The sequence below is a fragment of the Mustela nigripes genome, chromosome 14 (genome assembly GCF_022355385.1).
Source record: "Mustela nigripes isolate SB6536 chromosome 14, MUSNIG.SB6536, whole genome shotgun sequence".
In the NCBI taxonomy this organism is placed as follows: domain Eukaryota; kingdom Metazoa; phylum Chordata; class Mammalia; order Carnivora; family Mustelidae; genus Mustela; species Mustela nigripes.
The window spans coordinates 102,272,422-102,416,600 of record NC_081570.1 but is presented as its reverse complement, the minus strand read 5'-3'; the positions used below and the strand labels follow the sequence as shown (position 1 = coordinate 102,416,600).

The window sequence follows — 144,179 nt, the reverse complement described above, 5'->3', positions numbered from 1 at the left end:
TTATCTGCAGGTAGGACTATTGGATGATACTTATTTCTTCCCTATAATTTTTCTCTACCTCATGAATTTTTTTTTTTGTAAATAATAGCAATTTTATTTCTCCCTTTCAGACTTAGGTCTAATTTCCTTTTCTGTCTTACAGCACTGGCCAGACCTTCCGTGCAGTAGCAAATTTGCATAAGACTGAAATGCAAAGTAAGTGTATCTAGGGGTGCCTGGGTGGCTCATGGTTTAAGTGTCTTTTTAAAAAATTTATGTATTTTATTTTATTTCTTTTCAGTGTTCCAGAATTCATTGTTTATGCACCACACCCAGTGCTCCATGCAATACGTGCCCTCCATAATACCCACCACCAGGCTCACCCAACCGCCCCCCACCAAATCCTCAGATTGTTTCTCAGAGTCCACAGTCTCTCATGATTCATCTCCCTCTCCAATTTCCCCCAACTCACTTCTCCATCTCCCCATGTCCTCTGTGTTATTGATGCTCCACAAATAAGCGAAACCAATGAATTTTTATAGTAATATATTTTACAATCCTTTGTGTGTGTGTGCATGTGTGTATACACAAAATTTAAAAAGAAAATACATCTAGCTAGATTTCCTGGCAGCTTTCATTTACATGCCTTGCCTATGTTATTTCTCCTTGAACAGCATAAGCTTCAAAAGATGGCAGTCACCATTCATTTAGTGGAGAATTTCTTACCGGGGGCATTGTTTTTCACCTTGATAGAGTAGCCTGAAGCTGCCCGATTCCTTCCAAATATCTTTTCTGAGTTTTGAGGAGTGTCCTACATTGTAACCCCCAAAGCAGAGCCAGAAGTTACTATCCTAGACTCCCTTGTTGCTGACATCAGACATGTGAGTTAGGTGTTGCCCATCAGAAACACCCATGTGCATCCTTAGCTTGGAAGCTAAAGCTACATGGAGGTAGACATGAATAGCATCCATCCCAGCTGAACATGACCACGGGAGACTCAATGGCTGAGGTCCTGGCATCCAGGACCAAGCATTATCAATGCAAGCTACAGTGTCTCTCCAAGAAAAGGAATGGTTGCCAAGTGTTGGCAGCAATGGTATTTTCACTGGAGCAAATTCTATAGTCTGATTTGGTGTTGTTTCTGGCCTCATCATTTCTAAGTCTGGTTTTCTTGCCCTCCAGGGGATCCTGGGAGTTGCTTAATATTTGTACAAATTATTTTTCTGCCTAACCTAACCAGAGTGGATTCTATTATTTGCAACAAAAAAAAAACTGTGTCTAATAGTCTTACCTTCGTTGCCGTTTTACAGATGAAGAAATTGGTTCTTTAAAAAATGCAGAAATTTCCCTAAGATTACATAGTAGTACAGAGTGAGGCAACAAACATGTCCAAGATTTTTGAGTCAACTTCTAAGCTCTTTAGGAATTTAAAATTAAGGTATTTCAAAATTCACCATGAAACAAGTTCATCCATAAAAGCAAATGTTGGGACGCCTGGGTGGCTCAGTTGGTTAAGCAGCTGCCTTCGGCTCAGGTCATGATCCCAGCGTCCTGGGATCGAGTCCCACATCGGGCTCCTTGCTTGGCAGGGAGCCTGCTTCTCCCTCTGCCTCTACCTGCCATTCTGTCTGCCTGTGCTCGCTCTCTTTCCCTCTCTCTGACAAATAAATAAAATCTTTAAAAAAAAAAAAATAAAAGCAAATGTTACCATTCAATGAATAGTTATTATGTACCAAAATTGTGCCTCAGTTGTGAAAGGGATCCTAGAAATCATCTAATCACCCTGATTTACAGATGGGGAGGCTGGGGCTTGAAACATGATAGAATTTGTCCAGTGTCCCTCAGGGCAGAACATGGGAGAAAAAATTAGGTTTGCTGACTCCCATTTCCTTTACATCAGTGGAGGATGAAGCCATTTCTTAACCCACATAGAAATGCTTATGTCTCCCAAGTCTAGTGACTAAATGAAAATCTTGTTTAAATGTGAGGAGACATAAATATTAAATGTATGAGGAATAACCAAATTTAAAATATTGCAAACCAGTTACATGGATACTCTGGGCCATGTCACCATCACCCACTTTGGGTGTAACTGAGAAGCTTAAAATAGCTTTTGAGGGAAATTCCATGAGAACATCGCCTGGTGAACTCAGATCACATTTCCATCTGGCTCTGACTTTACAGAATCCACAGAATTTAATTGACCAGGTTTGATGCAAGAAAACTATCTTTTCTGCAGAAATCGGGGAAGTTGTTAGATGCCTTGTTAGTCCATAGAAAAATACAAGATTGATCGTCTAAATATTTTTAAATAAAAATATTTTAGAGTAAACATAACTATCTTCACATGCATAAAGAATAATTTTTGTGTCAATAAAACCCAAGATGTGTTTTACCCTCAGGACCATTTTTACTGACTCTGGGGAGAAAAAATCTTCTGTCATATGAAGAAAATTGAACCTTTAAATTTCTGATTCATTTCCCTTTAAATCATCCCAATATTGCTTTTTATGGGTTATGTAATAGCCAAACAGTCTCTAAGGGGCTATTAAAGCACTTCAAGCCTTGCTTCCCTTAAAATAGAATAATAAAATAAAAGTTAACATGGAGGAAGTGGTTCCAAGTGAATCTACTTGGTCTACAAAAGTTTGCAACAGTCTTACACTTGAAACATCTAACTGAGTTCTAAATTTTCAAAATTTTCCTTTTCCCAGGAAGAGTCCCCATGAAGACTGCTTGAGTGCTCAAAATTTATCTTTTATCAGAAAAATAAAGCCCTAAAACCAGAACACCCTGAGATGTTTTAGAGCGATGGCATTACACCAGTCTAAACCATATGTTTAGCCCAAGAGACAATTATTGGAAAACTATACTTAACTAAGAGTCTACTTTTTCAAAAACCATTGAGTGGTTCAAATAGTGGAGTGTGCAGTTTACTAAAAGTGAAATTAAGTAGAATCACACATTAATACAAAGGGGATTCTTCTTCTTTTTCACTATTTTTTAGATGAATGCCTCTGAATGGTTAAAAGAAATCAGGTATTTTTGTCTTGAAACTCTGCTTTATCTTAGTTTTCCCATGAATCTACTTACATGAACAACTTGGGTAATTTGGAAAGTTGATTTACGAATTTAAGAGTGAAGAAGACCTTTCTCAAACAACAGTTTGAAAACAGAAGAAATTCACCATAAGTTTCCCATTTCCAGGAAATTGGAGAACTGGCCATTCCAGTTTTTGGCTGGATAAAAACTACCTGGAATCTGAAGGCACACAGGCAAAGATAACAACACAACACCTTAAGCAGAAGTCAGAGGAAGACATTCAGAAGTTAACTAATTCACTTCCTAGTATTTATTCAGTGCCAACTCTGGAAAGACAGTATATTAGGCACTGGTGATATGAGTAAACTAGAGAGACATGCATTTTCAAAAAAAAAATCAGATGACTAGAGATTTGTTTAGGAGTGCCATGGTTTGGTAATAACAAATACTGATTCCAGGACTCCTTGGTGGCATGTTTTGTATTTTCAGAGAAAGGAAACATGGATGTACAAATACCCATTGATGATGGGACACCTGGGTGGCTCAGCTGGTGAAGCGACTGCCTTTGGCTCAGGTCATGATCCCAAGGTCCTAGGATCAAGTCCCACCTCAGTCTCCTTCCTCAGTAGGGAGCCTGCTTCTGCCTCTGCCTGCTGTTCTCCCTGCTTGTGCTTACTCTCTTGCACACACTCTCTCTCTCTCTCTGACAAATAAATAAATAAAATATTTTAAACAACAACAAATACCCATTGATGACTATTTTTAGTGCTGTGATATTCAATCAATATTTTGCATACCTAGTAGAGCTTTCCTTATCTGGGATCCAATGCTATAATCATCATAGCACATATGATTCACTCAAACTTTTGTCATTTTCCATTAGTCTGTGTCTCATCCTAACCTACTCACACCCAGCTTATCTTTGCCTCTTTCTTTACTATAAAAATGGAAGTCATTGAGGTAGAACTCTATCAATTCTTCTCTTTGCCACCTTCAAATTTGTTTGGGTCCTATAAATTTAATGTAATCTCAATAAGTAACATCCATGATATGTGGGAGGAAATTGAAAATGACATTAAAATATTTTAGAAATGTTAAAATGCAGGGGAAGATGTATATATATTCAAATAAATCTTGAAAATAATAAGAAATGAGAGATAATTAACTCTACTAGACAATACAATATATCTTGAAACGTCAGTAAATAAAAATGTTTTCTATTTAATAAAAAAGGAAAAAACCAAGGGAATGGAATAAAAAGTGGACTCAAATATCTATAAAATTTTGGCTTATGATAAAGGTGACATTTCAAACTGGGTGAGGAGAGGAAGGAAGAATTCAAAATATGATGTTGGACAACTGGCTAATCCCATTGGAAAAAATATTAAACCATATTTCTCTCATCAAAAATAAATTCCAGATATAATAAAGATATAAACATATAAAGGAAAAGGTTTAGAAGAACATAAGGAATAACAGCAATCTTATCTTATACCCTGAGATAACTGAAAAAAATAAGACCATAGAAACAACATGATTTTAAAACATTGAACATCAGGCAACAAAGGACAGTAATCTCTGAAAGATGGACACAGATGACATGAGACCAAGGATTGCCCAGCTCCACTCCTGGAGAGAGTTTCAAGGCTGCACCATAGGGAAGGGGAAACCAGGTATATAGTTCAGTGATCTTTCTACATTGAAGCAATGGAGCTGGGAGTCCAAAAAGACCAAGGCCACTGAAGCCACTATAGAGAAAAGGGCTGAACATAGGGAAAGAGCTCAGAGGTCTTCAGAGGATCCCCTTGCAGTATGCAGGTCAGTACTGCTCAGTAAATGTGTGTGAATAAACTCATAGAAGCCCCAGATACTGGGGAAGCAACCATGTGAAAAGTCTAGAGAGAATAATGCCTCACAAAGGGCTGGAAACCATTCCTGCTGCCAACTACCACAGTGGAAAAACCTCATAACTCACAGGAAATCAGGTAAAGTACTCAGAAGAGTTTGCCTTATTAATGGAGAAAAACTAGCTTTTGGCTGAACACTGCTCTGGTTCTACCTAACAAAGCTAAACAACAAGCTTTAAATGGATCAGTATTTTCCAAGTAACTTAACTGTGTCCTAGAACAAAACTCAAGAATATTCACTGGAATATTTCAAAATAATCAGCATCCAACAAGGTGAAATTCACAATGTCTGGCATCCAATAAAAAAAACTTACTAGGCATGCAATGAAGCAGGAAAACATGAGCTATAATGAGAAGACAAGTCAATACATAGAAATAGATCCAGAAATGACTAAGACAATAGAATTTGTATGTAAGGACATTAACTCATTTTTTTATAAATGCAATCTATACATTCAAGAAGCTAAAGAAAAGATAAAGCATTCCAAGTTTAGACTTGAAAATTATAAAAGGGACCCAGCTCAAATTCCTAGGGATGAAAACTATAATGTCTGAAGTGAAAAGTACATTGGATGGAAGTGACAGCAAATCAGACACTGCAGAAGAAAGTCTTAGTGAACTGAAAGGCATAACAATAGAAGTAAGCATTCTTGATTTCTTAAAAAATAATTTTGAAATTATTTGTATTTAATATGTATTTTAACATATTAAATAAAGCAGAAGAGCTGAAGAGGAAAAAATACTGCCCTATGTGACATGAAAATTAAAAGTTGCTTGACATAAAAATTGAACAAAAGTTTTAAAAGACACATAACAAAGTGGGTTGAAAATATGAACAGTATATTTGAGAGTCCAAGCTAACCTTCTAAAATTACAAAGATTCTTTTTTTTAAGACTTTATTTATTTGAGAGAGAGAGAGAGAGTGAGAGCACAAGTAGGGAGGAGAGGAAGAAGCAGGTGTGGGGCTAGATCCCAGGACCCTGAGAGCATGACTTGAGCCAAAGGCAGAAGCTTACTTGACTGAGCCACCCAGGTCCCCCCTAAAATTACAAAGACTCCTAAGATCAGTATGGGAAAAATGAAAATTTTTCCTCATTTGGAAAAATGAGAAAAGTATGTTGTATAATTATATATAGCTATACTGCAGATTACCCCAAAATATAGCAGTTTAAAAATGAATGACAAATACCTACTATTTCAGGGCTTCTCTGGGTCAAGGATGCAGATCTCATAAGGTTGCAGTCAAGCTATCCGCAGGGGCCACAGTCTCTGTAGGCCTCTCTTGAGGGGGATTTGCTTCAAGTTCATTCATTCCACTAGACTGTTACATATATTATTTCCTCTGCCACGAATTGCTTCCATTCTTTTTATAGCTGGAAAATTCTTGATAATATTTTAAAATCAGATCAAATGGCATTTTCTCTATGAAGCCTTCTCCTGATTCATTTTTAATCATTTCCTACTTTTTCATCAACCTGACATTGTATACATCTATCTATTGTAACATTTGTTACAGTTCCTTTAAATTACTTGTTAACATGCCCATCTCCCCACTGAACTCTGAGATCATTGATGCTAGGTATCATCTTATTTTGTATTGTGTTCTTGGGACTGGGCATATATATTTTGTTTGGTGAGTTATCATCTCAATAGATGCAGAAAAGCTATTTGACAATATTCAACATCCACTCATGATAAAAAGAAAATATTTAATATGACAAAGAAATATACATCAACATCACACATAATGATGAAGTTATTTTAATTGTGTATAAATTAAAATCTCCTTTGAGGTAAGTAACAAGAAAGATGTCCAACAATTTCTATCTTCTACTTTCTTTTAACATTACAACAGAGGTCTTAACCAGTACAATAAGGCAGGAAACAGAAATAATAAGTAAAAGGATACTTGGTAAAAAAATAAGAAACCAAAATTCATAATTGGAAGAAGACATGATTATATATGTAGAAAAACCAATATTATCTGTAGCTAATGATATTTAATAAGAATTTTAAAAAGCTGCTGGATACAAAATCAATTACAAAAATTCTTTTAGAGAGCCCCCCAAATATCATATATATATATAGGAATTTGATGTGTGACAGAAATGGAACTGCAGGTCAGTGGGGAAACTATAGTCTTTTCATAAATGGTGCTGGGGCAATTCAATATGCATATGGTGGGGAAGAGAGAGGAAAATGAAACTGGATCACTCCCTCAAACAATACCAAATGTCAATTTATAAACTTGAATATAAAAGGCAAATTATTTAAGCCTTTAGAAAATAATATATATTCCTGATCTTCATAATGAGAATTATTTATTAAACATGACATAAAAACACTAATCATAAGAGGAAAAGATTAATAAATTGACTATATTTAACTTCCGCACTATGTTATCCATAAAAAATGCAAAAAAAGGAAAAGAACAAATCACAGAATTTGAGGATGTATTTGCAACATATCTAACTGACAAATGAAGAGCATCCAGAATATAAAAGGAATTCATACAAATAGATAAGTAAAAAACAAACAAAATCAGTCCAGCAGGGATAGAGCCAAAAGACACAACTCACAAAATAGGACGTTTTTAATTGGCCAATTAGCATATCCTCAGTCTCTCAACCTTAAGGAAATGCAAATTAAAACTACAATGAAATTTTACCTCAGGCTCACCAGATTCATAGAACTGATCAAGTCCAGTAATGTCAGGTGTGATGAGAATGTGGAGCTCTTGGAATTCTCAGTGAGAGTACAGATTAGTGCAACCTGTTTTGAAAACTGTTGTTAAATTTGAAGTTATACATACCCCATGGCCCAGAATTCTACTTCTGGGCACCTAGGCTCAAGCAACTCCTGTACTTGTCAACTGCAATACATGTACAAGAATGCTCATAGCAACATGATTCATATTTTCCCCAAGGTTAAAATAACTCACCTGTCCATCAACAGTAGAATGGGTGAACAAATTATGTTACCTTCATAGAATGGAGTATTATACAGCCAAAAAATTACACAGACAGACCTAAGGAAGTCAGACACAAAAGAATAATTATGTTTATGTAAACTTTAATATAGGACAGAACAAATCATAAACTATATTTATAAGGGACCTATTCATAAAGAGAAACAAGGACTGTTCTGAGGGCTGGTAATGTACTATTTCTTTTTTTTATTATTAAATTTATTTTTTTTAAATAAACATATAATGTATTTTTATCCCCAGGGGTACAGGTTTGTGAATCTCCAGGTTTACACATTTCACAGCACTCATCATAGCACATACCCTCCCCAATGTCCATATCCCCACCACCCTGGTAATGTACTGTTTCTTAATCTGCACAGAGGATTACCCATTACTTCTTTGAATACAGTACATTTAAGTTCTATGTATGTTTCTACATGTTTATGACATTCCAAAACTTGAGAAAGGCTTTAACAAAAGATGAGGCAAGGTCAGCTAAACAATCTACTGTTAAACTCTGCTTCATTTCATAGAAGATATGATTAATAACAAAATTTTCCTCTTTGTATCATATATTATTCTGCAGTCAACATTGAACTCCATAGAACACCCATAAAGCTGACTGATTTAACCCTAAGGCCCAGAATATTTAGTTTCTTGAAGAATCTACTTCCAGGTCTATGGCCATACCACCCCGAATACACCCAATCTTAGAAGCTACACAGGGTCAGACCTGGTTAGGATTTGGATGGGAGACTACCCGGGAATGCTAGGTGCTACAGTTAAAAAAAAAAATTCTATCTCCAATAAGTAAGAAATGATAGGAATGTTGCTTACAGAAATATCTGACCTTCGGTAGCATTGAAGGTCATTTTTAAACAGAAAATTTAGATTGTTTTTGTCTTAGCTCTCCAGATAAAGAACTTGAATTCACATAATAATAATGAAGATAATAGTGTTCACATATCGATTGCCTGAGTTTTACCTGAGGATTACAAATGTATTGTGCTCTTGCTCTGCTCTTATGCATTATATATGTGGTCTGATCCAAAGTCCACTGCAACCCTACAGTGCTAGTGTATTTATAATGGTTTTGCAGGTGACATTCACACAGCTTAAGTAATTTGTATATATGGCTAATAATCTAATGGCTCTTAGCTAGGATTTGAAAGCAGATCTTTTTGATGTCCAACATGAATGTTTTCTGCTATACCACATTGTTTTCCCTGAAAAACCCAAAGTAGGTCAAGCTGAAAGTATTAGATTAGCAAAATATTAATTTCACTGAACACCTGCCATGGACCCGGCACTGTAGAAAATACAGAAGGGGTGAGGAATAGTTGGGAATGTTGAAGGGGTGACATAAAGTCATGCCTTAAGGAACATGATGATATCTCTCCAAGCCTGAGATGCTATGGTCCAAGCCAACGGTGAAGATAGTGGCCATACATTAAACAGCTGGAAAGGCTGCCTAGGTGGCTCAGTCGGTTGGGTGTCTGCCTTCGGCTGGGGTCGTGGTCCCTCGGGGTACTCCGATCAAGTCCCGCATCAGGCTCCCTGCTCTGCGGGAATCCTGCTTCCCCTCTGCCTCTCTCTCTCTCTCTCTGTCTCTCATGAATGGATAAATAAAATCTTAATACAAACAATCAAACCAGCCAGAGAATGTACCAAACACCATGCACTTGAGATCAAAGCTGTTTGATAGAGTATAGATTCTGTATGATAGATTAAGTATAGATTCTGCCTCTCTCTTTGTGTTACTTTTAACTTTTATTCATTTATTTTTTTTTAATTTTTTATTTTTTATAAACATATATTTTTATCCCCAGGGGTACAGGTCTGTGAATCACCAGTTTTACACACTTCACAGCACTCACCAAAGCACATACCCTCCCCAATGTCCATAATCCCACCCCCTTTTCCCAAACCCCCTCCCCCCAGCAACTCTCAGTTTGTTTTGTGAGATTAAGAGCCACTTATGGTTTGTCTCCCTCCCAATTCCATCTTGTTTCACTGATTCTTAAGCCCCCATGTTGCATCACCACTTCCTCATATCAGGGAGATCATATGATAGTTGTCTTTCTCTGCTTGACTTATTTTGCTAAGCATGATACCCTCTAGTTCCATCCATGTTGTCGCAAATGGCAAGATTTCATTTCTTTTGATGGCTGCATAGTATTTCATTGTGTATATATACCACATCTTCTTGATCCATTCATCTGTTGATGGACATCTAGGTTCTTTCCATAGTTTGGCTATTGTGGACATTGCTGCTATAAACATTCGGGTGCACGTGGCCCTTTGGATCACTACGTTACAAACGTATTCATTTATTTTTAAGGCTTTATTTATTTGACAGAGAGAGAGACAGCAAGGAGGGAACACAGCAGGGGGAGTAGGAGAAAGAGAAGCAGGTTTCACGTCAAGCAGGGAGCCCGAGCTAGGGCTCAATCCCAGGACCCTGGGATCATGACCTGAGCTGAAGACAGACACTTAACAACTGAGCAACCCAGATACCCCTAACTTATAAATTCTTGAGATTTGTGCCTGTGACTGACTTCCACATGTAGTTTGGCAATAAACTATGAATAACCATCACTTCCATGGCTATTTCTAGACAGTTTGGCCTCATAACAGAACATTGGGCTTTAGCTATTTCCACTCTGGTGATTAGACCCAACAGTGCCTAATAAAGCAGTGAGCGGGGAATGGGTGGGAATAACGAAGACCTTCCCTAGATTAAGGACTAGAACAATGGTGCTTACTCAGAGGCAATCCACCAACCATCACCACCAGAGAAGAGGAATGCTGCTAAACATCCTTCAATGCACAGGATAATACCTCCCTCCCCATCCCCAGCTCCCCAACAATAAAGAATTATCTGGACCAAAATGCCAATAGAACAGGGTTGAGAAACTCTGGCCTGAAAGAAATTTTAAGAAAAATAGAACAGAAGAACAGAACAGAAGAGAATTTGGGAATATGCCTGATGATTACAAAATTTTTCAGTCAGCAGAAAGTAAAAGCACACACACACAATTGCTTAGAGGAGATGATGGAAGATCTCAGTTTATAATAGCAATAGAAAAAAATCCAAGAAATGGACATAATTTAAGCAAGTTTAAATATAATTTTTAAATAAGCATTTAAATAAAACTTTAAAATGAGCACACACACAGAAACACATATGACAAATAAAAATGCACATCATATTCTTGGAGAGAAGCAAGCAATATCATAAAGATGCCTACTTACTTTAAATCTATAAACTTCATATGCCCTGATTTTTTAAATGTCAAAATGACTTTTTTTGAACTAGACAACCTGATTCTAAAATTCATATGAAAGAAAACAACAACAAGGAAAATGGGAAAATTCTGAAAGACAAGAGTAATAAGGGGAAATTATTTTTACTGATCAAATAATTATTTATTTATTTTTGGTGCAGTATTTTATAAACTAAAACCAGTTAGCTTATAAAAGCCAGTTTATTATACAATCTATAGCATAGTAAAGAAGAAGGAAGACAAGTTTTTTCTAATTCCATCACTCAGAAGTCAATAGCTAAATGTTTCTTGGGTGGACTTCTAGTCTTTTCTTTAAAATAATAAAACAATTTTTGATGATCCCAGGGTCCTGGAATCGAGCCCCACATTGGACTCTCTGCTCAATGGGGAGCCTGCTTCCCTTCCTCTCTCTGCCTGCCTTTCTACCTACTTGTGATGTCTGTCAAATAAATAAATAAAATCTTAAAAAAAAAAAAAACAATTTTTGAAGCTACACATATTTAAATGTGACATTAGCATGAAAGATAACTGGAACAAACTAGAATCAAAAATAGGCACAAGGGCTCCTGGGTGGCTCAGTTGGTTAAGCTACTGCCTTCAGCTCAGGTCATGATCCTGGAGTCCTGGAATCGAGTCCCGCATTGAACTCCCTGCTTGACAGGGAGTCTGCTTCTCCCACTGACCTTTCTCCACTTATGCTCTCTCTCTCTCAAATAAATAAATAAAATCTTTTAAAAAGGGGGGACACAAATGCAATGGATATTTTATATATGTTAAAGGTAACATTTCAGATCTATGGACAAAAGATAGATTATTTGATAAATGATATTGGGACAACTGGGTAGCCCTCTGGAAAACATAAAGTTTGATTTATCTGTCATTTATACATATACTAGAAGAAACCACGGAATTTTGAAAAAGCAATCTCAAAGTGGAAGAAACTTTTCTAAGTATTTCACAAAACCAAAACCCAGGACTTATGAAATAAAAGGTAAATATATTCAGCTAGGTAAATAGAAAAGAACGACAAATAGGAAAATATATTTCCAACTTAAATCACAAGGAGGGAATCTCCCTAATATAGAAAGAGCCCCTCTAAATCAATAGAAGACCAACAACTCAATAGAGATATAAAGAAAGGATATGGACTGTCCACTGAAAAGGGAGTTCAAGTGGCTCCTAAGTTTGTGAAAGAAACCAATCTTAGTCATAATAACAGAAATACAGAAAGATGACTTACTTTTCACCTCTATCAGATTGTTAAAGTTCTAAAAAATTGTGTATGTGTGTGGGTATGGGGAAAAACATATTCTCACATGTTAGCGATGGGTGTGTAAGTTGACGAATCAGTTAGGTTTGAATTAGAAAACCTGATGCACGCACCTTTCAACCCAGGAATTTTACACATTTTATCACACATGTACAAAATGTGTAAGTTATTCAGAGAGGCATTGCCAGGAATAAAAAACTGCTAAGACCCTTAGATGTTTGTTGATAGTGACTATAAAAAGTCGGAAAGAATATAAATACCCATTAACTGTGGGCCACAAAATTATTGAACATTTATGGTATGGATACTATACAGCCATAAAAAGTACTGAAGGAGCTATTTATGTGTGAATATGGAACAATCTCCAGATCTGCAAAATATATTGCTAAGAGAAAGAGTGAAGAGGAGAGCAATGCATATAGTATATCATCATTGGTATAAAAATGGCGGCGGGGAGATACACAGTCACACATAAATGCATATTTGGTTGCATGTGCATAAAATCTCTCTGGAATGATACGGACGTGAGTAACTTTGGGTGCTTCCTCAGGGTTGGGTGATTAGGTGGCAAACATGTAAGCAATACTTTCTATTCGTTGAACATATATTTTTGAACATTTTGGGTTCTGAACCAAATTGGGCCAACCAAATTGGACCAACACCAATTTTGAAAACAAACCCCAGCAGGGTCACCCTGGTCTCCAGCTCTGACCAGCCAAGTTTCCTTCCCCTTTCCCCACCTCCCCTGGCCCTTTCCAAGCTGCCGAATAAGGAGTTTCAGACGGGGATATCTTTCCTCTACATGCCTCAAACCAAGACTGGAGCTCTGCATGGGTTCGCAACCGCCTGCTTTTCAATCCACAGGGGTGGAGAATTTAGCTTATTTTTAAATTGGGTGGAATTTAGAAAAGAACTGCCAACATGATTAAATAGACTGGAGAGGCTGGTTCATAAAGAAAGATGAAAAGACCTAAATGTGTGTAATTTGGCTAAGTGACAGCAGGGCCAGGCTGCGGTTAGCACATACAAGTATTCAAACACCGGGACAGGAGAAGAACATTCATGGACATAAAGAGGGAAAAAATGAAAATATGAGAAGAAAAATAAAGTGTCTCGGTCTTTCTGTCTGTCTCTATCTCCAGAGGAGCCTCTCCAGGAAAGCAATGGATGTCTCGTTCCTTGCACAACATCCTAGAAAATCTTTACCTTTGCAGAATGTAAAGCCCACTTTGGCTCCCAGGCTGGGGTTTAGATGTCAACACGGAGGCTGGACTTTAGATCCCTTTCCCTCTGCCATCTCCTGGATCCAAGTGGCCACCTCACTTGCTTTTTCTCCCTTCCATAAGCATACCCAATGAAGGTCAGACAGTCTTGCAAGGGGAGGGGTCTTTGCAGAGTATATTAATCATTTATTCATATTTCAAAATCTGGGAGGGTGCCTGTGCTAAGGCTGGAAAATAAGACTGCCCTTCCCTGCTACTATCAAGGAGTTTGTGATAGCTCATGATGGTTCTACTATCAATGAATGATTGTTGAGATGACCAGGTTGACACAGACCAGCTCAGCAACAGTACTGGGCTGTCTATCAGGTCCAACTCCCTGATTAGTCTCTCATTAGGCTTAACCCTGGAGCCCATGGAAAACTTACATTACTGCAATGCCATTAAAAATTAGTCCCATGGAGGTAATTTTGCTCATTTTGAAAATCCAGCTGCCTGGTCTCTTTAGTTGTTGTATCTACCCCATCCCTTGTATTTCCTATTAACTAAACCTCAATCCAAATTCCTTTGAACTTGTGATTCAGTGTGCCAGGATATATGCTAATGGATATACACAGCAATGTGGTAGACTATATAAAAATTTTGTGTGCATGTATGTATAAAGGCAACAGTGTGTTTGTGTGTCTCTGGGTTAATATCCATGTGTGTCTCTGTATCTAAGAAGATGCACATATGGGCAAGATGAGTCAAAACCAAGATGAGCCAAAAATAAAATTTAAGAGGCACTCTGGTAGGGATTCCAAAACTAATACCTAAGAGTATATTTTAAAGCCATTTGTGGCTTATGTTTATTTAAAGTTTTCCCCCATTTATCAGACGAAGGAACTGAGCTGTGGTGGAAACTGGGCCCGATGTGCTTACTGTGGGCAGCAGCAGGTGAGGCCACACCCCTGTGGGCAGAATAAGAGGGTCTGAAGGAATAATAAGTATAATTCTCAATTATCCTAAAAAGTCTTCTGGGTGAGGAGATGAAAAATTGGCAGTTGGGTCCTAGACTGTGGGTAAGGAGAAATTGACTTCTTTCTGGCTCTGGTTCTCTTAGGAAGAGGCCCTGGGGAGGCTAGCATGCCAAAGGGCTTTCCCATATAATGGGTAGGAGCCGGACTCTGCCATATGCAACCAGGTCAGGAGACAAGCACGCCCAGTAGCAAGGGAAGAAAGCAGACTCCTGGCAGCTATGCCATGATTAGGTTTGCCTACAGATTTCAGAAGACCCCAAAACACACAAAGAAGTCCAGAAGTGATTCTTCCAAGGATACTGTGGTAACGTCCCCAGGTAGTCAGTGGCTCCACTGTCCTTCCACTCTACCGTCCTCAGCATTTGCCTTGAAGCCTCAAGACTGCCTCATGTTCCAATATGGTTGCCATAACGCATGTCATGGCACTCACACTCATTTCAGGCAGCAGGAACGGAAAAGGGAAACATCTCCCAGTTTTACCAGCCCCTGCAAGGAGATTTTCCAGAAGCCTACTTCGATTGGCTTAGCCAAAACTCGGGCTTGTGACCATACCTAGCTGCAAGAACGACTGGGAATGACATCCTTTTAGCACGGTTCATCGCCATCTCAAATAGAATTGCTTTTCTGTAACAAAACAAGGAGAGAATGGATATGGAGTGGAAAGCTTTTCTGAAGTACCAGGGCAGAAGTGTGTCCTGTAGCGGACCGCCTAAGGATGGCTAGCTGCCAGCCGAAGGATGATTTTGGTGTGTGCTCCCTTTTCATTCTGTCTGGGGCTATACCAAAAGTGACATTAAGCGTTACTGTCTGTTCTTGGCTGTGCTGTGAGGCCTTCAAGAAAGCGTGTGTGTCCGCTCTTGGGCAGAGGTGAGAGTGGCACCCAGAGGCTGTGGTGTTGATCTCTGCAACGACCTGAGAGACAGCCCTGGCTGTGCACAACACACAGAGCTTTCTGCAGCAGTGGAGCGCCTTCAGACTCAGCCCTTGGATCGAAGTGGTCCTTGCTGATGAGGGGGACACAAGCAAGACCCCTCTTAGAGACTCCCTGAGAAACAGAAGAGAGTAGGAACTCCTCAGAAGCAGGCTGGGATTGCTGTTGTGCAGGTGAGGGTGAGCCCCGTGCCGCACTATGCATGTGAGCTCATTTACAACCACAGACAGGTGAGCCAGAAGGACATTTGTATGACCCGAAACAAAGGATGCATTTCAAAACCGTATGTGCTGTAAAGAAAGAATTGGTTAAGAAAATGCGGCTGCCTGCATTTTAGACTAAATTCCAGCTTTTTAAACAGTGGTTGATGCTCACTCTGGTAAGCTTGGTGATCTTCAAAGCATGTTTCAAGGAACTCTCTAGTATTGTGGAGTACCTCAGAGACCAGAGGGAGGCCAAAGGGGCTAGGCTTTGGTCCCCAAATATTACATAGCTTACAACATATTCATATTTTTGCATTCCATATAAATTTTCATTTGAAAAATTATTCCCACTGCTCAAAAGATTAGAGATTTCTGGCATTCGTATTAAACTTATTAATGGTGATTATTTAATAAAGTTGGTCTCATTACTTTAAAGACAGAAAAATTGCAGAAGAACTGAATAAGAGAGTGTGGATGTATTATACCTTCTCTTCTGGGGGAAAAAAAAAAATCCCCGGGTACCTGGGTGGCTCAGTCAGTTAAGTGTTCAACTCTTGATTTCAGCTCACAGCTTGATCTCAGGGTCTTGGAATGAAATCAGGGTTCATGCTCAGTGGGGAGCCTATTTGAGGATCATCTCTCTTCTCCCTCTGCCCCTCCTCCGGCTCTCTCTCTCTCTCTCTCTTTCTCTCCCTAAAATAAATAAATCTTTTTTAAAAAAAAAATCTCAGCCTAAACAACATACATTGAGATATGTCATGCCAGTCGCCATGATTTTAGGTATGAAAGAATTTTCTGGACATCATCAACTACAACAGGAAGAGAGGAAGGGATTCTACATGAGGACAAGCTTTGAAAGCTTCTAATTATCCATCTGAAAAGATGAAAGTAGCGGTGGAGGGAATGAGTGGATGGGTGGAGAGTGCAGTAAAAATCTGATTAAAGTTTTCCAGGTTATGGAGGATAAAGAAATGGAGAGCCATAGATTTTTAACCAAATTTGGGAATACCAGACATGGTGAAATTTGAGTCTGAAAGAAGCAGATATACAACACACAAAAGGAAGTACCACTCCTTCCCTACAAAATGAAAATATAAATTGGGTACAATAAAGATTGAGAGACATTATGGACCACATGCGTTCTTGTGGTTCCTGACTTCAGTGAGTGGCTCTTGGAACTCTAATAGGAGATTATAATCTACAAATGTCGTAGAGTCCATCCTAACCTTTTTGAGCCAGTGTTTTTTAGGGTAATCATGATTTTTCACATACAATACCATCATTCTACTTTCAGACTCAGATACTGGTCTGGGAGGACCTGCACTGACATGGATTTTTATGAGTGTTTATATAATGGGGAGTACTGGCATTTCCTCTACAGCCAAGTTTCCCTAAAGCAATGAGATATAATGTCAATCAAAGCACAATTTATAGTACACATACTGCTGCTACTCTCAACATAAGAACATATGCAGGCTTTGCTTGGTTGGCATTATGCTTTGTTTACCATAACACAGATGATAATTATGACCAGCAAGTACTTATGTCATGCTCTATTAATAAGAGTGCTTTTAGTAATCGCTATCACAGGTCATTATTCCCGATTAAAAGTGAAATGTCACACTGAATGCTTTAGACAATGAGTTAAAGTAGTACAGCTATATACAGATAGCTTTTCATTATTTATTTATTATTTATTTTTATTAACTATCTTTACTGCTGAAAATTCCTGCAGGAAAAAAAAATCGACTTTGTTCCTACCAATCCAGGACTCTATCGTCTAGCGCTTGGTTTCCTTCTCAAACCACGGGATTGGGGCAAGGAGGTTACTTAAGAATGCAATTATTGTGGGGTAACAGAGCTGCGGGCAGCTGAGAGCTCTGAGTAGGCAGCTTATCGTAATCAGGGTAGGAGATGTGATTCAGGCTGCTGGAGAGAGGCACGAGCAATCCTCTCAAGACAGAGTCTGCTCCAATACTTAAAAGTGTAATCCTTCACCGAAAAGACAGGGATTGCCCTTGAATTGAAACGCTGCAAGTGACCTTCCAAGGTCATCTAGTTCATCCCCTTCAGGCACAAACCCTTAGAACCCATAGTAATTCGACGATAAGGCAGCCTGAGAGACAGGGCCTGCATTCCAGAATCATTCCAACATTAAGAAGTTCGTTGCCAAGAAATTCCTCTTGGGTTTAAATACAATTCTTCATGCTATGGCCAATTTGCTTTTGTTTTTGTTTTCTATTTTCTTCTCCTGAGACACAAATAAGCTGGAAGACTAAGGAACCAAAGGAACACAACCTGCCCAAAGTTGGTGAATTAAAAACTAGACAGCTCATTCTGTATCCATTCTTTCCCCCAGATCTAAAGAACAGCAAATGCTTTTCTTGGCAAGCAGAGGGCACTGGCAGGAGGCAGCTGGTCTACCTGTTTGCCGACAACTAAAATCCTTCAAGGCTCAGGGTACAACACACCAGGGAAGCATTTGCTAGTGCCAACCAAAAAAGAAAGAAAATGGTAGAAAAAAGAGGAAGGAGAACAGCAATTTAAAAGTCTACAAAAATACTGAGCTATGTGGGTCTGAGCGTGAGGGTGAGCAGGAGGTCTCTTTTTCACCCAGGTAATGATTGTACGAGCCCCATAAGGAGATGGTTAAATCAAACACCGAGATGACTGCTCTTAAGAGGGGAAAAATATGTCAATCACACTTTGCCTTTGACACAAGGAAATTCCTTGAAACTGAGAATGGAGAGTGGAAGGGAGGGAGAATGTCTCCTGATGTGGGTGGCCAGGAAACCGGGGGCCAGAAAAGCATGAGAGGAGAGAGGGAGAAAGACAGAGAGGGAAAAAAACACAAGATTGAATTCTAATCAAAATGCTATGAGGCGTTCACACCAGGCCTTGAGAGAATATTAACAAGGTTACCCGAGGGGGGGCCTTTAGCCCCAGGAATTATTAGTGAATATGGAATTATATTTGCACAAACATTACCAGATGCAAGGAGCTAAATGTCCTACAGATGTGGAAGGAGCCAGCGTATGTTCCAAATAGGCAGCAGCTTTGTTTGTTTTACCCTTCTTGTAAGAGGCTGGGTAGCACGTTTCTGAGGGGTTACATTTCTGGAATGACCACCATACCTCTAGGCCCCCGTTTCTCACCCATTTCTTCCTCGTTGCTTGCACCAGCCTCAAAAGTATCTCAGCCCAGGACCACATGGAGTGGTCTTGAGGCAGGTTTGACAAACTTACCAGCTTACCTCTACTACCTCCAGGTATCATAGTGCTCTAGGTGGATCATCGTGGTTCAAGAAGGGATTTTCTGAAAGATGAAAGAGTTCAGAGTCAGGTAAATCACATCCATTTCAAAGAGGAGCTGTGAACTCAAATGTAACCAGCTGATGTTGGGAGGTAGGGAGCCCAGCAAAATATGGAAAGAACAAAGAGTTTCCTTCTGACATGCCACCATCACATACTCAAGACTCAGTTTAATTTAGATTCACCACTACTGAAGGAGACATAGCTCATCTCTGTGTTTGGAGTTGTTTGTTGCCTTCCAGAGTCTCCTGAATTTGTAACCTTAAATCCCTGCCACCATCTTGCTCATTTTGAGTAATACTTGCCAGTATGGGGGACAGAATTGTTCAGCACATTCATAGGGCATATAGAGGTTGGTGACCACGAAGCTAATGGCATGAGACCCTCCAAGGCGCTGGTAGGGGCTCTATCAATGTGTGGGCATGGTTATATGTTTGGTAAAGTTTATAAAATTAAAGTACTTAACACTAATTCATTAATTGGTGACTGACTTTCCCTCTGCCACATCTCCCTTTGTGTAGGTTGGCTTTGGAGTTGAGTTGAAGATACATTTAGCTTGAGTGGCATGGGAAGTATTCTGTAGTTCACATCACTTTTTTCTATAGTTGATGCTAGCCCCCTGATTGTAGGAATGGATTTCAACACTCTTATCATTCATTATCTATTCATTTAGTGAGCTGGAGACCAGAGCGTATCATGCCGGGATAGGAGTGTAGTCTACAATGCCCAGTCCCAAGATTAGGAGGACCAAGAAGGAGAAACAAGAATTGAAATGTACAGAGTCAGAAGCTAACCCATGAAAGACTTACCTAAGTCTTGCAACTCTTACCTGAAAAACCTTGGTAGAACTTTTCCCAAATTTGACAATCATGAAATTTTGTGTGACATTACAAGCAAGTTGTGATGCTGAAAAAAATTCTTCTAAACTATCAGTGATAGAAAACAAATTTTGATCAATCATATGAGAGGAAAGTTAAAATGTGTTCTCATTCTCTATATATATTACAGAATTTTTGTCAAATGAAGAGGCCATCAGAATATAGAGCAAATATATATATCTATAATGTATATGTACACACACACACAAAACAGGTATTTCAGGTAACTAATAAATTAAAATATCATGTTGTTTTCCCAAATTTTGTGACAATCTTGACATTTGTTAGTTTGTTGTGTTTTATTTTATTCTAAGTAAATACTCACTTTACTATTTTTTATAAGATATTTATATTTTTATAATCATACTTGTGTATTCTTTTTCTTAAAGAAGTCCTCCAATATTACATAAGCTTTAGACCCAATATACCCAAATTTGCTTCTGGTTCTGTGCACTACGTTAACACAACCAGTTTTTTTTTTTTTTAATTTCATTCATCAACTTATAAGGTAGGCCTTGTTGATATCATTTTAGAAAAGAGGAACCCGAGATGTTTAGTCATGGTTCCTATATGGATTTGAATCCAGGGTCTGCCTTACGCAAAAGGAAATAGATTAGTCTGGCCCTAACTGTATTCCCTACCCCCACCAGAGGGCATGCTGAGTCCTAAAGTGATCTTTCTGTGCTTTATCTAGTCTGGTTTAAAAGGCTTCCACTGACATCCTTCTCCTTCCCACCCTAAACCATCTGCCCCCTGAACTACCTCATTGTTAATAGATCTGATAGCTCTCACTGCCAGACAACTTTTCTTCATTTCCTCTCCATTACTATGAAATCTGCCCTGTGGACCTCTTGGTCAACTTCTTCTTGTGATATTTGACTATTTTTTGATGGTGTTTACACTTCATTAAAGGAAGAGGGAAGATATTTCAATTCATCTGGGTGGAAGAACATATCATCTCTGAAGACTCTTCTTTTTTAATTAAAATTCAAAACACACTTCCTCCAAGAAGCCCACCACATTCATTTCAGGAAGCAAAATCCCCATGCCATCCTCTCAAAGTCCCTTTTTGACTTGCTATTGGCTATTCACGACCACACTGGATGCGTTTGCTTATATTCTCTTTCTTATTAGAAAACTCAAGATTAGCAATGCCTTACAATCTTTACTTCTTAAACTTAAACACATATTTGGATTCCAAAATTGTTGTGGGAACTCCATGGAACGTTCATACTGTATGAAAGGAACCGAAGTCTGTTTTTTTCTTCAGTACACCTCAGTATCCATCATGTTGCTTCCAAAATGAAAAATATGCAAGTTCGTTTTGTATAAAAACAGAAAACCTCACTTCTGTGGTGAAACAAAAGCTCATCAGATGCTGAGACGCTGGCCTGGTTCTCCCATGTTCTAATGCATGGCTTTAACTCTTTCAGTGGGTAATAGTGGCAAACAAAAATGCTTCAGTTTCTCTATCTGTGAAATAAGAATTGTGCTATTTCTTTCCCATTTACTTCACAAAAGTCTCATGGGGAGCAAGAGTTAAATGATTAATGACTTAAAGCTCTTAGGCAAACACAAAATGCTTAATAAAAATAATCCTTCCTTGCCACAGTGATAGATACCAGTGACCTGATGCGAAACCTTGACAGAAATGGAAGGCAATTCAGATAAACTTTGGGCCTTGACCATGAATTTGGGCTTCTTTTCCTCTGGACAATCTGGGCCCATGTTCCTTGACTTCCTTCACTGACCTCCATTGACCAGACCGTTTATAGCTCCTGCAGGCTCAAGCCCAACCCCCAAGTTACATTAAGTCTAGCTTCCTGGTTGCAGAGGAACAACATGTGGGAGACTGTAAAATGCGCCATTGTGCAGTCAATATAATTTTATCCTCTCTCTTTCGGGGAACATGCCTGCTCAACTCATACCACAACATTATTAAGAAAACTATTTGAGATCAAAACTCCATTTTTCATCAAGTTTAGGCCCTTCCTAAGAGAAGCCCTTGCATAGCTCTGGAAAGAGTCTCTGAGTGAACGTTTCCTGTCATGACTGAAAGAACTGGGGTGGTGCTTGAGGGGTAAGTATATCTCTATTGGCAGAAACCATAAGGTTGTTTTAAAAGGAACCAGGGGTTCTGGCCTATTTTTAGGTTATTGTGTTTATTGAACATAATCTCTTCCTGGTTTTCAGGTTTAATAAAGTCAAGTGAAATCACCCTGGACTCAAATTTGACCCATGAGTAAATTCAGAAAACTCAAGGTGCATGCTTCCTTAACTAATTCTGCTGCACGTTGGACTGTCTTGTTCTAAAGCAGCTTTTTAAAAAATACCCTTCTTTAAAAGAAGGAAAGGAAATAAGAGAGTTCCTATTAGAGAAAAAAAACCACTAAGCTTTGTCCTGTTTCATGAAACAGAGGACAAAGCAGTACAAAGAGCTTGGACTTTGGAATCAGACAGACCTGGGTTTAGAATCTCAATAGTATCAGTTTCTAGCTGTGAGATCTTGAGTAAGATAAATCTTCCCTGAATCCATTTCCCTGGGGAACAAAATCTCTGTATCATAGAGCAGCAGTGAAGACTGAATTAGATATTGTGTGCCTGGCAGAATACCTAATTTACAGTAGACAGTGCATATATAAAAGTGAGGCATAATCATGGGAATGAAAATAATACATTCCTTGACTACCCATATATCAACAAAGGGTCTTGAGGATCAATGCGCTGGGCACCCAAGGAAAGGCAAAAACACCGTGATTTACACAAAATGACATTTACCCTCAAAGATCTGACCATCATGTTTCATTTTTTAAAATGTTATTAAAAATATGTCTTTATATATTCTCTGGTTTTGTGTAAAATAACATCCCAATCATAGCATAGGTTCTTGAATTGTGCAGGTTATAACTGCTCTTCCACAATATACTTACTCCTCAGAAACACTGCATACCAAAAAATTACATGTTCTAATGGAAGGAAAATGGAGAAAAACATATTCAACTTTGTAACCAGACCACTAACAAAACCAGTATTGATGATGTGGGAGAGAAGCCCAGAAAAGCAGATCAGCGGGAGGCTGCCTCAGAGGAAATTTAAAGATACATAAAAACAATAATGTGGGGCACCTGGGTGGCTCAGTGGGTTAAGCCTCTGCCTTCAGCTTGGGTCATGAGGAATGGAGCCCCGCATCGGGCTCTCTACTCAGCAGGGAGCCTGCTTCCCCTTCTCTCTCTCTGCCTGCCTCTCTGCCTACTTGTGATCTCTCTCTGTCAAATAAATAAATAAAATCTTTTAAAAAAAGAAAAAAGAAAAAACAATAATGTGATTTCTGCTTCTGGCTGAGACGGAGTATCAGGGACTAGATTTACCAAAAATAAAAACCTGGACAAATACATGAAACAGTAGCTCTCAAGATGATTAGAAACCAGCAATGATGGCCAATGGTCTCTGAGAGATGGAAAACTAAAAAGGTGAGCCCTAGGAGTGCCTAGCTTGTCTGAAGAATGTTGCCAGTCCGTGACACAGAGAGAAGGACGTTGCGGTCTCCCTGACTTGAGGAGATGGAGCTGGGCATCCAGGTAAGCCAACATGGCTAGAGTGCTCATCGTAGAGAAGGGGAGATGAGAAAATTGCAGAGAGACCTGAGATCTACATTGGGCCCTCTTCATGGTTTCAGTCCATAACTGATTAATCATGGGAGTAGGGAAACTACCTGAGACTACAGAACAAATCACTTTATAGACAAAGAACAAGCTGTCCCAGGGTTCATACAGAGCCAGGACAGCAGCCATTCCTATCCTCCAGCGTGGAAAACCTCATGATTCATGAGGCCAAGGTTAGTAATGAAAAGGTTCCTACCTCAGCAGTGGAGAAGAACTAACCCTAGGCTAGATATTGCTCTGGTCCCACCAAACACAGCCTAAAAGCAATGCCCAAGGGTTATCAAACTGCTTTCAGATAATTTGGCCATATTCCAGAACAAAGTTTTATAATATTTTTAAGAATATAAAAATATCCCCCATCTCATAAGATAAAACTCATAATGTTGGTCATCTAATAAAAAATGACCAGGTATGCCAAGAATCAGAAAAATAAAACCCATAATGAGGAGAAAAAAAACACAAACAATTAAAATGTATCCCCAAATGACCTAGCATTACTAAATAAGGACAGGAAAACTGTTCAGATATGTGTATACCATATGTTCAAAAAATTAGAATATCAACATATTAAAAAAGATATGAAAGATTTTTAAATTGAAGTTTAATTTTATTAAACAGAACTTCTACAGTTGACAACAAAGATGTCTAAAATGAAAAATACATTGGATGGGATTAACAGCAGATGAGACATCATGGAAACAAAGACGAGTGAATGTGAGACACAGGAATAGAAACTATCCAAATTGAAGCAGAAAAGATTAAAAAGAAGAAGAGGAACAAGCGAGAAAGTGTTATTGAACCATGGGACAACTTCAAGCAGCCAAATATGTGTGAAATTGGAGCTGGGAAAGGAAACTTGGGGCAGGGGGAGATACCAAATATTTGAAAAACGAATGTCTGCAGTATTTTCAGACTCACTAAAAAGTATAAACCCATAGTTCTGAGAAACTCAATGGATTTCAAGCCAAAGGAATATGAAGAAAATGACCCTAAGGCACATCATAATCAAATGACTTAAAACTAGTGATAAAGGGGAAATCTTAGAAGTCTGAGAATGATATTTCACACACAGTTATAGAAGTAAGGATGACACAGAGTTTTGTCAGATACTATGCAAGCGAGAAGCTAGTGTTGAATCGCTTTAAAGTACTCACAGAAAACAGACTTAAACTAAAAAACGGTCTGCTTGTGATCCTCCCAATAGACAGAGGAAAAAGCATTTGACAAATTCCCATATCCAGTCCTGATTTTTGGGTTGGGGGGGGGGGGAGAAGAGAAAAAGAAAAGTCTCAGCAAACTAAGAATAGAAGAAAACTTTCTCAACTTGATACATAGCACCAACAAAAAAACCTATAGCTCAGAAATCATGCTTAATGGTGAAAGACTAAATGCTTTGCCTTCAAAATCAGGAATAAGTCAAAGCTCTCTGCTCCATCACTTCTCCTGAACATTATACTGGAGGTTCTAGCCAGTACAGAGGGAAGGAAAAGAAATAAAAGGTGTCCAATTGGGACGAGAGAAGTAAAACTGTCTTTATTCATGGATGACATTGTCTATGTAGAAAATCCTAAGGAAGCTACAAAAAAGCTACTAGAACTAATTAGTGAGGTTAGTAAGCTTGGAAGACAGAAGATCAATACACAAAATACAATCGCATTTCTATATGCCATCAACAATTAGAAACTTTAAAATGCTATTTATAATAGCGTCAAAAATACGAAATTACTTAGGGATAAACCTGACAAAAGGTGTTTAATATTTCTATACTGCGAGCTACAGAATAGCACTGAAGGAAACTTGAAAAGACCTGTAAATGGAGCAATATACTGCATTCATGAATCAGAAGTTTCAATATTGTCAGCATGTCAGTTCTCTCCAAATTGATAGATTTGATGCTTTCCCAGTCAGAATACCCCCAGGTTTTTTGTAGAATTTGACAAGATGATTTGAAAATTTATATGAAAATGACAAGACTCGAGAATACTTAAAACACTTGGAAGTGGCAGGACAAAGGAGAACTTAACCCTAATTGTAGGACATACCATAAAGCCACAGTGATCAAGATGTTGTGGTATCAGAGTCAAGGAAAACAAATAGATCTCTGGAACAGAACAAGGAGGCCAGAGCTAGACCCACACACATATCGTCCATTGATTTTATTTTAAAGATTTATTTATTTATTTATTTATTTGAGTGGGGGAGGAGCCGAGGGAAAGAGAGAAACTTCCAGCAGAATCCCCCTGGGCACAGAGCCCAATGCAGGGCTCGATCTCAGGATTCTGAGCTCGTGACCTGAACTGAAATCAAGAGTCAGTCGTTTAACCAACTGGGTCACCCAGGTGCCCCATGTATGGTCCCTTCATTTTTGGCCAAGGTGCAAAGGCAATTAAGAACAGAAAAGAAAGTCTTTCTAGAAATAGTGCTGGCACAATTTTATAATTCATATGCGAAGAAGTTAACTTTGATCCATAACTCACACAGATACTGAAAATTAACTCAATAAAGACTATACATCAAAATGTGAAACCTAAAATTATAAAACTATAAGAAATTATTTGTCGAACCATCTGATGTAAGTTACAGATATCATGACATTTCAACCCTGAGTACTTCAGCATGTATCTGAAAAATTACTATCTTTCCATGTTACTGTTATCATACCAGTAACGTTAACACTGATAAAATATTATCTCATATAGAATCCATATTCAGATCTTCTCCATTGATGTGGTTATATCCTTTTCTTGTTATTTTATTTTATGTAGGATCAAACCAAGGATTATGATTGCATTAAACTTCCATGTCTCTTTATCTCCTATATTCTCAAATAGTCCCCCTCTCCCAAGTCTTTAAATAATTTCATGACATGGACATTTTTCAAAAGTCCATGCCAGTAGTCTTGAAGGATGTTTAACAATCTGGATTCTCATATTGGTTCCTCAAGTTCTGATGCAGGTTAAATATCTTTGACAAGTATATTACGTTAAGTGATGTCGCACATTTCCCGTTGTATCACCGTACCTAACCAGCTAATGTCATTTGCTGCACTGGTGAAGCTAAGTTTAATTCTTTGGTTGAGTGGCATCTGCTAAATTTATTCATTGTAAAGTTATCTTTTGTCTTTGTAATTAATAAGCAATCTATGATGTGATATTTTGAGATATATGAATACTGTGCTCTCCAATAACAGTTCACCATTAACAATACTTTTTCAGTCTTCTATTTTAAAATTGAGATATAATTGACATTTAACATTATATTAGTTTCAGGTGTACAACATAATTATTCAACATATGTATGTACTGTGAAATGATCCTCAAAGTAAGTCTAGTTAACAGCCAGTATTGAAGATCTCTACCTGGGGTGTCAGGGTGGCTCAGTTGGTTAAGCCTCTGCCTTTGGCTCAGGTCATGATCCCAGAGTCCTGGGATTGGCAGCGAGCCTGCTTCCCCCTCTTTCTCTCTTTCTCTGCCTGCCTCTTTGCCTACTTGTGATCTCTTTCTCTCTCCCTCTCTCTGTGTCAAATAAGTAAAATCTTTAAAAAAAAAAAAAGATCTTTACCTGAATCAGTTCTTCCATTGGTTGTTGAAAAATGGCAAATTTATAATTTTAACATCTCTTCTATATGTATTAGTTGACATTCTTCAATAAAGAAGAGATTTCCTTCTTCCTCCTGCCTTGCTTTATTTTTTTATTATTTTTTTTTTAGTATCACCATGGACACAGGGACCTTTAAAAGTTCAATTTGTTGGGGCACCTGGATGGCTCAGTGGGTTAAGCCTCTGCCTTCAGCTCGGGTCATGGTCCAAGGGTTGTGGGATCGAGCCCCGCATTGGGCTCTCTGCTCAGTGGGGAGCCTGTTTCCCTCTCTCTCTGCCTGCCTCTCCACCTACTTGTAATCTCTGTCTGTCAATAAATAAATAAAATCTTTTTTAAAAAAGTTCAATTTGTCATGCTATTATATTATTATAATATTTAATACAATATATTATTAATGTGTTATATGTTATTACATGATATATATGTCAATATACGTTATTCTTTGTGTTGCTCAAATTGTCTCAAATTTTGCCATTGGCAGCCCCTTCAGAACTGCCTGTGTCCTTTAGACATGACTTCTTTAGTTTTTGAACACTCCCTTGATTTGATTTCTGGTACTACCTATTTTGGGTACATCATGTGCTTCTTCTGCTCCAAACTTCGAACTGGCCACTTTCCCAGAGAGCCCTGTTGTTTTTAGTAAGGAACAGTATTTAGGAACCAAGACCTAATTTCCAGGTGTACTTACTGCTACTGACAGAGTTCATAATGGAATCCTCCAATTTCCACATCCTTCCTCACCCTTCCCTATTGTACATTTATCTTAAACAGGAAGACACGAGCTCTTAACCATCTCAACGTATTTTCTCTTTTTGCTCTATCCTACATTATAAATAAAGTAATTTCAGTACTCCAAACCAATCCTAACAACAAACCTAAATTCCAGAGTTTGTTACAAATCTTTTGATCCTTAGACAATATCCTGTTCAGGTTACTGTGTCCAAAATTTACTTTAATTCTGTTAACCTGCGGGTTATAGTATCAATTTGAGAAATGGTTAGGTTTATTTTTTTTTTCTTGGTTGTATTCACTTTCAGGGTTTGCTTCTTTCAGTCTTTTCAATTCAATTTAGTTTTGAATTTGTAAAACATTTACATACTCAAAAATTCATATTACATAAAAAGATAAACCCAGGGACACCTTGCCCCCAGCTCCATCTTATCTAGCTCATTACCTGCCCCTTATCCCACCTAAGGTTACAGGTGGGTAACCTATCATTTTGGATTTGTCCTTCCTGTGTTTCTATTTTTTGCAAAAATATTTTTATTTTTCCTTCTTTCTAACACAAAAGTTAACATATTCCATAAACTCTGTTGCATCTTGCTTTTTTCACTTAAGAGCATATCCCAAAAATCACTTCATACTGGGTCACAGAAGTCTTCCTCACTGTCTTTCATGGCTTCATCACATCCCAATGCACGACTATACCATAGCTGACTAGTCTCCACAGGAAGGAAATTAGATTGTTTCCATTTTAGTTGCTCTCATAAATATTATCACAATGAATAATGTTAATTATATTGTTTCCTCTTTGTTGTTGTTGTTTCCTTTTTATGTGTCCAAGAGTGTTTTAGCTTGCTAGGGCTACTGTAGCTAAATACTGTAGACTAGGTAGCTTAAACAACAGAAATTTAGTTTTTCATAGTTCTAGAGACTATCCAAAACCAAGGTGCCAGCAAGTTAAATTTCTTCTGAGGCCTCTCCCCGTGGCTTGCAGATGGTCATCTGCTTGCTGTGTGCGGACATGGTCTTTTCTTTTACTGTGTATTGTCCATGTCCAAATCTCCCTTCTTATAAGGACACCAGTCTGATTGAAATAGGAAGCACACATAGAACTTCATTTTGCCTTAATTACCTCTTTAGAGGTCCTATCTGCAAATACAAATCACCTTCTGAGGCACTGAGCATAAATGAATTTGGGAGGGGACACAGTTCAGCCCATAACCAAGAGTAAATTCTAGAATTGTCAAATTCCACTTCATTGGGTTTATACAATTCTGTACTACCATTAGCAATTAAGTACTTATTTTTTAAATTTCTTAAAATATCTGGAAAGAACTACTGCGTAGCAATGGGCACCCTAGAAGTTTTTCCTTTCATACTGATGGTTATAGTTTTATTCTTCCTATTCCCGCTGCCCTTGCCCAGGATAACCATGTTTGAGTTCCACAGATTCCATCTAATACTGACATTAATTTCCTATTTACTGACTGCATATGAGATACTGGATGTTATTGAAATATCTTTTGTAGCAGACCAGACAGGACTTTACATTCTTGTGACTAAGTTCCCCCCGCCCCCTTGAATCTGGATATTGTTTTGCAAAAAATTCCTGCCCAGAAAAACTTCTCTACAGTTATAATTCTGAGGGTGCGGTATTAAGGAATATGTCTTCGTGTGGGCATAGATCCAAGTGTTCCAGCCTGTGTGAGAAAAAGAGGAACTGAGCACATTTCATTCTAGAAGAATTTAAAATGAGAAGTCCAGATTGTACTGTCCTTAGGGTACAAGAGAGGAGAATGAAGGGCAATACTTGACCATTGTTCCTGCTTTGTAGGTATATCCTGTAAAAATCAATTCTCATGTTAGGGCTATGATCTCATGGGGGAGATAGTAACATTGTTTGAGATTTATAGCTATCTCTAGCCTTCTGCATCTTGTTACCTCCCTCAGTGTTCAACAGTAGGTAGCCAGTAAGACGTATTCCCTTCCCCTCTGTGAGTCTGCTCTTATCAGAGCTCTGTTTCTAACTTCCCCCTCCTGTGGTCTTCTTTTGATGAATGGTCTTCTCTTCTGGGCTATAATTTGCAAATAGAATCTTATTCCCGAACAGTTACAAACAAGTGCTCTAAATCTCTTTAATCTTTCTTAATTATAAAAGGAAACATCCTCTTATATCCTGTTGATATAGTACAGATGTCTATGAAAGTAAAAAGTTAAAGTATTTCCCTGAACCCAGAGATAACAAATTTCCAGGGATGGGAACAGTTGAGAAACACACTCTCATGCATTGTTGCTGAGTGTATACATTGGTTAACAAGTTGGAGGCTAAATTAGGAGATAATTATCAAGATGCAAATGCATGTAATCTCAGAATTAGCCATTCCACTTTTAGAAGTTTACCCTGAAGATACTAGATTTATTTTTCTTTTGTGCACAAGTATATATTTATAAAAGTGTTCACTGAAGTATTGCTTACAATAGTAATGATGAAAAAAACAATCCAAAAGAGATTATATAAGCAAATAATGATACTTTCACTCAATGGAATACTATCAAACTTGTAATTTTCTTTTAAACCAAGATACAAAATTTTACTGATAATTAAAGATGTTTAAGACACAATAAGGGAAAAGCATCAAGTTGTGGGACCTGTACAGAAAGACAGCATGTTTGTGACCTTTTTGTAATATGCATAGAATTCTTCAGGAGGGATGCAAAACCAATGGCTAACAGTGTTTCTTTGGGCCCTAGGGACTTGGGGTGGGATGTTGGAAAACAGAACATTTACTTTCGTTTTGTATTTTCCTTTACATTTAGATTTTTCTTTTCCATTAGCATGTTCATGTGTTCTTTTTAAAATGATACTGGAACAAAAATAGATATAGAGATCAATGAAACAGAATAGAGAGCCCAGAAATAAACACACACTTACTTGGTCAATTAATCCACAACAAAGGAAGCAGGAATACACAATATTGAAAAGACAGTCTTTTCAACAAATGGTGCTAGGAAAACGGGACAGCTAAATGCAAAAGAATGGAACTGGGCCACTTTCTTACAGTATACACAAAAATAAACTCAAAATGGATTAAAGATCTAAACGTGAGACCTGAAACCACAAAACTCATAGAAGAAAACATAGGCAGTAATTTCTTTGACATCTGGCATAGAAACATTTTTCTAGATAAATCTCCTAAGGCAAGGGAAACAAAAGCAAAATTAAGCTATTGGGATTATACCCAAACAAAAAGTTTTTACAAAGTGAAGGAAATGATCCACAAAACAAAAAGGCAACCTCTCAAATGGGAGAAGATATTTGAAAATGACATATAAAATAAAGGGTTAATATCCAAAATATAGAGAGAACTCATACAACTCAACAACAGCAACAACAACAACATAAAAAAATAATTTGATTAAAATGAGCAGAGGACATGAATAGACACTTTTCCAGAAGACATCCAGATGGCCAACAGACACGTGAAAACATGCTCAACAGGATCATCAGGGAAATGTAGACTAAAACCACAATAAGCTATCACCTCACACCTGCTGGAATGGCTAAAAATCAAGGACACAAGAAATAACAAGTGTTGGTGAGGATGTGAAGAAAAAGGAACCCTCATGCACTGTTGATGGGAATGTAAATTGGTGCAGTCACTGTGGAAAACAGTATGAAGAGTCCCCCCAAAATTAAAAATATAAATATAAATATATATATAATAAAAATATAAATACCACATGATCCAACAATTCCACTACTGGGTATTTACCCAAAGAAAATAAAAACACTAACTCAAAAAGATATGTGCAACCCTAGGGGCACCTGGGTGACTCAGTGGGTTAAGATATGTGCAACCCTATGTTTATTGCAGTATTATTTATAAGAGCCAAGATATACAAGCAACCCAAAGGCCCATTCATAGATGAATGGATAAAGAAGATGTGAGATAGATAAATGGATAGATAGATATACATCCAGCAGGTATATAGATATACATCTGTCTATCTATCTATATATAATTAAATATTATAATATTACTCAGCTATAAAAAGAATGGCATTTGCTACAACATGGATAGGCCTAGAGTATAATGCTAAGTGAAATAAGTCAGTCAGAGAAAGAAAAATACCATATGATTTCACACATATGTGAGATTTCATAAACAAAACAAATGAACAAAGAAAAAAGAGACAAAAAATAGACTCTTAGGAGTGCCTGGGTATCTCAGTCAGTTAATTGTCTGCCTTCGGTTCAGGTCATGATCTCAGGGTCCTGGAATCAAGCCCTGTGATGGACTCCCTGCTCAGTGGGGAGTCTGCTTGTTCCTCTCCCCTCCCCCTCCCCCTGCTTGTGCACTCTCCCTCCCTCTCTCTCTCTCTCAAATAAATAAATAAAATCTTTTTTTTTTTTTTAAATAGACTTTTAAATACAGAGAACAAACTGGTGGTTGCCAAAGGGGAGGTAGGTGGGGAATGGGTGAAGTAGGTAAAAGGGGTAAAGAGTACACTTATCTTGAGCGCTGAGAAATGTAAAGAACTGCTACTATGTACCTGAAACTAATGTAACACTGAATGTCAATTATATCTTAATTTTTAAAAGCAGAAAATATATATAACTTATTCCTATAGCTCTTCTGGGGGAAAAAAGAAGAAAAACAAAGAAAAGAAAAATTGAAAAAGTATTTTAAATAAGCAATTTTCATGTTCTTGGACATAACTCCTACTTACAGTTCCCTGTTAAGTAAAACATAATGCATTTGTTTCCCACTGTCCCCTGAACATTTTCTTTTTTCTGCCTCCTTCCTTTGCAATAGCCATTCTACATCATGAAAGAGAATGGTTGAGTTTTGTCTAAGGTACAGCAGAACCAGTAGGGAAAAGAAAAGTGAGTTGGGCTTTGTCTTCTGTAATTCCTCATTATGTTCTAACAACACATTTAACTTCCCAGGCAACACACCAAGGAATGCTTAAGCAAAAAGGAAAAGAGCAAGAAATTCCAAGTGAGGCACTTGGGATGGAGAAGTGCAGACCCTCTCCGTCCCAGACCATGATGCTAGCTAGCATTCCTAATTGTTACGTTTACTTGCTAAATCTTGGAGACCAGGAAACAGTGTCCTCATACCAAAACTGCATTTCAATCGGAAAATGTAGATACTTAGTTACTTTGTTATTGGGGAATACTTGATTGATACTTACTTGAGAAAGATCAAGAATTACTAGAGCAGACTAGACTAAGGAAAGCTTTATGAAATAATAGTATCTGACCATCCTGGACCTGCAAAAATTTCCCAGGCACACAGGGAGAAAAGTACTGGCTAACCCGCATAGTTGGGCAGGATGAAAATCAGACAGACATTGGACGCATTGGAAGGCAGGACATCAGGACCGTAGTCTGAGAATTCACAGCTGTGTCTCAGAGTTGCTGCATGTGATGGTTGACCATGTCCTTCCACAGTCCTGACATCTTCTAGAACTAGGCATATGTAAATTGAAATCAAATGAATATTTAATTTCATTTTTAGAATATTTAGGAGTATTTTGCAATTCCTCTGGAGAACTGCAGGCTCCTTGGGCTAGCTGACCCCTGCCAGAAAAGGCAACTGGTGTTGACTGCTTCTGAGAAGTCAGGAATGGTATGAAATGGTACCAGGATATGTCACTGTCACTTGTTTGGTTTGCATTAAAAAAAAAAAAAAATCAATCAGCAGTTGACTTCCTTGAGTAGGTACCTGAACAGTGTTACTGGGCCAAGATTTCTGGAAACTGTATCACTGATTAAGTGAAAGCAGGGCCCAAGTCCTTCTGTCACCAACCTTTAGCAATTCCAGACGTGGAAAGCCATCAGTACCCTGGTTAGGCCCAGGACAGCTGAATGCTGTAGGCAACAAGTCACCGCTCCTCCTTACCATTCCCGAGTCCCATCCAGTGATGTCCACTGATGTGCACTGAATCAGCTAGTGACTGAGCACAGGGGCAGATTCTGCTGCAGCTGTGGGAAAGCAAACCTAACATCTGCAACCCACTTCGGAGTTTTCAAAGCATTTTTCCCTCGTCTCTCCTGTGCTCTTTCTCCTATACAACCACAAGGAAGAGAGCAACTCAAATATGGTTTTTGTTACGTACTCAACTTGCATCCCGGCTCAGCCTGTCAAATCAGGCTGAAACATTATTGGTGAATATTTATTTGAGGATTGCCAGAGCATTTTTTTTTTTTTTTTGCTTCGCAATCATCAATTAAATTGGAAAACCATTTTCCAGCCTTCCCGAATGAGAGTGACTTCAGATGTTTCAAAATTTGCCCAAACTAGTGCCTACATCATATACTATTCAGTTCAATGAAGCGATTATTAAGTACTCTGTGTGCTGAGGGTGTCCCACTTATCACTTGTCACTTGTCACCCCTATTTAGCTCTAAGTGTGTGTAGTTCAGGAATTTTCTTTTATGTTCAATGTCTCAAGCAAGACCGGTTGCTGCTCTAGAAGGGTCTGAGGGGTCCATGGAGCACAGTCAGGAGATGGGATAGGGCGTGAAAGACCCTGTAATACATGGGAGCACAGTGTGCCAACCAAGGGAGCAACAGGAGGGGTGCTAACCCCATCTTGGGAGAAGAATATGTCTTGTGTGGCTTGGAAATAGATAGCCATCACATCTTCACAGTATGTTAAGGAGAAACATACTGTTTGAATTATAGAAAGTGGTGTGAAAGCATCCTGTCTGGGGAAGGCGGATGAAAGCATGCATATTCATCCCTTGGCTTTGTCTGTGTTCATCATAAGCCCCTCCCTTATCTCATCATGGCCTTGACTCCTCGTGAGCTGCACAGGATATTGGCTCTAAATAGATTCCTGGGAAAGGTCTGAAAATGCTGTGTCATGCCAGGGCGTGGGACACAGAAGGGACCAGGTGTGGACACCAGGACTGGGGGATAGGGCATTGACAGAATGGCTGGCTCTGTTTAACAAAATAGGCACGGCCGGACACAGACAAGACCACAGGGCCCAAACTTTGGTAACAAGTGGACCACTCAACTGAGATGTTAGTTTTGGGATTCTCTACTTGCTCTCCCCTATGCATCCCCTACCCCCCACCGAGGCTGTCCTCCAGGCAAGGTTAGATGCTCCCTCTGGGGCTCCATCAAAGCCCTGACTGCCCCCTGCGGGCACTTGCTTTCTGTAGGGCAATCCTCTGTTCGCTTGTCACCCCTCTTGAGCTCTAAGTGTGTGTATATGCAGGGTTATGAGGAGAGTGGGTGACCATAATCTGACATACATTTTAATGGGTTATTCCAGCTGCTAATTAGGAGCAGACTGAAGGGTTTAAAGGAGGAAGCAGGCAGAGAGGTGTTCACAGCTTATTCTCTTCAACTTCCTCTGTCAGGATGCCTCATTCAGGCGCACAGCCATGCTTCCTTTGCAGCTACCCCTTCTAAGGGCACCCTGGTCCTCTTTCCAATTCGAAATTCCATTCAGTCCCTCCTTCAGGAACCGCTCAGTTCTCACCTCAGAGCTGTAAGCGCACTCAGGGAATTTGTTTTCCTTTGCCATCTCCAGAGGAGGGAACAGCGGCCCAGGACATTCAAAAGCCTGGCCAGGTCCATACAAAGAGCAAGGGGAAGAGCCAGGACTGCCCCTGAAGTCGGAGTCAAAGAAAATGAAAAAGTCTTTATACAAAGATGTTTTCCCTGAAATGCTTTTGTTGCTTGTCATTTCCCTCATTAAACTGGGATTTTGAAGAGTGCAGAGGTCATCATTTTCAGCATTGTATACTTGGCCTCTAGCATGGGGCCTGGTACAGGATAGACCCCCAAAAGTATTTGCTTATGTGGACATAAAAGAATGTCAAGCCCTCAAGAGTCTGTGGTTTTATGTTGTAAGCATTGTACCTCCCCACCCCACTGCAGCCCACTGCCTCACAGTGTTAAATGTCAGACAACTGGGAAGGTCCAAATCTATGAGAGCTAAGTGCAGTGTTCTAGGAAATGAGGCCTTATTATTCTAACAAAAGGTGTGGAGTGGGATCTTCTTAACACAGTAAAGGTCGGTGTAGAGACCCTTTCTTTTTCCTTCCTTCCTTGATCCCCAAGAAATTCTAGGATGAGAAGAATAAGTAGAAGGCAGTCCTACTGCATGTGAACTTCTGTGCCCTTGGCATGGACGTCTTGCTCTTACTGCGGGGGAAACTGACAGTGACAAGGTAATTGCTAAGTGTAACCAGGGCTGGTGTAGGAGCTGTGCAACGTGTTGAATGGCAGACAGGCCCTAAGAAGTGCATCCCTGTTCTGTAAGTGACCCTGTGGACTCACACTAAGTTACCTAGTTGCTCATGTTTTCTTTTTTCTTTTTTTTAAGATTTTACTTATTTATCTGACAGACAGAGACCACAAGTAGGCAGAGAGGCAGGCAGAGAGAGAGAGGAAGGGAAGCAGGATGAGCAGAGAGCCCGACACGGGGCTCCATCCCCTGGGATCATGGGATCATGACCTGAGCTGAAGGCAGAGGCTTTAACCCACTGAGCCATCCAGGCGCCCGCTCATGTTTTCTTTAAATGGGAGACTTGAGTTCCCACTACCACGTGTATTCTTTAGAACGGCATCTACCCTGTTGTATTTTAACAAGTTGACAAATCTTCCCTGCAGTACTCAGCTTTCCCAAGGTGGGATCCTCATCTTTCTCCTCCGTGGATCCCAGTACTTTAGATAGTTTCAGGTTAATAGTAGGTGGTTGATGAAGTATGGGAAAGAAGGAGGAAGGATGGGAGATGGGTGGGAGGAAGGAAGGAACGCCAGCTTTCCAGGTCCTTCTGTCTCTTAAGTTTTCAGAGTGGGAACTAGGAAACCCTAGCCAAGAAAAGAAGGTGATACAGGTGGTAACTAAGAAGTATTGTATGTGGTGCCTATGGTAACACAAGATTGCCTTTTTGGTCCTTCAGTTCTACGAGCCTGCAGTAAGCAAGCGGTAAATGAGTAAATAGTGTGAACAGAGTAATGGTGCCCTTGACCGGGTGAACTTGAGAGTAACTGGTTCCCCCTCTCCTCCAGCTCTTGCTCCACCTCCAGGCTCTCTCCCCAGGCACTAGCTGCCAACTTGCCCCACTCCAGAGATGCACATCATATTAGAAGACCTGTTATTTCACCTTTCCTTTGAATTTACTCTCAAAATGATTTCCTAACAACATGTTCTTCAAGTTAGTCACATTTTGGCTCCATTCATCCAACAGGTTGTCCAAGACAGTTTCTAGGTCTTCCACACATGAACAGTGCAGGATAATAATTAGTAGTTATAATAATTAGTGGTAGTGGCATGATTAATTTTAATAACATAATAATTAATAGGTAAGAAATCATGAGGTCCCAGCTGGGTCATCTGTCAAAACGGGAGCATATTTCATTCTATCAGCCAAAGTAAGAGGAGAGCCTTGGTTAAAAATGAGATCCCTGTGTTAGCATAAGCTTATTGAGTTAAGGGCTGGAAGAAACCTTGAGAATTAGCTGGTTCAACCACTCACAATTTTTTTTTTCCAGGTAAAAAGCAGCCTGAGAGGTTAAGGACTTTCCAATATCACCTTGCTTGTTTTAGCAGGGTCAGAACTCGGTATAAAATCCAGTGTTCTTTTCAGTACACCCATTTCCTACTGGGACACAATTTCTTCTCTCTTGTTTCCCAATGCTTTAACCCTCCTGATGGAAGTTCATCAACTTAGATGCAGAACTGATATGGACAGATCCTTAAGAGATGCTGGCAAACAGAGAGCCTGATGATAAATAGTGAGATGATGCAAGCACAAGGGCTGAATCCAGAAATAAATCATATCTTCACATAGTGTTTACAGAAATTGCATTTTGAATAATTTCCATAGAAATTATTTTACCCACCACAGGAATGTTTCTCCCTCCCACAGGGATTTGACAGAACAGAAAGAGAAGCAGAATGGAGGAAAAGCAGTAATTTAGATTTATATATAAAACATTAGTTGGAACCTAAGTAATCACCCTCAACTAATCAGAATATTTTATGCATTCTGCTTTTTAGTGGAAAAAGCAAACCACAAGAAAGCAGACATATATCAGAGATTTTTAAAATGCTTCCAGGGCTTATTCTAGGCTTTAAATTCCCCCCCCCCCCAATTCCCTGCATTATCTTTAAAATATCCCACTGCACACCTCCCTCTTCTTCCTCACATGTGTTCATTTGTCCATTTAATCAATCCGCCAATATTTACTGAGGCCCCCTCTGACATCCCAAGTAGTCTGATAGGTCAGAGATGAAAACATAGCCTTGCCTTCAAATGCAATGTCTGGTTAGAAAGTTATCTTAATAAGATCTAGTTTTTTCAGAGTTGTATTTCTCGTTCTGTAGGTGGATAGTAGCTCTGTAGTGAATATTTCCATTTGGCCTTCCAGATCCACCGTTACCATTTTTCAGCCTATTCTGGCCTTCTGGGAGATGGGGGATAGGGTACAAGGACTGACTTTTATGGACCGGATAAATCATGTTCCTTTGACCCAAGATTCAGCAAATGGGAGGAACCAAAAGATCAGCTCAGAGAATGAGAGGAGAGGGAGGCAGGGCTATCACCCCATGCCATCACCCCCGTCATCTCATTCCCCACACCTGCCAGGCTATGGGTGGCTATTGGCTACCTTCCTCTCCTAAGATCACAGCACCTGCTAGATAACCCTCTTCGAGAACTCTTGGGTTAGCAGCTCTTCAGTCATATAAATCACTGTGAATGTCAATTACAAAATAATGAATATATTTCTGAGAAATAACAAAAGCAAACGATTGGGAACTATGTGAACTGCCACCTAAGACAGCTAGAAAAAATGAAAATGGGTCAGATACCCTTTCTTGTTTTACTCTTTGAAAAGCTATGTGGAGGGGGCACCTGGGTGGCTCAGTCAGTTAAGCATCCAACTCTTGATCTCTTGATTCTGGTTCAGGTCATGATCTCAGAGTGTGAGATCAAGCCCCATGTCAGGCTCCACACTGAGCATGGAGCCTGCTTATGATTCCCCCTCTCCTGCTGCCCTTCCCCACACTCACACATGCATGCTCTCTTAGAAAAAAAAAAAAGATATGTGGAAAGCCATCTCATGGCCACAGTTAGGTGAGAAAAGTTTAATATTCCGTTTTTCATAAATCTAACCTGGCTGTGACAGGATGACAAGTAGGGCCCATTTTATCTGGTGGAGAGTAGCTGTAGTTAAGTATTTATAGATCTGATTATTTTTTTTCTTTACTCATTTGCTTTTTTAGATTCTACATGAGAGAAATCATATGGTATTTGTCTTTCCCAGTCTGACTTATTTCACTTAGCACAATACCTCCTTAGTTCCATCCATGCTGTCTCAAATGGCATGATCTTATCCTTTTCATGGCTGCATAATATTCTCTGTGTGTGCACACACAGGCATGCACACGTGTGTGTGAGAGATCTTCCTTAATCACTTGTCTACCAGGTGACACGTTGTTTCCATATCTTGACTATTATAAATAATACTATAATAAACATAGGGGTACAGAAGATCTTTTCAAATTAGTGTTTTCATTTTCTTTGTATCCATCCTATTTTTACTCACTTTACAGATATGAAAAAAGAGGCACATGAAGGTTAAATGGTTCACTGAGATCAGTAATGGGGTCAGCATACAAATTTTCTCCGAGTTCATGCTCACTTCTACTTATTAAGGACAAAAAGTAAAGAAAATGACAGCTGATTGCAACTGTCAGTGGATTTTGGAAAAATCTAACTTTTCCAGATCTAACTGGTTAAGATGGGATTTGACTGAGGCAGTGAGGTTTAACACTCTCCCTGCTTCAGGGAGATCAAGATTATCTTTTCATGTTGTTTTTTAAGAAAGATCACGATCTAACCATGGTGTCTCACTTTCAGTCGTTCCTAGCATCACATCACAGAGATAGAATATGGGAAAGGATCTAATAGAGTTTGATTACTAGACAAAATAGAAAGGAGCCTATTTAAAAAACACTCCAAGAAACTCTGTTGAGACCTAGTTCTTTTTGTAAAACATAGACTCAGAAGTGGGAAGCCTATTCACCCATTATGAAGTAGCTGGGAGCAAAGGGTGATTTTAATACAGAATGAGTGTTCTGGTAACATATAGGTTTTGTCTTCAGGGCCGTACCTTCTGGGACAGATACGGCATGCAAAGAGAGAGAACAAAGTAAAATGCTCTTCCAAAACTTTAATTTGCTGATTTCTAAGCTCCATTTCTTCCATGGAACATGTATCTTAAGACTGAACAATGGGAATAGAAAATACTGAAAGTAGTCTCCTACATTTCTAGAAAATTGTTTTCCCCATTCTGGATCCATACTTACAGGAGCAATTCTCTGTCTTCTTTGAAGAGCTGTACTCTGATGTGGAAACAGCAGTTTGAAAAACATATATAGAGAAAAGATTAAGTATGAACAAAAGTTCCAGGGCCTGTACCATCCCCATATAATCAGTCCTCTTCCTGGCACCCCACGCTAAGGATTCTACAAGTAATGGAGTCATTTCTCTGAAGATCAGCACATGCAAATTATCCACTTATGTCTGCTCTCTTTCCACCCTTGCCACCTTTTCCCAGTCCCAGTTGTGAAGTGGGAAAGATGGTTTTTAAGGTAAAAAAAAAAAAAGTTGAATCTGGATGAAACTATGCATTGGCTCTTAATTTTAAGGGAAAGGTGCTCTGAGAAAAATTCTATTTTGCTACCCACATCACAGAGACACTTCTTTAATTTTGCTAGATGGCATCTTCCAGGAAAGTGATAGTAAAGTCTCCCTTAAGCCTCCTAAGCCATTCTCCCAAAGACCAGATAAGCCCCCGCTTATTATCCTTACACAAAGAAGATGGTATAATATGCACTTCACCACAGACTGCTAGGGAAAGACAGCATCTTTTAATGTTAGGGGTCAGAGATGAGTACATCAACCCTTTAAAAATCATTTAGTTGCCTCGACTTGGACACGTGACACAAATATGTGTCTTTAGGTGAAACCTTGCCTTTGGATCAGCCCTAGCCTTAGCTACTTCACTTTATACTGGTGTCACTTAATGCAGACCTTGTCTGGAGATTGTGGTTCTTTCTATCCTACTCTTATTCATTGTGTGATTTTTGTCAAGGTACTTAGTATCTTTGGATTACTTTCATCGCTATGAAACGAGGGGCAGAACTAGAATTAAGCCAAAGATGGTGGTGGGGGGAAGGCAATCCCCCAGTCATTGTTACAGTTTCCCGCATACTTCAGTGACACTCAGAAGTGATCTCACAGAAAGGTGGACTCTGTATCACTTTTGATTTAGGTCCTTAGAATCTGAGTCCAATATAAGATGGCATGGCCCTACCCCAACTTATGAAGAGCAAGGTTTACCTCCACTATGGAATCTCCTCCTCCATATTTGAAAAACGTATTTAATATAAAGGAAAGGTCAGAGGTGAATGGGTTGTGCTTTAAGTAAGTTTTGAACATAGATGCCATCTAGTCTTTGCAGTCTGCAAAATTCTTCCTTAAGTGAATAAATATGTAGGGCAACTCTCCATTACCTTGATCAGCATCTAATACCAACCTGACACTTAGAATTAAATTAGAGAAACAAAATTAGATACTTTGAGACTGGAGGGCTGATTACACTACTAGAGCTAAGAGTGGATTTAAACTCTTTCCTTATCCCATTTAAATCTAACTAGATATAAACTCTCCATTACCGAGGAATAAAGGTGTGTCTGCAGAGGTGGAGGTTCCCCTTGATGTTCTTGGACAAGGAAACCTAATCCTTTCTTCTGACACACATGGTTGCAATAGAAAGCGTTCCCCAACTGCCAGTCTGGTTTTAATCTATTGTTTCAAGCAAGACAAGATTTGCAGGGACTGTTAAGGAAAGAGCAGAATTACCAGAACTTATTATAAAATAAAAATGTTGATGAGAAATCAAATTTTAAACAAGTTTTCAAAGTTGTAGGCACAAACATCTGTAGACATACAGTGTATGCCAAAAGTATAGGACTATACAAGTTTTTAACTGTATCTAAAGTCTGCTTTGAGTACAACATTTATATATCATTTTACTAAAGTTCGTTGGCTTACCAACAAACCAAAATAATAGCAGTGGTGAAATAGTGCCAGTAAATACAGTGATGCTTCATTTAAAAACACTGTTGGACAATGAACTATTCCACAAGTGAACTTCTCATGTAACCGAACTACTCCTGCATTATGCAAGCTTGTAAAATGTAAATCACTTTGTATGCAAACATTTCAAAAGTGTATTATACAATTTTTCATTAAAAGATACACTGAATAATAATTTTCCTGAAGATGCAGGATTAACTTTGATCAATATCTAATACCAACCTGACACTTAGAATTGGAGAAACAAAATTAGATACTTTGAGACTCATTAAAATTTAAAATTCTCATTAAAATATGTTGACTAGTGCACTTCTTAGAGGAGCAGAAAATGGTGACCTTACACAATGTTGAGCTTTTCATGCTACTTTCCCAATGCCAAAAGATTTCAGAATGTGGTTGTAAGAGAACAAAAGCAGACGAAACTAGCTTTGCTTTAAATTAAGACTAGTGTCTTTTCTACTGTCAGCTTTCCCTCCCGGCCATTAAAAACATACCAACCTCTGAAAATTAGTTACATACTTTGTCGAAGTAAAACTTAGATTTAAAATATGTGCCTGCTCTGTGCAAAGTATTATACTAGGTGCCGGGAGAAATTTAAAAAATATAAAACCTAGTCCTTGTTCAAGGAGCAACCTGGCTGGCTGAGTGACACTCAAGAGTCATCAAGTCACTACTGTGATGGGAAACAATTTACTACTCTACGCTTAGTTTATTTATTACTCTAAGTTTCAGGTACTTTAAAAAAATAGATATTGAAGTTGTTCCATTTGTGTTCAGATATACCCTCTTCAATGGGAATATGCCTTGGAAGTATCTCCCATGGAAATATTATCAGTCACGTTGAGTCTTTGTAGATAAAAGACTGAAATTACTGCTTGAGGAAATAAAGTGGGCAGGCCTGTGACAGCTTTCTGCTGTAACCCTCCTTTTATTGCTAGGTTTTATCTTCTAATCCAGATGGCTGAACATGTCAGAAGTCTAACCTTACTAATTCCTAGGGTCATTTAATTTAATTAATAACATATCTGTAAAAAACAGTATTTTAATGTTTAGGCATTTATAAAACTGAATGTTTACAAGGGATACTGTGCATCCTTGTAATGATCAATCATCCCTTTCACTGGCAAGCCTCTTAGCTCAGTTTCAGTAACCACCACATTTTTGGGGTTGTAAATATCTTTTGACTACTTACTTCTTCTCATTTCCATCATCTGAGCACTTCTATTCCACAGATTCTACCTGGTGGTCTCAAAGAGTTCCATACTTTTAATTACCATCCGTTTTGTAGTTTGGCTCTCTCTCCTGACCTCCTGACCTATTTAATAGTCATCACATTCGGAACTAAAGCACACATCTCAAATTTATGAGACAAAACCAAACTCAACTGATTTAAGAATAACACTTGATTTTCTTAGGGTTTTTGTTTTTTTGGCCTTCATCATTCCAATTCCTTCCCTGCTTCTTTCTACATTACACCAATTGCTCTTAAATTTCACCAGTACTTCGTACCACTCTTAAGAGATCTTAATGTATGGTTTTAATTCACAAACTTTGTCTTAACCTGTTAAGATTTCAGTTGCTTTAAGAGTATGGGCATCCTTATTCCATTTATCTTGTACCTCTCCCTGTGGAAATGTGGTAATTTTCAGTATTTGTTCAATAGATAAATACAAGAAAACACATAAAGGAACTCTGACTAATCTCTTCTTGCTACATGTTTATTGATAGGTTCTTTTCTGTCTGGGAGCTTTTTGAGGGCATGAGCAGAAGCAGGAATGCAGTGTGGATTCTTCTCATAATTTAACCCAAAATGCAAACAATTTCTTCCATCAGGTATCACCTTCTGAAGCCCTCCCTGGACCAGGCTTAAGCGCCACAATTATAACTATCCCTCTTCCCCAGTCTTGGGGTTTGCTTCTATAACACTTGAAACAGTGCGTTATTTGCCTGCTATGCACTAGGCCATGTAACATAGGTGTTTTGCACCTTCAGTAGCCAGCCAGAAGTCTCATAGGACCACTTAATGCACTCTAACCACACTGGGTAGGCCACATTCGTAGAGACACTTCTTAAAAGCTGCCTCTGCATGGCTAGAAGCCCAAAGGCAATTTATTTGACTTTCAATCTGAAATGCTGCTACTAAAATCCCCGAAAGACATTCTCCCACCTGGAAGCCTGCACCAAGACCAGGTCTCCAGGGAAAACACTAAAAAGCCAAGCCCCGCCCCGTTCCTGTCCCCACCTGCTGGGCAAAGACCCGACTCCAGTACGCCCGGAAGACCGGGGCGCTTACGCAGCAAGCCAAACAGCCGCAACTCTGGGACTGGCTCTCTGGGCAGACGTCACTCAAGTCACTACGGCTCCTCCCCTCTCAAGATGGCGATGCGCTCAATGTGGAAGGCGCGTGGGTGCTGGAGCTGCATCCGGGCACTTCATAAAGGACCCGAAGCTGCTCAGACTCCCCAGGTAACCATAGCTGGCCTTTCTCCCGCCAGCTTCCGATTCGACTAGGTCCTTCTTGTCTCCCCTCCCTCCACTGGTTTCTCTCCCCGCGTTTCCACTGGAGAATACCGAGCCGCTTTTCTCCTAAGGTCCGCTCTCCGAAGACTGCCTTCCTACTTGCAACGCGGCGACGTCGCACGGATGCGCGATGACGTCACCCGCCGTGGAGGGCAGGAGCGCGCGTCCGCTAGCCTGCTTGGCCTCTGCCTCTTTCCCTGTTCCGCTGTTGCCGGGCAACGCGGGAAGCCTGGTCCTCTGTGAAGTTCACAGACCGGAAGGCGGGTCTTTCCCCAGCTGCCCCCCTTCTCACGGTCCCATTACTATTTCACCCTTCTTACTGAGGGGCCAGTGGAGAAATTAGAGGAGGTTTTGTTAGGAATTGGGCGGTTTAAGTCGGAGCGCCCACTTGACATCTTCGTTCTGGCAGGGCGGCCTATCAGTGTCACGTGTGCATGCGTCTTCCTCTCGGGTTCCGCATTCTCCAAGGCACACCTGCATGGAGCAGGCTCTGTAAGGAAATTATTAGATGCCAAAGTTGCTGTTTTCGTTACCCTGTCGTGCTGAGAGCATGAACACCAGCTTCAACCCACCCCGTCAGTATTTCCAATTTTACCCTCTTGGGGGAGGAGGGAAATATATATATATATTATACAGTGTGTATATATATATATATATATATATATATATTCACACATTTAGTAAATGAATGAGTGAAGTATCTGAATGAGTGAAAGGTGATATATTTATATATCTGACCTTTCATTCATTCAGATACTTACTTCACTCATTCAGACATTTACTAAATGTCTTACAAGTACGATCTTGGTGGTAGGCACTTTGTTGTACATCTCTTGGGACATATCTTCAGGGAGCTGTGAAGAAAATTGAGATTCAGTGGTTATCAGATGATTTCTTGGCATCCTCGCATATTCGTGGTTAAAATGCATAGGTGTGCGGATTTTGTGTGGGAACTGGTGTATTGGAAAAGAGCACTAGACCTGAAATTAAGAAATCGAAGTTCAAGAGATTTGTCTGCCACTCGCTAGTTCTGTGGCAGGACAAGTCAATCTCCCCGGATTTATTTTCTTTAATAAAATGGGTGGAGGAAGGGTGGGACTGATTGACCCATTAATGTTCCTTCAAGCTTTGGAAAATCTGTGGCTCCATGATTATGAAGCCAAAGGAAGGCAACGTGATGAATTATGAAAACCAAGATTTGAGTTTAACTTGTTTTTCCAGTCATCTCATAAATTACTTAATGTTCTTTAGTTAAGTTTTCCTCCTTGAGATGGGCCTCACCAGATTAGTTTAAGGATAAAGGAAATACCAGATACCAAATGCCATTTGTTGTCAACCAAATACCATTCGTTGTCAACGAAACAGCTACTTAAGTGTTATTTTACATTTCAGGCAGCACTTTTAGGTAAGAATTGATTCAAAATTAGATAAATCCATTCAGTACTCCTCTCTTTGAAGTTTGAGGGTTTGATTCTGCAGAACCAGAATTGGTTGATTACTATTTTATAGCTAGCTAACAGCGTGTTAAAACCTGTGGTACCAAAGTAACTAAACCTTAGCTCCAAACTTCCTCTTTCTAAACCGAAGAGGTGAGGATGTTATGAGAAATAGAAAATCAGAGAGAAAAGGAAAATAAGCTAGAGCCCACTAATGATTACCCAGGGAGTTTTAGGGCACTAAGTTATTATAAATGCTAAGAGAAAAGTTCTTAAACCTCTGGTATTGTTTCAGTGGAATTAATGAGTATGGTTATCTTAAGGTTAATCAACTACTAATCTAGATAGTTTCAAAAATGCAGAATTTCCAGAACAGATTAGTGTTTCCAAACCTTTAATTTATCTTTGAGTAGACTAAGAATTAATTGTAAGCAAGAGCATTTCTTTTTTAAAGTATAAATCTACATGTGATTTTCAGTCATTAACTATGATGGTTTGAAAAGCTAATGTAGTCTTTTGAAAAACCAACTGAGAAAAGATACAAAAATGTTTTCATAGTGTAATTATAATATTGTTTGTAAGTAACTATTTATTAAATATATGCACACACAAAAAAGACTGGAAGGAAACAACCAGTCTTAACTTTTTTGTTTTGCTTTGGTCTTCCTAAATAGTGGATTAAAAATCACTTAAGTTTTCTTTAGACTTTCTATATTTTCCACATGTTCAAAATTGAAGATATATCACTTTTAGACTGAGAATAAAGTGTTAAAGCGTAAATCTCCATATAAATGCATAGTCATTAATATCATCTGTGATATTTTAGATCTCTAAAAACCTAAATAGATACTTGTCCCACAGTGCTATTATTAAAATGGCCTTAGAAAAGGAATAGAAATTTATGGCCACTTTTCCTGTATGTATCTTCTTTTTCTCTTGAAAAGCTTCCTTTGAAGTCAAAGCGATTTTTGTGAACAGATGCAGAAATATGTGAAGGAAGAATTAGATTCTTAAACCAGATGTATTGGACATTTTTACGATATCTCATAACTTTTGTAGAAAACAAAAATTATTTTGCAAGAGAATAGTCTAATAGAAACTACGTTTTTATCATATGGATGATTCTATCAGAAACTAAGAAATAGCCAAGTTGCTGGTTACTAGTTTGGTTACCTAGTTACTCCCTGAGGTAAGAGGCCAAAGTGAGTGAGCCAAGGCAGCGCTGTTTTGGAAACTATGACTGATAAAGTATTTTGATTCTTAGGTTGTTTCAATGTTTTCTTTAAAAAACAAAATAAGGTTGGCTTCTAGGACCTTTGGTTACCTCAAAGGCAGGCTTTTGCCCCTCAAGTCTAGAGATAGACTCAAGTTTCAAATAAAAAATAGAAAGAAACCGGGAATAACAGTGTTTCAAGCCATACTCATTGTGAGTTGTCTACAATTTATGTGAAAGCTGTTTATTTTGCCAGGTGTGACCTCACAAAAAACTGTTGATGTTTGACAAGATGAGAGTAGTCGCAGAGTCAGAGGAATGAAGATTTGACATGCTACGTTTAAATAGTGATTGCATTAGGTAAATTTAAGCCTGTCATCGTTGGCCAAATACAGAATCCACACTTCTTGAAGCCTTAACTTATGATGGTGTTGTACCAAGAGTGAAATATTGATGGATAGTAGACTTTTGCAAGAATATCTGGAGTCATTCAGTGTAAAATGTCCACATTTTGCTGCAGTTGAACAACAAGCCTCACTCTTAGCTGTCCGAAGCAGGGTGTGGCCAGTATTAACAGACCATTCCTAATGTTAATGGCTACCAAGTTTAGCCATTAGATGAAGCAATCATGCCTGCAAAAAAAAAAAAAAAAGAAAAGAAAAAGAAAAAGAAAAAAAAGGCAATGTATTAAATTATTTTTCTTGTATTCAGTTCTCATGACTAGGCTTTTCAAACAATTGCTACTTTTTAAACTTTTTTTCTTTTAAATGATTTCAGATTTACCAAGTTGCAAAATTAGCAAAATTTACCTCCTTCACCAAGCTTCCTTTTACATAATCATAATACAATGATCAAAGCCAAGAAATAAGTTTGGTACAATACTAGCTAAAGACACATTTCAAATTTCACCAGTTTTTCCACTAGTCTTACAGGTCCTGGTCTGGGATCAAATCCAGGATCCCATGTTGCATTTAGCTGGCATGTCTCCTCCAATTTATGGCACTTCCTCACTCTTTCATGACCTTGGCACTTTTGAAGAGGATTGGTTAATTATTTACTAGTTTGATGTTTTCTCATGATTAGGTTATAGGTCTTTGGCAAGAATACCACCAAAAAGAAATTGTTCATAACAAGGCTTTAAGGCAGGTGTTAACACCTTATTTTAAATCATGAGGAAATTGACTTTAGTTAAGTAACTTGCTTAAAATCACAACGCTGATTAATTGTGGAATTAGGATGGTAAGATTTACTATTGGGATTTCCTTCCCTGTTTTGCAATTAATATTTGTTGTAGGTTTCTGTGATCTTAATGACATTAAAATGGGGTAGCTTTCCCAGTGACTTTTCCCTTAGCTTGTCTCTGCTCTGTTTTGTTCATCCAACTTGCAACAAGAGCTAATCAGCTTGGATAGCTCTAAGGAGCTTCTATAGACATCATTTTGCAAGACAATAACTGAGCTGGTTTGATGGGGGCTATTTCATCTCTGTGCTTTTCTTAAATGGTCTTGCATGGACCCACTCGAATGGCCCTTTTAAGCTTAATTCGCCTAGGAGTCCATTCACTTAAAATCCTTTTTAAAGATTTTTTTTTTTAATTTATTTATTTGAGAGAGAGACAGAGAGTGAGAGTGAAAGGGAGAGCATGAGAAGGGGGAGAGTCAGAGGGAGAAACAGACTCCCTGCAGAGCAGGACTCCAGGATCCTGACCTGAGCTGAAGGCAGCCGCCTAACCAACTTAGCCACCCAGGTGCCCCTTTATTTTTTTTAAGATTTTTTTTTTAATTTTATTTATTTGAGAGAGAGAGAGTGAGAGAGAGAAACCTTTTTAGATTGGTTTTCCTTGCGAACTGACTTAGCTTATTAGAAATAATTTTTAAAAGTATATTTGAGTAGACAGTGGAAACTATTGATGGTAACTGATGAAAACAAAGAGGAGGAATAGTAAGTAGATGCTGAGGATTTTTGGTAGTAACTGTTCTTGGCATCCACAGCCAGGAATTGCTAAAGAGAGTAAAGGCTGCTCCCTGAGATCTTTCTCAGTCTTTTGCATGGCTGCAAGTTACAGAAGAACTGTCTGCAGAGACTTACCCAAATATATATACTTAAGCCTATATCCATACAAAATCCTGTCTTTCAGAAAAAGAATGGATATGTAGCTAGCACTTTCTATGTGCTAAGTCCCTGTGCTATGTGCTATACATACTTTATCTTGGGCAAATAATATTGTATCCATTTTATAGAAGAGGAAACTAAGGCTTGGAAAGATTAGGTAACTTTCCTAGGTCAGAGCTAGTAAATGGCAGCACCAGGATTCAAATTCAGCCTCATATATGCTTTTTCCACCGGTCCAGTCGTCTTTTCTCTTACCAAATAAGATTTTGTATCAATTCCTGTTAGATAAAACATAAAAGCAGAGTTTTTCTGATTTCAGGAGTAGAGGAGTAGCTAGAGCCCTGCTTCCTTGACCTCACTACCTCCACTCCCCAAACCATCTCCTCCCCCCACACATAAACAAGGACCTGGGAGATGAGGCCACACAATCTTAAATTTCTTATGATGACATTTGAAAAATACTTCAGCTTCCTAACATATCCAAGTAAGTTTGCTGGCCGAGGACCACATATGATGGATGAATTGTGTTCTAGGAGCTGCACAGAAAATAAGTAGTTTGAGAGTATTCACTTTGATATGTGTGTATTTTATCAATAAAATGCAACGTATGTTCCATTTATTTTAAGCTGCACAGGCACTAAAGATAATAGTAGTTGATTTTTCTTCTTCTCTCTCTCCTTCCTTCCTTCTTTCTAAACCCAGCTTACCTCTGCGTAGTATGCTGATCATTGTACACAAAGATGGTTCTCTGGATTCCCTCAGTCATTATTATAACTAACCCGGCCTCTAGCCTCTAGCCTCCTCATAAAGAACGGTTATCCAGCTCTGCTCTTGATTCCATTCTTGATTCCAGGGTTCAGGAATTTCTCAGAGACTGCAACATGAGGCCTAAGGCGTCTTTTTGAATTTCCACAGGAGACATTTACTCATGGAGGGTGGCCACTGCTCTGCTGGTGTGAGACACTGGATGCAGAGAGATAATTTATAGGCACAGAGGTGCTACATGGACTCCAGCTTGACTTAATTTAACTCTGTCTGAGCATTTACAGTTTTCTCTATATATCATTTCTTAGCAATACCGTATCTTTTATTCCCAATAGGAGGCATAACACTTTCTCTTAACGTCCCTGCTTACTGGATGAGTCAAGATCATGTCAAGGTTTTCACACCACCCTGACATCTGAGTTCTGTTGGGCCTCTAGCCATTTATCAAAATTCATCTCCAGCTTTCTTTTTTTAATGGCACACAGTCATCCTGGCATCTTTTGAATGTACTTCTGGTTGGTTAAGGAACTGCCTTTTGACTGCCCACTATGTCTCCTAAAAGGCAGAGTTAAGGGCTCCTGGGTGGCTCATTCACTGGGTGTCTGCCTTCAGCTCAGGTCATGATCTCCTGGTCTTGGGATCAAGCCCCACATCGGGCTCCCTGCTCAGCAGGGACCCTGCTTCTCCCTCTTCTACTCCCCCTGCTTGTATTCCCTCTCTCTGTCAAATAAATAAATAAAATCTTTAAAAATAAATAAATAAAAGGCAGAGTTAAGCCACCCTGATTTCTAACCAATGCAGATTCTCATTGCTTCTGCTTCTCAATCCCTTGCCCTCTAGGCTAGGACAGGAGCCAGCATGCAGGGCTGTCAGTCTCTCTGCATTCCTGCCCTGATGCTCTGACTGGGACTCACTATAGGGCCAGGCAAGTCCACTGTGGTTAGAGTCCTAAATGAATGACTTTGGTTCCATTGCTGCTTATCCCAGGTTTTTAGGATGATAAGTTGTAGATTTTTCATTAAGGGTATGTGAAAGCTTAAAATAAAATAACAAATCTCACCTTGCAAAAAATTTTCAAGTGGAATCTCTTATCTTCTGTAATATCCTGTTCTAACGTAACACTTTGTAGTCTCCAAAATGCTTCACATATTCTTTAATCCTGAGTGCAGCATACCAAGTTTCACTATTTAATCACCTAAAATTTTGACTCACTGATTACATTCTCATCTTCTAATTTTTTTTAAACAGTTGTAATAACGATGAATCTAAGTAAATATCGGTGTTCTTTAAGGTTTTGGTTAAATGGATGTTATTTTCATATTTGTGTTGAAATCATTTAGCATTATTAACAAACACCATATAAACAATAGTGATGGTAGAGGTGATCCTAGCACACATTTATGTTTACCATGTACCAAGCATGATTTTAAGCACTTGACATCCATTAGCTTATTTAATCCAGGGAGGTTTGTGCTAATATGAACCCCGTTTTGTCGATGAGAATAGTAAGAGGTTAAATGACTCACCCAAGGTCACATAGCTAGCAAATGTTAGAGCCAAGATATAAACCCTGGTAGCCTGATTCCAAAGTCTGTACCCTAACTGTAATAAAATGCCATTAAAGTTTGGAACAAATTACCCATGGTACCATTCTGATAACTGCCTTGCAACTTTTAAATCCGTTTCATGAAAGCCACTTATATATCTTGCCATGGTGACATGTAGAGCAGAATTATAAATCATCCTTTGTTGTCACTGCTTCTACACTCTTGTTTGACTCAATGAATTATGATGAAGGAGCAAAGGTGTCTTGTGAATTTATCTCCATGTCTCTATTTGGCTACTGCCACTAAAATTTCTGTGTATAAAATCAGGGCTTTAAACACATGAGTCCCAAGGTGCATGTAGGAAGCTCTGTTTACACATAGTCTATAGCTAAAAGGTCAAACTGCGCACAGCACTGCAGGCAGAGGGGAGGTGGTGAGTGCTGAAGCTGATGGATGACCAAGGGACCACTATCTAGGGTCTAGTTGGGATTTATGGCAAGAGTACTTTCTTCAAAAGTAGGAGAGGTGCAAAGTGGGAAAACAGGAGAGATGAAAGTAATTAGTGGTGTGGACCATTTCTGCAAGTGATAAGTAAAAATGTTATGCTAAGGAATCCTCATTCCAAGGAGCTTTTAAAGGGGCCTCTAATTCAGTGAATGAATTAAAGTGAATTGTTTCTCGTTAGTACATTAATTAGGTCGCTGTTGAGGTTTTAAAATGAGCGACATTGAACAATTTATTTTACACGCCAAATAAAAGACTCCTCATAACCTTTTCCTAATACTCCCCATGAACAAAGACTGCATGGGCCATTCTACTTTATAGTCGTTCAGGCCCACACTTTACTCACTATGTTACCTTGGGCCCCTTTCAGGAAGCTGGAGAATGTAATGGAAAAGGGATATGGAGCTGTTTACCCAAATCCCTGATTTGGATTCCTGTCCTCCCATGGGGAGAATGAGCTAAGCAGCCATTCCATAAATTTGCTGGAAGAGAAAAGAGGTCTCTTAAGCAGAGGCTAAGTGTGCGGCATAAGGGTGTCCGAAGGGAGATGTTAAGGACCAGGCTATGTGGAAGCTCTTGCCAGTTCCGGGGAGAGAGCCAGGTTGGCCTTCCATAGGATACTAGTTACCTGGCCATCTTGGTTGTGAAGGAAGATCCTTCTCTCCAGGCAGGCAACTTTGGCTTCTCCAATGGCTGGCCAGCCAACCCCATGCCAGCAAGCTGTGAAACTCAGTGACCTAGAGAAGCAAATGTCTAGAGAATAAGCAATCACATGAACATTATACTTGTCATTTTAAAGTTTACTGGCCCCTTCTCAAGAGGAAGTGCAATAAAGCAGAAGGTACGTGACTCTTGGGATCAAGTTAGGCCTGGTTGTACCAGTTCTGTGATGCCACGCAAATTATCTAATCTCACTAAACTTTAGTTTTCTCATCTGTAAGGTACTCATAATAATGCTTATAGGAATATGTGGATCCGAGTTCCTGCCATATATATATATATGGCTCTTCGCAAAAGTCTTTTTGCCAGTGCATAGAACCTAGTGGGTCATTTATGCTGGATGATGATGATTTCTTCAATAACATATAATTCTACTCAGTGAACTTTCTCTCCTCTACCCTTATCAATCTTAATAATCCTTTGATTCCCCCATCACCATACTTTCCTACCCTTCCATTCCCCATCCCCCAAATCATTCTCCCAGATTAATCCCCTTAAAGCAGCATTCTAATTATGGCTTCTCCCCTTGCTCAGCAACCTTTGGGGGCCTCTAATGAAATTTAGTCCCCTTAGAGCTCCACATACAAGACTTTCCACAGTCTAGATCCAAAACACTTCTCTAGGCCATTGCTGCCTTACATTACATGGATCCTTTGTCTTGGTGTTCATAGAATTTCTAAGTTTGCACAGAGCTCTTCCCTTTTACTTCTTTGTTAATGCCACTGTCTCTTCATGGAAAGGCCTTTCTTCCCATTCTTATTTGTCTGTATTCCACCATTTAAAAAAAAAATGAAACAGAAATACACAATTCCAGACTTCAAGTTATATTACAAAACTATATCAATCAAAACAATATGGTACTGGCACAAAAATAGACACATAGACCAATGGAACAGAACAGAAAACCCAGAAATGAATCCGCAACTATATGGTCAGTCTTTGACAAAACAAGAGAGAATAATCCAAAGGAAAAAAGATAGTCTCTTCAACAAATGGTAGTGGGAAAACTGGACAGCAGCATGTAAAAAAAAAGAAGGAAGGAAGGAAGAAAGAAAGAAAGTGGACCACTTTCTTACACCATACACAAAAATACATTCAAAATGAATTAAAGAACTAAATGTGAGACCTGAAACCATAAAAATCCTAGAGAACACAGGCAGTAACCTTTTTGACATTGACTATAGCAACTTTTTCTAGGTATGGCTCCTGAGGCAAGGGAAACAAAAGCAAAATTAAACTATTGGGGCTTCATCAAGAAAAAAGTTTCTGCACAGCAAAGGAAACAATCAACAAAAATAAAAGGCAACCTTCAACTAGAAGATATTTTGAAATGGAATTTCTGTTAAAGAGTTAGTATCCAAAATATATAAAGAACTTATTGAACTCAACATCTCTAAAATAATCCAATTTAAAAAATGGGCAGAAGACATCAATAAACATTTTTCCAAAAGATACATATAGATGGCCAACAAACACATGAAAAGATACTCAATGTCACTGATCACCAAGGAAATACAAATCAAATCTGACATCTGTCAGAATGGTCAAAATCAACAATGCAAAAAACAAGTGCTGGTGAGGATATAGAGAAAGGGGAACGCTCTTACACTGTTGGTGGGAATGCAAACTGGTGCAGCCACTCTGGAAAACAGTATGGAAGTGCCTCAAAAAGTTAAAAATGGAACTACCCTACAACCAGCAATTGCACTAGTAGCTATTTACCCAAAGAATACAAAAACAGTAATTCAAAGGGGTACATGCACCATAATGTTTATAGTAGCATTATTTCCAGTAGACAAATTCTGGAAATAGCCTGTGTCCACCAAATGATGAATGGATAAAGAAGAGGTCACACACACACACACACACACACACACACACACACACACACATATGTATAAAATAGATATATGATGTGGAATATTACTCAACCATCAAAAAGAATGCAATGACATGGATGGAGCTAGAGTGTATCATGCTAAGCAAAAGAAGTCAGTCGGAGAAAGACAAAGATATGATTTCACTCATATGTGGAATTTAAGAAACAAAACAAATGAGCAAAGGGAAAAAGAGAGACAAAGACAAATTAAGAAACTGACTCTTAACTATAGAGAACAAACTGATGGTTAATGGGAGTGGGGGTTGGAGGATATTGAATAAAATAGGTGGTGGGGATTAAGGGAGGCACTTGTCATGATGAGCACCAAGTGATGTATGGAAGTGTTGAATCACTATATTATACATCTGAAACTAATATTAGCCTGTATGTTAACTAACTGGAATTTACAACAACAACAACAACAACAAAAACAGAACTTCTATATTGGTTCCAGGAAACTTTGTTCTGAAGTTGGAAATGGTTGCTCCCATTTTGAAGTTTTATAGGACTTTGTACTTTCCTTATAGAAATTAACACATCCTTCCTTATATTCTGTCTCTGTTTATAAGCATTTGCTTTAGGACAGATGGAGAGTGTGCTCTTTTTTTATTTAGACCTTTTATGAACACTCCAGCAGGAAATGGCTTATAATTAATACCAGGATTCCACAGGTGCAGCCTTAGGCTGCTACTCAGCAGGCAGATCTTACCAGAAGTAAATTCATGGAGACCTCCACCAGTCATAAAAGCTGGGGAGGGAAGGATTCTTCCTGTTGAGCCTCGGCTATGATAATTATATGTGTGAGAAAATGAGTTATTACTTAAATCTTTGGCGTAATGATTCCTGTAACAAAAAGAGCTCAATAATTATTTCACTGAATGAATTCAGTGAAAAGTAAAGCCAAGGAGGTCAGATGAGAGAAAGGGCACACCGCTGGCATTTAGCATATTGTTGAATTTAAACCATACAATTTTATGTATATTTCTATGTATCTAATTTTAGAAGATGTTCAGTGTTTGCTGCAGTTCATAAATGATCTTATTATTGCCCTAAGTATCCAGATATTTATAAGTGATTGGAAGATGATACCAACTTTATTTTCAGTGATTTTCCAAGAAGGCTGCTGTCATTTCCAACTTGTTGCTATAACCGACTTTTATTGCTCCTCTAGCTCTAAATTTATTTTCATAGACATAGCTTATTATACTGCAGTTTGCTATGCATATCATTTTAAATTTTGCTGCCTCTGTATATAGAAGAGTATACACACACACACACACAGGATTAAGATGAGAACCTTTTATTTGGAGCATAGTTTTGCCTCAGAATACTGTCTGGTTCAATAAATGTCCTGTATTATTAATACAACAACTGATGTTTTGTTTTCTAATATTATAAATCAAGAGTTCATGTAACTCATGAAGGAAATAAAAAGCTCATTTATTATATCAACATCACCTTCTTTTCTTAATTGTCCGTCCTTAGTCCCTTTAAAGCAACCTGTCAAACTATGCCTAGTACCTTTGCTCTATTGGTCTTGGTATGCCCTTCATAGATAAATAGCCCTAGGTCCCACTGTCCTGTTATACTATGTAGACAGTGAAGTCATTGGTAAGCTTACAGTTTAATGCTGTTTATTTTTCTTTGCACCGTAGTAAGAGTACAGCAGTGTGATTCAAGCAGAATTTAAATCTATAATACAAAGAGCTTATATTCTCTTCTTTTTAAAGTGGCCAGTAGTATTTTAGTAGTTGATAAGGAAAGTTTTATTGTTATATTTGTTACCAATTTATCCTTGACATGTTTACTAAAACCTTAAATCAACCCAGCATAATCATTGTCCTGACTGCAGTATCTTCCAGATAAAGTCTGTGACTACAGTGGCCAGACATCTTGTTAAATCAGGGACCGGTTATACCCATAAATCTTTTAAAATGTCTTGCAAATTCCAGTGTTTCAGCATCCATATGACATCTCCCACATTGTTTTTCACATTCTAAAATGGAAGAAAAATTCTTTAGCAGACATGTGTCCTTAATTTTGATTGGGAATATATTAACATGTCTATGACTCAACTAGAGACACAGCGTATGCTCTAGTCTTAACGTCTAAATAGGAGACTTGGGAGTCAGACTCCCATGATACCTGTCTTCTTGAGGGCCAAATACCCACCTTTAGAATTGGAGATAGGGTCATCCAGCTTCCATCTGGACCACATGTTAGGAGGGATGGGGAGAGAAAAAGGAGTGGATCTTCAAAAAGGAGTAACAAAGCCATGACTGCTGTTAGGATTACTGCCAGATGAATAGCACTTAAATTTGTGTCTTCTTTAGTGAAATCATCAAGAAAAGCCTGTAAAGTGGGAAAACTAATTTTTAAAAAGCAAGGGTTTTTAACCCTCCGTAGGCTCAAACTCTAGGAGAGAGCCTAGAGTTGATGAAGCTGAACAGAGATAGGAGAAGAGTTGCTGGAGGGTGAGTGTGGATCTAGGGATTTCAAGGAGGTAGAAGATTTCAAAGATGCAATAAAGAGCGAGATAGTGGTGTGGTCCAGTAACGACTAAAAATTATTCACTGGTTGGGCACCTGGGTGGCTCATTGGGTTAAAGCCTCTGCCTTCGGCTCAGGCCATGATCTTAGGGTCCTAGGATCGAGCCCCGGATCGAGCCCCACATCTGGCGCTCAGCTCAACAGGGAGCCTGCTTCCTCCTCTCTCTCTGCTGGCCTCTCTGCTTACTTGTGATCTCTGTCAAATAAATAAATAAAATCTTTAAAAAAATAGTTTAAAAAAATTATTCACTGGCATGTACAATTGGTATGTCACTAAAGATATAATCAAGCACAGCTTCCGAAGAGTTATTGGTGCCAAAGATTAATTTCAGTGAGACAAGAAGTAAGGAAGTAGGGATTGTTGTTTTGTGGATCCCGAGTGAGAAGGAAGTGTCAGAGAGGGGGAAGAGAGCTATAAAGAATGGTCTGAGCAAACAAAGTTTTTGGTGGTAGGGCCTTTTAAGATGGAAATGACTTGAGCATGATTATAGGAACCAGTGAGAAGGGAGAGGTTGAAGATACAGGAAAGAGATGGAAAGAAACAAGAAATGCAATCCAGAGGAAATGATTAAACACACTAGGAGAGACAGATCAACCCCGAGACTGAAGGAAAGTTGACTGTGTGTCTAGATCAGTTTTCTGGGAATAGGATAGGAAATCAGGGACTTCAAAACCTGTGGGGTATAATTCTCCGAGGGCTTAGCCGAGGAGGTGAGATAGGTTAGTGGTTTACTGTATGAACTCTAAAGTCTGATTGGGTTCAAATCCAAGTTCTACTACTTGATAACTACATGGCCATGGGCAAGTTACTGAACCTCTCTGTGTCTCATTTTCTTCATCTTGTAAGTTAAAATCTTGAATTCTGTGGTCAGACTTCTAGGGTTCAGAGCTAGTAAGCTCCACCACTTAAGTCCCTAACTAGCATTAAGTGCGTGGCAAGTATTAACCTTTCTGTGCCTTAATCTCTTCCTCTGTAAAACAGAGAAAATAATAGTATCTACCTCAGAGGACCACTGTGAGGATTAAATGAGTTATTATAAGTGTCTAGAACAGTACAGGGCATATTGTGAGGGCTATATGAGTTTAGAAAAAGGATTCAATAAGCAGTGTTGAGAGTTGAGAGCCTAAATGAGATAAGAAACCATAGATTAAATTTAATAGGTAAATTCTGCATTGCTTTGAGATTTTTCACCAAAAGTGCTTAGCTAACAAGGTGTAGAAGTGAAGAGCAAGCTTTCTAGCCTTGATCCAGGGTTGGCCTTTTATGTGGCTACTGAGACTTAATGGCAAGAGCAGTTAGGGTTACAAAGAGACCAGAGTCCAAATGATTGACCTTGGAGCGGGGCTGGGTAGGGAAGAGGAGAGGACGAATAGGGACTGCTGCACCAGGAAAAAAAAATAGGCAAATCAGAGGCTCTGAGTCCTAACTGAGCTTTGGGAGCAGGTATAAGAGAAATAAAAGCATGAAGAGTTGAAAGGTAGAAGATTTCAGACTTAGTGGAATATTGACATTTATTATTTCAAAAAGGGAGGAGTCATGGGGGATGACAAGGTCCAGTAGCTAACTGTAAGAGTAGGTGCTTGAAGCTGAAGAGACCAAACGGATGTATCGAATCTTGTGTATTGCATGGATACTGTACCTGATCCTTGAACTCTCTCGGATAACGGAAGTTAGGGAAGAAAGAGAGCCAGCTTCCTAAGCCTTTAATTGATGGGAGGAGAGGATTCAAGAGGTGGGAGCCTAACAACAAAGGGCTGAATATGTGTAAACAGTTAATCTCTGAGTTTTGTAGCCGTGTAAGACATTTTGGTCCATTTATGCCCAATGTCTCCTGAACTATTAAAAGACTATTCAGTGGAATATTACTTGGATTTGTCACCTGGTGAACTGTGTCCTCATCTCTAATTCATGGGAGTAATAAAGTCATGAGTATTTTATTTGTATTGATGTATTCAACAAATATTGAACGCTTAAAATGTGCAAGGTGTTGGAGACAGACCATTGGAGAACATAAACAAAAATCTTACATTTCAGAGGCAGAAACAAATAATAAGTAATTAAAATATATAATGTGTTAGGTGATAAAAAGTGATATGGAAGAAAAAAATAAAGCAGAGACAGGAGATGGTAAGTACAGTTTGAGATTAGGTGGTCAGTGAAGGCTTCCAAAAGGGTGACATTTGAGGAAAGACACAGAGGTGGTAAGAGCATGTATGAAGTGTGTATCTGGGGTGAGAGCATGCCACGTGGAGCAAACGAGAATGGAAGCGGGCTAATCTGGCATGTTTGGAGACCAGCAAGGAAGCTCATGTGGCTGAAGAAAAATGAGTGTTTCCTTCGTTTAGCAAATATTATAGAGTACTTAGTATGTGTTGGATACTTCTCTAAATACTTTGCAAATATTAAGTCATGTAGTTCTCGTAACAGTCCTGTATAAACCCAGTGCTGGTGCTGACAGATGAGGATCTAAAAAATAGATGTTAAGTAACTCATTACAGGAGCAACAAAATGCACATAGCCAAAAAGGAGAGGGAGCAAGGGTTCTAACCTTGGGTTGAATTATGCTGCCCAAAATAGGAGGAGGACATGAAGTCAGATGGCTAATAGACAGAAGTGGGGATTCAATTATGTAGAACCTCAGAAGCAATTATGATGACTGTCTTTTACATGGGTTGAGTTGGAAAGCCACTGGAGGACTTGGTTTAGAGGAATGTTATGATCTGATGAAGGTTTTAAAGCTTCCTCTTACTGCTAAGTTAAAAATAGAATGCAGAGAAGCAAGGATAGAAGCAAGGAGACCAGTTAGGTGGCTAGATCCAAGATCCAAGCAAGAGACAGTGATGGCTCGAACTTGGGTGAGTGGTACAAATGGTTTCATGAGAACTGGTCAGATTCTGGATATTTATTTTGAAGGAGGTAAAGCCAGTAAAATTTTCTGAGTAGATGTAGGATGAAAGCCAGAACAGAGTCAAGACCAATTTCAAGGCTTTTGGCTAGAGCAAGCGGAAAAATGAATTTGTCACTTACTAAGATGGTAAAGACTATAAGTAGAACAAATCTTAGGGGCGCAGACGAGTTGAGTTTTAGATATGTGGAATTTAGATGCCTAGGGAACATCGAAGTGGAGATGTCAGGTAAGCAGTTAAGATTCATGAGACCGAAGCTCAAGGGTCAGGTCTAGATGGGGCTGAAAGTATGTGAGATTTTGGTACAGAGACTGGGCGCTTAAAGCTCTAAGACTGGATGTGATCACTTACCTAGTGTTTGTAGAAAGAGAAGAGAAATGTTCCAAGTACTAAGCCTGTGGGCATTGCAACATTAAGAGATTAGAATAATGAGAAGAACCAACCAAGACAGTAGTATCCAGATGCGTGGAAGGAAAAGTAGGAAAAGGTGACTGCCCACAAGCCAAATGAGGAAAATGTTTCATAGACCAATGCACGTGCACATGTGCACACACACACTCAAGTCCATGCACATACCCACACGCAGACCACATATCATCTGTGAATTTAGAATGAGAGAGTACCAGTCACTTTTGTTTACTGATTACCATAGTCTCTACTTGCAGGCAAATTTCATTAGAAAACCGGATTATTAAATAAGGTAGCTTGATGGGTGGGGAATCAAAACAAGGAGAGTTCATTAGATCACCTTTTTGGCTAGTGTAATCAAGTCATCTCCATTATGGGACATACCTGCTCCTTGAGCAACATATTCTTGTTCTCTTTCACAGCACCATTTCCCATGGACAGCTCTTTAAAACACCGGGCCGGGGCGCCTGGGTGGCTCAGTGGGTTAAAGCCTCTGCCTTCGGCTCAGGTCATGATCCCAGGGTCCTGGGATCCAGCCCCGCATCGGGCTCTCTGCTCCGCAGGGAGCCTGCTTCCTCCCCTCTCTCTCTGCCTGCCTCTCTGCCTGCTTGTGATCTCTGTCTGTCAAATAAATAAATAAAATCTTTAAAAAAAAATAAAAATAAAAATAAAACACAGGGCCAAGGTTTTCCCAAGAGAGCTGCTTTTCTAAGCTTCTGCCCTCCAGGGGACATAGTCTTTCTTTAGATATGTTAATGTATCTCATCCTGTTTCTATTAAGTCTTGTCCTCAGAGTTCTTATACTTTTTGTGGGGGAGGTCACTATTTCCTTTGATTAAAATGTGGACCTTCTACCAAGAAAAACATGTCCATAAACTCTCAAAACTTTGTGTGCCATTTCAGAAGCCCATAAACCGTGGTTAAAAACTCCTACTTTAACTCACAAAAGGTAGACTTCCTTCCTTTCAAATAGTGAGCTTTCCTCCTTGCCTTCGCTGCCTCTAACCAGTTACAAAGCTGGTCTTATGATCTACGCCATTGGGTTTTTATGTGCAATGGTTTCTCATGAAGTGTTTGTGGTACTTCAATCCATAAAGCCTCTTGTCTGGAGAGTGAGGTTGACCTTCATACCTTATTCCTTTCTGTATGAATGGCTTTATAAGTGAACTTCTAATGTATGCAGTAACCAACATGTAAGGCTCACGCTAGCCAGTTCTGCAATTCAGTCTTTACTGGGGGTGTGAGAATCTTACTCTAAGAAGCTGCTGCTTATACATTTAGGATAGATATATTTTCTTAAAGTTTTGGAGGAAATAGAACAAGATTGAAAATATCTGCTTGAAGGGCAGAAAAAAAAAAATGTCCACAAGATTAAGAACAACACTCATCCGAACTTCACAGAAAGTGTCATGAGAGTGTCAGTGATTAGAACTGATCAGATATTTGGCTGTCCTTTTCAACCAGAAGATGGATTTGAACCAGATTACCACATCCATGGTTTAGTTTTGAAGAGAGAGAGAAAAAAAGCCAATTATTTGTCTCTTTGTTCAAAGGCTTTTTTTTTGGGGGGGGGATATCATAGATCTCTGAACAGCTAGTAGAGAATCCAGCCTTTCACATCCATTAAGGTTAGCTCTGAAACTGTTGAATTTGATCTCTTCCATTTGCCATCTGGATACAGTAGAGAAAAAGCTATTCTGCATTGGGTTGCTGGACACCATCCAGAAAATAATATGTCAGGGGCATCAAAGGCTTGAGGCCCTTGGTCCAGTCTGTCTAATGATCACAGGGCAGGTCTGCTCTCCAGTTTTGTAGAATGTTTGAGTTTTGCAGTGACAATATATATCCCAGTAAAATAGATCACAAGGATTACTGCCAACTTGTCAAAGCTAGGATTCTTCCACCAGAGACTTCAAAAACGGACCAGATTTTAATTGGGCAAACTCGGTTTGAGGAAGCCCCATCTCATCCCAGTCTATCCCCTTTTCTTAGGGAGGGAGGGCACTTCACGAAAGGAGGGTTTTAATTCATAGATGGTTTCGTCCCACACCCAAACGCCAAACTTGACGCCTCCTTAAAATTGACCTCATTTAACGTTGTACTCCTTATCCTGTTTCTAAGTGGGCCTGCTATCGGCCAGCTAATGACCATACTGGCGGCTTTCCAGGAATCTGACAACCACATCTCATTATTCACACCAACTGGAGCCAATTGTGGCTGGGTTTTTTTTTTTTTCTTTTTATTCTGTTATTTAAAAATGTGAATAGGAAGCAACAGCGAGCAATGGCATGTCGTTTGGTCTCCTCTGGGATTGGGGAGGAGCCTTGCATAATAGGACCTGTAATATCAGGGAGCATATGGCTGTGTTTTAAGGTAGCTCGAGGCCATCTAACTCTAAGCGCCGATAAAGCAAGCTTTGGTTTGAATCTTTGCAGGATGTACTTAGGGATGAATTTATAGCTTGTGCAATAGGGAAAAATTGTAGGACAGCTGCCATTCTGTCTCTTACCCTGGGAAGGGAGGGCAGGAAGAGCTGCCAAACCCTAACCACAGACATGACTCTTCCCGTGGACAGGAATGGTCCCCACGCTGCAACCTACGGACTAGCGCAGCTTCCAAGTCTCTCGCGCTGACAGCTGGAGAAGCCCTTGCTGGGGTCCAGCCAGCTTACTGAAGGGGCATCATGGACAAGCAGCACTCTGGTTTTGTACCTTGTTCAGTTTATCCAGTAGATCCAAAGTTATTATTTATTCTGCTCCAAACTGTACAAACTGTCCACTCTCCAGTCTTATCATTCAGGGACTCTCCTCTCAGAATCTTTCTGTTCTTCTGTCTTTCCCTTCAGATCTCCTGATACTGAGAATAGCAAGTAGTTCTTGTTAAGAAAAACAAACAAGGGGTGCCTGGGTGGCTGAGCAGGTTAAGGATTCTTCTCTTGATTTTGGCTTAGGTTGTGATCTCGGGGTTGTGAGATGAAGCCTTGCGTCGAGCTCATGCAGCTGGGTGTGGAGCCTGCCTAAGATTCTCTCTCTCTCTCTTTCTCCCTCTGCTTCCTCCCCAATCCCCGCTCTTACTCTCTCAAAAGAAAGAAAGGAAGGAAGGAAGGAAGGAAGGAAGAAAGGAAGGAAGAAAGAAAGAATCTCCTCGAAAGAAAGAAAGAAAGGAAGGAAGAAAGAAAGAAAGAAACAAAGACTCTCCTCCAAACCATAAATCAGGCAAAACAAGGTTGCTGATTCTTGGCAGACCACCTTATCCCTCTGAGCTCTGGGCATATACTCATGGCTTCTATCTCCCTGGCCCCTTTTAGGGTACCCTCTCCCTTTCTGCACTCAGTGGCTTGCCTGTCCTGTAGGGTTTTCCTGCTTTCAGATCTCCTCCCCGACTTAACCACACAAACTGGAAACAACAGAGGAAAGGCTGTGGTACAAAGACATTATCAGAGCCAGACTTCCAGGCCCTGCTGCCTCCTCCCCAAGTGACTTAACACCTTAGTGCTTTGGTCACCTATGCATGGAAGTGCAACTAGTAACAGTGTCCACGTTCTAGATGTGTTGTGACAGTAAAGGAAGGATCGGGAAGAGCCTGGCATAGCAGGGTGCTTAATTTGTATTTACCACAGCTGTTGGTATTATTGGGTCTATTTTAGTATAAATAGGTTTGGTTCTTTTTACCTCAACTAATTATTTAACATTTTAAGCCCTTTATTATTTATTGTGGTGAAAAGAGTGTGAGTTCTACGGGAAGAATTTAGGGGTTAGCCGGCAGGAAAGACTATAGCAACAGGCATTGGGAGGGACAAAGATCCCCTACTAGAAGATGAGCTCCCAGAGAGCAGGGGTTGGACCTGTTCCTGCACCTTCATCTCACCAGTATCTAGAACAGTGCCTGGCTGTCTCCTCTGCAGTTCAGTCCTTCACAGACTTACACAATTAAAAAACAACAGCAACAAATTTATCTTCTACCTTTTGTTCTTAAAAAAAATTTCTTTTCTTTCACTGATATTATCTGTCCAGACCCCTTCTTAGTTTTAGAGAATCCCCTCTGTGAGCTCAGTGGAAGGCAGGACCACGCCCATCCCTAAGGAAGCCCGAGGAGGGGTTCCTCCATTTCTAGAATGAATAAGAAAAGGCACAGGACCTGAGCTCCAGCACTAGGTGGGACTCACCTGCCCCGGCTTTGAATCTTACAGAGGTGAGGCTAAAAGAGCAAGGGGTAGAGAGATAAGCCCCTTCTCCCCACCCAGTATGCAGGGGCAGTGGCAACATCCTATCTGGCTTGTTCCTGCTCACTAGTCCCTTTAACTTTAGTCAGCTTAAGTCAGTGTGCTGCTCACAGTCAAGGCTTCAGCTCTAGATCTCGTCCTCACTGGCAGTTGCATAGTTGCAAAACCTCACATTTGAAGCGCTCTACTCTCCGACCCCCAGCTCGCTTCGTCGGGCACTCACACGCCAACTGTGTTCCAACCCCAACGTGTCCCCCAGCCCATGGACCTGACTCCTTTCTCGCCATCCACCACTCCACTCCACTGTCATCATAAACTGCTCCTTGGCAAATATTCTCAGTTCCTTTGCAGTCTCTCCCTCTGCTGCGTGTACTCAGCGAAACCCGGCCTACTCTTGACTTTCTTCTCACTTATCCCCAAGCAGCCAGCGTGGCTGCAGAATATTACATAGTGGGCTACTCACTTCACCTTTACATTCCTGGCCAAAGTCTTCAAACAGGCACTTATTATTGCCTGGTAACTGTGTTTCTCTAGTAAATTGGTTGGCCTTTCTGAGGGGCAGACTGTCGGAGGGTCTGTGTTATTTCTACTCCCGAACCTTACCTTGCCTCCGGGCAAACCCATAAGGTTCTCACTTCCTACTTCATGAAGAACACAGAACAAAACACACACTCCCTATTTTTGTTTTGCCATCTACGCCCACGTTTTCTGTTGTCTCACATCGCAGTGGAAATTATGTTCCGGCTCCTCAGTGCATCTGGGCCCTGGTTCCGTCTACTCACCTGTTTCTATATTCTCTCTCTCATCTCCTGTGTCATAAATGTTTCCCCCTCTGGATACATCCTGTTACCATACAACATGCTCTGTTATTTTCCATCTTAAAAGCACATGTCTTGACCTGGTAACTCCCTTTAACTGCTGCCCCACTTCTCTGCTCCCTTTCATGGTAGACCTTCCCTCCAAAATTGTCAGTACTTGCTGTCTCGACCTCCCCAAACAGCCTAGTACAAGGTGGAGTCTAGTCTACCTCCCTGGCAGTAACCTTGGCAGTAACCTTGCCAAATCAGTGGTCAATTTTTAGTAATCCTTTTGCTTGACCAGTCAGTAGTGTTTGACACAGCTGAATTCCTCCTTTCTTTATAAAACACTTACTTTATATGTTGGCTTTCAGGACACACACTCCTGATTTTACTACTGTCTCCTTGGATGTACCTTGTTAGTCACATATCCCGGGTCCTCTTACACTTGTCCCTGACCTCTGTGTGTTCGAGGCCCCTGAGCTACTTCCTGAGTTCCCCACACTCTTTCTGAGTGAGCTTGTACAGTGTTGTGCCTTCTGATTCCATGCATATGCTCCTGATTCCCAGAGTTACAGTTCTAGCTCTCCCCTGGGCCTCACATTTGTATCCATCCACCCAATTAGCATATGCACGTAGAAGACAAGGAAGGATCTTAAACTTGACTTGTCCAAAACAATGCCAAAAAAAATGGCCCCAGCTACCAGTACAACCCTTTTCTTCAACCATACACCCATTCCATCAGCAAGACTTATTGAAATTCCTTTCCAGATATTTGTCAAATCTGTCCACATCTCTCCCATTTGCCTGCCAATACCCTTACTGCTTACCTCTGTGCCTTCTGAGATTTTCCTGCTTCCCTTCTTGATCACCTTCTATCCCTTCTTGATCCAGAGGCCAGAATAATCCTTTATAAATGAAAATCTGATCATGTCACTCCTTCCTTTTTTTTAATTTTTGATTTTTTTTAAAAGATTTATTTATTTATTTGTCAGACAGAGAGAGATCACAAGTAGGTAGAGAGGCAGGCAGAGAGAGAGAGAAGCAGGCTTCCGCAGAGAAAGGAGCCCAATGCGGGATTCAGTCCCAGGATACTGGGATCATGACCTGAGCCAAAGGCAGCCACTTAACTGACTGAGCCACCCAGGTGTCCCATTCCTTTTAGATTTTTATTTATTTATTTATTTATTTCAGAGAGAAAGAACAGAGCAAAAGGGAGAGCATGAGCAGGGGTGAGAGGCAGAGGGAGAGGGACAGCAGACTCCCCACTGAGCAGGGAACCCAACAGTGGGCTCAATCCTAGGACCCTGAGATCATGACCTGAGCTGAAGGCAGACACTTAACCGACTGAGCCACCCAGGTGCCCCTCCTTCCTTTTTCTTTCTTTCTTTCTTTCCCCCCCCCCTAATATTTTATTTATTTATTTGACAGAGAGAGAGAGATCACAAGTAGGCAGAGAGGCAGCAGAGAGAGGGGAGGAAGCAGACTCCCCACCGAGTAGAGAGCCTGCTGCGGGGCTCCATCCCAGACCCTGAGATCATGACCTGAGCCAAAGGCAGAGGCTTTAACCCACTGAGTTACCCAGGTGTCCCCCTCCTTCCTTTTTCTTAAGTAATTTTTAAAATTCCAGTATAGATAACATGCAGTTATATTAGCTTCAGGTGTACAATATAGTAATTCAGCAATTCTGTACATTACTCCATGCTCATCATGATAATCCCCTTCACCTATTGCACCCATCCCATCTCCCTTCTGGTAACCACCAGTTTGTTCTCTATAGTTAAGAGTCTGAGTGTTTTGGTTTTTTGGTCTGTGTCTTTTTTCCTTTGTTTATTTGTTTTATTTCTTAAATCCACATATGACTGAAATTATATGGTATTTGTCTTTGACTTATTTTACTTGGCATCATACTCTAGCTCCATCCATGTTGCAAGTAGCAAGATTTCATTCCTTTTCATGGCTGAATAATATTCCATTATATATATTCATATAGACCATATCTTCTTCATCCATTCATCTACTGACCAACACTTGGGCTGCTTATAATAATGCAAATAATGCTCCAATAAACAGAGGAGTGCACATCTTTTTCTTTTTTTTAAGATTTTATTTATTTATTTGACACAGAGAGAGATAGCGAGAGAGGGAATACAAGTAGGAGGAATGGGTAAGGGAGAAGCAGGCTTCCCGCTGAGCAGGGAGCCCAATGCGGGGCTCCATCCCAGGACCCTGGAATCATGACCTAAGCTAAAGGCAGATGCTTAACAACTGAGCCACCCAGGTACTCCACATTTTTGAATTAAGTTTTTATTCTTTGGGTAAATACCCAGTAGTAGGATTACTGGATTGTATGGTAACTATTTTTAACTCTTGAGGAACCTCCAGGTTTTCCAGTGGCTGCACCAGTTTACATTCCCACCGACAGTGCAAGAGTTTTCCATTTTCTCCACATCCTCACCAACCCTTATTGTTTCTGGCTGTTTTTTATTTTAGCCATTTTGACAGGTCTTATGGCTTTGATTTGCATTTCCCTGATGATTAATGATTTCAAGCATCTTTTCATGTATCCATTGGCAATCTATATTTCTTCTTTGGAGAAATGTCTGTTCATGTCTTCTGCTCATTTCTAGTTGGATTTTTTGGGGGGATTTGGTGTTGACTTGTAGAAGTTCCATAAATATTTTGGGTACTAACTCTTTATCAAATATGTCATTTGCAAATATCTTCTTCTATTCAGTAGGTTGTCTTTTTGTTTTGTTGATTGTTTCCTTTATTGTGCAGAAGCTTTTAATTTTAATGTAGTCTCAATAGTTTGTTTTTGCTTTTGTTTCTCTTGCCTCAAGAGACCTATCTGGAAAAATGTTGCTATGGCTGATGTCAGAGAAAATACTGTCTGTGTTCTCTTCTAGGATTTTTATGGCTTCAGGTATCACATTTAGGTGTTTAGTCCATTTTGAATTGATTTTTGTGTATGGGGTGTACGAAAGTGGTCTAGTTTCACTCTTTTGCATGTTGCTGTCCAGTTTTCCAAAAACCATCTGCTGAAAAGATTGTCTTTTTCCCATTGCATATTCTTGCCTTTGTCAAAGATTAACCATATAATCGTAGGTTTATTTCTGGGCTCTCTGTTCTGTTCCATTGATCTTTGTGTGTATTTTTGTGCCAGTACCATACCGTTTTGATTACTATATGTTTGTAGTGTATCTTGAAATCTAGGATTGGGATACCTCCAGTTTTGTTTTTTCTTTCTCAGGATTGCTTTGGCTATTCAGTGTCCTTTGTGATTCCATACAAATTTTAAGATTGTTTGTTATAGTTCTGTGAGAAATACTGTTGGTATTTTGATAGGGATTGCATTAAATGTATGGATTGCTTTGGGTAAGACAGACCTTTGAACAGTTTTTGTTCTCCCAAACCATTCACATGGAATGTGAACTTCCCATTTGTTTATGCTGTCTTGAATTTCTTTCATCAGTGGTTTATAGTTTTCAGAGTACAGACCTTTCACCTTGGTTCAGTTTATTCCTAGGTGTTTTATTATTTTTGGTGCGGTTGTAAATGGGATATTTTTTCTTAACTTCTCTTTCTGCTGTTTCATTGTTAGTATATAGAAATGCATCAGATTTCTGTATATTGATTTTTATAGTAAGGCAGGCCTACCTTAAGAAGCAAGAATAATCTCAAATAATCTACCTAACCTTATACCTAAAGGAGCTAGTAAAACAAGAACAAACAAAACCCCAAACCAGTAGAAGGAAGGAAGTATAAAGCTTAGAGCAGAAATGAATGAAATAGAAACTAAAATACCAGTAGAACATAACAATGAAACCAGGACCTGATTCTTTGAAAAGGTCAATAAAATTAATAAATCTTAAGCCAGACTTATCCAAAAAAAGTGGGGGGTGGAGAAAGAGAGGACTCAAATAAAATCAGAAATGAAAGAGGAGTGACAACTAACACTACAGAAATAGAAACCTATATGCCAATGAACTGGACAACCTAGAATAATTCCTAGAAACCAGTAACCTCCCAAATTTGAATCAGGAAGAAATAGAAAACTGGAACAGACCTATGATCAGTAAAGAAATTGAATCAGTATCAAGAAACTCCCAACAAATGAAAGTCCAGAACCTGGTGGCTTCACAGTGAATTCTATCAAACATTTAAAGAAGAGTTAATACCTATTATTCTCAAACCATTCCAAAAAATAGAAGAGGAAGGGAAGCTTCCAAATTCATTCTATGAGGCCATTACCATAATACCAATACCATAATACCAATACCAGATAAAGACACTACAAAAAAGAAGACGGCATGTCAATATCTCTGATGAACATAGATGCAAAATCCTCAACAAAATACTAGCAAACAGAATCCAACAATACATCAGAAAAATGATTCACCAGCGTGCCTGGGTGGCTCAGTCAGTTAAGCATCTGCCTTCGGCTCGGGTCATGATCCCAGGGTCCTGAGATCAAAGCCCGTATCCGGGCTCCTTGTTCAGTGGGAAACCTGCTTCTTCCTCTCCCTCTGCCTGTTGCTCCCCCTACTTGTGCTCTCTCTCCCTCTCTCTCTCTGTCAGATGGATGAATAAGGTCTTTAAAAAAATGTTGCTGTTTGACTTAATGATTTTTAATATTCCTAAGTCCTGGGATTTTCAAGAAGAGAGTAGACAGAAGTACACCAGCAGAAATGTTATAAAAATATAATTGTGAAGGGGAAAGGATACTAATATTATAAGTATTAAAATATTGATAGAAATTTGTTACAGATACTTACATTGACTATGGCATATTTTGAAGTGGCAATAAAAGCAAAATCAGAGTAATATGTTATATGATCCCAATTTTGCTTAAAAATGTACCCTACATATGTAAAATTTTTCATATTTTATACACACATAAAGCTATGTGTGTATATACCCCAGAGTCTTAATGATGATTCCTTTAGTTGGGTGTAACATGAAGAAGGAAAGAATTTTTTTAACTTCCTTCTTTATATATCTCTATGTGATTTGACTGTTTAAAAATATAATAAAGTGACAAGGAGGAATGAAAGACAACATTATGGTCTGAGGTCCAGGAGTGCATCAATTTTTCTTCAAACTTCAGGTTTCTGTCTCTAGGAGATTCCAATGGACACAGATAGATGGATGGATGGTTAGATAGATATCAAAGACAGTGGCATATGAGAATTAAAATACTATTTTATTATCAACTCAGCATAGGCCCGCTACCCCAATGTATCGTTCTGGTAACCTTGATTAGACCAAGACTCTTGCCCTAAACTCGGACCCCAACGTGGGGATGTGAGTTACCAGCTGCCTGAGGTAGGGTGCCAGAGATGGACATCTTCTCCTGAATAAAGGCGAGAGAGTCTAGAGAGCCAGGCCTGGCTCTGAGAGTCTTGGAGGGAAGGGAGAAAGGGTAAGATTTGTCTCGTAACAAACCTGGCCCAGTTTTGGTCCTTGAAGTTAATCAATTCAACAAGTTCTTTGATCCAGGTGGAGAATGAGAACAGGGAAGAAAGGAGGTTCCCCTTTCAGCGAACATTACTTGTCATAGCAGCCAAGAGGTTGAAAACTGCTGCTATGGGGTGAGTGAGAATAGAAAATCAGGAAAAACAGGGAAACAATTGGAGAAACAAGAGGCTAAAATAACAAACAAGGCAACGCAGCTTCATGAAAATCAAAGGAGGGCGTATGAAAGGGTGATGATGAACAGTGTCAGTTGACAGATTCAAAGAGATCATTGGACAGCAACAAGACTGAAAATGCCATCAGATTAAAGGATTAGGGGACCATTACTGGGTTTAGAGAAGTTTTAGTGACTTGGTGGATGAGAACACAGATTATGGGGGAAATTATAGAGAGGGTAGATTATGGGAAATAAAAGTGGTGGTGGAGAGAATAGAGTTCTCATAGCAATATTTGGGAGGAGTAGAATAAAGCGAGAAATAACTCCAGGTAGGGGCAGGCCTCTTTCTATTTCTATAGAGTAGGAAAGACTGTGTAAAGGTTAAAAGTGGAAAACAGAAAAAGAAAACTTGATGGAGAAATAGTCTGCAGAACACGAGAAAGGACAGAATCAGTGCTGTGGGAAAGGGCTAGTCTCAGATGGATATTTCCCTTCAAAACAAAAGAAGAGAGAAGATGGCTATCTACATGGAAATATTTGGAGATACAGAGTAGAGAAGATATATTACATTCCAAACTCAGTAAAGCAAGAACCAAGATCATCTGATAAAAGGGAAACTCCTGAGGGCTTACGTGGACTGGAGATTTAAAATTCACTCTAAGGAAAAAGGATCAGTGCATTAGCTGGGTTTGGCACAGTCCTCATTGGGCTGTAGAGTTTTCAAGGGCAGACACTGTGTTTTATTACTCTTGTATCCCCACTGCTCAGCACAATGTTTGGTGCATGATTAGTGCTCAATAAATATTTTAATGGATGGATGGATGGATGGTCTGATATGTAGTATGTGCTTATTGAAAGTTTATTTTATTGAATTAAAATACACTTGATCCCTAATCCCTAGGGGAAATTAAATATAATCATTAAACATCATTAAACAAAGCCTACCTAATAGTCTACAGTTTGGAAACAGGACTGAATTAAATAAAAGGTACCCCTTTTTACACCCCGAATTTTGTGTGTTGGCTTTCTGCAGGATGAGGGTTAACAGTGGTATTTTGCTTTGGCAGTATGGCTGAAAGGGAGAGTTGTTACACCTAGCACACATTATTCTGCTGCTTTTGGCTCTGGAATCTGGCTCAAGTTCAGAAATGCCATATTTGGGCTCATATTTGCAGCCCCCCGAGGAACCTGGATCTTCCTGCTTTTGCATTCTCATCTGAATGTTCCAGTAACTTTGAGAGAGTTCAGATATCCCTGTTTAAAACTCAATAACTAGTGTGTGTGTTGGAGAGGCTTGGGAACCTGTGTTAGGAATCCTGTATCAGATTGTTAAGTGAACCTTAAGATTCCAGACTCAATGGCCTATGCCTTATCTTTGGCAAAAGACTTTGAAGAAAAAGGAGGACAGAGACTGCTTGAAAAAGAAGACTTCCACTCTTTTATTTTTCTGTGAGATAAAAAGGAACCATGATAAAACTCTAACTCACCCAATAATTCTATACTGAACACCCGTAGTATGCAGAGGACGTCTCCTTAAGATGAGGCTAGTAAATTGCAACTCATTTACTGGGAAAAGTTTTTGGTTATCCTTTATTTAAAAAAAAAAATAGCGTGGTTGTCTTTCAGTTTTATTTTATTTATTTTTAAATATTTTATTTATTTATTTGACAGACAGAGATCACAAGTAGGCAGAGAGGCAGGCAGAGAGAGAGAGGAGGAAGCAGGCTCACTGCTGAGCAGAGAGCCCGATGCGGGACTCGATCCCAGGACCCTGAGATCATGACCTGAGCCGAAGGCAGCGGCTTAACCCACTGAGCCACCCAGGCGCCCCAATTGTTTTGGTTTTAAATCCGTAAACTAACACTCTGAAGTGATTATTGTCTAACAAAGGGTTGTTGAAATGATCCTGATTCCAAAGCCTGTATTTCCCCTCACCTTACCAGTTCACTTCAGGCGTTGGCTGTTTCTTCTTCTTCTTTTTTTTTTTTTTTTTTTTTTTTTACTGTGGACACTAGTCCGCTAGTCAGACCAAAGCATTTTTCTCCCTGTTGCTATTGCTGGTTAGGAACTGTCACAGAGGAAGGCCTCGTCCCTTGAGCCATTGCTGTAGCCGCTGAGTGGCTGAGGAACTCGGTTTCAAAATATTTTAAGAGGTTGTTTGTCATGGGGAAGTCGTCACACAACATCTGATATTGATTTTGAGATTCTTAACTTATCCTTTTGAAAGATTCAGATTAAAAAACCCCCAAAAACCCATAAACATATTTCTACTTGTTTTTCTTATGAATCTTGTCCCTTAAGTCAAGCCAAAACATCCCCGATCCGGCAGTGTTCTGCTGTGTTTCTGCCCCTGCCAGATAGATGTTCTTCTGGGTGCCTGATGGGGGGCACGCACTGCTCCTCTTCCAGAAAAGGGGAGGTTGCGCTAGGTTGTAGGGTGGACACACTCAACCTAAGGACCTAAGGCATATCTACTCAGAAACCCAACTGGATTCATACTCTGAGCTCTCTGTCTACTTGGGAATCTTCTTCAGTGGTGCATTGTTAAAACAAAATATTAGGACATTACCACATAAAATCCCCTCTAAACCTGAAGATAAGATCGCCTGCACTCTAAGGAGAGTTGAACAATATTTTCAGCACATCTTATCCTGAGTATTTCATTATAGATTCAACCAAAACTGCAGTATGTTGAGAATTTGGAGAACTGTTGCGAAGGTCCTCTCATTGTCCTCTCCCTGGCGCTACCGAGTGCAGAGGAACTTAACGCCAGACTTTCGACTCCTGCCTTCTATAAACTTCATATAGTTAGGGTTCACTTCTACTTCATTAAAATGTGTGTACTGAACCACCACTTTGTTGCTGCTGGGGATAAAAACCTGGTTCTTGCCCTGGAGGATTTCACTGGCTGGCGAGGGGAGTAGATGTGTAGGAAAAGCAGATTACATACAACCGTGAGCTACAACCAAGGGAGACTGGAAAATTTTCAGCGCTTCTAGCAGGCAAGTAACTCGCCTTGCCTTGGAAAGGTGGAGAACACTTCACAAATGTGGTGATATCTGAACTGGGTCTTAAAAGAGAAATTGAAATGTGTCCGGTGGAGGAAGGCACAGCAAGGCAGAGAGAACAGAAGTGCAGAGGCTTAGCGTCTCTAGAAAGAGGAGGGCTTCTCCAGGGCGCAGAGAGGAATCTGCAGCTCATGGAATGGAACGGTGGAAGGATAAAGCTGATTAAGTAGACCTGGGCTCACCAACTCAGAGTGCTGGTGGGGTGGGGGCCAGCAAAAAAGGTAAAATTGCTGGGAACAAGAGAGAACTTGCAAAAATCCCTTGAGTTTGTTACATAAATCATCTGAGAGGTGACTGGGCAGTTTTTTCTGCAACACTGTTTTTCTCTTTTTTAATTCTCATCCAGATTGAAAAGAGACAAAATCCCTTTTGTGGAAAGCAGTCAATGACATTGCAACAGCATCATCTTTACCAGGGGTTGGGGGGGGGGTGCTTCTTCCTGTCTACACAAAATAGCTCCCTGTTCCTCTTGGTATATACATTTCTCACTCTTCCCTATTTGATGGTTCAGGCATGAATATTTGCAGTTACTTTCTCAGTAACTATGTTTTTTGATGGTAATATCAAAGCAAAAGTCAGTATTATTTTTCACAAAAATGTCAGAGTTTACCAGTTTTGGCAAGCAGTCATGTTACTTGTTGGTACCAAATATTTTATCATGAATAATTCCTCAGCATACAGTAATTGATTGTGTAAATAGATGAGAAAAAAAGTACACTTCAAAGTATACTTTCAAATCATGTGATTGAAATTATTGAAAATTAGAGTAATAGTCTATTGTTTACACTGATTATTTTACCCAGGAGAATTCGGTCATAGAGGGGAACTATGTCCAACAGAAAAAATTCCCAATTGGAGAGGGGAGAGGAGTCCCAAACACTCAGAAGTAAATTGCATTTCACATCATTCCAGTTTGAGCATGAGTACTGATTTTGTGGTGAAGCTATTGAAAACTATCATTTTGGCTCAAAGCATATTTACAAAAGTAAAATATATCCATATAAAAATATACAGTATGTAAAAATACATAAAAATATATAAAAAGAAGAGTTAAAAGTTTATTGGAGAACAGTGTTCACGGCAAAAGAGACTTGAGCAATACGTGTTGGTGAGTAAAGGCAGGTTTTTGGAATTGTTGGAAATGAAGTTAAAATATAAAAGAGAATAATTATTTTGGTTTATACATTTACAGCTTGATTACCTTAAGAATGCACAAATTCCAAATGAAATCATAGGACTTGGAAACAAAACCGCATTTTGTTGCAGTTAACTGCATTATTGTATAAATGAGATACATGTTTCTTCAGCTTATGCAATAACACATGATGAGACAATTTAATAACAGATTGAAAACAATGTCATCAATTTGTATAAACAATCAGGAAAGGAAAGGCTATCTTGATTAAAGAAATATTCTTGAATTTAATAGGCATCAGGAGACAAATGACTAAGGAATGGAGAGTTATTTTATACACACACAAGCAAAGAGTAAATGCAAATCAGAACCATGATTGGGCCACTAAACATGAGTAGAAAATTAAATGTGGTGGCAAAGTTTTAGAGGAGGAGCTAAGTACTTGATTATGTGAAAGTCTAAGGTTTATTGGTGAGTGGAGGAATGAGAACTCTGAAATGCCCCCAGTACCCACACGTCTTTGACACCACACCCTTGCATCTACATACAGATTGCCAATTTTTTCAAACCTTGTTTAACAGAGAGGAGGTACCTGGCTGGCTCAGTCAGGGGAGCATGTGACTCTGGGTGTTGGGGTTGTGAGTTTGAGCCCCACATTAGGTACAGAGATTACTTAATGAAATCTTTCAAAAATAAAAACTTCTTTAAGAGGCTGAAAGCTGGGACATTCAGAAAGCCATGTGGGATGTCAAAAATATGTTGGACTATTTGTTCTCTCCCATTATGGGCTGTCATCAAGGGCTTCTAGAGATTATCATAACAATCTTTCAACATAAAGAGGGATAGTGAATTAATGATTGGCTGACACTGACATCCAAATGTGAAAATTTCCCTCTTTTTCTCCATATTTATTTATTCCATTCAAAGCATTTTAAGAATTTTTTTCTAAACAGCTTCAAAGAGAAATCATGGACGTGTTCACTTTGTCCTTGAAAGTAAAAGTAATAGTTCATTGCTTATGATCTAAGAAAATCTGTATCTCAGAACCATTTGGGCTAGGGTAATTACAACAAAAACCAATCTCTTAAGGTTTCAAAGGGGGATAAAAAAGTCTTGCAGCGGAAACAGCAGATCATAGCAGCTCAATAGCGCATGTCATGCTCCTTAATCAGATAAACGGTACAGCATATTTTTACCAAGGAAAATAGTATGTGCTAAGTTTAAATTTGCCTTTTTGGAGTGATTACAGAGTGGTGAAAGTTTCAGAGCTACCGTTCAACTGTAAGAAATAAATGGAGCAGAGCCAACCCTGCACAATAATTGTACAAAATCAATGCAAGTATGATCCTAGAACTTCGGTTTTTCCAGAACAGAGTAAGGGCAACTTCATTCATTTGTTTGTCGTGATCTATGCAAAAATTTGTCCTGCATCTCAGCACCACTCCCTGCGCACAGCTTGCTGGGGTCTGATCCGTCTCAATAGCCAATGGTAAAAGCTTGTGTTCTACTCTGCCTTGTCGGTCCTGCTCTCCGCACCCCACCCCACCCCTAACCCCCGCCGATTACAGATCCTGAAAGACTCACCAGCTCAGTTCAACAGAAATTCATTCTCTCACAAGTCTGGCATGAAATCAAGATGTCTACAGGGCCACGCTCCTTCTGAAGGTCTAGGGAAGGATCCTTCCATGACTCTTCCAACTTCCAGGGGCTCTGGGCAGTCCTTGGCATTCTTTGACTTGTAGCTACATCCCTCCATCTCTCCAGTCTTTGTCTCCCATGTCACATAGGCTTTTCCCCATTTCTCTTCTCTTCTTATAAGGACATCAGTCATAGGATTTAGGGCCTACTCTAATCCAGTATGACTTCTTCTTAATTGACTATTTCTGAAAACATCCATTTCTAAATAAGGTCACATTCTGAAGTTCAGGTGGACATGAGTTTTAGGGAGATATATTCAACCCATGACACCAAGCAATGGAAATACTATACATTTAATCTTATCTAGAATAATGTCAATTGTCACTTTTTTTTTTTTTTTTTTTTTTTGCATTTTGGGTTTTAAATTATAAATACTAAAGATTATTCTTGTAGTTTCAGTTGAATGTGATATTGGCTTCTAGTGCCAGGGTAATTAGTGAAAAATAACTTGTCTTAAAATGTTAAATTTAAACATTAAACCAAAATTTCTCATAGGATTTTTTCACATGCTTGATTAAGGCTCATTCATGGAGATATGTGCCTCTACCATGTTGATGTAATTTACATGTGTGTAATTACATGTATGAAGGATTTTGTACACCAAATTCAGGTGTTTGGATTTGACCCCGTAGGAAAGGAAAAACCAGTGGAGATTCACTATTTCAAGAAGATATTTCAAGTGGTCTGATCAAAGCTACTGAACAGATGAGATGAGTGGGATTTAGACCACATTGATGGAGTTGGGGAAGTAAAATTGTATTGGGTAACATCCCGATGACTTAGTAACTGATTAGATGATAATAGTAATAATGTAAGGGCCTACTTAGCCTGAGCAGCCCCACCTTGGTAGAACAGCCATTTTGTTGTTTATGTAGTGAACTTAGATTGGTCCTGCCCCCCAGAGGAACCCTCTTAGAAACGGGTCTGGGAAACCAGTAAAATATGGCCGACCAGCCCCTGATAAAAGAGCCCATATACCAGGACGTGTCAGGTCAGGGAGATATAACAGAGTGCAGAATGCAAGGATGAGTCAGGCTAGGTGGAGACATCCAATCAGTAAAGCACACATACTATCTCCCTGACTACCAAAGAATGTGGGCCCCACCTTTTGGGTGCCTTTTGGGTGCTAGTTCTGACCAAGGTGATAGGCTAGTTCAAATAGCTACTATGGGGTGAATTGTAATTCAATTGGCCACCCCTGTGTGACTTAGTATGACTGTGCAGCTTTCTCTGTGTGTTACAATCTCATTGGCCACCTGCATGTGGCCAGGCTCAACCACATGGCCTTTGCTCTATAAAAGTTAGTCTGTAAGGCAGGGAGGGGTCGCCTTCTCTGTAAGAGGCAGCACCGGCCAGTCGGTTTGGTTCTCGATGCTTGGTGCGAAATAAAGCTTTGCTTGACCTTCGCTTTGTATCGGTTTTGTCCTTTTGTCCACAGACCCTTTAATAATAGCTAATTTTTCCAGGTTTATTAAAGTATTAATTGACATATAACATTGTATAAGTTGAAGGTGTACAACATGATGATTTGATAGATGTATATACTGGGAAAAGATAACCACAAGGTTAGGTAAGGGGTACCTGGGTGGTTCAGTTGTTAAACATCTGTCTTCAGCTCAGTTCATGATCCAGGTTCCTGGGATCGAGTCCTGCATCAGGCTTCTTGCTCATCAGGAAGCCTGATTCTCTCTCTCCCACTCCCCCTGCGTGTGTTCCCTTTCTCACTGTCTCTCCCTCTGTCAAATACATAAATAAAATCTTTTTTAAAAAAATAGGTTAGTTAAGACATCTGTCACCTCACATTAATTATAATTTTTTGTGTGTGCTGAGAGCATTTAAGATCAATCACAGGTGAATATTTATTGAGCATTTTCTATGTGTCAGGTACCATTCTAAGCACTTTTTATGTACCAATTTATTTAATTCTTGCAATAATCCTATGAAGTAGTACTATTAAAATTTTGGTTTCAGACGATGGAGATGAGGCCCAACTTCTTGTCAAATATCACCTGCCTAGTAGTGGGAGCAGCCAGGATTTTAACCCACAGAATCTGGGGAGCAAAGGGAACGAAAGGGGGGGTGACTCTTGAGATTGGGAGGCTGAATAGAAGGTTGTGTCAGTAGCCCATTAGCTGGGACTGAGATACAGAAACACAGCAGGTCTGGGGCAGAGAGTGGGGAGTGGGGGGCGGGGTAGGGAATTTGACTGGAAGGTTGTGAGTCAGTACATTTGATTTTGCATATAATATTAAGCTGGGAGAGCTGTGGGTGGGAAATCCAAATGGCCATGTCCAACGGATAGTTGTAATAACTACTCGAATAATCTTCATTAAAAACCAGTCTTTTAGGTGGGTTAAAATCAATCTACTTTCTTTTCGAAAACCCTGTTTTAATGTATGCAGTATGCAACTGTAGCGAAAGATAGGGAAAAATCAGTGGTCCAGTCTCCCGGCTCCTACGAAGGAAGAGCGCTTTGAACAGGGTGAAATTCTTTGTGATAGCGTATCCTCCTGTTGTCCTCTTTCCCTTAAGTCGGGAAGGTAAATGACTCTCCTGCCTGGAACTCTGTGGCATTTTTCAGCCAAGCGGAAAGAGGAGAGGCATTGGTGAACGGTTTGTCCCCACCCGATCATGAGCCAATTTCCTTCCTTACCAACTCCCCCTCACTCTCCCAGCCTTTGCTCCAGCATTCCACCGAATGTAACCCCCTTGCCTTGCTCTAGCCACGGGGTATTCCAGTTCAAACCCAGCGGTTTCTGGGAACTGCTTTTGTTGAAATCATTAGAGAAAGAAAGGCCTGTGAATTCTGTCTGCGAAGCGCCGCCTGTTTTCTGTGTCATTTCAGTCTCATTAATCAGCGCTGCGGCGAGGTCGACGTTACGCTGTGTATATTACTGTCCCGGCTCGCCAGCTCCTGCATCTCTGCCCCCAGGCCGACACAGTGGGGAAAAAGAGGGAGGGAAACCATCAATCTTCCCAGTTGCACATGTCAGCAGTGATTCCTAACCCCTTCCTGTTGGCTGTCTCTCTCACCACCTGTGTTTAGAATTAGCATGGAAGCTGCTGCCCAGATGAATAAGAACCACTGTCCCTGTCACCTGCCCTGGTACGGGCCACCACTTCTGAATGAAAACAGGGAGTACATCGGGTAGTTCTCTTTATACAGGGAACAGTGCAGGGGAGAGAGTCACACATCCCCTCAGAAGTTCTTGAAAGCCTAAAATTCAAGCAGATTTGGGGCCATACATCTAAAGGTAGCATCGTATATTGGATCAGAGGGGTAAGAGCAAATAGTTTCTTGGCTGCCTCACTGTATTTTCAGTCTCCCTCTGAGCATATACAGCTGAGGTTGAATGAGGGAGGTTCAAGTCCACTACTCACTCACTGGCTATCCCCCATTCACTGAACCCCATTGTGCCTCAGTTTCTTCATCTGTAAAACAGATGATTATCTAGCTCATAGGGCATCCTGTGAGGATTAAATGAGATAATGCACCCACAGCTCTTGCTGTAGTACTTTGCACATTATAAGCCCTGAATACACGTTAGCCATTAATTATTATTGTTCAAATAATAAAACTGAGGTTCAGAGAGATTAAATAATGGGTGCAAATCACAGGAGTTGCAGGAGGATTTGGCTCTGGCACTGCCCCACCCTGCAAACTCCCGCCCTTTCTGTTTGACTACATTGTTTCCATCCAGTTACATCTTTAAAATAACTCATGTGTGAGCTTCATACATCACTTGACTTTATTTACTTCCTTATTTCCCATCATGTAAAATGAGAATGGTATTAATGGACATTCATTCCTGTTAGGACGAGCGTCTTAGAATTACGGGTTGATTAATATCATCAGGCTGTATGCACAAAAACTCTTTTGAGAACTTGGCTGCAGAAACCGATCTTGCCCTTCAAAAATAAACAATGCAGAAGTATCAAAAAGGAGGTCATTACACCCATCGCCTGGGGTCACAACCGCTGTTGTTAAATAGGGATTCTCTTTCCTTGTCAATTCATCTACTTAACAAACATTTATATAGAACCCTGGTGGGCTAGGCATAGTTCTCCAACCGCCAGGGGGCTGCTATTATTATTCCCGTTTTACCGCTGGGATGGTTCTGAGACTTGTACAAGGAAACATCCCCGGTGCCCTGCAGAGCTGGTGTTGAACTCAGTGTCTGGCACCAGAGTTGGGCCCTTAACCCACTCTGTGCGACAACCAGTTCTTACATTCGTATCTCTTCCACAGGATTCCATTTCATAAAAATACAACTGTGACTTACTTACTGTTCCTCCAACTGATAGACATGTAGTTGCTTGTGGCTCATTCATTATTAAATCATGGAGGGAACGCCAGATATCCTTAGGGTCGTGTTTAAGTATTTCTTTAGGACAGATTTCTATTTATTGAATGGTTGGGTCAAAATATATAAACACTTAAAATGTTGACCTCCGTAAATGGCCAGATAACTTATGGAGAGCTTAGTACAAGCGGGGCACTAAGCACTTTACACTAATAAACATACCATAGTCCCCTCCCGCAATCACCCATTTTATAGATACTCAAGGCCATATAAGTAGTAGGGCTAGGACTTTAACCCTGGGCAATGTGGTGCCAGCCTGCTTGTTACCATGGTTAATAACCAAACAAGTCATTGTAGTCCTATTTTACTGCTTGACCTTGTCGTTTTTCTAACTTATTCTCAAGTTAAGATAACTCTATGGGTAGACAGAAGCAAATGTGTTTAAAACAACCCAGAGAATTCTGTCAGTCCATAGGTTGGATGAAGAGAAAGGGACCCATGGGTGACTGGAAAGTGAGACTTCTTTCTCTTGGTAGCTGTCAGGATAGCCAAAGAGGTTCTTTTTTGGAAGGGACAATCTTTATGCCAGAGAAATAACTTTAGACATTTTTTATTCTCTATTAGTAGTGTGATACCTTGTAAGAAATTCACACTCTATCTCTCTCAAAGATTCAGAACACTGAGTTAGTCATGGAATTAGTTCCTGTGCTGGGTCTAAGAATTTCTGGCATTTCCACTTCATGTAGCCAATACCACCTGTGTCTTGTCCAGGTTTAGGTCAGCTGAGTCACTGTAAGACCTACCAACAATGCTTGAGTGTTGAGTTCAGGCTCTCTCACAGGGATCAGAAGGAGTCAGAGTTTTCACAGCAGGAGAATGGGTAGAAAAGAGCATCCTAGGCAGAGATCATTTTGTCTCCTATCGATTACAAATCTGATGTCAACACCTTCTTAGTGGAATTATTTTCTCTGTAAAGTCCAGGTTGCCTGTATTTCCTGAATCTCTAAGCCATGTGGCTTTATGGACCCGGACATTGCCAAGTCAGTCTTCCTAGGCATCAAAGATGGTGCACTTACTTGTTAGTGCAGAAAAGACTCCTGGTCTTTTCTCACCAACATAGAGGCTCTAACCACACTGTCATGCTTTGCGAGGCTTCCTGGCTACAAAATGTGAGATCAGGACTGCCTGATGCCCAAATGGCCTCTGACCATGAATTAATATGTAACCATCTCAGGGGTTTTATTACCTTGAAATGTAAATTATAAGCAAATGAACTTACTTTTAACATTTTTACAGTCTGTATTTGTGTGTTTCCCAGCAGGTTGGCAGCTTTAGAGAATAATTATGTAGTCGCTGGCTCTGAACAATGTTTTTTTCAATCTTGGCCACACAGTAGAATCACCTGGGGAGCTTTTAAACCTCCCAGTGCTCACTGCCAAATCCCAAGCTGATTAAGTGCAAATCTCAGAGGATGGGACCAGGCATGGGTATTTTCTAAAGCTCCCTGGTGATGACTGTGAGGCCAAGATTGGGAATTGTTGTCTGAGAAGGTATCTTCTTTCTCTTCTTCCTCCCACTCCTCATCCATAGCGTTTTCATCTGTACTTCATTTTATGCAGTTGGAGTGAATTTTAAAACTTGATATTGGTGCCCCCAAATCCCTCTCAAACTGAAACAATCACCAGAATCGCTTGGAAGGCTATCGAAGCCCAGATCATGTAACTCTTCTTTCTTCTGGGATAAGCCTACTCAGCATTTCTGAGTTAGGAGGTCTGGGTGAGGACCCATGTATGGTGGGTTTGCATTTATGACAAGTTCCCTATTCTGATGATGTTACCAGTACTGGGGAACACATGGTAACAACATCTGCTCCAGTGCCTTCTTTCCACCTGCCCTCTGCTCTACTCTTTCCCAGCAGTGGCCAGGGCACCTGTGTGGAAGGCAGCCCATGCTGTCAATATCCACCTGAGGAAATGGATGCTTGAGCAAGCCTTAGCATCCTGCCCCACCTCCAAGTCGTCATGCAATCTAATCTTTAAAGTCTATTCCTTATGCAAATACAACCTCCCCCTTATTCCAGATCACCCGTCTTAAGCCCCTTGTACAATCAAAATCGGACACACCACTGGGTAGGGTTTTGGTGTCGCTAAGTGAGACTTGGATTTCACTTTCCCACAGAAACAATTTTATGAATGGTGTTTAGGTAGAGTTGAAATGTCAGGGACACTGTGGGCTCAATGAGTCTTCGGGGGACTGCCTTCCAGAAACTTAACCAGCATTTGAAGAATTGAGTTTTTTCAGTTTCAGAAAACCAATTTTCAAACGAACTCTTAGAACATAACTGATTTAGGAACTAACTAAAACCGGAACATTTGGTTCATTTTGTTTATAGTTATTTTGCCCTTTACATTTTGGAGCCAAAGTTGGGTAGGGAAGACTTGTCATTCATTCCGCTAACATTTATTAGGTGCTCACAATGTACTTGGCACTGCAGTATATGGGCATATAAAGATGAAAAAGGCAGCCCCTGCCCCAGAGCAGCTCATATTCTAGGTGAGAAAATATTTTCTAAGCAAATAAGAAAATATTTACCAAATTGCCAGTGTGATATGTGCAATATGAATTAATATGTAACCATCTCAGGGGTGATGGTTATGAATGAATGAAGGAGGGATCTGTTCTGCCCTGGGGATGAGGGGAGACAGAGAATGGGAGGGGGCAGGAGGAGAGAGAGAGAGGAAGAGAATGGGGGAGGCAGGCAGGGGGGCTGACTCTGCGTGTGTGTGGGAGAGAGGGAGAGAGGGAGAAGAGAAGATATGTTTAAGAGGTTTAGAATCAGGGAGAGATTGTTAGACCTTGAAGACCCAGGGGATCTGCCCAGCAGAGAAGGGGGTGAAGGCATTGGGAACAGTCTGAATGAACACTGGGAATGAGCTCTGCAGGACCGGCAAGTAACAAGGTCAGCTCCTCACATAGGATGATGGAGGATGACTGGGATAGGCATTCCTAGCCACACAAAATTTAAACCTTAACTGAGAAGAAGAAAGGAGAAGACTGCGTTGTTATCTCAGACCTTCTTTTCATTTATTTTTTTGAAGATTTTATTTATTTATTTGAGACAGAGAGAATGAGAGAGAGAGAGAGAATGAGAGAGAGAGAGAGCATGAGAAGGGGGAGGGTCAGAAGGAGAAGCAGACTCCCCATGGAGCTGGGAGCCTGATGCGGGACTCCATCCCGGGACTCCAGGATCACCACCTGAGCTGAAGGCAGTCGCTTAACCAACTGAACCACCCAGGCACCCTCAGACCTTCTTTTTAAAAGAACTTTCTTCTCCTGTATGTTTCCCACTACCCTGAAGAAGACAACCTCTTCTTTTCCACAAAATTTTAATAATTAGAAAATGTCTTGAATCCAGTGGTATTCAAAGCTGTGCTCTGGGAAGCTCCCTCAGAGACTGGCTGGGGTGAGGGCAGAAGAGCAGACAGGGCCACACTCCCCACCCTCCTGTTAGTCACCGGCTTACACAGCTTTTCTTTGGGCTGCTTTACGTGATGGGCATATCTAGGGAGAATAGTCCATTTGAGGGGTGCCTGGGTGGCTCAGTGGGTTAAGCACCTGCCTTCAGCTCAGGTCATGATCCCAGGGTCCTGGGATTGAGTCCCACATCAGGCTCCCTGCTGGAGGTGGGGGTGTGGAGTCTGCTTCTCCCTCTGACCTTCACCCCCTCATACTCTCTCTCTCTGTCTTCCACACATACACATAAGTAAATAAAATCTTTTCAAAAAAGAATATTACATTTGGATAAGGGTACATAAATAAAAAGGAAAGGCTTTAAAATCACCGTAATCTAGTCCTCACACATTTCCTAACAGTCTGAGGACTCTGGTGTGGGTAGCTAGATCTCTCCATTGAGAGCAAAAAGATTATATTCTCGGACAATCAGCTGCAGATGGGACATCAGGCAGGCACTGATGTGGCTGGATAACCAGTGACAGCACTTAGGAGGTAAAGCCTTGAGTTGGGCACAAGAGGTAATGAGAAACTCATCACTCCCAAGGATGGTCTCATACTTTAAAATCAACATTTGCATTTTCTTATGAGGGAAAACTGATCTTTTCTTAAGCATTTCAGATTATTCTATACACTTTTAAAAGTTTAGTACTTCTTGATCTCTTGCCTGGGTTTCTTGCTCCATTCAACATAAAAATACAGTACGTGGTAGTGGTTAGGATGTGTATGTCAAAAAAATTTTTGTTGTTGTTGATGTCAAAAATTTGACCCTCGCTGCTTTGGTTTTGTTTTGTTTTGTTTTTTAATTTTTCCCCCTTGCTGATTTGGTTTAGCAAGTGGTGTTATCATTAGGAATTTAAAATATTTCCTACCACATATCACATTGTGTTAGAATTATCTATCATCTTCAGATAATATTTTATTTATTTTTAATCACCTTTCCAATAAAAACTTAAGGGACTGGCCAGTTTATGCTGAACCTACATATAACCTTTGCATTTAAATATAGCTTAGCTGCCCTGAGGTGACAAGGCAATCTTTCCTGCAAGCCGAAGTCCCCAGACTTGATATTTTATTATCTCTGTCTGATGGGGAAACATTTGTTGAGTTGCCATTTAACATGTAGGAAAAAAAAAAAAAAGAAGACCTGGAGAATATAAGCCCAGAGAGATGTTGAGGTACAAAGGAAATAGCTACAGAAGAAAAGAACATGGTCAGTGTCCAAACCTGGGGAAGAGCGTTCTGTGGTCTGTAGCAGAGCTCTGAGGTTCTGGATTCTGGTCCTAGCTCTACTGCCAGCTGTGTATCCTTGGCCTTTTGGTAAATAGTCTCTGGGATGTGCTTTGACCTTCTGAGAAGACTGTGGGGGGAGGGGAGGTGTTGGTGGGCTGAGGGCACTTAAAGGCCAGACCAACCTTGAGAGCGAGTTCTAAAGGGGCCGCAGCCTAGTGTGAAGGAAGGGGCTGGCCCCCTGCCTGTGATTTCTCCAGGCAGTGTCCTTCCCTAGAAGGTAAGGCCAGTGTTTCTGACTGTCGCAGTTCATGACAAGAAGGAAATATACATGCATGAGCCTTCCTTCCATGACAGGGTCGTAGGACCACACAGAGCCCACAGTACAAATAGACACAGCTCCTGAGATATGGAAGAGGCTTAAATAAGTCTGCAGGCAACTTTTTAAAAGTCAAGTTTATCCCTTTTCAACTCTTGCACAGCCTAACAATATATATTAAGTGTTTTTCATCTGTGCCCTTAAGGGGCTCACAGGTGACTGGGCTCCTCACTTCTTTGTAATTTTTTTCTCTTTAAAATAATTTTTCCCTTCAGTTTTATTTATCAGCTTACATATTGCCTCTTGTGGGGGGGAGCAATTGAAGACCTAATTCCTCTTATATTGAATTAATATTTACCGATTCCCAGGTCTGAGCATCTGGTTTCATTTCTAATAAGAAATGAACCCATTTTTCTTGGTGCTGAGTCAGCATTTTCTCCCCAGAACCCAGAGCTCTCCGTACTTTCTGGAAGAAAAGAGCTGACTTGTGGCAGAACAATGCTGAGCCGTGGCCAAAGAAAGCTTCAGAGAAAGCACCTGGCTCCTCCCAGCCAGGGCTGAGGTGCTGTTTTTTTATGCTGAGTCTGTTTCAGCTCTTAAATCACTAACTAGTAGGAAAGGCACTTTCAAAACAACAACAGCGGCAACATCAAACATTGAGACGCTGAAGGAGCCTAGGATCCAAAAAGTAGAGTGACAGACATGATAGAATTGGGAAACACTGACAGAGAGCTAAGGAGTGAGAATCTGAAGATGTATCTTTATATACAGTTAGAAGAATAAATAGCCAAAAAATAAAATAAAATGAAATGAAAGCAAAATACATAGAATTACAAAAAGAGATTTTCAGCCCAATTAGTTAATAATGTTGGTTTTGGTTTTTAGGGGTTTTTGTTTTGTTTGTGTTTCTTTTTTTTTTTTTTTTTTTTAATCGTACTCTGTGAGAACATGCCCTTTATGGAACCAATTAGACACAGTGGTTGTTCAGCCAAGGCTTTGGGGCACTTTTGACTGTAGTTACAACAGGTGAGCTGAGTGCCCAGTTGGTGTTACATCTGGTCACAGGCAGGCTTGGTAATAAGAGTCTTGAAATTTGTACTTGAAACCTTTGCTTCCTGACACCAAACCCAAGCTGAAAGCGTTTCAAAGCTAGTAGGCAGCCTCCTTTTGATGTATTTTATTCACTTGGAATTAAAAGCAGAAGCTCTTTCTAGCTAATCACGAAAACCATCTCATGCTAGAATTAGCAGCTTCTGATTTTTCACTTGCTTTTGGGTGCCATAATTAAAAGGAAGGTAATTGTGAATTTTGGATCTGCTTCCTACCTTAAGACAGGACTGGTGTTAGCTATGGTTGTCAGTTGTCGGATTGCTAAGCATGTTCTCCCTTTGATTTGAACCTCCACCCTCTCTTCTGGAATTGATGAAATCCCCGGGGCTGATGTCGCCCCTTGGTAATGCTGTTTCTGTTACAAAACGAGCCAATGAATATATTGACCGAAGTGGCATTTGTTCAGGAAGTAGCGCCTGAGATACAACCAGGGCCCCGTTTTGTAAAATGCTCCTTTTTTTAAAAGATTTTATTTATTTATTTGACAGACAGAGATCACAAGTAGGCAGACAGGCAGGCAGAGAGAGAGGGGGAAGCAGGCTCCCCGCTGAGCAGAGAGCCTGATGTGGGGCTCAATCCCAGGACCCTGAGATCATGACCTGAGCAGAAGGCAGAGGCTTTGACCCACTGAGCCACCCAGGTGCTCCTCTTTTTTTTTTTTTTTTTTTAAATCCCCCGCACTGTGATGTGACTGTAGGCTGACACTCCAGATGTCCCCATGAGTGAAGGCCAGTGGGCTACTCCTGTAGCTGTTTTTTTTTGTGGCTTGCCTCCTGTCCCCTGGGAAGCCCACGCGCCTCTCATTTTCATTCTTTTCCAGCGCTAGTGCTTTTGAACACAGAACCCCCGTCCTCCCACCACCCAAACTCCACATTCCAGCCCTGTGATTTCACGGCACCGGGCAGAGCCCCCCTGCCATGCCGGCAGGCTGCCTGCTGACTCCTGCCGGGGGACCAGATGGGAACATAAACTCACCGCCGAAGAGCAGGATACTCGCTGTATATTTTTAAGACCAGGAATCCAGCTCTCATTGAGGGGCTGTATTTTTTTTAATAGCTCCTTGAAAATTGAACAAAACATTTCTGGTCGCTCTTATTTCTTGATAACATCATTCCCTCTGCGTGGATGTATAGAATCACAGGAACTGGAGAGTGGAAAAGATATATTAGATCATGTCTAGGCCGTTCCCAGTGGTTACAGTTCTTTTTTTCCCACACTCTGTCCTATGTCGTGCTTTTCTCTTTTAGTTTTCTCAAGAATTAGGTTTTTTTGGTTTCTCCTGGGGAATAATTCCTTAGTTTGACCATGGAGGAATGTATGTGCAAATATCTGTAGTCTTTTTTTTTTCCCCAGCTTGATATTCCTACTCTTCATAACCCTTTACATTAGCATAAATAGCCCCTCTTCATCCTAAGTCAAGTATTTCTGGATGGCATAGATTTTTTCCTCTTCCATTTATTAAGTTCAGAGCTTGTTTTTCTGCTTTGCTTTCTCTCTTCATCAATCAGTCCCTAAAGCCCATTAATCATTTTTTTACCTCACTGAAAGCTCCTTTGCTTATTCCCATATCAGGAACCCAGGGCTGATTGAGGTCCCAAGGTACTGAAGAAGCCTCACTGATATGTGCTTATTCTATCCCCTCTCTCTCTTTCTCTCTCATCCCTGACCCCCCCCCCCCAGCTTCACTTCAGAACCTCAAACTGTTTTCTGCAAAAATATTTCTAAATTATGATTTGGGGAATTAGTCATATTAGTCATCCCAAGGCCATGTGTGTGTGTGTGTGTGTGTACACGTGCATGTGGTTTTTCAGTGGTAAGATTTTATTTGTTCTCAGTTCCTTAAAAGATATTTTTCATATCCTTGGAGCCACAGATCTTTCAGGTCTCCTGAGTGCTTGGATCTAGTATAATAATGATGCGTCAATAGAATGTAGCATTTTATCTTAGAGCTGTCATCTCAGAAGGAGAGAGGAAAATAAGCAGATATGGGGAAAACAGGCTGTATTTGTAGGAGTTAGAATTCTTGGGGAAGGGGAAAGGCAAAACTTAAATAGCCTTGGCCCACACATATCTAAAGAAGATTAGCCTTTAAAAGCTTTTAAAAGCCTTTAAAAGCTAGTGTTAGGAGTATATCTTTTTATTATGTTCCCTTTCTTTTTTTTTCTATATCTCAATTATATTGAGGTATAATTGACAAAGGAAATTGTAAGATAGACTTATTTTGCTTAGCATAATATCTCTAGTTCCATCTACATCATTGCAAATGGCAAGATTTCTTTTTTTGTTGCTTTTTTAAATTATGTTCTGTTACTCACCGAACAGTACATCATTAGTTTTTGATGTATTGTTCCATGATTCATTGTTTGTGGATAACACCCAGTGCTCCATGTAATACATGCCCTCCTTAATACCCACCACTGTGCTAACCCATCCCCTCACGCCCTCCCCTACCCCCAGTTCGTTTCTCAGAGTCCATATTTTCTCATGATTTCATTTTTTTTTAAAGATTATTTATTCATGAGAGACAGAGAGAGGGAGGCAGAGGGAGAGGGAGAAGCAGGCTCCCCACTGAGCAAAGAGCCTAATTCAGGGCTCCATCCCAGGACCTTGGGATCATGACCTGAACCAAAGGCAGATGCTTAACCGACCGAGCGGACCCAGGTGCTCCGCAAGATTTCATTTGTTTTAGTGGCTTTTATTAAATGATCTCACTCCTATGTGGAATTTAAGAAGCAAAGCAGAGGATCATAGGGGAAGGGAGAAGAAAATAAAACAAGAGGAAATCAGAGAGGGAGATAAACCATTAGAGACTATTAGTCCTAGGAAACAGTGTTGCTGGAGGGTAGAGGGGGTGGGAGGATGGGGTAACAGAGTGATGGACATTAAGGAGCGCACGTGATGTAATGAGCACAGGGTATTATATAAGACTGATGAATCACTGACGTCTATGTCTGAAACCAATAATATATGTTAATCAATTGAATTTAAATTAAAAAAGAAAAAAAGGAAATTGTGAGATATTTAAAGTGTACATCCCAGTGATTTTGATATACCTATGGCTTATGAAAGGGCTTCCTCCCCCTGGATAATTAACACACCATCACCTTACCTGTTTATCTTCATTTAGTTATTTTGGTGAGAATATTTAAGTTCTACTGTCTTAGCAAATTCCACTTATACAATACAGTATTATTAACTATAGTCCCCTGCTTTACCCTAGATCCTCATATGCTATATGATTTCCTGGACTGGGGGTCCAAATATTATAAAAACACTCAAAGCAATCTATAGAGTCAATGCAATCTCAGTCAAAAACCCAAACAGTTTTTTGTGCTTTTTTTTCCTCTTGGAACTTGATAAGGTGAATCTAAAACACATAGGGAAGGGATGCCTGAGTGGCTCAGTCAGTTAAGTGTCTGCCTTCAGCTCAGGTCATGATCCCAGGTTCTGGGGATCGAGCCCCGCATCGGGCTCCTGCTCAGCATGGACCCTGCTCCTCCCTCTCTCTCACCTGCCACTCCTCCTGCTTGTGCTCTCCCTCTCTCTCTCTATGACAAATAAGTAAATAAGTAAAATCTTTAAAAACAATGTATAGGGAAGTATAAAGAGCCAAGGACAGATAAGCTAATTCCTCTTTTTTTTTTTTTTTAAGATTTTGTTTATTTATTTATTTGTCAGAGAGAGAGAGAGAGAGGGAAAGAGCAAGCACAAGCAGGCAGAGTGGCAGGAAGAGTCAGCGAAAGAAGCAGGCTCCCTGCTGAGCAGGGAGCCCAATGCAAGACTCGATCCCAGGACCTCAGGATCATGACCTGAGCCAATGGCAGCAACTCAACCAAATGAGCCACCCAGGCATCCCATGGTTAAGATAATTCTTGAAGACGAAAGTAAAAAGACATGCTCTACTACATCCCAAGACTTACTAAAAAGACACTGTGGTACTGATCAGAGATAGACACACAGACCGATGGGAAAGAATAGAAACACAAGATACAGACACAAGCATAAAGAGATGCTTGATTTATGACAGAAGTGATATTTCAGCATAATGGTCAAAGCCAACCTTTTCCATTAGTGGTACTGGAACAATCGACAGCTCCATATAGGGGGAAAGGAAGAAAAGGAATTGGATGCATACCTTACACCATATGCAAAAAACTCCAAATGGATACAGACTTAAATGTGAAAGATAAAACTTTAAAGCATACTTACACATGCATATACATATGCTTTATATAGGTATGTATGTATGTATAAACACTCTTGTCTTCGTGACCTCAATGTATTGAAAGATTTCTTGTATCCCATAAAAGTCTGTAGTCAAAAATTATATATTTGGTAAAATTAAGAATATCTCTTCATCAGGGGCGCCTGGGTGGCTCAGTGGGTTAAGCCGTTGCCTTCGGCTCAGGTCATGATCTCAGGGTCCTGGGATCGAGCCCCGTATCTGGCTCTCTGCTCAGCAGGGAGCCTGCTTCCTCCTCTCTCTCTGCCTGCCTCTCTGCCTGCTTGTGATCTCTCTCTGTCAAATAAATAAATAAAATCTTTAAAAACAAAAACAAAAAAAGTTAAAAAAAAAAAGAATATCTCTTCATCAAAAGATAACATAAAGAAGACAAATAGCAGGGCACCTGGGTAGCTCAGTGGGTTAAGCCTCTGCCTTCAGCTCAGGTCATGATCTCAGGGTCCTGGGATCAAGCCCCACACTGGGCTCTCTGCTCAGCAGGGAGCCTGCTTCCCCCTCTCTCTCTGCCTGCCTCTCTGCCTACTTGTGATCTCTGTCAAATAAATAAATAAAATCTTTTAAAGAAGAAGAAGAAGAAGAAGAAAAATAGCTACGCAATGAGAGACTATATTGGCTGTACATATAACTGATAAAATATTAGTATCCGGGATATATAAAAACACCCAAATTAGTAAAAAGACAGTCCAATCTGAGAAAAAGAGGCAAAATAACTTCAGTAGACTTTTCCACAGAAGAGGGAATAAAAATGGTCAGTAACCCTAAGAGTTCTCAACTTCTTTAATAATCCAAGAAATGCTATTAAACCCTCATGAGGTTCTACCTTGTATCCACCATATTAGCTCAAAACAAAAATACTGGTTGATATGGATGAGGAGCAATGACACTGATGGTAAAAATTGCAAAATGTTACTTACTTGGGAGGGGTTTAGTTCACTGTAGTACACTTGAAGATAAATAATGCATACCTTAGGACCCAGCAACTAGGTATCTGCACTAGAGAAAGTTGGTACACAGAACACAAAGATACATGTATAAGAATGTTCTTTTTTTCCCCCTCCTTAAGTTATTTTTTTGGAAATTGGCAAGTGTATAAAAAAGTTGCAAAATTAATACAACAAATGCCATAAAGCCTTACTGGATAGTAGTTAGTGGAAAGAACATACATGGGCTTTGAAGTAAGTCATACCTGACCTGATACCCCAACTTCACCCCTTACTAGTGTGTGACCATGGGCAATCTCTAAAGATCGGCAAGCCTCAGTTATCTCATCTGTAAATTGGAGGCAATAAAATGCCTGCCATTTTGGGTATTGTAACGGCTAAACACATTGATGTATATAGCAAGCCCTGAGCATAAATGACCACAACATAGTTGTCAGCAAATTATGGCTGCCATTATTAATATTTTGTTGCTATTGTTAAAAATGATAATGACTTATTTTATTCTTTCAGAACCTCTTAATGATAGCACATTTACTGATATATATTCATTTTTCATGTTTCGCTATAGGATGCAAAATGATTCAAGAGAAAATTAACATTTTTTCATCCTGTATTACCTTTTTCCTTCTCATTTTCTGACTATCACTTCAATATTAGAAAGTACAAACCACTAGGAAAACATGCCCTTAACAAAATGTTTTTATGATTTAAAAAAGGCATACAGAATTTAAAAACTCCCTTTGAAGAAGTGAAAGAATGATTTAACAAAAGCAAAAGGAAAAAAAGCACAAAAAAGTTCAGTAACTTGATCAAGAAGCAATATTAGAAATAGTGTGTAGGTTTTCTAATTTCTAGCCCAAGAGCCTGCACACTAAGTTGTAATATCAGCAATGACTTCTAAAGAAAACTGAATTAAGTAAATAGCAGTAGCCTTCAGCCCTAATGCTGTTGACTTCCTTACCTTAACTATAAAATGAGTGAAATCACATGTAAAACCCGCAAGCCCCTTTAATCTCCAGTGAAATTTGATTCTGTGTCTGAAGTCTTTGTCAGTGACCCCCAGATCCACAGTCATCTTTTCCTCTTGGGAATGCCTTCTGCACCCCACTATTTATGTCAGCAAACTGATTTTGATCATGTTGCCAAGCTGTATTGTTACGTATCTCTTTGTAAACCTATCCTCTATCTCTGGTTAGATTGCATTGCTTGGGGTTACAGACTTTCTCATGTGCCTTTTATTTATACGTTTCTGAGTGAAAAAAAAAAAATTCAGAACTCAGAGAGGGAGACAGACCATGAGAGACTCTGAACTCCGGGAACCAAACTGAGGATTACAGAAGGGAGGGGCGTGGGGGGATGGGGTAACTGGGTGATGGGTTTTAAGGAGGGCATGTGTTGTGATGAGCACTGGGTGTTATACTCAACTAATGAATCATTGGACACTACATCAAAATTAATGATGTACAATATGCTGGCTAACTGGACATAATAACAACAATGAAAAATCCAACCACATTTTAAATATCCTTTTCCGTCCCTAGTAGCACCTGATACAGAGCTTTGCATGGGCACGAAATAAATGCATAAGGATGACTGTCAGAGTGCAGTTGTAAAAAGTAGAACTAGTTATTGTTGCTATGGTAACATGGCCATAGGATTCATGGAGTCTGCCTTGAAAGCAAATGCTTATTTTCCTCTCTTCCAGAAAGATGCTGTGAAGCGAGTATTCTCGGGCATTCAGCCTACGGGAATCCCCCACCTCGGCAATTACCTGGGAGCCATTGAGACCTGGGTGAGGTTGCAGGAAGAGTACAGCTCAGTGCTCTACAGCATTGTTGACCTACACTCCATCACCGTCCCCCAGGACCCGGCTGTCCTCCAGCAGAGCATCTTGGACATGACTGCTGTTCTTCTTGCCTGTGGCATAAACCCAGAGAAGAGCATCCTTTTCCAACAATCTCAGGTCAGCTTCTCAGATTAGAACCAAGAAAACTTGCATTTTCAAATTATGTGAGGAAAACTTTGAATGAAAGTTTATATAGCTCCTGTTTGTGAGTCTTTGAAAATTGTTCAAGAGTGACCTCATCAGATGCCGTGAGTTCATTTTAATATTTTAATATTCACCCTATATTCACATCTTTAAATGTCATCATAGGGCAAAAGTATGTTTCACCTTTTCCTCCACTGTTCTTGCTTCATATACCAAAATGTTGTGTCTCTTTACAAATCTGATACTGTTTTCTCTACTGGTTTGCATCCAAATTGCTGAATTCATAGTGTTGACTAATCTCCTCAGGATCAAGGATAGAATTTAGCAACTAGTGGTTTTGTGTACTTTCATTGTTGCTTTACTGGGTATTGCATTTGGAAGACCTATTGGATCATTCCCATTGTTCCTTCTTTGTATAATAGCTTTTGAGAAGACTTGAGAGAACTAGCTGGGAAATTGGAAGACACTGTCCAGTCTCTTGAGTCCAAGCCAAGAAAGGCTTCAAAACAAAGCCAAAATATTTGACTGATACCGTCACTATGGATGAATCAGTTACTCTTGGACAGGCAGATAGCCTGGACCAGAGACAGGGAACTTAAGAGACTCCATAGCCAAGATGAAAAATTTAATTGGATCATGCCCTCATTACATACCCTCTTGAGCCTTGTGACAAAGCCACAGCCCAGGAACAGTATGTTACACATGTTGGCTACATGTTAACATGTATGCATGCGTGGTATGGGTTATTCATGTGCGTATCTCCTGCCTTGATCATAAACTTCTGACAATCGTCATTTTTATGTATGTTTTATCACCCACAGACCTTGGTGTAATGATTCCCAGAGAGTGACCCTTTAAAAAAATATGGAAGAAATGAATATCTTCAAAAATAAATATATTTATCAATTTAAAGTGTGTTTCTAGTTTGGAAATAATATGATAAAATAATAGAATCTGACCATTAAAATGTCCATAAAGGCAATTTACCTCCATTTCCTTCCTCACAGTTGGTCAGAGAGCCTTTCCTTGCACATAACTTTTCAAATTCAATCTTGGACTAATCTAATTGTCTTAAATACATAAATATACTTGCTTCTGTTGAGCTGATACCTGTCTCCCTGTAACTTCCATCCATTCATTTGACTTCTGCTCTCTAAAAATACAAAGTAAATCAACTCTGTCTTCCACGGGACTGCTCTTCATATACTCAGAGATAATTGTTCCACATTAGCCTTACCCTATAGGCCCTTACCTCATAGGACTTCTTCAAGCTGGTTGTCCCACCGCAGGAGCACTCTTGCCATCTGTTTGAAAGGAATGTGCCTGTCCTATTTCATGAAACAATGTTTATTCACACGCTTCAAGTCTGTCTCCAACATTATAACGCTGATCATCATTAGAACCACTTTGTAAAATTACTGGATATCACTTCACTTCATCGAAGCTGTTTTTGACACAAGCTCCCTTTTGATCCTTCTGTGATACCATTTCTAAAAATCATATTCCCAGTGCCTATTGCCATCCTTCTAGAAGGCGAAAATGTCTACATCGCTACAAAGCAACCAGTTGCCAGACTGCTTTGTTAAGTGACATTTAAAATTAAAGGCTCATTTTCAACCACATCCAGTGCTTGCACTTTGAGCTCATACCCCCAGGAATGATCACCACATTATAATTTTTTCCCCTTCTTTATAAAGGATTTTTGGCAGTGACCTCTGCAAGCTTCTAAAATTGGCAATAATGGAGGTCTCTTCTTCAACGTCGTACTTTGTTGTTCAAAACAGCAATGGAAAGTATCGCCCACAGTGTGGGAGACTGTAAGAATTCCTTCATACGTGAGGGATCACGGAAGTCCCTTCCTTTTGATTTTTTTTTTATATTATGTAATGAGCTCCTTGGTTCCCGTGGTGGTTGTAGGTCTAGCTCAGCAAGGGCAGGTCACTGGTGTTGCCTGTTTTCCTCGGTGGCCTCAGGCCTCCTCCACAGGATCTCACAGGTCCCCTGCTCCCTTCCCGGACTGTAGCTCCCTCCAGGGAGCTTGGGTAGCCTGCCAGGAAAACGTGAGTGAAGCACTCATCTGCCCACAGTCTCCACTTTGTCACTTTGTCCCACAAAAACAGGACAAAAGACTTCTGCAGGTGCCTTTCTGACCTCAAGACATATTTGGTCTGGACCATTTTCTGCTTTAACTCAGGCAACCAACCTTAAGACAACTTAGTGGATGGACTGGCTATTTTATCGGGTTTTCGTTCCTTAATACTTAAAAATGTATGGATGAGTCGGGAGAATAGCGTACTGTACCTTCATCACTTGCTAGCATTTTGTGATTTGTCTCATCGATGTTGTTCTTTGTTGTTGCTGAAGTATTTTTTTTAAGATTTATTTATTTATTTGAAAGAGAAAGAGTGTGCATACGAGAATGGGGGCAGAGGGCGAGGGAGAGAAAGTCTTAAGCAGACTCTGTGCTGAGCGTGGAACCCAGTGCAGGGCTTGAGGGGGCTGTTCTTCATGGAGCTCAATCTCATAATCCTGAGATCATGACTCCGGGTCAAAACCGAGTTGGATGCTTAACTGTCTGTACCACCTAGGTGCCCGGGTTGTGGTTTAAGTATTGTAAGGCAGATAACATACATCATGGGATTTCAGTCTCCAAAATTTCAGTGTGTCTCTCTATAAACTGAGGAAATGTTCTTACATAACCACAATACTGTCATCACACTTAACAAAGTTAATGATAATTCCATATGATCATCTCATACCCAGTGCGTATTCAAGTTATGCTGATTCTCCCAAAATGTCTTTTATATTTGGCTTGTTTAAATAATGATCCAGTGAAGGTACACACATCACATTTTTTTCCTTTCATTTGTTTGTTGCTCAAGTTTTATTTTATTTCCCATAAAGTTAATCCTGCATTTGAAAAGAATTAAAAACTTGGGTTTTTTAGGAGGCACCTAGGTGGCTCAGCCAGTTAAGCTTCTGCCTTCAGCTCAGGTCATGATCCCAGAGTCCTGGGATTGAGCTGCACATCGGGCTCCCTGCTGAACAGGGAGCTTCTCCCTCTCCCTCTGCTCTTCTCTCTCTCTCAAATAAATAAGTAAAATCTTAAAAAAAAAAAAAAAACAACTTAGATTTTTATACTCCCACTCTTTTCCATGCCTTTGATATGTTAATCGGCTTTTCTTTTATTTACTATAAAATTAGCACTTTTGAACATAAAAATAACCCTTGTTTTTTTGTTGCTTTCTCTTTATGCTCATGTGTATTGGCTGATGGTTAGTGGCCATAAACTACCATTCACGTAGTTGGTCATCCCCGTTTTTGATGGGGTTTGAATAGAAACTCTGCTTGCCTAGGGCCCATAGAATGCCCAGACATCATTTTTTTTCAGAGTATCCGTGAAGCTTCTAGTTGTTCCGGGAGGATACTGAGAAGGTCTTCCTCATGCTGTATTTTGAAAATATGAAGGCAGGTACTGAATTTACTTCTTAGAACCGTTCTCAGGTAGGAGTGTAATCGGATAAGCTAGTGTCCCTGAAACAGTGATTATTCTAGATGGCTGACCCCATCTCTGCAGTGCTCTAGTAGGAAAGAATTCTCATGGCTTTCATGTTTTGTGTCTTACCATGCAGTAGTTAACAACTGTCTTGATCAGTATGTGGAGTCTCTACTAAATGAAGGCTGGAAAGAAAATACTCAGAGCATTGTCAGATTTAGAAAAAAAAAAATGAGAAGTTGTGGTTATTAGAAAACTGGCATTTTTAAATGTGGAAGATCTAAAAAGCCTTTTCATGTATATGAACTCACTTTTAATCCTCGAAAGAGCACATGAGTTAGGCATTACTGTTCTTTCACAGATGAATAAATTGAGGTATGAAAAGATTGAGTAAATTATAAAAATGTCCTTAAAACCATCTCTGAATGGTGCCTGGCACTTAGTAAATGCTTAACAAATATATCTTCTTAATTTAACCTGAGGTCATCCAGGGGACAGATCCAGGATTCTTTTTTTTTTTTTTTTCCTTCTCCCTAAAACACCATTTTTAAAAGGTGTTCTCCTAGGAGAGAACACTATGTTACCTCCCACCAGGCCTTTGCCTCAGTAACTGACAGCAGAGAGGCAGTGAAGAGCCAGAGCCAACCTTAAGATCCTCATTATTTCTTGCCTGGACAATCTTCTCTCCCCTTCACTCCTGCCTCAGGCTCTCCTGGCAGCAGTCCATTCCCCACACTGTAGTCATGCACGTCTTTCCACCTCAGATACCTCAGCACCTCTCTCCTTACCCTCAGGGTAAAAATCTAAGCTCAATTTCTAGAAAGCCCTTAAAAAATGAGGCCCCTGAGAGAAGGGGGGGAGGAATGGGTGGAATATTAGTCAGCCATAAAAAAGAATGAAATCTTGCCACTTGCAATAACATGGATGGTTCTAGAGATTATAAAGCCAAGTGAAATAAGTCATTGAAAGACAAATAGCATATGACTTCACTCCTGTGGAATTTAAGAAACAAAACAAATGAGCAAAGTAAAAAAAGAGAGAGAGAGAGACAAACTAAGAAATAGACTCCCAACTATAGGGAACACACTGATGGTTACCAGAGGGGAGGGCTGTGGGGGATGGGTGAAATGGGTGATGGGGTTAATGAGGGCACTTGTCATGATGAGCACTGGCTATTGTATGAAGGTGTTTAATCACTCTGTTGTACACCTGAAACTAATATAACTACAGTAGAATTAAAATTTTTAAATGAAAAAAAAAAATGATGCCCCTGAGAACAACAGGCCAGTGTTGTTTCCATTCCACCACTTTCTAATCATGAGGTTATTTTGGTTCAGATAATCTAATTAACTTTTGCTAATAACTCTTTAAAGCAAGAGTTGGGGGGGTGGTTCTGCTTTTATTTTGAGAAAAATATGATAAATCAGTTCTTAACTTACGAAGTGGGTAAGTCAGAGATCAGTTGTCTACATTTTAACATGGTTTTTTGTTAGTTCTTCTCTACTGGGAGTTTTGTTATGCATGTTAGCATTTAATGATCATTAAATATGTAACCAAGAGGGGTGCCTGGGTGGCTCAGTCGTTAGGCATCTGCCTTCAGCTCAGGTCATGATCCCAGGATCCTGGGATAGTGTCCCCCATCAGACTCCCTGCTTGGCAGGAAGCCTGCTTCTCCCTCTCCCACTCCCTCTGCTTGTGTTCCCTCTTTTGCTGTCTCTCTCTGTGCAAAATAAATAAATTATATCTTTTTAAAAAAATGTAACCAAGAGGATAGGAAGTCAGAAAACAATTATACTTAAAGTGTTGTGAGCCAATGTCAGATAAAATGAGATATCTCTGCATTCCCTGCTCCACACACAGCTATTTACAAGTAAAATTAAGAATTTTTGAAATTGTGAGTTAGAGAAAAAAAATTTATATTGTATAATGTTCTCTTTTCATGTGTATCTGTTGTGTTCAGCAAAGTACTTGGAGCTAAATATGAAGACTAATTCCCCCCCAGGTGCTATTGTTGTACAAGAGAGTAAGTTCTAGCAATCATTTGAAGTAGGGAAAGAATTTAGCTATGTTATAATGCTTATTTTACCAATAATTTTCATCTCCAATCCTTTGCATTCTTTCTCAGCAGTCTGACTGAAACAATTTAGACTTATTGAAGATTTTTCTCATTATTTTCTTTTTCTTTCTCTCCCACTGGCCTCTAGTCATGGTGCTTCCCCTAAAATATGTTTGCCATATGTGGGGAATTTTTACAGAGCCTCTCCTCTGAAAGGTGCGTGTGTGTGTGTGTGTGTGTGTGTGTGAGGGGGGGGTGATTAAGAAAGAGAGAGAGAGAGAGAGAGCCTGCCTGTGTGTGTGTTTGGCAGAGGTTTCCATCCCAATGCCAAAGTCAATGGTCTTTTATTTCCAGCAGGCCTGAGTGCACATCCCATCTGATTCCCACAGCTGTCTCTGAGGTACACATCTACACATCTTTAGTTGTTACTTTCCTTGCAAACTAATCACCGGACAGATGGAAGATAAAAGCTGGAGTTCGTAGCTTTGGGCGCTGGCTTTATGCCAAGTCTGGGAGAAAAGGACAGTTTTGACCACCAGACACCATATTACAGGGCATCCAGAACTGTCCGTGGAAGAGCTGAGGGAGGAGAACAAAACCCTCAGCCTGAGAAGGTGGCTTCATTCTCTAATTAGAGTTATGCTTTGCTTTCCAGGAAACTTTAATCAATAATAATAAAATAACAATAATGGATAATAATAAATAGTAAGCAAGTTTTTGCATGAATCCTGGCTCACAGTACACAAACAAAAGTTGTACATGACCCACGTCCCTTATCTCAGAGGTGTGAGACCAGCAACACAGAAACTTGGACCAACAGTATCATGTTTTCACTTATCCTGGTAATTTTGGAAGCTTCTCTGAGTACAGATTTATATTTGTTGGACTCTCAAAGTCTTTAGGCTACCAACAACAGGTGCAACGTATAACTCATAATAGAGGAAGAAGGCGCTCCTGGCTGGCTGAGGTAGTAGAGCATGGAACACTTGATCTCAAGTTTGTGGGTTCGAGCCCCACATTGGGTATAGAGATTACTTAAAAAATAAATTTTAAATTTTTTGAAAAAAAGAAAGGAAGCAAACAAATGTCCTCATGGATTAATGGACTTGGAGAATCAATTTGTAAAATTGGCATTTCCTCCAAAGTTTCTCAGGAGAGACAAAGGATCTGAATGGCCCCTGGTAGAAATAATGAAGAGAAGTTAGGAAAATCATTATACAACCAGACTTCTCATGTATTTCTTTCTCTAGGAAGTATCCACTAGAAGTTTTCACCACTTTCCTTGCCTAGATCTATAATCCTATGTGACTTGATGAGCAAGTTAGAGTAGTTTTGCTGCCTCCATCCTGGACCACAGGATGAAGTTTTGCCCTAATACTTTCAAGAAGAGTTCTGTTTTATTATCATAGCAAAAGCGAAAGAAGCACAGGTTTTGTGACCCTATATAGTTGGCCTGAATCTGTGACTTCTTCTTGACTGGGCAAGTTCTCTTAACCCCTGTTCTAATATCTCTTACATGGATATTTAAATAATGTGACATATCATACTGGTAAATAGTACCCTTCACTCTTGCCCTATCCCTACCCCACTATAAACAATACTGCTCCCACCCCAGGCTGCTTCTTTAAAGAAAAAAAAAAAAAAAAAGACTTTATTTATTTATTTGACATGGGTGGTGGGTAGAGAGCAAGCACACGCGGGGGCAGGGACAGGAAGAGGGAGAAGCAGGCTCCCCGCTGAGCAGGAACCTGATGTGGGTCTCGATCCCAGGACCCTAGGATCTTGACCTGAACTGAAGGTAGAGGCTTAACCAGCTGAGCCACCCAGGCTTCTTGATACTGTGAAGATTTAAGGGTGGAGTGGAATTGGAAAATGGAGGTCAAATTAATGACAGTACCCACCTTTGTACTCAATAATAAAATATTTTCTGAAATGGTAATTGTTGAAGGTTTTGGGGGACCTTCTTAAGAAATAGTTTGGATATTCAGAAAAGCAGGAAAAGATGAACAGTTGCTTTTTGAAATATTAACCTTTGGGCATACTTGCTTCATACTTGGTTACTTTGGTTCACAGACCTGTACCCCTGAAACAAATAATACATTATATGTTAATTTATAAAAAGGAAATAAAATTGTGCGAGTGTAGTGGACACTTACTGTTTGGTTCTCTCTAATCCTATTCTACGTTATGCCTCCCCAGAGGTAACCACTATAGAATTTGACTTATCATTCCAATGTATGTGTTTATATTTTTTTTAAAGATTTTATTTATTTATTTGTGAGAGAGAGTGTGAAACAGCACGGGCTATGGATGGAGGGATAGAGGAACTAGCGGACTCCCTGCTGAGCGCAGAGCCCTATGTGGGACTCCATCCCAGGACCCTGAGATCGTGACCTGAGCTGAAGTCTAATACTTAACCAACTGAACTACCCAGGCACCCTGCCAATGTGTGTGTTTATATTTTTATTGCATAGGATTTGGCTGTAATGGCCCATATTATTCATTTTGCATGTTTTAAAACTTTATATAAGCATTATCATACGCATAACTTCCTGCATCTATATTTTTGTGTTCAGCATTACTTTGCTGAAATTTGTTCATTTTGACTGCTCTACAGTATCCCATTGTCTGGCTCTATCACAATTTATCCATATTCCCTGCAAAGAATGTTTAGATGTTTTTTCTCCAATTTTTTTGTGGATAGGCAGTTGTCTGCACACCAGGGAAAGAGTTATCACCAGAACCTGACCCCCCTGACACCCTGAGTTTGGACTTCCAGCCTCCAAAGTTGCGAGACAATAAATTTCTGTTGTGTAAGCCACCCAATCTGTGGTGTCTTGTTATGGCAGCCCTAGCAGATGAATACAGAGCTATTCAGCCATTACCATAGGTGGAAGGCTTGTTCTAGCATAGAAGATTCAACATTATTAATATGTCAGTTCTGTCCAGTTTGATCCATAAATTCATCATAATCCAATTACAGTGTTGTAGATGCTGACAAAATTGGATCTGAAATGCATATGGCAATACAGAGAGTACGTAGAATACCCAAAAGAATTTTGAAAAAGAAAACAATACTGAACAATACTGTACCCAAAACAATGCTGAAAAAGAAAACACAGTTGGATGACTTAAACCACCTTTCTTTAAGACTTAATGCCACACTACGGTAATCACGTGAGTGTGGTCTTGATATAAAAATAGACTAATAGATCAGCAGGAAGGAATAGGGAATCCAGAAGTATACCCACATCCAGAAGCCAAATGTTTTCAACAGGAGTGTCAAACCATTTCATTGGGGGAAAGGATAGTCTTTTCAGCGAATGGTGTTGGGTATCAAACTGGATCTCTATGTGGGGGCAGGGAATGAACTTTGGCTCTTACCTAACACCATTCGCAACAAATCAGCTGAAAACTACCATGGATCTAAATATGAAAGTGAAAACTATAAAACTTCTAGAGGAAATCAGGGGGGGAAATCTTCCAGACTTTGAGGGTAGGCAAAGATTTCTTAGAAAGTATACAAAAAACATTTAACTTCAAAGAAAATGATACATTTGACTTCATGAAAAGATAAAGCTTCTATTCTTTAAAATACCCCATTAAGAAGATGGACAGGTGAGCCATAAAGGGAAAATATTGTAACACATATATCTGATAAAGCTTTGTGTCCAAATTATACAGAACTCTTATCTCAATAATATAATAAGACAGCCTAATTTTATAATTGGTCACTATATTTGAACAGACATTTCACAAATAAAGAAGTAAGCACATGAAAAGTTCAACATCATGGTCATCAGAGAAATGCAAAATAAAACCAAAGGGATAAACCATTTCACCTAGTTTAATGACTAAAATTAAAAATACTGGCAGTACTAAATTTTAGTGAGGCTATAAAGCAGCTCAAACTCTCATACATTGCTGGCAAGAGTATAAAATGGCAATTTCTTACAAAATTAAACATATACTTACCAAATGACCCAATAATTCCAGTGCTAGGTATTTACCCATGAGAAATTAAGACATTGTCTACAAAATGACTTGTACACAAATGCTCATAGTATTTTAGCTACTTGATAATAACAACATCCTAAGTGCTTAGTTACTTAAAAAATTTTTAAAACATTACATCAACTTTGATGAGGCATAATTTACACACAGTAAGATGGACCTATTTTAGCGGCTCAGTCCATTGAGTTTTGACAAATCCACACACATGTGTAATCATCACACCTATCAAGACAGAGAACATTTCAATGTCCCCCAAAATCTCCCTCATGCCCCTTTGCAGTCAATCCCTCACCCCTGCTCCTGGAACCACTGATCTGTTTTCTGTTATTATGGACTTGTTCTGCCTGTTCTAGGATATCATATAAATAGAATTATATAATATGAACTCTAATGTGCTTGGCTTCTATCAACATAATACTTCTGAGACTCCTTTGTGTTGTTACAAACTCCTTTTTTATCGTTGAATAGTATTCCAGTGGCTAAATATTCTATAACTGTCTATCTACTCACCAGTTGATGGATGTTTGGGGTTATTCAGGCTATTATAGCTGAAATACTATGAACATTTGTGTACAAGTCATTTTGTAGACAATGTCTTAATTTCTCATGGTAAATACCTAGGACTGGAATTATTGGGTCATTTGGTAAGTATATGTTTAATTTTGTAAGAAATTGCCATTTTATACTCTTGCCAGAAATGTATGAGAGTTTGGGCTGCTTTATAGCCTTACTAAAATTTAGTATTTTTTTAAAAGATCTTATTTATTAGAGGCAGAGAGAGTGGGAGAGCACAAGGAAGGGCAGAGGAAGAAGCAGACTCCTTACTGAGCACGGAGCCCCATGCGGGGCTCGATCTCAGGACCCTGAGATCATGACCTGAGCTGAAGGCAGATGCTTAACTGACTGAGCCACCCAGGTGCCCCCAAATATTACAGATTTTAAACCAACCAGAAGCACTGTGAAACCAAGTGTTGCAACTTTTGACCCCACTCCAAGGAAAATATGAAAGAGAGAAATTTACTTAGGAGAGTGCTTTGAATTAGATTGAAAGGACTTTAATTGCCAAAAATATCAAGAAATTTTAGTCAAGAACTAAAAAGAGCTTAAATAAGAATATGAAAACCTTCTTATAATGTAAGATTTTCATTATTTTTGTTTGTTTTGAAATTGATGTCTTCCCTTGTCTAAACATTATTTATCCGAATCAAAACAAACAAAAAATACCTAGGGAGAGCCATCTTTTACAAATGTATTTTCTTTTTTTAAGATTTTATTTTTAAATAATTTGTACACCCACTGTGTGACTTGAACTTAACAAACTCGAGATCAAGAGGGGCAGGTTCCAAGGACTGAGCCAGCCAGGAGCCCCTACAAACATATTTCCTACTTCTTTGTGTCCTGTCACAGGAGTAAGAACGCACCTAAGTGCTAAGTGCTTGTGTTTTTAAGGAAGGGCCATGTGACCTCTTCGCCTGGGCTTAGTCTCTTCTTAATTCTTAAACTTCTTCATTTCTCTGATCATTTATATATTGACCGCTTCTTCCTGTTAGGATTTTCTCTTGACTTCAATGATACAGCAGTAGTGCATTTTTCTTCTATTTCTCTGAGAGTTCATTTGTTTCCTTTATTGACTCCTCTTCTTTAGTTCCTCAGAATTTCCATCCTGAGATAAAAATCTATCTATGTATTCCACCTTCCTGAAGTCTTACCACCTTCCCTAAGTTTCAGCCATTTTCTTTCCTGACTTTTGTCACTAGCCCCGACCTTTCTCCTTAATTCTAGACTTACACTCCTACCTATCCTCTAGACATCTCTTTCTCTCAATTTTAACATATCTGAACCCAGAGCTTTCCTTTTTAACTCTGACCAGCTTTACCTCCGACCTTTTTTAAAAAATAATTTGAGGTGAGGGGTGCCTGGGTGGCTCAGTGAGGTAAGCCTCTGCCTTCTGCTCAGGTCATGATCCCAGGGTCCTGGGATTGAGCCCCACATCAGGCTCTCTGCTCAGCGGGGAGCCTGCTTCCTGCCCTCTCTCTGCCTGCCTCTCTGCCTACTTGTGATCTCTCTGTCAAATAAAAAAAAAAAAAAAAAAACCATCTGCCATCAAATTCTGTACAGAATAGCTCTCTTCTCCTTCCTCAAGGTTGCTAGTTTTGGAAGTTGCTTTCTAGTAGACTGTGATTATTTTAATTATCCATGTTCATTTCCTGTAAGAACAGGGATCAGCCACCCTTTTGTGGAAAGGCATAGAAAGTAAATATTTTAGGCTTTGCAGACCACATTCAGTCTCTATCACCACCCCCTCTTCTCCTCTAATGCCTCTTTTGCCTTCTTCTTTCTATCTCTCTCTTTTATTTGACTACCCTTTAAAAATGTAAATAACGGAAGCAAATAATACATTATATGTTAGTAAATCAATAAAATAAAATAATAAAAAATGTAAAAAACATGGGCTAAATGAAAACAATCCACACGCCACATTTGGCCTGTGAGCAGTAATTTGCTAACCCCCACGTATGAGGATTACATGTCCTCATCCATTGCCGTGTGGCTGTGAGGGCATCTTATGGGAGAAGTGTCTCTTCATATTCCACTGACGTTGGGCTCATCCCTATGACTTGATTTAGCCAGTGGAAAGTGAGAGGGCGTTTTGTACACAATGCCTAAGCAGAATGTTTAAAAGCAATTCCGTGCTTGTTCTAACTGCTGCTCTTTTCCTCTAGCTCAAGAATTGCATGTTCTGGGAGGGAGAACTCCTTTGGTTTGGGTCTTGGAATGAGAAGGTATATAAAGCAAAGTTGTAGCCAGCCTACAGCTACCAATATGTAATGTGTATGAGAAAGAAACCATTACTGTAAGCCATTTATATTTGGAGTTGTTACTCAATGTAGCTTAGAAATAGCTGACTAATTTAATGCAATAGAGTTTTCAAAAACATACGTACACATACACAAGCATACACAATAAGCAATAGAATTTAGATGGGTGTGACTTTTAACTCAACAGCAGGCTGATAAAAGCTATTTATTTAGCTTTAGAAGTATTGGACTAAGAAGAAGTATAGAAAAATTCAAATATGTACACAGAGATATTCATTGCAAGCATAAATACTGATAGTAGAAGAGAGGTTGTTATTTATAACATAATTCTTTTAATTAAGATCGGATCCCCAAACAAGGTTCTGTTAAGGGGATTTGTCATGGGGATGAAAAGAGTCCAATAAAAATAACTGAGCATGAAATCGTTCGTTTCAAGAAGATATGATAAATGGGAACTTGTGAGTCTGCGTAGTCTCCCAAGTGTTCTAACCAAAATTTATAGGACATGACTCCTGGGAAGATAATGTTTATATGGGAAGTAGTGAAGTTGTAAGGGACACTGAAGGTATCTTAGACACTGATCCAGTATTTACTGAACCAGCTAATTGCTTGAGTGGGTTTGATTGATATCTAGCAGCTATAGTTTTGGGAATCATGATATTCCATACTCTTTTTGTTAATTAGATATTTTTTGAGAAAAAAATTTTAAATGCAGCAAAATACAGAGAGTGATATAATAAACACTCATGTTCCCAACAGTAGGGGTGAATATTGTTAACATTTTGTCATATTTGCTTGACTTTCTTATATTAAAATAATTATAATAAAAAATAATTAAGAAGGAGAAGGCCTCTTTAACCCTTCCCCCACTCCCTGTGCCTACTACCCCTCCTCTCTCCGTCTCTTTTCTCCCTCCCCAGGCAACCAAAATTGTGGATTTGATGTATATCGGTCTAGCCAATTTGTGATACTTTTTACACATATAATCTCATGAATAATATATAATATTTTCATTTCTGTGGTTTTAAAAAAATTATATAAGTGATGCCATATTGGAGTACCTTTTAGCAGTTTTCTTTTTTTATACAGCAGTGTGTTTTTGTGATCTCATGTTTATGCATATAAATCTAGCTCATTTCTTTTATGTGTTGTGTAGTATGCTATTATATAAATATGCCACACTTTAAATACTTTAAACATTTCTTTAAACTTTTCTGAAAACTTTAAACATTTCCCTATTAATAAATCTTTAATTTCATTCATGCGTTCATTTAACAAAATTTATTAGGCATTTACTGTGTCTTGGATACTCTGCTAGGTACTCACATTGTAACAGTGAAGAAAGGAGACAAAAATCTTTGCCATCGTGGTACTTATATTCTGTTGGGGTAACACAGTATAAATAATAACTGTAATAAATTAGCCAAACATATGGTGATAGGTAATACAGAAAAAAAATTAAAGGATATTAGGAGTGCCATTGAGGGAAACAGATTGTTGGTTTAAACAGTGTGGTCTGGGTAAAGCCCCTTACTAAGATGGTGTTTGAGCAAAGACAAGGTGAAGGAGTTAACCATGTGGCTATCCAGGGGAGGAGAATCTGAACCACAGAAAGAGCCAGTGCAAAGGCCCTAGTGTGTTGAGGGCACACGAGGAGGCCAGCATGGCTGGAGGAGAGGGAGCAAGGAGGGAGGGTTGGACTATTGGAACCACAGATAATACAGGGTTGGCTGGAGGAGGTGATCGTGCCTGCTCGGACAGGCCATTGTAAGGTCTTTTGGCTTTTACTTAGAGGTGGTAAGAAGTGCAGGGTTTTGACCAGAGAAGTCACATGACCTACATATTTAAAGGATCACTTCCGCTGCTAGGTTGAGAATAGACTGTATGAAAAGTCAGTGTAAACAAGGAGCCCAGTTAGCAAGTTATTACAGTGACCCAGCTAAGGGTTGATGGTGCCTGGGCCAGCGCGCTGGGGGAGGTGGTAAAAAGCAGTACGATTCTGAGTATCTTTTGAAGGTAGAATTAGCAAGATTTGCAGCTGGATTCAACGTGGAGTGTGAGAGAAAAAGAGACGTGAGAATGTCTTCAAAGTGTTTGCCTAAGTAACTGCAAGGTTGGAGTTGCCACCAACAGGGATGACAAGCACGGACAGAGCAGGTTCAGAGTGGAGGAGTGGGGATTCAATTTGGGGTGTGTTAAGTTTGAGGTGTCCACTAGGTATCTACGTAAAGATGCTCCATCAATCGTTGGATATATGAATCTGGAGTTGAGCAAAGAGGTCTGGCCGGGGTTATAAATTTAAAACTCATCAGTAATATAGAGTGTATTTAAAGCTGTGATTGTATCTAAAGCCATGATAAGAGATGAAAGTGCAAAACGTGTGAGTGGAGAAAAGAATAGCAGTAAGAAATCAAGGGCAAAGACCTGGGTGTCTGCAGTATTAAGACAATACTAATATGTTGATTGACACGAATATAATATTAATGCTTTATCCTAGCCACTACCCTTGCTGGCAGTGGTGCCCGATTGCCGTGGAGTGGGAGAGGTGAAAACCTGACTGGAATGGGCTGATGCGAGGGGAGTCTCATCGCCGTGGCAGCTCCACTGTCTTTATCTTTCTTTATTGACGTGAAGCCATTCTCCCCACTAACCGATTTGAAAGGATGGGGAGTCGACTTTGCCTTGAGGACCAGTAATTCGCACGTGGAGGAAAATAGAGATCATGCTAAAGATCAGAAAATCCTGAAACGATGTTACCTTTATTGCCACTGAATAATTAATTGCTGATGTCTCAAGGCGTACTTGTGATGAAATGCCCTGGGATAGTTATTGAAACTGTTTATTGAGATATATCATACAATTCACTCACCTAGATTGTAAATTTACTGGTTTTTAGTACATCCACAGAGTGGTGCATCTTTCACCAAAATCAATTTTAGAACACTTTCGTCACTCCGGAAACAAACCCTGTGGTCTTTGCCTACTCTACCCACTCCCTGGCAGGCACTGATCTACTTTGTCCCTTGTGGATTTGCCTTTTCTGAACACTTCCTACAGATGGAATCATATAGTGTTCTTTTTGTGATTGGCTTCTTTCATTTCCCATAATGTGTTCAGTGTTTATCCATGTTTTAGCATTATCAGTATTTCATTTGTTTTTATTGTTGTATATATAGACCACATTTTGTTCATTTGTTCATCAGTTAATGGACATTTGGGTTATTTCCGATTTTAGCCATCATGAATGATGCTGCCATGAACATCTGTGTAACGTTTTTTGTATGTTTTCAGTTATCTTGGTATACACCAGGAGTGAAATTGCTGGGTCTATGGTGACTCTGTATTTACCATTTTGAAGGACTTTTAAACTGTTTTGAAAGTGGCTGCATCACTTTGTATGAGGGTTCCACCACCAGTGTATAGGAATTCCAAGTTCTCCGTTCCCTTCCCAAACCTTGTTATTGTCTGTCTTTTTTTTTTTTTTTTTTTTAGCTATTCGGGTGAGTGTGAAATGGGATCTCAATATGGTTTTGATTTCTATTTTCCTAATGACTAATGATGTTGAGCATCCTTTCGTAGGCTTATTGGTTATTTGTATAACTTCTTCGGAGAAATGTCTTTTCAAATCCTTTGCTCATTTTAATTGGCTTTCTTTCTCTTTTTTTAAATTTATTTTTTTCTCAGTGAAATTCATCAAAACATTTATTGAACATTTATTACACATAACACCCAGAATCGTTCAGCTTTTTATGTTATTTTCACATGAGCACTCGATTTTTTTTTTAATTTTTTTTCAGTGTTCCAAGATTCATTGTTTATGCACCACACCCAGTGCTCCATGCCATACATGCCCTCTCTTTAATTGTTGAGTTATAAGTTTTTTTTGTTTTTTGTTTTTTTTTTTAGGGGTGCCTGGATGGCCCTGACAGTTGTATCTGCTTTCAGCCCAGATCTTTGTTCCAGGGTCCTGGAATTGAGTCCTGCATCCAGTTCCTTGCTCAGTGGGGAGCCTGCTTCTCCCTCTGCCTGCCATTTCTCTGTTCATGCTCTCTGTCTCTCTGATAAGTAAATAAAATATTTTTTTTTTAAAAAAAGGGTTTTTTAATATTCAGGATACAGTTCCTTCATGAGATGAGTAGGATTTGCAAGTATCTTCTTCATTTTGTGAATTGACTTTCACTTTCTTGACGGTGCCCTTTGAAACACAAAAAAGTTTTTTCATTTTGATGAAGTCTAATTTGTTAATTTTTTTTTCTTTTGTTGCTTGTACGTTTGATGTCATATTTAACAAACTGTTGCTTAACCCAAGGTCATAGAAATTTACTCCTATGTTTTTTTCTAAGCATTTTATAGTTTATACTATAATATAATATGCTATAATACAGTTTATACATTTATGTCTGTGACCCATTTTGAGTTACTTTTTATAAATGGTGAGAGGTTGGGGTCTGGTCCAACATCATCCTTCTACATGTAAATATGTGCGTGTAGATATTCACTTACCTCACCACCATTTGTTGAAAGATTGAGCCTTTCCCCATTGAACTGTCTTGGCACCCTTGCTGAAAATGGATTGACTGGGGGCACCTGGGTGGCTAAGTCAGTTAAGCATCTGCCTTCGGCTTGGCTCATGATGCCAGGGTCCTGAGATCGAGTCCCACATCTGGCCTCCCTGCTCGGCCGGGAGTTTGCTTCTCCCTCTCCCTGCTTGTGCTCTCTGTTGCTATCTCTTGTCTCTCTCTCTCTCAAATAAGTGAGAGAAAATGGATTGACTGTAGATGGATGGATTTATTTCTGGACTCTCAGTTCCATTCTGTTGATCTACATATTCTATCCTTATATCAATAGTGCATTGTTAGACTACTGTACTATTACACTGACTGATTCTTGGCTTTTAAACTAAGCTTGCATTTCTGGAATAAATCCCATTTGATCATGCTGTATATAATTCTTTATATATGTTCACGCATTTGGTTTATTAGTATTTTGTTAAGGATTTATTTGTCTGTAGCTGTCTTTTGTTGTCATGCCTTTGCCTCGCTTTGTTATCAAGGTAAAACTGGCCTCTCTGGTTAAGTAGGGAAGCATGCCATCCTTTTTTTTTTTTTTTTTAGTTTTCTGGAAGAGATTATGAAAAATTGGTATCTATTTTTTAAATGTTTGTTGGAATTCACTAGTGAAACCCCACACACACACTTAGGGTTCTTTTTTGTCATTGCTGATTGGTTAGTGACTTTCCTGCAGAAATTATACAAAGTGTCTTTGCTGTTGCGTCTGGCTGCTGCAGGCTGTTGGGTTAGCTTAGTGTTCAGACTTTTCTAAATGCCTTTTGATCCTATAATTAAAAAAAATTTTTTTATTATTTTATTTATTTATTTGAGAAAGAGAGATCACAAGCAGGGAGGAGGGGCAGAGGGAGAGGGAGAAGCAGACTCCCTGCTGAGCAGGAAGCCCAATGCGGAGCTTGATTCCAGGACCCTGAGATCATGACCTGAGCCAAAGGCAGCCACTTAACCCCTCTGAGCCATCATGTGCCCCTCAATCCTATATTTTTGACCCTTTGCTGAGAGGTTTACACAGGGCCTCAAGGTGAACCAGAGGTGAAAGATTAGGGTCTTCTCAGGTCTCTCCTGGCCACGTCCATAGCCCCAGACATGTATGTGTCCTCTTCGCTGGCCCACGAATATGTCCGGTTTTTCCAAAGCACCCAATGGGCATATAATTTCCTAGCTTTTTCCTTTAAGTTTTTGGCTAGCCCCTGACCTTCCTCTCCTGGTAGCAACACCTCAGGCAGCTGCAATATAAAATCACTGCTGCTGATTACTTCTGGAAAATGTCCTGTGGATAGGGTTTTTCCCACCAAGTGTGCTCTAAGTGAGGTCAGTTAACAACACACTCTGCAAATGGGGTTTTTCTACGGAACTGTCAGCTCAAGTAGTGACAGTTCTCTGCAGATGAGAATGATTTTTTTGAGAAGCTCCAAACCCAGTCTTCCCTTTCCAATGGCCTGCTAGGCTGCTTTACATAGCTATCCCAGGCATGGGCAAGGATGATGGGAAGATGGTGAGTTAAAATGCCACAAAAGGGGGCGCCTGGGTGGCTCAGTGGGTTAAAGCCTCTGCCTTCGGCTCAGGTCATGATCCCAGGGTCCTGGGATCGAGCCCCGCATCGGGCTCTCTGCTCAGCGGGCAGCCTGCTTCCTCCTCTCTCTCTGCCTGCCTCTCTGCCTACTTGTGATCTCTGTCTGTCAAATAAATAAATAAAATCTTAAAAAAAAAAAATGCCACAAAAGGCTGTTGCTTCTGGGTTTCCAATATTTTTCTTAAAGAAGTACTCTTCACATTAGGCAGGCCTTTCGTTAATTTCCCAGAGTTCTGTAAAAACTGCCTTTGACATTTTTTGCTACTTTTCTCGTTGCTTTTATGGAGGAGTCGATTTTCAGAGCTTGTTACTCTGCCATTCCGGAGGGCCCTCCAGGTTGTTTTAAACACGAAAAAAAAAAATTTTTTTTTTTATTTGAGACCAAATGTAGTTAGATTTACTAGCCTTTTATTCTATTTTCGCAAATTGAACACACTGTGAACTTGTACCCAGAAAGTTCTTCATGCCCCTTTCCAGTCACTAACTACCCCTTCCTCCAAGATAACCTGTTTTTAAACTTGGTCTAATTTGAATTATTTAGTATAAATTTTTTTTGTGTCTGGCTTCTTTCACTCGACATTATGTTTATGAAATTCATCCTTATTGCTCTAGTTTTCCATTGTATGAATAGGCCACAATTTATCTCTTCTACTTGGGTGGACATTTGGATTGCTTACAATCTGGAGTTGTTACAATGAATTCTTGCACATATATCTTTGTATATATGTGCACGTTTTTGTTAGATAGATACCTAGAAATGAAACACCTGGGACATTTGTTAAATGAATGTTAAATGTTTGTGGATACAGTCAGTTTTCAACGTTGGTATACCAATTTACATTCTCGCAGTAGTGTATAAGTATTACATTTACTCAATATCCTTGCCACACTTGGTATTTTTCATTTTAATCTTTCTTTATGGTATCACATTATGACTTTAATTTGAACTTAATGCATTTGGCCCATTTTCATAGTGTTATCTGCTTTTTTTTCTAATAAATTTGTAAGAATTCTTTTTTTTCCTTAAAGATTTTATTTATGAGATGGGCACCTGGATGGCTCAGTGGGTTAAGCCTCTGCCTTTGGCTCAGGTTGTGATCTCAGGGTCATCGGATCGAGCCCCACATGGAGCTCTCTGCTCAGCAGGGAGCCTGCTTCCCCCTCTCTCTCTGCCTACCTCTCTGCCAACTTGTGATCTTTCTCTCTCTGTTAAATAAATAAATTAAATTTAAAAAAAAAAAGATTTTATTTGTGAGAGAGAGAGAGAGAGCATGAGCTGAGGGGAGAAGGAGAGTTACAATCACACTCCCCACTGATCATGGAGCCTGACGAGCAGCTCCATGTGGGGCTAAATGCCGGGCTCAATCTCAGGAACCCGAGATCATGACCTGAGCTGAAGTCAGATCCTTAACCCTCTGAGCCACCCAGGTGCCCCAGTTTGTAGGAATTCTTTATATATTCTGTATACCAATATATTCTGTATGAGTTTACAAATATCTCCTTCCACTCTGTGACTTGCCTTTTTCCTCTTTAAATGATGGTGTTTGATAAAGAGAAGTTATTAAATTTGTGGTAATTTAATATGTCAATATTTTTTGCTTTATGTTAGTACTTTTTGGATCCCATTAGGATTTTGTGCTGACTCAAGGAAATCAAATGCAACCAACTGATTTAATTTTTTTCCTGCAAATTTTTTTAAAAACCTATGATTTATGCAGAACATTTTCATCTCCCTTAAAGATCAGCAGTGCTTTCCCAAGAGTGTATATTTTGAACAACTGTCCTCTTTCTTTTTTTTTAAGTCTTAGACTCTATTTTTTTTATTATGTTGTGTTAGTCACTGTATATACAATGGAATATTACTCAACTGTCCTCAAAAGCATCCACCAAACATCAAGCCTTACATAACTCAATTCCAGAAGATTTTTTCTTCTGTCCTATCAAACCCAGAAATTCCATTGAGTGTATTTCTCATCCTATTTGTTTCTATTCACCCATCTGCTCTATTTTCAGAGATAACAGCGCCTATTAGATATGAAGTTCTCTAACTTCTGCTCTCCACTCCTGTCTCATAAGATAAATCCTCGTCTCTATTTATTTCCCCTCCCCCTGCTTCAGTGGAAGACATCTTATAGAAAGTAGGTCTATCCCACCTTAAAAAACTAAGATTTTTTTTTATTCTCTAACCCCTACTAGTTATTCCCATCTCTCTCCTTACGTATGTGATAAAATTGCATGGAACTAAATACACCCACACAATGAGCACATGTAACACTGTGAAATCTAACCAGGACAGATGGATTGTATCCAATTCAATTTCCTGGTTGTGATATTATAGAATAGTTTTTATGCAAGATCTTGCCATTGGGGGAAATTGGGTGAAGGTATATTGGGTTGCACTGTATTATTTCTTATAGCTATACATGAATCTACAATTATCTCAAAATAGAAAGTTAAAACAGAAGCCTTTCTAAAAGTTATCTATAATAATAACCACCATTTATTGATTGCTTGCTGTGGGCTAGGTACCGTTCTAAGCACTGCCAGGTAGATACTATTGTTAACCTCATTTTATAAGTGAGAAAACTGGGGCACAGCGCAAAGTCACTTACACAGGGTCACCCAGCTCATAGATGGCAGAATTAGCATTCAGATCCAGACAGCCTCATTCCAAAGGCAGAGCTCTGAAATGCTCTGCTGTACTTCTTGTGTATCAGTCTTCGTATCCTGTCACACTTCAGTCCACCCCCTATAATTTAGCTTCTCTCCCAGTCACTCCCCTGGAGTGCCTGGATCACCAACAAGTCTGTTGTTAGAGCACCTGTGTGGCTCAGTCGGTTAAGCGTCTGCCTTCATCTCAGGTTGTGATCCTGGGGTCCTGGAATCGAGTTCTGAGTCATGCTCCCTGCTCAGCTAGGAGACTGCTTCTTCCTCTCCCTCTGCCCCTCCCCACCCCACAACCCTCCACCCCATTCAAGCTCTCTCTCTCTCTAATAAATAAATAAAATCTTTTTTTTCTTTTAATGTCTGTTGCTAAATCGAATGGATTCTTTTCAGTCCTTACCTTTCTTCCTGCAGCCTTTGATATTGTCCATACATTCAGCAAATATTTATTGAGCACGGTTCCAGACTGCTTTACTGCAGTGAACCAACCAGGCAAAGCTGCCTACAGCTGAAGGTTGTGTATGTCTTTACTTGGTATAGTTAGGGAGTCAGAATCTTCGGTCACTGCTGACTTGTTTGTGGGTGGTCAACAAGCCACCTTCTATGTTCTGTGCTTTTTTTTTTGCCCCCCTGTGGCTAAAACAGATCCTATGGTTATTTTGTTTGTTTTGCAACATTTAGTCAGTTTAACTATATTTAGATACCATTTTCACTTTTCCCCAGATAGAAATCTGAACCTTTCCAAACAGTTGTCATGAATATGGATAAATTAAGAGAGCCAAATCCTGAAGTATACTATCCCTTCTTATATAATTATTAACAATAAATTATGAAAGTTACATTTGCCTTTTTACCTACCTTTCTCTGCATAAGAATAATTTGGATTAGTTTTATGCCCCCTTATTTGGAAATACCAAGAAGATCTCTGCAGAATATTAAATAAGTATCGTTCTCTACGTTCAAATAAAAAGCTACTCCAAGGAAAATACTTGATTTCATGAAGACATGATGGTGGTTTCTTGCATTTCACCGAAACTGAGCACGTAAGCCGGAGTTGAAGGGAAGGAGTCATTTTGTCTCTTTCTTTCTGCATATGTGTGGTTATTTTCTATATTTTCATTCCTTTTCCTAATTCAGTAAAGAAGAGAAAAATTTTTCTCCCACTTTTTTCATGACAAAAAAATAACTCTTGTTTTATTAATTCTAGTGGAAATGTGTTTTGCTTGATGATTGGAAGCAACTATAATCCTCTTGCTTCCATCCAGGGTAACTGTTTTGGTCTGATAGCTGTTTGTTTACAGCAGCAGTTAGCAATTTGTATGGACAATGCTGCTCTCAATGAAACCCAAATGCCTCTTGGAAGAAAGATGACAGAGTCAGCCCAGCGACTTGCAAAACTTTAAAAGCAATTCCTTGTCAAACATGTGAAAAACAACTCTTCCCTCTCCGCGACTCGAGTCAAAAAATGAGAAACTATCTTACACCAGATGGTGATTCCTTGCTAGTAAAATAGGCCTGGGCTGACTCGGCTCCGTTCCTTTATGTTCCCTTTGCAAAACCCACAAAGAACACATTTGGGGCCACTTTTCAGAGTTGGCAACAGTCTCTGCATTTTAAGGAAATCATATGGACACACACACAAAAACGCCACGATGGATGATGGGCTTGGGATCCCCAGAGTCTAGAAATGAAATACATAGCCCTTAAATTCTAGGTCATCAGTTCGAACCTGGCCTGGACCCAAGAATCATCCTCTCTGTTGCCAGATTTGGTTGCTTGATTAAATTTGGTTAAAACAGATTGAGAAAAGGTTATATTTCCTTGTTGACTAGATCTCCTTTTAAAAGAAGAGGAAGAAAGAGGAGGAGGAGGAAGCAGAGGAAGAAGAGGGGGGGGTGGGGAAGAAAGAAAGAAAAGAAAAAAAAAGGGAGAGAAGAAATAGGAACTGAAAAACAAAACAAAACAAAACACTCTATAGGATGATAAAGTGATTCCTAAATTGGAAATTACTGCAGGTCTAGAAGATTTAGTCATTAATTTTAAGGCCAGTACCTTTCTCTACTATTTACATGTGAGCTATTAGAGTGGCTTTCATATATTTAGAAATTATTTAGAGAGAACTTGAATGTGTGTATGTCTGAGTGTGTGTGAACGCGCACACGTGTGCGTGTGTTAATAACCTTGGCTTTTTCTTTTTTTACACTTTAAAAAAAATATTTTATTTATTTGACAGAGAGAGACACAGCAAGAGAGGGAACACAAACAGGGGGGAGTGGGAGAGGGAGAGACAGACTTCCCACTGAGCAGGGAGCCCAATGTGGGGCTCCATCCCAGGGCCCTGGTATCGCGACCTGAGATGAAGGCAGACACTTAACTGACTGAGCCACCCAGGCACCGCTACCTTGGCTTTTTAAAGCTGGAATAGATGCCTCAGGACAAAATGAGACCCCTTCCCTGAGGAGATTGAAGCAGAGTCTGGTCAGCCACTTGCTAGGGATGTTGTTACTATTGTTACTACAATAGTAATTGTATTGGTTAGTTTTAAAATTTTCTTCTGCATCCAAAATTCCATGCCTTATAGAATCAGTCCCCTTTGCCTGTCATTTTTTTTTTTTAAATCACCTTGATTTGGGGTGATATCAGCCACTTGAGGTAATACCAGTTGTCTGTGGAGCCTTGCCTTATATGTAAGAAACCATTGACTGCCTTCGCTAATGTCCTGTTTTATTTCTTTAGGTGTCTGAACACACACAATTAAGTTGGATCCTTACCTGCATGGTCAGATTACCCCGGTTACAGCATTTACACCAGTGGAAGGTAAATGCCAACTATCTGATTAATAAACAAAAAGAAATTCAAAGTCCCCCTTGTGACTGGTTTTTGTTTTTGTTTTTCCTTCTCCTGTTTATTTTCGTGTTCTGCTCTGGGAATCCTGAGTTTACTGGCCTCCCTGGTCTGTCACTCACCAGTAGCCTGAACAGCATCTTAGTTTCTCTGCCTCAGGGTAGTAAATGCAAAATAAGAGGGTTCACCAGGATTCCAATTTAAAAACAGGATAAAAATATCCACATTTTAAACTGATTTTATCTGTGTAGGCCAAATCAGAGTGACCTTTGAATAGATTTGTTAATGACCTTGGACCTACCACATTATAACTAACAAACAGTCGCAATTTCTGGATTACTGCACCCTGAAGCTGCCTGCCATCCCCATGTAATTAGCTGGCAGTAAGGCTTAAATATTTTCACTGTGGAGAGAAGGAACAGCACATTTTATTTAACATTTAAACAAGTTGAGTCCAGGCAACAGTTCAAACCCACAGAAAAATTCAGGCTGTACTTTTTCTAGGAAGTTCGACTGAGAAAGATAAATTGGATAATTCATAGTACTTCATTTCCATTTATTTTTGCAATTGGATAACCTGAGGGTAGGTAGCCCCCAAGTGCGTCAACACTGAATTTCAGTTTCAAACTTCTCTCCAGCATATTTTCAGGGCCGTTGGTTTCTTCAGAAGCTGATTCAGAAGCCTCCAGATCCATCGCAGAGAGAAACAAGAGTTTTAAAGTGACTGTGCCGAAATAAGAGGTTAAGGGGTAAAGCTGCAGAGGGATTACAAACAAAATGCTGTCATGTTCTCTACCGTATTTTGGTTTCAGCCAAGACATTCTCATTTTCAAGAAATACTCTAAGTTGAATACCAAAATCCTTTTCAGAAGAACTGAATACTAGTTCAATGGGAATTGCTCCCACGTTAAAATCATGTCTGAGGACCTGCTGATAACACGTGACTAGAGAATGCCCGAACTCAGGTTTCCCCCCACTGTCCAAAACTTGCGCATCCCTAGGAAACCTTTCATAAGCCGAAATGGAATAGAGCCAAGAAGCAAGTACCATTTCATAAAGGCCAAAATCCTCTTCCGTTTTCTTTCAGTTACTGAAAGCGGGCACTAATGTCAGTCTTTTGGAAAAGCAAAGTGGTGTAATGAGAAGTTTTAGGTAGCAGGGGAAACCTATATTCTCGGGAAGCCTTTCCACCAGCCTGTGATTTCTTTTATTTATTTATTTTTTTTTTTGTGAATTATTTATTATTTTTTTAGAGAGACAGAGCATGAGCAGGGGGAGGGGCAGAGGGAAAGGGGAAGAGAGAGAGAGAAGCAGACTCCCTGCTGAGCCCAGAGGCAAAGCAGGGCTTCATCTCATATCCTGAGATCATGGCCTGAGCCAAAAGCAGGAGTGGGTCCCTCAACTGACTGAGCCACCTAGGTGCCCACTGTGGTATTTTATTTGTGGGTAAAAACATGGATTTCAAATGCCAACCTTATCCTAAAGCATGTAACTGCCTTCTCTGGTCATCCCTTCATTAGCAAATATTGGCGATGTCTTCTACAAGTCTCATACCACACTAGGGCTGGAGGTACAGCCGTCAGTAGGACAGACGGAAGTAGCCACTTCCATGAGGCTTGTGGTCTCTTTGGGCAGAGACAATTGCACAAGCAATCAGGAAGTGTGAAAAGTGATCAGAAGGAGGGGTCTCGATACTGTAGGAGCATCTAAGAGCTTGGTTTTGATTGGAGGGGAATAGTAGAGTAGAAAGGTGGGATCTGGGCTACCAAGGTCATGGTTATTGCAGGATTCCACAGCGGGTAACACAGATATGGGAGGCATCTGGGGCACATAATAGGCACTCAATAAATATTAATGCTCTCCACATCTCCCCACTTCCTTTGTAATTTCAAGTATTCTAATATAAAAATATTCTAATATAAAAAGACTATAAATTTAATGCAGTAGTACTTTTAAAAAATTGGGTTCTTTTTCCATTTGCTCATGGCCAAACTAAACTTTTATTATCTTTATCCCAAGATTGCAAACTGGGCTTTATCATGGACTTTGCAATAAAGAGATGTACTGAAGGAATTCTGGGTTCAAACTTTCACATTTCCTTTGAGTGACCTATAGCATTCATTGCTGTAAGCCGGAAAATACTAGAAGTAACCAGAAGAGTTAAGTTTGTACCTGAGTGAGGGAACATCAAGACTAATTCAGAATTGGTTCGATTAAAATTTCTCTTTGTTTCATTTTTTAAATCCCATGACTGTTGGTATTTTGGTGTCCTTTTTTAAGTGTGATTTTGGGGTGCCATGACATTTTTGTCAGCACCGTGGGGGACTTCTCAAGAGGTTTCCACGGTTATAACAATATAGCTTTCGATGTTAACTTGTCAAATTAATTAATAATGGAGTTTCTCTGATTTGGAACCTAGAGACTCTTCTCCCTGGGCTTTAATTAAATGCATCAGAAATAGGGGCAGTGTGGGACCCCTTCCAGGGGCAGTGGTGAAGTGGATTTCCCTTATTCCTGCCTCAGCCTGCAGCAGGAACCCTGCAGTCACATGGCTTTCAGTGTTGCTAGAAGGAACTGAGATATAATGGTAGTACAGTAGCTTTAAAGTTTGCTTAACGTAGTGGCATCATTAGGTTCACAGCTGATTTCTTTCCCTCCTCTCTTTTCACCACCCAGGCGAAGGTTGCCACACAGAAGCATGGTGGGACCGTAGGCCTGCTCACATACCCAGTGCTCCAGGCTGCTGACATCCTGTTGTACAAGTAAGGAGCAGAGTGTACCCCTGGGTCATATGCATACTGACGAGAGAGTGTTCGAGCCCATCCCCAAAAGATTTGGCTCACAGGGAACGGAGCTATACAAAGGATTGTGTGAATCAGTTTGTGTCTGTGTGCCTAGCAGACATTCACCCCATTAATCTTCACAACCACCTTGGGAAAGTTGCGCAACTATCATCCGCATTTTACAGATGAGGAAATGAAGGCACGGAGTGGTTAGTCACTCGCCCAAAGTCATGGAGCTAGCAGAGCTTGGGCCCAGGATCTGAGTGTAGAAAGTTTAGGTAGAAGATTGTGGTGCTTGTAACCACTCTGCAGTATAGACTTCCCTGGTAATAATTAAGCTTCAAGAGTTTTAAGTGTTGTTCTCTCAAGCAATCTAGATTGTAAAGCAATGCTGTGTAATAGAACTTGCCTGCAATTATGGAAATGAATCTGTGCTTTCCAAGACCTTAGCTGCTAGCCACAGGACATGTTGGCAGAAGAACTGAATTTTAAATTTTACTTAATTTTAATAATTTAAATGGAAATAGCCACCTGGATCTGATGGCTACTGTGTATGATCAGCTGTTGAGAGCAAGTTTTTCAACACGCTAGGGTGTCCTACTTTTCCTGGACCCATAATCCCTCTAGTCAGCCAATGCTGTCCCTTTACAGGTCTCAGACCCTACAACCAGAGGATGCTGAAGCCTGCCCTATCTGTACTTCTGACCCTATCCCTTTCCCAGTCCTTTCCTGCCATCCCCACATCACCTCCCTTGCCCTGCCAGTTAGCCTTCTAAAGATAAAGCTTCCCAATAAGCATGCTCACAGAGTCAAGCCTCACTTCTGAGGAAAAGGAGAAACTCTGTCAGTCTGTTTTTCCCTGAAGCCTTAACCCTGCGCAAGTGATTCTTCCCTAGGAAAACTAGAATTCTTTGCATGTAAATATGACAATAGCATGGAGATGACAGTATCGATACCTCATAGTATGACCCCAGAGCCCTTGTGCCAGTATGATGGAGGCAACCATCATACTGTGTGCTTAGCTTCACAAATCAGGAACGTCCTTTAATACATGCAGGCTATCTTTAATTCTGCTCAAAACATATACATGAGGATTGTGTGGTGTTTGTTGTATTAATTTGAATGTTGGATTCCTAGCAGCATTTATTACTTTTAGTAAGTAACTTTTGACTTATCCTGGAAATCTAGGATTTATCTAGGATAAATCTAGGGAAATCTTTTTCTCCAGGAGTAGCAAATGGAAGTCTAATAAAGGTCTAATACATTTCCCAGCAAAGTAGTGTGTTTTCTCACCTGTAAAATGGGAATATTAATTATAGTTGCACAGGAATTAGTCAAAGATTAAAATGAAATATGGGCCAGGGAGTGCTGTGACTGGGAGCTGTCATTTGGTCATGTCTGGTGATGATTGTCTCTAACGATCATAGTCTTATGTCAAATTTCACTTTCAGGAGAGACTTTTTTTTTTTTTTTTTTTTTTTAAAGAAAGAGTGAGTGGAGACAGGGGCAGAGGGAGAGGAAGAGAGAGACTTTTTTTTTTTTTTTAAGATTTTATTTATTTATTTGACAGAGAGAGATCACAAGTAGGCAGAGAGGCAGGCAGAGAGAGGGAGAAGCAGGCTTCCTGCTGAGCAGAGAGCCCAATGCGGGGCTCAATCCCAGGACCCTGAGATCATGACCTGAACCAAAAGCAGAGGCTTAACCCACTGAGCCACCCAGGCGCCCCGGAAGAGAGAGAATCTTAAGCAGGCTCCACACCCAGTGTGGAGCCTGAAGCTGGGCTCAATCTCCTAACCCTGAGATCATGACCTGAGCCAAAATCAAGAGTGGGAGGCTTAACTGACTGAGCCACCCAGGTGCCCTGCAGAATTTTTTTTTTTTTAATTTACTTATTTGAGAAAGAGAGAGAACATGAGAGAGAGCATGAAAAGGGAGAAGGTCAGAGGGAGAAGCAGACTTCCTACGGAGCTGGGAGCCCAGTGTGAGACTCGATCCCGGGATTCCAGGATCATGACCTGAGCCAAAGGCAGTTGCTTAACGCACTGAGCCATCCAGGCGCCCCTGGGGGACTTCTTTATAGAAGCAAAGGCTGAAGTTTGTCAGCACCAGGAAACGGAAGCCCATGAGCACAGGTGATTTCCTTAACAGTTCAAGAGCTTTCCTGTGAGAGTCCTCTAAGCTCAGGGCTGTGAAAGAGAGTAAACTTGAGCAAGAGTGATTGTCCCCTTTGTGATACTATGGAGCACAGAGTCGGGGGGAACTTTGCCAGTCCTCTCCTGCAGTTCCCTAGCTTTACAAACACAGCCCAGGGAGGGTAAGCACTTTACGCAAACCTGCACAGCCAGTCAGTGGACAGTGGAGCATCTGGGCCTGGTTATGGTCTCCTGAAGCCTATGCTGACCTTCCTTAAGGAACCAAGAGTTATAGTCAGGGGCAAGATCATCACATAAGCAACAAGGATGATGAGTTGATTTTTTGCTCATTGCCCAAAATACAATTAGCAGAATGATAACATCCTACCATTGCTTTCATCTTTGAAGTTACCATTGCCTTCATCTTTAAAGTTAGGAGCCAATGGGGCATAGCTCAAGGGGTTATTGAGAATGTATGAATTGGTATCACCTACCATATGCTCAGTACAAATGTTTCAAGAGTACAAGCAACGTTGTAAGAGGCTGACACCCGGCAAGAGTAGCTCCTGATCACTGTTTTCAAGCCAGGCCTGAGGTTGTGAAGGTCTTCTTTTACAAAAAGAAATTTTGGATAATTATTTCTCACATTTAGTTAATGCTTCCAAGGATAAGTTGCCCCCCAGGTAATTTCCAACCTCAGTTACCCCCCACCCCCCAGCCAACTCCTGGGAAGCAAAGAAATTCCCATACTATACATATCCCTTCTTTAACTCTTACTGATCCATTTGGTAGTTAGCATATACACTAAGAATGCCATGCAATACCTTTCTTTTTCCTCTTTTCTAAAAGGTAGCTATGGTAGCAGATTGTTATGTATCCCCATCAGGTTTCTGATGTTTTATATATAATTCATTAAGCAGAGAAATTTATTTAAAGTATTAAGACCAGGTAATTACCTACGTTCAAGACGACTGCCTCCTACCTTAGCTTGCAACCATCTACCTGCAACGCCATAATTAGATCCTGGGTGTGGAACAGACAACGGCATGCTCCTTTTCTTAAGAGAAACAACCCTGCTTTTGCCTCCTATCTGCTCTCTGGCCAGACCTCGAGCCTCTGCACATTCTCTGCTTGTAGGCTCTGGTCCTTTGGGCGCCTTTCTCCTGCCTTCCTCCTTCAGACTGCCCCCCTGGGGGCTGTTGCTCCACACACGTATCCCACATTTCTTGGGCATGTTTGTCCTTTGGACCCCTCCTAAGTATGCAGACAAGTACCATAAAACCAGTTCTGGTTTCTGCAGCATTAATGCTGCTAACGTACATTTCTTACCTGTTTCATTATGCTTCGCCTCCCAGGCTTAGAAATGCCTAACTGCTTCGTATTAAGTAGCAGAGACAGGACTCAAACCCAGGTCCGGTTTTTAGCCTGTGCTGTTGTTTTCCCTACCGCACAGCTCAAGCACTTGGGGTATTTTTTGTTTGATTTTTTGTTTCAGATAGTTCTAGATTTGGAAACAGGTCATAACTGGAATGTCTATGAATATTTACGTTGTAAATATAACAAAGAAGCAAGTTAGACGGATTCAAAAAACATTTGTATTTTCTCCCTCCAGCCAACCTCTTTGTAGCCTCTTTACTAAATGTTGATGCAAACCGTGTGTAGATTTTGTGTTTGCTTTTGTCAATAACAGCACTGGAGTAAGTGGGACATGGTGGGCCAGAGAATAAACACAAGAGAAGGGAATGAAAGGAGAGCCTTCCAGATAAGCATGTGAAAGATTTATTCCATTGTTTTGGTAGAACTTGGTATGAGACCCAGGAATGGAAAGCTGAGACTGTCTTAGGCTTGAGAATATAATAAAATAGCAGATATTTGAAGAGGGGCAAGATACTGAACAATGGCATTTGCTCCAAGTTTTTATTTTGCATCTGCATTCTTTTTCTGAATATCCAATTTCAAATAACTGGCTATATATTAAGTAAAGGCTTCTGTCTCCCTTCCTCTCTCTCTCTACATACACACACAGTTTTTATTAACATATAGTAAATACATGTTAAGTACCTGCGGTGCTGCTTATCCAGAGAAAGGCTCTCTGCATGGACTTGAGCGAAGGGAAGGAAGGAATTAACAGAGGTGGGCATAGTGGTCAGGCACTACACACAAGCTAACTATTCAGATTCTCCGAGCGGCTTTGCAAGACAGGTAAGGGATATCATCCCCATTTTACAGATAAAGAAATGAAGTTTGAGAGAAGTGCTACTGAGTCTGCTCAAACAGACATAAGAGCGATCGCCTGGGCTAACCAGTGTCTCTTCTCCGAGAACACAATCAGAGGACTATGGGAAGGGGGTAAGAAGAGAGTGAAAGCAAAAGCTGACATGACGTAGGAAAATGAGCAAACAGAGGCCTCAGGAGCTGTGAGTAAACAGAACCAAAGCCAACCAAAATCAGAGCGTAGAGAGGATGACGACTGGTTGGCAAGCTTCATACTTGCTAATTCCAGAGAAGAGATGAATTGACCATAATGTCTGAGAATGCCATCGAGGACAATCGAGATCATCTGTTCCTAAAACTGCTTGAGGGACTTCTGGTTCTTGAATTACACCCTTTCTCTGTGAGGCCGGTCTGTCCCAAATTTTTGTGAGATCCTGAAAGCTGCTGGCCAAACCTCATTATAGCCATCTGCCGCCATCCACATACTCACCCACAAATGCCAAGCAGGACTGTCTTCTCTCCATCACTTTCCAGCTCGAGGGTGAGAACCTACGGTAAACCAGAAGCCTATGGAAATGTAGTTTCCAGGCTGCGAGCCCCTGGAAATTGACAAATAGCACAGAAGGAAGAGGGTGGCGCTGAGATGTCCACAGATAACCCAATCCTGGAAGCAGTGGGAAGTGCTTTGTGGTTTTCGGGATGGAGTGAGATGATCTGATTTATATGTTTAACACGGAACTGATTGAAATACAGAGAATGACTTGCAGTGGGACAAGAGCCGCTGGGGCTGTCTAGAGGCTCTTTCACTAGTCTGTTTGGGTCATGATGGTGTCAGTGAAGATGAAGTCAGTAAGCTAATGCAGGAGGTAAAAGGGGTAGAGCTTCATAATGGATGGATGGGTATGAGAAGGAGGTCTCAGGTGATCCCACCGTTCTGACTTGTGCAGTTGGATTGATGCTGTTGCCATTCATGGAGATCACACTGAAAGAGGACTAGCCAGAAGAATTTATAGCTTCGTGTGGTGTTTCCTCACTCCTGGAGTTTGTAACTCCCTAGAGGGCACAAACCTTCACTATATCTCTAACAGGACCTAGCACAGGCCATGCACATCGTAGGTGTTCAGGAAATAATTCCTAAATTAGAGAGTCATTAAGCATCTCCAATAAGGAGCCAGTGATGGTGAGTTCATCCTTCACGAAAGGAAAAACAGCACCAAACTTCACCCAACCCAGGCCGGTTAAAGGCAGCAGCACTGAAAACTCACAAACACAGCCAAAATAGGAATGAATGAATGAATAAGAGACCCGCTCTCTGTGAGCAGATACATGTAGGCAATGATGATTCATCTGGACACCAATTCTACAGGAGGGTGAGGTAGATCCCAAGTCAACATGAATAGAACAAGGAAACAAGCGGAAGAAAACAAGGAGTTAGTCACCGAGGAAGAAGACCAGATGCGTTATTATGTGACAGAAGTTATAACAATCAAAATTATGAAAGGCTTTGGTTTTCCGTTGGGTTTAAGAAAGAAGCACAGTCAGGATAAGAAAAAAAAGAAAGAAAAGAAAAGGAAAAAAAGGTAAGAAATGAAAAAGAAAAAGAAAGAAAAGAGGAAGAAAGGAAAAGGGAAGAAAAGAAAAACTGGGGGAAAAGAGAAGGCATTAATATGGAGAGCATTGTGTAGGTATGAACTTTAAAGAGCAGCTCTGAATTATCTGAAGTGAGAGGAAGGTGATGAGGAGAGAGGTTGGAAGTGTGAAGAGAACAAGCCCCATAAGTGAGCAGAATCAAAGACAGGCTGGATTCATGTAAAGTGTAAACTCAGTGGATGAGAAGTAGGGGCCAAGATAAATTATAGGAGGTGAAAAGAGCAGCAGGAGCAGAGGGAAGAAAGGCTAGAAACAAACAAACTAAAATCAGATGAAGAAGCCAAGGCGAGCAATAGGACCAGGTGAAAAAAATTAAAATTTTTTAATCTCCTTTTTTTTTTTTTTTTAAAAAAGGCAAAACCTCACAGAATTGTAAGAAAAGAGGCAAGGATCTCACAGAAAGCAAAGATGCATGTAGAGTCATTATGAAAACTAAATGTGTTTTCTGTTTAGCTTGGTTGCTTTGTGGATCTGGAACCATTTTGACATGTGGAAATATTCATTTTGATGTGCCTAAAGTGTATTGATTATGGTAATTGTTTTTTCTGTGTTAGCTGCAGTCCATTGTGATTTCCTATGGGCTACTGTAATTGCTTTTTAACCTGCCCTGTTGGCTAATTTGGTTTGGGGGAGTCAGAGTGACCTCTGCACGTCAGCCTCACTAGAATCACAAGGCGGGAGTAGCAGAGTCCAGTCAAAGGAGGGAGACTTAGAAAGATGGGGTTGTGCGCCTGTACCTCAGAGAGGAGCCCATGCGGGCTTGTGGGCACTGAGGGAACATAAAAAGGAACGTTGTTGGTTTTACCACTGATGAAGCCGGGGACCTTCTTCTGATCCAGGCTGTGTGGAAGAGATCAACGGACAAAGCCCTAACGCTCGTTATATTGAATTTCCTAAATTCATATAGGACCTCAGAAGGAGAGAAACCACTTCCTGATCTGTTGTCATGGTCCCTATGCTCTGCCTGCCTTCCTTCCTTCTTCCTTCCTTGCTTCCTTTCTTTTTTTAGATTATATTTATTTATTTGAGAGAGAGAGAGAGGGAGAATGAGTGCAAGCAGGGGGAGGGGAAGAGGGAGAGAAACAAACAGACTCCCCGCTAAACAGGGAGCCTGATGGCAGGGCTCGATCCCAGGAACCTGAGATCATAACCAAAGCCACAGTCAGACACTTAGCTGACTGAGCCATCCAGGTGGCCCCTATGCTTTTCCCTTTCCATTCATTATTCTGTTGCTGTTTTCTTTAAATTAAAGGGGTTCTCAGATTCCTTAATAACATGCCGTTCATATTTGGGGATTGCCTAATCAGATAGGCCAAATATGTTTTCTATCTGTATCAGGATTGCTGCTGAGATCTGTGACTATCCCTGAGATTATACATTAGTATTTATGTTTGTGGTGTAAATCACCAATCAAAAAAGGAAAACGATCCTGGTTTGAAAAAAAGTCACAGTGGACCTCACAGTGAGGTCCCTGATAGGATCAGTCTTTCACTATTTTGTCCTTCATCAGGTCAGATATTAATGAATATATATTCTAATCAACAGCTAATGTTTATTGAGCTCTACTGTCAAGTACTCTGCTTGGTTATCTCATTTAATCCTTGAAACAGTCCTGTAAAGTAAGCATCATCATGACCCCCAACTCCAGACAGAGGCTCAGAAAAGTAGGAAGCTGGGCCTGTGATGGCTCATCCTGTAGCTGGTGGAGCTGTGCTGTAAGCTCAGGTAGTCTGACTCCTGGGTCTGGGCTCTGATCCTCTAAACTGATGACGAACTGATTTCATTGTGATTTTTCTATTGCTATAAAACTATCCCGGTCATAGTGCCCTCTTCTTGAGATCATTCCCTTATTCAATAAATATTTACACTTGATCTTAGCCTAAAGGTCAAGAAATGATTACTTATTCAATAAATATTTCTTGAGCTCTGGGCAGCTGTAGTGGGGATTAGAAATTAAGAACAAAACAGACAAGCTCTCAAACTTATTTTTTAGCAGGAGAGAAAACAACATACAATTAAATAAACAAATGAAATAAAATAATTTGATTAGGACTAATACTAGAAAGAAAAGAAATAGGATATGTGGAAAAGAATAAAAGGGAGGGGTGCCTGGTTGGCTCATTCAGAACAGCATATGACTCTTGATCTTGGGGTTATGAGTTCAAGCCCTGCATTGGGGGTAGAGATTTCTTGGTTGGGGGAAAAAGGAAAGAATAAGAGGGAGAAACCAACTTTGGAGAGTATGTTTAGGGAACACTTCTCTGAGGAGGTGATATTTAAGCTTAGACCCGAAATAAAGGAACCAAGGTGTTAGAGGTATGGGAGAAACATTCTAGTAGACCAGAGGAAGTATCTCCACAGACCTAACTCCCTGCCTCAGATGTTTGACCTGTAAGCTATCCAGGATACATGATTTCACTGTCTTTATAGTCTTGCAGAGAGAGAGTCAACAGTTTATTTCAATGTTCTAATGTAGTTTAAATGATCTTACATATGTTCAACAAGAAAAGAATTAAAAATCACTGCTACTATTTCTGATCTTGTGAACATCTTAGTGCATTTCCTTCAAATCAGTTTTTAAGCTAATATCTCTTCTTTGTCTTCCACGTACAAGGCTCTAGGCTACAAGTTTTGCATGCATCATTTTATTCTCTCTTCAAACAACTCCAGGAGTAGGCAGTTGTTTTAAAGTGAAAACACAAGGGTGAAGAGGTCAAGTAACCTGTCCGGGCACATGCAGCTGGTCAGGATGGAATCTGACCCCAGAACTGCCTGACGAGAGTCCCCACTCTAACCACCGTGGCTTCTCCTTGGCGTGAGTGCAGGTTATATGTATTTTCCCCCAAATTTATATCCTGCTGTTTTGTCTTCTATTTTTCCACATCATTAAATATTGACAGGTTTTTTTTTTTTATTCCTTGTTGTCTGTCTCATGCTATACAGACTGAGCGTTCTTTCCTTTTACCTATTCCCATGATTCCAAAGGTGTGCTTTCTGTGTTTAAATCCAGTAGTGATCATCTTTTAACGAAGACCACCCACTGAGAACAAATAGAGGCTATTTATTCAGAGCTTGCTACAGCAGGGAAAACCTCCACCATCCCTTGGATTTCGTGTTTCATGTTTCAAAGAGACTTGAAGGGGAGCATAGAGGCTTTGTGGTGGCAAAAGGGAAGATTCAGGTATGCTCTGATTTGAGGTTGTTGCCACAGGGAGGCTGGAGGCTGGCCAACTAGAAGGGAGACTCTTATGTGATTAGTTTGGGGAGTATATGTGACTTTCCCTGGTTGGTCCTGAGTTGGAGGAAGCAAAGACAAAGAGTCAGGGACTTGGCACTCATTCACAGAGTCTAAACCATTCCAGGCCAGAGGAGTTGAAATCAGTGTCACATAATGAATGAACCTCTAGCTGTATAGACAATGCATCTTGAGCACCTTTTTTTTTTTTTTTTTTAAAGTAGACTCCATGCGTAGCACGGAGTTCAGTGTGGGGCCTGAACTCAGGAACCTGAGATCAAGACCCAAGCTGAGATCAAGAATCGGGAGCTTGGAGCGCACCTAGGTGGCTGTCAGTTAGGCCTCCGCTCTTGGTTTTAGCTCAGGTTGTAATCTCAGGGGTTGGGTTGTGAGATCAAGCCCTGCCTTGGGCTCTGTGCTCAGAGTCTGCTGAAAGATTCTCACCTTCTGCCCTACCCGCATGCTCACGCCCTCTCTCTCTCTCTCTCAAATAAATCTTTAAAAAAAAGGCGGGGTGGGGGTCGCTTAACTGACTGAGCGACCCAGGCGCCCCTTGAACACCTTTCTGAAAAATGATATACCATTTTAGAATTCTGTTCCCTGCCTAGCTACTGTGATTTGAAGGGTTATGAGATTTTAGACACTGTGCTAAGCACCATACATGCCTTGTCTCAGTTTATCTCCACAACAAGAGTATGGGGTAAATATTATTATTCCCATTTTACAGTAAGAAAGTTGCCTATGATAGAATTGTATGATTTACACAAAGTAACACAAAATGAGTGTCAGAGTTGGGATTTGAAACTGGCCTATCCCCAAAGCCCGTGCTCTTAAATGAGTGCTATGCTGAATCTCTCGTGCTCGCTCTCAATCTCTCTCTCTCTGTCTCTCTCACACACACACACAGCCCAGCTACATGAGTATTTGAGGGGCTATATGAAAACATAACTAATGTTCAGAGGTTTTCTTTAATAAATAAAATGTGTTACTTCCATACAAAAGAAGTGTCAAGGAGTTGCTTTTAAACCTATTGCTTATTCTAAACTTCAGAACATTTATCAGCATTTCTTAGGAAATATACATGGAACTATTTTATGACACAAACAAATATTAGTTTCATTAACTAACAACCATAACTTGCTTTTGACCAGGAAGTACTGAATATATATTCACCAGACTTGTCTCCCCGGGACTTCTGAGTTATTATAAAAGATAATTTTGAATCAAATTTAATACAAATAATATTAATGTAAATATATAAACTTGAATCAAAATTTCCCCCTATGTGACTATTCAAAAGAACCTGCTATGAAATCATATAAATTCCTTAGGTTCTATAACTGTAGTACAGGAATGTTCTTATGCAGCTATTAAAAAATTCTGTTAATGAAGACCACCTAGAAACATGGGAAATATCTATTAGGTTAACATAAAAGATAGTATGCATATTATACTGCAGTTATGTAAAATTATACATCCACATAGACAAGAACAAAGACTGGAAGGTAATTTGCAAAAAGGAAAATAATTGCAAAATAATGAAGGATCTTTCAAATTTTTTCAAAATGCTCTCCAGTGTTTTACTATATTAAAGTAGCTAGTTTGGATGCTAGACAGCTTTATTAAGCAGACCAGTAGCCTGTGGACGATAATTCACAAGGGAAATAAGAAGATCTCTGCCAGTTTTTTGAGAACCACTCCTTAACCGGGTATAAGAGGTTTTCCTCTCCATAACAATGGAGAATAATTTTCCTTCTCTGTTTTGAAAAGCTGTTATTTTTCCACTCAAAATGTACCATTTCATGTAAATATTCACGTTGACTTTCACGCAGCTGCTTTCACAGGAGGAACCTTAAACTCCTTTGATCAAGAAGTGATAGCAATTTATTCTCTTTTTATTAGCAAGTGTAAACTTGGAATCAAGTGTAAACTCCCCAGCCAAGCATTAAAGACTTAAATCTTAAGTCTTAAATAAAAGACTTAAAATCTCCTGTCTCTCCCTAGTAATACTTCAGGAGAAAGTTTTCTCCATCAAGACTGCTCTGTAATGGTTAATTCTTCCCTTGTTTGATGTACCTCATTGAGATCCAACACTACAAATTTTATATATGAGATTAAAATAATGGTAAACGAACTCCTATATTCTAATATTTTTGGCTCGCATCTTTATTTTTTAATAAAATATTTTTTATGGGATAAAATTCAGGTCTCCTCTGTTCTTTTTCCCAGAACCATTTTCCTCCCTCCTTCTCTGGAGATGGCTACAATCATGGATTTGGGGAGGAGCTTCCAGAATCTTATTATACTTACACATGCAGCTGTAAACAATATATTTTCCTGTGTACTTTTAAGGTTTATGTGTCAGTGTACTCTACATGTCTCTCTCCTACAACTTGATATTTTTTTCATTCAACGTTGTTTTTGAGATCTCTCTGTACTTTACTGATAAATACGTTCATTTAAGCTCCTCATGGCATATTAATTGTACTGTGATTGCAATTTACTGGAAAACGAAGGAGCCTCTTCCAGAAAGATCTTGTTACTCCCCTTATGACAGGGAGGAAAAACTCTTGCCTGAAGAGCTTTCTGCCATCTTTGATTTGCAGGGTGGGGTGGAGTGGCTTTCAAGTGTGAGCACAAGCGCCGAAGTAAAAAGCATCTGGTCACAGCTCGGCTAATGTGTGCTGACTGGGTGAGGGAATGAGGAGTGGTTTTAAAATACAATTATGCTTCGAGCATATGCTCTTTGAGATACCATTCCTCCCTCCCAGCAAGATCCTGTCACACAGTGTTGATGGCTGTATTCTTCTGCTATGGAAGAAACAGAACTAGAGTAGACAAATGTCTCTTTGGCATTAGTCCGATACATAGATAAAGACTTGGGTCTCAACATTCCCTCTGTAGTTGGTGAACATTTGTTGAACACCAACAGCGAAATAGGCACAGAAAATGCAGCTGCTTGCAAGATCATTTCAGTATAAGCAGGAGCCTTGCTGAGCTTTTCTGTCTTTTATTAAAGGTCCACACACGTTCCTGTCGGGGAGGATCAAGTCCAGCACATGGAGCTTGTGCAGGGGCTAGCACGAGAGTTTAACAAGAAGTATGGCGAGTTCTTCCCGGTGCCCAGGTCCATTCTGAGTAAGTAACAAACACAGCACTGTTAAATCAGGCCAGTTTCCAAGACGGGATTGGATAATGGACTGGGGCTTGGAATTTCCTTGGGACTAAACTTGGCTTTCTTGTGGACTGGCTTCAGGATTTGGAACTAGGATCCCCATCTTTTTCTGTCCTGTGGGACAGGCAGATCTCATTACATTATTGAATAAAATAGCCAAAAGAGTTTGAAAAGTATGGGAAAGACTAAAAATGAAAAATAATCAAATTCATTAAATTATGTAACACACACATGTATGTGTATTGGTAAATTATATAATACTTTATATAGACTTTATATATATTTTATATATTTATAAATATATATTTTATATATATAAATATATACTTTATATATATTTTATAAAGACTAAAAATGAAAAATAATCATTTTCATTGTAAAGCATTATATAATTTACCAATTATATTTCTTTAGTAAATTATGTTATATTGAATATATATTAATAAAGCAATGTATTAATATTATATTAAATATTAATATAGTAACCTATGCAATACTTTATAATGAATTATATATGATATATACATATATTCTTCCCTATTTTATGGATGGAGAAACTAAGGCTTGGCAAGGCTAATTTTGCATCCAAGTCACATATCAAGTTAATGGCAAAGATCTGATTCCAAAGCCATTGGACCTTGCCTTCCCTAGTCACAAGAAAAAAAAGTCATAAGAAGGAGAACTGCTGAATCACCAGGTTGATAAAACAAGAAGGAGTTGATCATTCTCACACCCTCTTTTCTTAAATGCCCAACACTGATAGGAGGTATAATCCCCCCACTGGATCTGAAGCCTCACCAGCATCTGGGAGACTACACAAGTTTGGAAGGTTCTGGAGGAAAGAAACTGTGTTTCTCTATCAACATTTTGGTAGGGATGTAGATTTGTGGCAGGGGCAGAGATCATTGAGCCTAAGCACTGTCCATCTTTATTAAACTGACAACATTTTATAGGCATATAACATGGGCCCAGTATATGAGTTCAGAAGCATAAGGCAGGTAAAAATTTCTAAGCTATTCCAGTAATTCACACAAACAAAAAATGGGCCTACCATGCATTGAAATAAAGCTTCTTTTAGCAATAAGTAATAGTTTAATGTTCTTGCCTATTATTATTTTACCTATTTCAACATAGCCATAAAACAGACAATTATTAATAACACTGGTTTATAAAGCACAGCTTAACATCTTGATTCTATCAGAGCAATAACCAAGTCGTGTGTGTGTGTGTGTGTGTGTGTGTGTTGGTATACACTTACATAACTGTGGTAAAGAAATGAAAGGATTGCCATAGATTGTTAAAATTTGTTGGGGGGAGGAAGGGCAGTGTTCTAGGCAGAGGGTAATTAGCTCACAGAGATGAGCAGAGAGGAAAGGAGAGAGGAGAGGAAAGACATAGACCAGACTTCTTAGAAAGGTATGCACGGCTAACACGCAGAAGGATTTCATTTGTCTAAGATTAAACATTGTATGTATATGGAAGCATTAAAAGATGCATGAAAATATGATCAACCAAATGTTAACAGTTTTATTACATGTTTCAGGTGATCTTTATTTTCATGCTTATATAAATGGCTTGAATTTTTCACAATGGGTATTTCCTATTTTTATAATCAGATAAAAATAATAAGGTCATATGACAAGAAATAATAAGTGTTGGCGGGAATGTGGAGAAAGAAGAACCCTCGAGCACTGTTGGTGGGAATGCAGACTGGTGCAGCCACTGTGGGAAACAGCACGGAGAGTCTTCAAAAAATTAGAAATAGAAATACCCTGTGATCGGGTAATTCCACTACTGGCTATGAAAACACTAACTCAAAAAGATATGTGCACCCCTGTGTTTATTGCAGCATGATTTACAATAGCCAAGATACAGAAGCAACGTAAATATCCATCAGCAGGTGATGGATAAGGGAGCTGTGCTATTTAGACACATGCTCAATCATATATGCTCAACCATAGAAAAAGATGAGGTTGTGCCATCCGAGGCAACACGGGTGGACCTAGAGGGTGAGTCAGACTGAGAAAGACAAATATCATATCTCATTTACGAGTGGAATCTTAAAAGAGTGAGAATAAATAAACAAAAAGCAGAATCAGACCTGTAAAAACAGAGAGCAAACTGATAGTTGCCAGAGGGGAAGAGGGGGGTTAGACAAAATGGGTGAAGGGGAGAGGAAAGTACAGGCTTCCAGTTATGAATGAGTAAGTCACGGGAATAAAAGGCACATAAAAGCCACAGCATAAGGAATATAGTCAGGGTGGTAGCATTGTAGGTGATGGACAGTAGCTACATGTGTGGTGAACAGAACATAATGTATAAATTTGTCAAATCAGTGTTGCACACTGAGATTGGAGTAACAAGGTGTGTCAGCCGTACTCGTTTATAATAAAAAAATAATAATAATAATAATAATAAAGCCCTTTGGTCCCCTTGGCACTTTCTAAGATCTAGACACTGACATTCCTGGTGTGATGTTTTCTGATCCTGTTCTTGTCTTCTGGCTTTGGTGTCGGTGTGCATCTGCTGGCGTTGTTCTCTAGCATCCATGAAGAAGGTAAAATCCCTCCGTGATCCTTCTGTCAAAATGTCTAAATCAGACCCTGATAAACTGGCCACGGTCAGGATAACAGACAGCCCTGAGGAGATCGTGCAGAAATTCCGCAAGGCTATGACAGACTTCACATCGGAGGTGACCTACGACCCAACTCGCCGAGCCGGGGTCTCCAACCTGGTGGCCATTCACGCAGCGGTGGCCAGCCTCCCCATAGAGGAAGCGGTCCAGCAGGGTGCAGGCCTGGACACGGCTCGCTACAAGCTGCTGGTGGCCGACGCCGTGATTCAGCGGTTTGCTCCCATCAAGAGGGAGATTGAGAAACTGAAGATGGACCGGGGCCATCTAGAGAAGGTTTTACAGATGGGATCCACTAAAGCCAAAGAACTAGCCCACCCCGTGTGCCAGGAGGTGAAGAAATTGGTGGGGTTTCTATAGGAAGCTTCCCCGCATGGCAGAAAGGTTGTTATGTCTTGAGGCCTGTGCACTCCTAATTAATAAAGGCAGCTTTCCTCCCAAATGAAAAATGATGGGCTTGGAGACATTTAGTTCTGGTACACAGGATTATTGGCTTCATATGATCAATAAGAATTTGTAACTTTCCAATAGAGCGGCGTTCTAAATCCTGTCAGCAAATGCTGTGGCCAAGAAAGAAAGAAGGCCTGACTCTCTGAATCCTGAATTATTTGAGGCACACGCCTCACCCTGAGTTTAGGTACACAGATGTGACTGAGGTGTAATTTGGCAAATAATGATATCATTTGTCTCTCCTTCTGGAGTACCTACTATTAGGGGTGCTCACTTTATGTGTCCCAGCCCTTTCAAATGTTTTCGTTTTGTTTTGTTTTGAAGTAATCTCTACATCCAACGTGGGGCTCAAACTCACCACCTGGAGATCAAGAGTCTCACGCTCCACTGACTGAGCCAGCCCCTTTGTCCCAACCCTTTTAAAAAGTAGTACTTAGATTCTTAGACTTATAATCCTTGGGATGTCGTTTGGACCCATTTGTGTTGAGACCTTATAAAAATAAATTGATTATTATAGTTCATTTGTCACTGAGATAGTACCTGTCTAAGTGTATTAAGTTGTTTAACTTGTCCCTGATGAAACCACACTGACTATCCCAGTAAGTATAGTTTTGTTTTGTTTAATTCAGAAATACATGATACTATCTTCTTTTTTCTTTTTTGAAGATTTTATTTTTTTATTTATTTGACAGATAGAGATCACAAGGCAGGCAGAGAGAGAGGAGGAAGCAGGCCCCCTGCTGAGCAGAGAGCCCGATGCAGGGCTCGATCCCAGGACCCTGGGATCATGACCTGAGCCGATGGCAGAGGCTTTAACCCACTGAGCCCCCCAGAAACCCCATGATACTATCTTCTGAGAAGGTTCCGTGATTTCAGCTTGATTGATTTACAAGAGCCTAGGTTCCAGGATCCTGTTTGTAGTTAAATACTTCTTTGCCTTCGCTCCCAGTTCAACATCACCAGCCCCTGGGAAATGTACCAGGGGATTGGCATCTTACCCCCCAGGAAATCGAGGCCCAGAGAATACATTACCTTGTGCAGCGTCTATCACTCAGTAAGAAGCAAGTCCAAGATTAAAACCTTCACTCCTTTAAGAGTGCTGTTTTTCCCATTAGCACAGAACCATAAAGAGCAGGATCTATGGGACTCCAAACATTCTTATTTTGAACATGAATACTTGATATACAAGACCTGAACTGTAGCACTGTTCATATCGGTAATTCAACCCATAGCTGCCTGCTTTAAATCTGGATTCAGCCAACCTTGGTCGTATTTGCTTCTCGGAATCCCCAAAGCAGATCCCAAGTTCTGTCTCCTAATCTTCTCAAGGCAGAGACTCTTCGAAGTATCCTGCCAGACCACCATAGTAATGAGGCCTGACATTGCAGATTCTCCCGATGAGTGGAAGCTTCTCACCTCCCCTCTACCTCAGCCCCTTTGAGTAATAATGAGTCACTCTAAAACCTAGCTTCTCTGCACTTTCTGAATATGGAAATGACAATCCTGACTTACCACAGCAGGATCTGTTAGCAAGCTTGATTTTGTAGGGGAAATTGCTTGTAAGTTTTTTTGTCAGTGGGTACCATGATCATAAGGGACTAGAATGTTGGGCAAAGAATTTGTTTAAAGGTTTATTTATTTATTTATTGGGGGGAGGGGGGAGAGAAAGCGCAGGGGGAGGGTCAGAGGGAGAGGAAGAAGGGGAGAACCTCAAGCAGGCCCCTTTCTGAGCGCAGAACCTGACGCAGGGCTCGATCCCATGACCCTGAGATCATGACCCGAGCTGAAATCAAGAATCCGAAGCTTAACCGACTGAGCCACCCAGATGCCCCACAAAGAATTTTTGTTCATGTTCCTTAAGGAAAGGAAGTAGAGTAGTCCTTTTATCAGAACAGATATAAGTACACGAAACACTGCATCCCGGAATCTACCCCAGGTAGATTATCTTGGAATGTGATATCTATAGTCCTAGAGCCTCTTTGGGCATAGTTCCTCCAGGGCTCTTTTCCCCCCCTTTAAAAGAAACCCAAGTGTGAATGCTAGAAAATGACAAAATTAAAGATGGATCTATCAAACCAATTGTTTGTGTCTGTGTATTATTTTTTAATCTGCTTGCCACACCTTTCATCCACAGAACTAAAGGTGCCATGGAAAGAATCTCTGTGGAGAAAAACTAGGGGACTAGGATGACTTTCAAGGAGCAAAGCCCTCACAGTGAATGTGGGCTTGTGACTGACCATCCTGCTCTGGTTTTCTTTGCAAGTGACCTGAGGGCTCCTCAGGTCCAAAATGCACAGCCATGACTGAGAGACTTGCCAGTGACCTCAGGAAGTTGGTAAATGAGCCAAGATGAGAACCTAGATGTCTTTTCCCTCCTTGTCACCTACCTACAGGCCTCAGCCCAATCTTTTCATTGAGAGGAAGAATCAGAGAGACATCAAACTTGTGGCCCACCTCAAAAGGTGATTTTGTCATTTTCCATATGTTTTGTGGAGAGTTGAAATGGTGAAAGATATTTCACATGGCAGTAACCATGGCCAGGTAACTCAGTGTTCTTTAGCTCTACAAGCTGACAAACCGTATTTCAAACCCATTCTGACAGACCATCACTTGGAACACATGGGAGTATCTTATGCTATGTAGGAACCTCATAAACATGTCTCTAAATAGTGTCTGAAAATGGGCTAGAGGTTTCTGTTAAAGTGTGGGTTGTTTGTTTTTCAGAAATCGTAAAGATGCTGATCCCCACACACTAAATAACACTGTTGAGTTTTCACATGAATCAGGCACCCTACCAAATGTCTTAGAATGTTAGAATGTGGTTTTCCACGTGCAGTTCCCTGCCCTGCAGTGTGACCATGACCAGGCAAATTCCCTGGCTCTCCCCAGACCTACTGAATCAGAAATGTGGGGGATCAACCCAGCAGTCTGTGTTTCAACAACCTTCCAGGTGATTCTGATCAGAATGAACTTTGAGAGCCACTGCTTTATATGTATTCTCTTGTTTAATTCTCAGAACCCACTCCTGGTACCAGTCTCATATTACTAAGAAGGAGACCGAGACATGGGAGTGCTCCGTACGTGCTCACTAGCCTCAGGGACTAATGACCAGCATGTTGGACAGTGTGACTAGAGAGTATTTCCATCATCACAGAAATGTCCGTTGGACACTGCCGTGTGAAGGCATTCAGCTTGCTGATTTTGCTTGTAGTAGGCCGAACACATACAGGTCAGAACTGTCCAGAGAGAGAACTCTCAGCTGGAGAGTTAATGAGGATAGTGAAAGGATTAGTTGAGAAGGACAGACCATAGAGTTCCCCAAACCATACTGGAGTAGTAAGAGCTAGCATGTACTAGTCTGCACTTGCTCTAGCCGGGGCATTCTGTGTATTTCTATGCAATATCTCACTTCATATTTCTATCAGGCTATAAGATAGGAATGATTAGTGCTGCTCTTTTAAGTAAATAAAGTAAAGTAAAGATTCAGTCACCTTTGTAAGGTCATACATTGGTTGTTACTCTCTGTTATCTCCGAGTTAGGAACCCATTGGTACCACTTAACCAGTGTGCCCAAGGGAATGGTCTGCCCCTTCTTGACCAGGCTAGATTGTGAGCCTCCCCTGTGTGTCCTGTGACAGCCCTCATGTTGCCCTCCCTGCCTCCCTTCTTCCTACCTGTGCTGCTTCCTTCAATGCTCCTGCAATTATTCTCCAAAAGTTCTTCATTTGCTCACACAGCACAGTCTAGTGTGGTTCAGATTTTCATCACCTGATACGGGGATTTGCCATCAGGTTTTGTGGCAGAGACTCCTCACCATGCCCCGGTATCTCGTCTCTCCTTCCTTCTTAGGGATGGAATCCTCTCCCTTAGTTTTAGCAGAGAATGGAGTGCTAGGCAGGGACCACATTTGCAGCCTGTCCTCCAGCAAGCAATGGTTCTGTGAATCTGTTCTAGCCAATGGGATATGGGCAAAAGTGATGTGTACAATTTCCAAGACACATCTCTTTTAAAGGAAGTTGCTCCCACAGGTGCATATCTTTACTGGAATACCCCATTGGGCCCATGGATAGAAGCCACAAGAGAAAGATGGGGGGAATCAGCCCCTCAGCCTGCATCCCTGAACTCAATAAGCAGGCTGTCATTTTGCCCTGGATTGCTCTCCCTAACTCTGGACTGTTATGGGAAAAGTAAACTTTTATTGTATTTAAGCCACTTTATCCGGAGATCTCTTTGTTAGAATACCTACTGAACGAGAAGCTCCGGGTGGGGCTCAGCAGTTGGTTTTAACAACCCTTCCAGTGACCTGGATGCCTGTTCATGTTTGAGAACCACTGTACTGGAGGACCAAAAAAGAATAAAAACTGGCCTCTGTCAAGGAATTAACATTTGAGATAAAATGGTACAAATAGATGATCAGTCATAAAAACATAATTATTGCCTTGATGGTCTGCTATTTTCCTGTCTGCTCCTCTTTCTTCATCAGATTAACTCAAAATAATTTAGTTTAGATGTTTACAAATGTGATTATTTATATAGACAGCCTAAAAGTTTAGGTTATACGGGTCGACGCAAATCCAAAAGTGGGAAAATAACTAAAGCTACATTTGTAATAGGGTAAGCAGAGATTGAATCATGAGTTTAGAATTGATGAGATCTCCTGAAGCCAAGAAAGACAAATAGGCAGAAAGAGTTATTTTATACCATGTGTAGTAAACATAGGGTACTTATTACCCTGTAAAAGATTATATTGTCTAGAAATAAAAAACAGTTGAGCGTGGATTAAAAATCATGAGTGAGAAAGTCATAAAATTACATTAAGCCCAAGTTAGGAATGTTCCAATTATTCTGAAAGTATCTGACGTTGGCGTCATAAAAGGTAAGTACCGTCTTCGCTGTCGCCACCCTTTTCATCATGATCTTCAGTGTTCGGAATTCTAGGCTGGACAGGACTAGACCAATGTGGCATCAGTGATGGGCTAGAAAAGAGAATGCCCAAGAATAAAGAGTCTTGGACTCAGTGTGTTTTGTATAAAACCTGTACACCCTTCAGATTTAATGGCCGATAAAGGTAGAGGAAATAAAGGAGACAATGGATGCAAAAAAAAAAAATTTATTTCAGATTAAAATCAGTTTGCCATTATTCTTCTTAACAAGAGATGGTTAAGATCACTGAAATCTGTAGAAAATCCAAAAGCTACACAAAATATTGTTACAAAATATAGCAAACTGTTCTTATGCTAAACTCTTTAGATAGTAGTAACATATAAAATAAGTGTTAGGGGCGTCAGTCAGTTACATGTCTGCCTCCAGCTCAGGTCATGATCTTGGGGTCCTGGTATTAAGCCCCACATCGGGCTCCCAGACTCCCAGCTTAGAGTCTGCTTCTCCCTTTTTCTCTGCCTTTCACTTGTGCTCTCTCTATAGCAAATAAATAAAATCTTTTGAAAAATAAATAAATAAATACTAGTATATCCCCAAACTGCCATACTTAGGATACTAGACTCTGTGATAATGAAGAGGTAGCACTTAGTGTTGCTGAAAGCTCTGGACATCTTTTGAAGAAAGGGTTTAATTTCCCCAACCACTGTTAGGAGCAAAGTCATTTGCTGCTAGAAATCACTTTAGCTCTGGACTCTGTGTTTCTAAAATCTTTCAGGGTCTTGAAACTACCATCCAGCTTCGTAAGATACAACCAATTTATTTCCTTCTTTCCCTCTTTTTCCCTTTAAGGATGTTTCATCCATCTTCTTCCCCAAAATACTGTCAGTCAGGATTCCTATTCCAAATAATTCGGAATCAAAAGCATTCAACAGTCTGGAGGCAAGTGAGCTTTTTATTGCATTTTTATTGGGAACAAATTGAACTGTGTGGGCAGGCTAGAGAGGGACCCCTCTGTGAGACTCCAGCCAGCCCCACCACTGCACCCCAGCAAGGATTCATGTTACAAGAATTACATCACTGTGATCTGCTTATGTTGGCTGACCAGGCTTAACAGGCCCCTGAGTGTTGCAGGCAGGTTAACTCCTGTCAATCTTCAAGAACCTTCCATGAGAGAGCTCATGGGGCCCCAGAAATCTCTGTCTTTCTTCCTATGACTTTGTAATCTTCTCCTAATTTAATATATGGAGAGATATTTGGCAAAATATAACCGTGTTATATCTTCAGGAACACATACAGAGCATAGGAATTGTTGCCTCATTTTACACTTAAGTATTCCCTGTGTACTTTGGCACTAATTAACCTATTTACTGCCCTTGAAATTTGCACCATAAATTACTATTCATTTACTGTATGCATACTTGTTTGTAAGTGCCTTTGAGGGCACCGAAGATTCAAATGGCTTCACAGGACAGATAATTGTGTAAATTCATTATATAACCTCACAAATATTTATCAGCACTTATTTATGTGCCAGGCACTGCTCTAGACACCAAGGAAACATTGATGAACAAAACAGACAAAAAGCCCTACCCTTTTTGAATTGATATTGTAGTGGAGAGAGACAGACAATAAATGAGCAAGGAAAGTACATGGTTAGGCATAAGGTGACGAGTGATGTAGAAATAAAAAGAAAATGGGACTAGAGTGTGCTATGGAACTGACTTGTGACCCCCCCCACCCCCAAAAATGCATATATTGATGCTTTCTAAACCCTGGGAATATACCTTTGTTGGGAGACCAGGCCTTTAAAGGTGTAATTAATTAAGTTAAAATGAGGTTGCTAGAGTGGGCCCTAGGACGATCTGACTGGTGTCTTGATAAAAACAGATTAAGACACCTAGACAGACATCAGAGGTGCTCCTGCGCAGAGAAAGGACCGTGTGAGGACATAACGAGAAGGTGGCCATCCGCAGGCCAAGGAGAGAGGCCTCAGAAGAAACCAAACAGATTGACATCTTGCTCTAGGGCTTCTTGTTATGCCAGCCCTTCCCAACTCGTACAGAGTGCTTGTTTTCAATAGTCTTATAAAG

General features: G+C 40.0%; 1 protein-coding gene and 1 long non-coding RNA gene across 2 annotated transcripts; one reads left to right on the top strand and one right to left on the bottom strand.

Moving 5' to 3' along the window:
• Nucleotides 1-40,224: 40,224 nt before the first annotated feature.
• Nucleotides 40,225-44,467, bottom strand: LOC132001376 (uncharacterized). The gene is made up of 3 exons (XR_009399604.1): nucleotides 44,384-44,467; nucleotides 41,718-41,880; nucleotides 40,225-40,382 (listed from the first exon to the last, which is right to left on the bottom strand). It is a non-coding gene; the product is annotated as an uncharacterized LOC132001376 (long non-coding RNA).
• Nucleotides 43,881-137,740, top strand: WARS2 (tryptophanyl tRNA synthetase 2, mitochondrial). The gene is made up of 6 exons (XM_059375886.1): nucleotides 43,881-44,607; nucleotides 94,619-94,876; nucleotides 118,830-118,910; nucleotides 121,614-121,699; nucleotides 133,971-134,089; nucleotides 136,670-137,740. The coding sequence occupies exons 1-6, from the start codon at nucleotides 44,272-44,274 to the stop codon at nucleotides 137,116-137,118; spliced, it is 1,329 nt and encodes a 442-aa protein (XP_059231869.1). The 5' UTR covers nucleotides 43,881-44,271; the 3' UTR covers nucleotides 137,119-137,740.
• Nucleotides 137,741-144,179: the final 6,439 nt, after the last annotated feature.

Coding starts and splice junctions, on each gene's coding strand:
- WARS2 (XM_059375886.1), top strand. CDS start 44,272: ATGCTGCTACTAAAATCCCCGAAAGACATTCTCCCACCTGGAAGCCTG. Junction 121,700..133,970: donor GCTGACATCCTGTTGTACAA/GTAAGGAGCAGA, acceptor CTTTTATTAAAG/GTCCACACACGTTCCTGTCG. Junction 134,090..136,669: donor GGTGCCCAGGTCCATTCTGA/GTAAGTAACAAA, acceptor GTTGTTCTCTAG/CATCCATGAAGAAGGTAAAA.